This window comes from Stenella coeruleoalba (assembly GCF_951394435.1).
Source record: "Stenella coeruleoalba genome assembly, chromosome: 9".
Lineage (NCBI taxonomy): Eukaryota > Metazoa > Chordata > Mammalia > Artiodactyla > Delphinidae > Stenella > Stenella coeruleoalba.
The window spans coordinates 74,109,628-74,231,523 of record NC_137155.1 but is presented as its reverse complement, the minus strand read 5'-3'; the positions used below and the strand labels follow the sequence as shown (position 1 = coordinate 74,231,523).

Sequence of the window (121,896 nt, the reverse complement as noted above, 5' to 3'; positions counted from 1 at the left end):
TCTGTCTTACGTTTTAATTTTGAAATAGTGAGGGAAGGGTAGTGATGATCTGGAAGATAAGAGTGAAATATGAGTGTTGTAAAGTGAAACCTGTCTAGTTCTGTGATCTTAGCTTTTACAAATTAACTTTATAAAAGCCAATTATAGAACTACCTGACTATCAAATCTCTTATTCAAATACTTCTGTCAAGTTCTTTATATCTATAGGCAGTACCTCAATAGACCAGATCTTTTCAAGAACAATACCAAAATTTAGTAGGTAGAGTCGAAAGAACCCAATTTAAATTTGTCTCCTAAATGTATACTTTATTTATTAAATAATAAATCATATTCTATTACCCTGTAGCCTATTTTTGAAAAATTAGAATTTTTTCATTTGTATGCATTGATAAGAGCAAAAGATTTGCAAGAAACAGATATTGGTTGAATATTGGATCTGTCATTTACTACCAATATAACTGTTTTTTGTTTTTTTTTGGTTAAAAGTAAATAAAACATTTGTTTAACAGAGCTGTTGTTGGATTTATGGATTATTCATGCAAAGTAATGAGGATGTTGCACTCACACATTAGGTGCTAAATAAAATAGTGTTGTTTATAAATGACTATTTCCCCAAAGTTGGAGTGACATCTCTTTAAGGGTCAAAATGTTAACATTTTAAAAACATTTTATTGAAAATCTTTCTATAAAGACTGAAGAGTTTTCTGACACTGTAAAGTGTGTAACAGAATGGAAACGTTATTTTTAAATAGGACCTACAAACGCAGGGTTCCTTAAAGTTGTTTCAGAGACCATGACTGGAAGGACAAGGGGGTGATTGCATGGGTGACATGCTTCAACCCAGTACAGTTGTTATGGCTGCTTATATATGAGAGTTACTTCTAAGATTTTCTGAAAATATTAGTTTCTGCTGCTCAAAAATGCACAAAAAATCAAATAAATATTGATATACTCTTTCCCCAAAACTTTTCTTTGAAACACTTTATACCTACAGCAAGGTTGAAGAGTAGTATAATAAACACCCATATATCTTCATCTAGGTTAATCAGTTATTAACATTTTGTCACATATTCTTTATATTTCGGTTTGCTTGTCTCTCTTCCTCTGTTCTATTTCTGTAGATGATAGATAGATAGATAGATGATAGATAGATAAAAGGAATCTTCTCTCCTTCTGAACCATTGTGACAACTCACCCCCTAAATATTTCAGCATTTGTCTCCCAAGAACAGTATAATACCATTCTTCTACATAAGCCTAAGCCCAATATAATGATCATATTTAAGAAATTTTATAGATAACATATTGTAATCTATATTTATAATGACTGTACTCAAAATTTTCTCAATTTTCTCAGTAATGTCCATTGAAGTCGTATTCGAAAATTCAGAATATTGTATTTAGCTGTCATATCTGAAGCCATTCCTCAGCCTTTTTTGGCTGCCTTCATTACATTCACGTCTTTTTTTAAGAATTCAGGCCAGTCATTTCACAGAATGAGTCTCAAATCAGAACTCTTTGTTTCCTTCTGATTAGATTGAGATTTTTTTAAATGTTGGCAAAAATGCTCCTAATATCAGTTTTATCCCATTATCAGTGATTGTAAGTTTAATCACTTGGTTAAGGTGATATACACCATATTTCTCCATTATAAAGGCATCTTTGCCAATCTATTTAACGTGTAATCTGTGGGGTGATACTCCGAGGCTTTGTGAATATCCCATTCTCAGTATCGTTTAGCCAATGGTTTCAGTATCCATCTGCCATTCCTTCTATATTAATTAGTTATCCACCTTCCATAAAGATTTTTCCCTTTTTGCCTCATGGTTTAATTTATTTTTAACAAATTACCCATGTGGACTACTGTACACATTTTAATTCATTATGTTAAAATCCATTATTGTCATAATTCATTTTCATGCTAAAATTGGCCCACATTGAACCAATGAAAGTTCTTCAAGCTGTCACCTCTGTTTTTTAAGCGTTTCCTTACTTTCTTTTTTTTTTTGCAGTACGCGGGCCTCTCACTGTTGTGGCCTCTCCCGTTGCGGAGCACAGGCTCTGGACGCGCAGGCTCGGCGGCCATGGCTCACGGGCCCAGCTGCTCCGCAGCATGTGGGATCTTCCCAGACCGGGGCACGAACCTGTGTCCCCTGCATCGGCAGGCGGACTCTCAACCACTGCGCCACCAGGGAAGCCCAGCGTTTCCTTACTTTCTGAAGTAAGTTGCATACCAAACTTATGACATAAAAGTAGAATCCAGGCTTACTTTTCCTTTTCTGCCCCCACCCCGGAATCAGCCTTTTCTCCAAGGACCTGGTTCACTTTACCTGAGAACGATTTTTAGAAGCCAAGCTTCGGGGCTCTGGATTTGCTTGTTGCTACTTGGGTGTCATTGCCCCTAGGCCCTCTCAGCAGATATTAATTCCTATATGTACACATACACATATATATGATCATTTTTGTATATAGCTAGTAAGCTAAATATGAGTGCATATTGATATTTTTGACTCTAATCAATACCACAAATTTTATTTTAGCCTCTCTTCTTGCTTTCCTGTAACTTCCCCGACAGTAAGAAATCTGGCTTCCAACATTTACCATTCATTTACGTATTTGTTCAACCCTCGTATACTTGTAAAGCAGTTCAGAATTGTTAACTCCTACCCTCATAAGAAACAAATTTGCCCTCTGCTGTACAGTGTTTATGTATAATTTCTTTAGTTTTTACACTGACAGTTTCTAGTCAAAACACCATTTTATAAAGTTAATTAGGTCAGCTCCTTTTTGACCCCAACCACTTAAGTGCAGTTATGTTATACATTTGTAGAATTGTTAAATTTGTCAAACTTGGCATTTCATTCAGGGATCCCTTGACATCTGATTGATTTGTTATTGTTGTTCTAGTTTGCATAAACTAAAGTTCATTCTTTTGTAATGTACAGTGGGTTTTGACAAATGTACAGTGTTCACTACCACAGTACCATACAAATTAGTTCCTTCACCCTAAAATTCCCTTGTTCATTCGCTTTGTTGACAACCACCCTACCTATTCCTCCAGTCTCTGGCAACTACTGATATCTTCTGTCCCTATAGATATGCTTGTTCAGAAACATCATATGAATGAAATCTCAATATGTAGCCTTTTGGTCTAGCTTCTTTCTCTTAGCAAAATACCTTTAAGATTCACCTATGTGCTGCATGAATCAATGGCCCCTTCCTTTTTATTGTTGAAGAGTATTCCATTGTGTGGATGTACCACAGTTTGTTTATTCATTCCCCTATTGAAACTATTGAAGGACATCTTGGTTGCTTTCTCTTTTGTGTGTGTGTGTGTGTGTATACACACACACACACACACACACACACACACACACACACACAGTGACTAAAGCTGAAACAAACATTAGCATACAGGCTTTCGTGTGGACATAGTTTACAATTTACTTGGGTAAACAACTAGGAGTGTGACTGTGTGATTGCTGGGTCATGTGCTAAGGTTTAACTTTAGAAGAAACTGCAAAACTCTCTCCCAAAGTGGAAGACAGCAATGAATGAGAGTACCTGTTGCTTCCCTATTGGTTTTTGTAGGTTTATTTTGTATCCTGGTACATTACCAAATTATTTTTTCTTTGTGTATATGAGCTAGTCAGGAAGTTTTAGGTATATGATCGTATCACCTGCAAATATAACTAATTTCACTCTCTTTCCAGTTATTATGCCTTTTACTGATTTCTCTTTAATTATAGCAGCTAATATCGCCAAAAAATGTTCAGTAGCAGTTGAGATCATGAGTGTGTTGCCATTTCCTTCACCTTAGTTGGATTGTCTCTAGTGTTTCTCCAATAAATAATTGTGAATGTGTATGTGTATGTGTCTGTGTTTGTGTGTAAGCATCCAACAGTTCCTATTTCACTAATCATTTTTATCAGAAATTGACATTGGATCTTGTCAGGATCCCTCTCCATTTAATCATGATACATATTTTCCTAATATAGACAGTGAATTTGGTTTGTTTTTATTTTCTTTAGAAATTTTCAGGATTTTTCCATGGATATTTTTAGTGAGGCTACTCTGTCAATTTTCGGTGCTTTCATTTTCTGGTTTAATTAGCAATTCTATATTGTTTTCACAGAATTTATTTTAAAGTTTTTCATTGGTTTATATCTGGGATATAACATTGAAATTATCTGATCTCTTAAGTTTAATTGAATTTTCCTATGAAATTATCTGGGTGTATTGTGTTATTGTTGTTGTTGTTGATAGTTTTTTCTCCCTTTCTTTTTCTTGTGAGATAGTTATTTAATAGCTTTAATGATTTTTATGATTTACAATCCCTATGCTTCTTTAAGAAATTGTTGGAAACTCTCATCAAATACAATTAATTAAAAAGTTTTTTTCCAATTCATCTGAATTCTAGATTTCCCTGATCTTTCCTAGGCAGTCTCAAGTGGCTCATTCACCGTGTCTGAATTGCTGTTGGCTGTGGCCTTCATTTTCAGCCCTTTATTATTCACTCTTTATTATTTGTATAGATGTTCATTTTAACCAATTTAAAACTCCCTTTAATTTAAGTACTCATCATTGCTATTACTAAGGAGAGCAGCTTTCTTCCAATGAGTGTAAAAAAGTGTTCATTAAAGGAAATGGCTGCATAATTCTACAATGTTTTGTCTCTTCAGTTATGAAATTTCCTTTCCTGGCTGTGCTAACTGTGTTTGCATTCTCTCTGCTGGCTGCTATAAATCAAGGGGTACTTTAAATTCATGTTGATGGAAAAGTCATTTCCTGGTCAGAGTCTCAGTTTAAATTTTTTAAAAATCCATTTCATAGCAGCATGACATTCCTGTGCCTGTTTATGCTATTAAAACTCAAAACAAGCAAACAAATCTGTTCTTCAACTGTACTAAGTCTGTTTAAAAGTATTTAACAATAATTTAATAATATATGTCATCTTTTCTTCTTTTAAAGACTTCCCCAAATTCACTCCAAGTTAGTCTTGCTACTTACTGTGCCTCTATTGTTGCCATCACTAAAGAGTTCTACTCAGTTCATGGTGTTTATATTTGTATGACTGAGGCTTCCAATCAGTTTTCACACCTTGCCAGACATAAGAATGAACTGAAGAGTGGATTTCAGAAAATAATGTGTTAGACTAGGCTAGACTAGTTAACGTCTGGATGCTTCACTTTGGGGAATAATTTTGAGGAATAATCTGGGTTTATCAACAATTAATTCCATAAATCACATAATTTCCTGATTTCAAAATTTCCTGATTTGGGTTTAATGACAGAGTCTTGGCACAAGAAGAAATGTTAGGAAGGTGTTTAGAATTGGAATGGTTTCATTCTTAGCAATTACAGAGCTTCTTCTAAGGGATAATACTACATTACTCACCTCTTCCATGTTATAGATTTTGTTCAAAGCATCTAAAACCAACATGTTACATTATAGTACTATTATTTTCATTATATTATTAGGATAGAAAAAGATTTCATGATCAATTTTATCTCTTCTATATACTAATCTCTCCTACTCTACTACAAACACAAATTAGAATAACTCAGCCCTACCACCTACCCCCTACTATGGTTAACATCTTTGCCAATACTGAATAATGGTGACCTATGAAAAGATACTTCCAGGTTGTTTTATTTTCTTTTAATTTTTTTATCTTTAAGAGCAATTTCATGGCAATGTCCTCTTGCTGTAAGGATTAAGGAGCAAGGAATATATGTAAGGAATTCCATATATATAACATATATACATATGTATGTATGTATATATATACACACACAAACATAAATATATATACAATGAGAGGACAAATTATCCCCTTTGGCCCTCTCTTCCTAGTCAAGCACTAGATAACAAATAGAATGGAAAGAAAACAAGAAAAATGTTCAGTTATTTTTATATGCTCGTTGAGAAATGGACAAAATTAAATGATTGCTTAAAAGAGCAAGATCATTATATCCAATGTATTTCTTATAGATTTTAGGATCCCTTAATGTCACTAAAATTATTGCAGAAATCTATGGCTTGTAGATGACTAGCTGTTTTCATTTCTATCATAGGGAATGGCAAGTGTGAATTAAGAGACAGAGAACTTGGATTTTAAGTGCTTCTAGTATCCGTCCTGTTGTCCTGAAATTATTGTGCACTTTGGAAATGATTTCCTCTTATGTATAACCTGTTTGTGCTAATTTATGAGTTGGCAAACTGCCACCCTTGGGCCAAACCCATACTTCTGTCCAGTTTTGTAAATAAAGTTTTATTGGAACACAGTAATGCTCATCTGTTTGAGTATTGTCTGGCTGCTTTCCCGCTACAATGGCAAAGTTGAATAATTGTAAAAGATATCACATAGCCTGCAGTATCTAAAGTATTCACTACCTAGGCTTTTATAGAAAAAGTTTGCCAACACTTGTGCTGAGTGAATATGCGTTGGTTCCCTTGTGCTTCCCTTGCTCTGTCTCTATTATCTGTTATTTTCTGGTTTAAACACTGTTTGTAGAAAATAATATTACCAAACAAGGGCCAGGCTCAGAAAGGCTTTCTGTATTTCCATTGACTGTTATATGTGAAAGTGAACAATACATTTAGTTATCTTCTTCTACGTCCTCAGCTTCAAGAGGGTGGTAGTAATGAATTGATAGATCGATAGATAGATAGATATTATTTATCCATATGGATCTTCAATGTGATTTATAAATATTTTCCAATCAACTGTATGTTTCAATGAATTCATGCTCCTAGGCATTGTCAGATCCTTGTTTCTTCAGGAGCTCACGCAAGTACAGCGAGTTAGGTCTATTCCATCTTTATCTTTTTTTCACCAAACCAAGCTCATTTTTATTCTATAATATTCTACCTAATTGCTCCACTAGGTGTCCAGAGTGGATCTATCCTATGTGGCAATTTATCTTCCTTGTAGGAACCCAAATAAGATATTGTACGGGAACAAATAAGGAAGGAGAAGTAGAACAGGAAAAGATTAACTGTGGAGGGGAAATGTAAAAACATATTTGGAAGACCAAGCGTGGGGGAAAGAGAATGACTAAGGAGACAGAAGAAGCTACAATCTGGTGACTAAATCAGAGGTTAGAGTTTGCAGTTGAGAGATGCAAAGTGAAAAGCCATTAGTGGAACAACTGGGGAAATCTTAATAAAGTCCCTATTTTAATTAATAGTATTATACTAATGTTAATTTCTTAGTTTTGCTGAGTATACTATGTTATGTAAGATGTTATGTAAGATGTTAACATGAAGGGGAGCCGGGTGAACAATTTTTGCAACACTTCTATTAGCATAGAATCATTTCAAACTAAAATGTTTAAAAGGTATATATTCTTCATATTAAATAGCTCAGCAACTAGTAGAGAGAAACAGAAAAATTAACAGCAAACAGCAACAAAAAATAACATCATGCCAAAAATGCTCTGATAGTGGTTTTCCTCAAGGCACCATGGAAACACAAAATAGTTATTGATAACCCAAATGACAGTTTAGGAAGTGGAAGTGGATAGATATCAGGCAAGTCTTCCTGGAGAAGGTATTTCCAAACTCTGTTGTAATGGATGAGTGGAAGATGTCCAGGCAAAGAAGAGGATAAAGAGTTCCAGGTTGTTGTACCACCATGTTTAATGACATGGAAACAGGAAAAAACATGACACATTTGGGGACATTTAATAAGAATAGAAATGATTTTTAGAAGTGGAGTGGAAAGAGATGAGACAGTAGAGACTGGCAGTAATTATAATCAGCAGGGACTTGTATAGTATCTTAAATAATTCAGCTTTTAACTTGAAGAAAATAGAGTTGATCAAAGTTTAGCAGAGGTTGATATGTTCAGTTTTATGTTTTACAATGTTATGCAGAAGGCTATGTGTAGCGTGGGTTGGAAGAGATCAATAGTGGAAACTGAAAGACTAAGACTATCTTACTTTATTCGAAGTGAGCTAGAGCACTGGAGATATGATTTGAAAAGAGTAGAAAGTTTCAAACACTATTAATTAGGTGGAAATCAGCATAATTTAGTGTTGCTTGAATTTGGGTCTATTGAAACAGGGAAAACTAGAATAGACCCAGGCCATTGTTCAGAAAACTAGCTGCAGATAAGTATTAGTCATCAAGAATTAGAAAGAAAGAGGCAAGCAGATTTGGTTGGAAGATATTCATTTCCATTTTTACCTATTATTTTTAGTTGCTTTTAGAACACAGAGTCTGTTGGCATCCACCAGAGTCACTCTATGTGAACTATAAATTTGGAAGTCATTGTGTGGTTGACTATATTAGTTGACTTTCTCTAGTTAGGGAAACTTTGAAGTGAAGAGAAGAAAAAATAAAAATAATACTCTGGGAAAACTAACATTTGAGTGAAGTGAAGAAAGAACAAACTGCAAAGAAAATTAAGAAAAATTTACCTCTGATTTCTAGAAAAATAAAACAAAGACAGTGGTTTGACAGCAAGTAACAGAAGGAATTTCAAGAAAAAGGGAAGGATCAAAATTCTTAAAAGTTTGGCATATCAAATAATAAAATGATTGAAAATGCCTTAGATTTAGTAATTAAAACTCATTGATATTTCATCTGTACCATTTTTTTAGATTCCATATATAAACGATATCATATGATATGTCTTTCTCTGAGTTACCTCACTCAGTATGACAGTCTCTGGGTCCATCTATGTTGCTGCAACTGGCATTATTTCATTCTTTTTTATGGCTGAGTAATATTCCATTGTATAAATGAACTTATTTACAAAACAGAAATAGAGTCACAGGTATAGAAAACAAACTTATGGTTACCAGGGGGAAAGGGGTAAGGGATAAATTGGGAGATTGGGATTGACATATACACACTACTGTATATAAAATAGATAACTATTAAAGACCTACTGTATAGCACAGGGAACTCTACTCAATACTCTGTAATGACCTATATGGTAAAAGAATCTAAAAAAAAGAGTGTGTGTGTATATATATATATAGATATAGATATAGATATATAGATATATATATATGTATGTATGTATAACTGATTCACTTGCTGTACCCCTAAAACTAACACAACATTGTAAATCAGCTATACTCCAATAAAAATTTAAAAAAAAAATGTGAAAGGAGGAAAAAAAACCTCGATAAACTTGGGAGAGGAATTTTAAAAGCCGAAGTGGGGTCTATTGAATTGGATCAAGAAATATAGAAGAAATGACACTATTGACTTCTGTATGCAAATGATAAAATACTATTAAAGTGCCTTTTAAGATGGTGTGAATCATAAGCATGTGCATATGATGGATACAAAGTGCAAGTAGAGATAGTGGAGAAAGGAGAAAAAGAGATAACTGATGGTAGAAAAGTCCTCCGGATCTTAAAAGAAATTGAGTCCTGGGTCCAAGTGTAAATTTTACTGTTGATCAGGAGACAAAACTCCTTTAATATATGAAAAAAGTAGAGAAGAAATAAATTATAGTAGAACACCTCCCTGGGCTTTGAAGAAAAACATCAAGCTAAAATGACTTAACCTGTTAGGCAACTTTAAAGTACAAGATAAATATCTGTTTTCTACAATCTCAGTAAAGTGTTTAAATTAAAAGGAAAAAACTTTAGAGTTTGAAAAGATAAAAGAGGGCTTCCCTGGTGGTGCAGTGGTTGAGAGTCCGCCTGCGGATGCAGGGGACACGGGTTCGTGCCCCGGTCTGGGAAGATCCCACATGCCGCGGAGCGGCTAGGCCCGTGAGCCATGGCCGCTGAGCCTGCGCATTCGGAGCCTGCGCTCCGCAACGGGAGAGGCCACAACAGAGAGAGGCCCGCGTACCGCAAAAAAAAAAAAAAAAAAAAAAAGAAAAGATAAAAGATGTAACAAAAGTAAATGAAAATAAGCTTGGAAATAGAATGCTCCACTGCCTGCAACACAGGAAACAAGAAAAGACAGAGGAACAATATGTCCACATTGTGAGAGAAAAGAACTGAGATCTAATAGTCCCATCCCTTCTCAGACATGTGAAGACTGAAATGTATCCTTATACTTTTCAGAAGAAATTTCTCAAATTAACTTCTCTGGGTAAATGGCCTCCCCTCAGTCATTTCATTCATGACTATTTAAAGGGCACCTTTTAAAGAGGATTTTCCTGAATACCACAGCTAACCTTGCATCACACTATCATCTTAATGGTATGTGATTTTCTTTGTGTCATCACCTAATAATATACGATATGATTATTTGTCTATAGTTTTCACTGCTATTTCTTTATTGCCTACAACAGCATCTGAAATCTAAGTGCTCAATAAATATATAAACCAGCAGCTGAAAAATGAATTCCATGGCCTTTATTGTCTCTTACAAGAAAGAAGGAATATTATCTGGTTTAAAAACAAGAGAACGTGATGAACTTGTGGACATGAGGAAAGTGGTCCAAGTCAAAATGTTTTGGACAGTTGAAAAGTTAATTAAGGCATACTGAGAGGGATTGCTGAAGAGCATTAAATGGGTCATTTATTCATTTATTCACTTTCATTTCCTCAGTTCTTACTGTGCTAACATTATCGCTTCCCTCCTGCCCTCTCAAGGACTTGGCTCTTTGGGTCATTTGAGATTTGTGTCATTACTCTCTATTTCTTACTCATCACTCTCCCTTTCTACTGGGTGTTTCCAGCAGTCATATAAACACGCAGGAAGCAATCCCATTCTAAAAAGTGTCTCACCCTAACTCCACATCTCACTTGAACTTTTACCCATGTTTTCTGCTGGCTTTCACAGCCAAATATCTCTAGTTTATCCTATCACGATCATTCACTATTTTTTAAATGTGGAAAATGTTTTAAACTATCAAAGAGTACAGTGACTCATATAATATTCAGCTGTGCGACACCATAATTGGAATTACCAAATATTAATATTTTGTCATATTGCTTAAGATCTTTTTTAATTCAAGGAAATAACACAAAATTGATAAAACTGAAGTTTCTTTTTTATCACTTATTATCATTCCCCTCCTTATTAGAAGCAATTGTTATTATGAATTTGGTATTTATTTACCCTCTACCCAGTTTATGTTTAAATATATAATAATATTTGTTTTTAATTTATGTGAATTTAACATACTGTAGGTCTCTTTGTATAACCAGCTTTTTGTATTTAATATGTATCTGAGAAGTCCCTGTGTCGACATGTATAATTTAAGTTCATTCATTAATTACATTATATTGCTTCTTCATGTGCATATACTATTTTTACTTATCTATTTTCATACTGATAAATAACTATTTCCACTTTTCATTATATTTTATGTCATCATTCTTATGCATTATTTTTTGCAACCTTATCTTACATCTATCATGAGTTAATATTGTAACAGCTTAAAACATGTTCCACGAGTAATTTTACTTAAGTAACTTTGTTTCCATATTCCACCAACATTATCATGTTAAGGGATGTTTATGACAATTTGGAGGAGAAAAAGAAAGCATTGAAAGGGTGACTGGAGGAAGAGGATTCAGGATGCTCAAGGAGAACAGTTAAGAATGCAGGAGAAACTGTTATCATTCATGCCAAGGGAGTGTTTTAGGCAGAAGGACATGGTCAGCAATGTGAAACAAATGGATCCAGAATTTTAAAGGTTATTGATGGCACTACCAAGTATCATTTTAATAAAGTGATGGGATTGAAGCCATATTAAGAAAGATTATTGTAGGCTAATGAACAAATGGGAGAGAAATTGTCCTTCCAAAGAATGTGGCTGAAATACACACGCACACACACACACACACACACACATAGCTGAAGGAGAAGGCTGACTTAAAAACTTGCTATCTTAAAGGAAGAGAAAGGAAGTTCAAATCACAGGAAGGAGCAGCACACACAGGAAGATTTGTTTACACTGGATGAGATCTTCTTACAAGATTAAAGAAAGATGACCAGAAATTACTTTTTGTTTTAATGTTAATTTACTTTGCAGGAAAAACAAGTTGTGAAGTGGCAAAAATGCTCACTTCAGTCTTCATCACAACAATGTTAAGTGCATAACACTGTGAATGACTATCTAGACCGATGATTTTTCTGAGTATTACTCAAACATTTTAATCTCCTTATAAAGGAACCAAACATTCTCAACATTCAAGAATTCAGTTCATTATTTAAAAATTAAAATTAAAAAAAAACACTACTCAGTGAGTAAAATTGTGAATGACACCTCCATGGTTGTAAGCATTAAACCTTAAATTTAAAGATAAAGATAAATCAAATTAAATGTTAATAAATTTGAAAGAATTGATACATACTATAAACCTGAATTAACAGAATGATTAAAGTAAAATGAAAGTCCAGATCATATGTGAGATATATAAAAAATTAAGAAATATTAAAACAAAAACACTGTTCGATATACAAAAATAATTTTATGACTAGACATATCTATATTAATAAATATAAATAGATTAAATGTTATTTTTATAGATTATAAATCAAACTTATTTCTGAAATAACAGTTGGATTGAAAAGGAAATAAAAATTAAAATATCAGAGAATATAGAAAACAATGATACTCAGACAAGTGTATATTAGAACCCATGAGAACTAGCTAAAAAATTTTCCCTGTAAGGGTAAATATGAACTAAAATTAAGAGGCTTAATTTTCCCTATTGAAAATAAGAGAAGAGACGCCCCATCCCTTCCCTTTTCCTAGATCATTTACTTTAGAGTACTCATAATTGTAAGGTCTTCATTTCTTTGAAAAGTATGTAAATCTTTTTAAAGGCTAAATAAACCTCTTACCAGCTTTACAACCCAGGACTGCCTTTCTTAAGAACCTGGGAACCATCTCTTTGAAATGTAATTGTAGGGAAGATAGTGTCCCTATATCCCAGTGCCCTTAGGAGAATAAGAGCCTAAATTTCTCTGGTGCCTAGCTGCAAAACTACCTTCTATCATAAAGGTAGTTATTTTTTCCTTCAAATAAAACCTATTAGTTAACATGGATGGTCACCTCCAATTACCAGGTGAATTTAGGATAAACTGTGTGTGACAAATGGTGCTGTCAAGTCCTTTTACTTCAGGGATAGTTATCGTTCATCCTGAGAACATGTATATAATGGATTGTATCTGCTTGGCCATATAAAAAGATGAGATTTCTTTCTGTCTGCAGTATCTTTTAGCAAGTTAAGTGGATGCCCACGACATTCTAGTTTAATTCTTATTCAATTATAAAATTATTTTCTTTCTCTTCTAACTTTGTGGAAAGGTTTTCTGAGTTGGGAAGAGACCTTATTTTTAATTATGTTTCCCCAACTCCAGTGGAAGATCCATTGCTTAAGTACTCAATTACAAGATTTCAAAAGAAAAATAGATTAAAAATTAAAGGTATTTGTTAATATTTTCACAATATTAGTAAATCAGAAGAAAACATAAGTATATAATCATCTTTTATTATTTTTAATAAAAATTGTCAACGGTTATTTGGAATTTGTTTTATGTTGTTATTTCCTTGCCATGCTTTTTATAGTAATAAACATGTTCTTACCATATGACCCAACAATTACATTACTGACAAAAAAAACCCTTCATTTATCCCAGAAAAATGAAAACTTATGTTCACACAAAGTCCTATACACAAATGTTTATAACAGCTATATTTGTAATTAACACCAAACTAGAAACAATCCAGTGCCCTTCAAAGGATGAATCATTAAATAATGGTGCATCCATACCATGGAATACTACTCAGCAATAAAAAGGAAAAATTTATATATGCAACAACTTCGATGGATCTCAAAGAGAATTATGCTGAATGAAAAAAGCCAATCTCAGATGATTGTAGGATCCCATTTATGCAGCAGTTTTGAAATTAAAAAGTTCTAGAAAGGGAGAACAGATTAGAGGTTGTCAGTGGTTAGGGAGGTGTGGAAAGAAGGGAGGTGGCTGTGGTTATAAAAGTAGCAAGAGGGATCCTGGTGATGGAATTGTTTGCATCTTAACTGTGTTGGTAGTCATGCGAACCTAAAAGTGATAAATTTGCATAGAGCTAAATATGCACGTGCACACACACGTAAAACTTGCAAAATCTGAATAAGGTTGAAAATATGTATCAACATCAATTTCCAGGTTGTTGTACTTTAGTTAAGTGAGATGCTACCATTGGGAAAAACTAGTTTAGGGTATCTGAAATCTATTATTTCTTAAAATGCCTGTGAACCTATAATTATCTCATTTTTTTTTCTTTAAATTGTAAAACATTTAAAGCCAGAGCAACTCAGCAAAGGACAATTGCTTTGTTTTACTTAGCAGTAGCATTCTGTATTTCTATTGCAGAAAGGAATTTTTATGGAATATTAAATCATAAATAAGCCATGCGAGAAATTATCCCCTTGGTAACACAATACACTGTGAATTCTTTTCTTGAATTCAAAGTCATAAAGTTGATGCTGTAAGCCCACCACTGCTGAGAGAAGAACATGCTTTTACTAAACACATGATGTTCCTCTAATGTAGTGAATGATCTATTGCTCACATAATCCTTGTGTAGAATTCAGTGATAAGCATGAGAGAAAAATACTAAATATTAACATTTCTGTAGAAATCATATATCGATACATATTTACAAAAATAACACACACACACACAGGGTTTAGATGTTGTAACATTCCACAAAGCAGTGGTAACTGTGCACTTAGTATTTTGGAAACACTTTGACACAGTGTCACATGTTTTAAAAAATAAATGAAAAATTTAAAATGTAAATTCTAACTTTCTACAGAGATACATATTCTGAGCAAACTATAAGAAGTATTTTTCAAAGAATTGGGTATTTTCCAATGAGCTGCAAATATGAAACCAAGAATTTTTTTCCCCAAACTGCTAATTTATTTCACCCTCCCCCATTATCCACTTTGGTAGCCATAAGTTTGTTTTCTGTCTGTGAGTCTATTTCTGTTTTGTAAATAAGTTTATTTATATCATTTTTTTAGATTCTATATGTAAGTGATATAATACTGTATTTGTCTTTGAATTACTTAATATGATAATCTCTAGGTCCATCTATGTTGCTGCAAATGGCATTATTTTATTCATTTTCATGGCTGAGTAATATTCATTGTATATATATATATACCACATCTTCTTTATCCATTCAACTGTGAATGGACATTTAGGTTGCTTCTATGTCTTGGCTATTGTAAATAGTGCTGCTGTGAACATTGGGGTACGTGTATCTTTTCAAATTAGAGTTTTCTCTGGATATATGCCCAGGAGTAGGATTGCAAGATCATATAGTAACTCTATTTTTAGTTTTTTAAGGAACCTCCATACTGTTCTCCATAGTGACTGCACCAATTCACATTCCAACCAACAGTGTACTTTTTCTCCACACCCTTTCCAGCATTTATTATTTGAAGACTTTGCCTCTCACTGTTGTGGCCTCTCCCGTTGCGGAGCACAGGCTCCGGACGCACAGGCTCAGCAGCCATGGCTCATGGGCCCAGTCGCTCCGCGGCATGTAGGATCTTCCCGGACCAGGGCACGAACCCGTGTCCCCTGCATCAGCAGGCAGACTCTCAACCACTGCACCACCAGGGAAGCCCTATTTGAAGACTTTTTAATGATGGCCATTCTGACTGGTGTGAGGTGATACCTCATTGTAGTTTTGATTTGCATTTCTCTAATAATTAGTGATGTTGAGCATCTTTTCATGTGCCTGTTGGTCATCTGTATGTCTTCTTTGGAAAAATGTCTGTTTAGGTCTTCTGCCCATTTTTTGATTGGGTTGTTTTTTTTTATAGATATTGAGCTGTATGAGCTGTTTGTATACTTTGGAAATTAATCCCTTGTCAGTATCATTGTTTGCAAAGATTTTCTCCCAGTTGGTAGGTTGTCTTTTTGTTTTGTGTTTTCCCTTGCTGTGTAAAAGTGTTTCAGTTTAATTAGGTCCCATTAGTTTATTTTTGTTTTTATTTTCATTACTCTAGGAGACAGATCCAAAAAACTATTGTTGTAATTTATGTCAAAGAGTGTTATATATTTACCTCTAGGAATTTTATAGCATCCCATCTTACATTTAGATCTTTAATCCATTTTGAGTTTATTTTTGTATATGGTGTTAGAAAATGTTCTAACTTCATTCTTTTATATGTAGCTGTCCAGTTTTCCCAGCACCACTTATTGAAGAGACTTTGTCTTTTCTCCATTGCATATTCTTGCCTCCTTTATTGTAGATTAATTGACCATAAGTGTGTGGGTTTATTTCTGGGCCTTCTATCTTGTTCCTGTTTCTATCCTGTTGAACAATATGTCTGTTATTGAGCCAGTACCATACTTTTTTGATTACTGTAGCTTTGTAGTATAGTCTGAAGTCAGGAAGCATGATTCCTCCAGATTTGTTCTTCTTTCTCAAGATTGTTTTGGCTATTTGGGGTCTTTTGTGTTTCCATACAAATTTTAAAATTATTCTAGTTTTATGAAAAATGCCATTGGTAATTTGATAGGGATTGCATTGAATTTGTGGATTGCCTTGGGTAGTATGGTCATTTTAAAAACATTGATTCTTCCAATCCAAGAACATGGTATATCTTTCCATCTGCTTATGTCATCTTCAGTTTCTTTCATCAGTGTCTTACAGTTTTTGGAGTACACGTATTTTGCCAATAGTAACCAAGCATTATTTATACAATAAAAAACAGAAGTCTATTTATAAAATATAAATTTTAATTTTCAATGAAGCCATGCATTTTAAATAAATCATCTCTTGGGGAATTTAAAACACACAGTGATATAATGACAAAGCATGTTGTTATCTGCAGTAAAAACATTTAGTATCCTTTTGTATCATTCTTTATCAAGTTTGAGACAAGAAATATCTGAATGATACCTTGAGGAGTGTACATTACAATAAGGACTAGACATCATATAAAAACATGATATCTCCTCGAGATATCATGATTGATTGATAAGTCATATTTTAAAAGCCTTGATACATGCAGTGAAGGAATGAAAATAAAAACTACATGAAAAACTTTAAAAATAAAAGGTGACGTCAAGTCAGAACCAGAGTAAAAAAATATGGATTAAGAAACACCAAAAAAGTCTAAATTAAAACATGAAGCTGCCCTGGAAAAAAATACTTGGCAGTTAAGTCAGTTACAGTATTACATAAAAACTTCATTGTCCATGGCCCCAATGCCATCAAGATAAGACCAAAAGAAATTTGAATGAGCCATGAAAGGAATTAGCTTTATTGGATTTGACTGCCTTAGTCTTGTGAGGGTGGGTTTGATGAGAGTAACATATACATTAGTGAATATAAAAATCATGAATGTACTTTCTAAAGAGAGCTAGTTTTCCTTTCTAGTTTAAGTGAAGTCTATGAAATAAGGATGATGGTGGTATGAAAGATAAAAAAGTTACCATCCGAACATCCTGTAGGTGAAAAGGAATTTCTGGATCATATCATTGAAATATTTAAATTGTAACGTAGAAACTTGGTGTTTATTTGAGCATACATTTGAAAATAGAACTTATCCCACAATAATATTATTTTGTTTTATCATTATTATTCTAAAGAAACTTTAGGCTTAAGAGGACCTCAGATTTGGGCAGCTAAAATTCATGAACTAAGAGCATTGAAAAATATGACCTGGAATATAAATAAATGTATTTCCACCATAAAAAAGCACAATGATTTATAGAATTTGTATATGTGGCCCAAAGTGTTATTTCTCAAGATCATAAAGAGAAAACAGACAAAAAAGCTGGTCATGGGTCATATGCATTGATCTAGTAAGACTGTGAAAGGTGCTCAGGCACTTGAAGGATAAATACTTATTCTTAACTGAGAAGGCAAAGAAGAAATAACTTTGAGACTGAAAATTGATAGGAGAGATTATTATGGCTGCCTTGTAGAAATTCCAAATTGTTAATATCCAAGACACCTACTTTACTTTCTTTAAACCTTCTGAAAAAAAAGCGCAGATAATGGAGAGGATATTTTTCTCTCATGATTCTTAGTAGTAAAAAGAAATTATTTCTTTACTGCATTAGGGTAAATGCTCCTAATTTTAGTGAATCATTTGATCTTTGAATTCTATTTGCTTTGCAAAAAAGAAGTTTCCTGCAAAAATGTGTCTTAATGAGTCCTTCAACAAAACAAACTACACCCTAAACACTTAGATTTTCAGTGTGATTGACATTTTTCTTGCATAGAGTTCAATAGGGTCCCTGACAATGAAAACCCTTGTTTTGCCAAGTTAGTCATTTTTGAAGGACAATCGTAAAGACTTTGTTCTAAAGATAAGGGTTTGAATAATGAGCTATATACTTTATGTATTGTATATATTGGCCCCTGCCTTCAAGAAGTTTTTATTTGAGTATGCATATGAGCCTAATGCATTAAATCTTTAAAATAAAAAACAATCACAACATAGAATTATGTGCTTCATTTACTTCTGTAGGTGTGTTGTCCTACAGACATGGTCCATAAACTTGAATATGCATCAGTGTCACCAGTGTGTTTGTTAGAACACAGATTATGGAGTTCACCCCAGGGTGTCTGGCAGAGTAAATGTAAGGTGGAGCCCAAGAATTCTCATTTGTAACAATTTCCCAGATGATGCTAATACTGCCAGTCTGAGGACTACACTTTGAGAACCTTAGGGGAATTCAGAAGAGGAAAGATATCATTGTAAACTAGGACAGCTTAGCGTGTTTTGTGTAGGAGGTGGTTCTTACACTGTGATTCAAACAGATTTATACTGAATAACAATCTTATTCACTATAACATTTATTCAGACTGGTGAAGATAAATGTAATTTAGTTATTATTCTTACCTTTATTCCTTCCTGATCCTTTTTCTTCTTTTCTTCTTCTTTTGGCTGAGAACAAATAGTTTCATCAATTCCTCATTGCAGTCTTCACTTTTGTCCAAAAGAAAGGGTGTACTTGTCACAGTTGTTTAAACTGGTACTGTCCTATCCAGTCCAGACCAATTTCCCAATAACATTTCCCAGGCTATATGTATAACTCGTTTTGGACATAACTGTCTTTTCTATAAACTAATCAAACTGTTTCCACGGACCAAAGCAAACTTCATTATTGAAGCAAGGGAGACCAAGTTGGGCTACACTATAATGAATGTCATACACGGATAAACTGCGACATCAGCAATGTTTGCTCAATATTTCCAATTGCAAAAGCAACGTAAATAGTGAAATGTCAGGATAAAGGTATAACAGGATGTAGGCACACAGGCCAGATTTTCATTTTACATTATTCAATGGAAAATTTTACCCACAGGAACTCTTTTTTAACTTCAAGGAACGTTTATTTTTTCTAATTAAAATATATCATTTTTATATAAAAAGGTAGTGCTTTGTGTTCTCCTCTCCAAATTATATCTTTGATGCTCTTCCTGGAAAGGGAGAGGTGCAGGAAGATTCACTTTTTAAAAAGAACTAAGGAGTATTTTCAAAAAAACAATATACTTTTAGGATATATTTGCCAGCATATTCACAGTATGTATTAAAGTATATTCACAGCAGTTATACAGGAAGATGTTGATTATATATGTTTTTTACATCACTCACATAAACATCATTTTGTGAGTGATAAAATCTTCAAACTGTGGCTCAAGTTTTACTTTATGAGTAGTGAAAGAAAAGAATCATCTCTTTGGGCCCAAACTAATGTAATAAAAACAGTCCTTCTGGACGTCAAGGGTTTGAAGTAAATTGGAGAGTGAGTGGCAGACACACAGCAGCCTCCACTGTCCACTGCCTGACCAGGCGGCTGAGCGCTCAAGAGGTATCTGTTCCAATGCACTAGCTTCCCAGAGTCTATCCAGGCCACAGTTCTCTCTTGGAGCCTTCAGCCCAGGGAGCAGGCACAGCTTTTCATCTTTCATTTTTTTTCTTCTTTCCCTTTTGCTTTTGATAAGAGCTATTTGGGTAAGGTGCTTCATTATTCATTTTCTAAGAGCAAAGGGAAAACTCCATGAACCTTAGTAATGCAGTATTAATTAAGCTGAGACTTTCCCAATCAAGAGATGTACAACCATAATTAATATATCCAATCCCAGTGTACACTAAATATAGCAAATGGACAGACTTCAAAAAAATTTTTCCCATATGTAAAGCAATATTTCTGTTACCACAATGCTTTCTATGAAAGCACATGTTTCTTAAAATCCCAATAGCTAAAGAGTCATGCTTCTATAACCAGGATAAATTTTAATTGGTTCAGAAAATCTGAGGGATACCTTACTTACAATGATTCTAGGTAGGTAAAAATTATTGCCACAACAAAAATAATTATCTTTTAATTATTTTTCAAGAGATGTGGACTTTTGAATAAACATAAAATACAGAATAGGAAAAAAAATGTTAAGTAAATTAAGAGCATGCAAACTTCAGATATTTCCAGCTCATCCTCAACCATGTCATTATGCATATTTATATAGAGCAAAATTGTAAAAAATTATATAAAGATTAAATATTAAGAGAAAATTGATATATATAGACTTGAAAGGATTTATTTCTTATAATTTCCCCATAGCATTTTCAGGTATATTTATTTTATGTGTAATTTATGTATTCTTGTGACTCCAAAATCAATAATGACAAAATATTGCAATCTAATCTATCATTTTATTGGCCAATATCCTAGTAGAAATAGAACCTCAAAATTTTGAGCCTTGTCATTTTCAGTTCCACAAATGTTATATCATTAAAATACATGTGTAATGTCTCATTAAAATTTCTTCAGGAAAAATGAGAATGAGTTTTTAACCTATACACTGAACAAATCTGACAGGTTTTAAAGCTAGAATTCTTCTTAGCTGATTGATACTGAATAGCTTGCTTACACTTCATTCAACTCAAGATCTTTCTATAAACCAGTCACCTGAGATGAAAAATTTTCTCATTGTAATATACAGTGTGTTGTCTCCTCTTTAATCATTTTTCTTTTCACAAAGGTATAAATAGAAGCTTCTCAATTTAAATGTCTCCTGCACATATCTATTTGTATTAAGTATGATATAAAATAAAAATCTGTTCTTTTGTTTCTAATTTATACACACTAGAGTTCCTTTCCATGTTTTCCCCTACTAAAATTTAGAAAGGTTGTTTTTAAAACATTATAAGAATTCAAAATGCTATTTTCAGAATAGTTGTTTCTGTGTGTGGAAGATAACTTGACATTTATTTACTTATGATTTGCCCCTCGAGTTAGACTTAGAGGGAAATGATAGAAATATTGATTGTCAGCTTGTGGACCAGCTTTAATCTTTATAAGTGGCACAGGGCTGATCTCATATTTCTACAAAAAAAAATTTGTGGAATGAATCTATATACCTTTTGGAAATAAAACTTTGTAATTTACAAAAGACTAAATTTTAAAGTCACTAGGCCTAGATGAGGTAGCAATTGAAATACAGCTAGTACTGCTATATGAGCCTTTACAACTTTTTTGCCTGAGGCCCCCTATGCAAACTCATCTATTAGGAAATATCTAAAAGGAAAACAACATGATGTTTTATTTCTAGGTTAAGCATTGAGTTCAGCATAGACTTGAACACGTCTGTTAACAATATTGACATATTCCCATTTGATCCTGGAATATTAATTATAAATATACTCCTTAAGAGTATAAAAGAGATATATTTTCTCCCAGGTCCACTCATCACACAAAAAATGAAAAACTTCTCCTCCTCTATCTCCATCCTAGTCCTGGGGGATCATTAGGATTTTGTGTCCTAGAAGTCTAGACATTCCTTATACCCATGGATAACCAACAACATTTGCCCATTTTTAGGAAGAAGGATGAATCTAACAGGGGTAGGTTACCCCTCTATTAAGATATTACATCCGATGTGCCAAGATAAAAACATGAATGTGTTGTATAATGGTACTGAAGAAGGCCTCAGTCACACCTGGAAGGCACTAAGGTCTCTGAGAACTGATAGAAAGAAAGAGTTTCTACAACAAGCATGGAGATCTGAATGTGCTTCAGAGGAACACTTGGAGAGGCAGAACAACATGTGGGAGGGACATATGGATGCCTGTAAGAACTAGACAATGGGTTAGGGTTAGGCTTAAGGTTAGGGTTAGGGTTAGGGCTGTGAGTTACTGGAAGGAAGCCTCATTGGCATGGAAGAATGGAATCACCAGGAAATGAATTTACCCTGACACTGCCTTAGTTCTTCCTACAGTTACACTCCACTGACTAGAAAACCTAGCTACATTGAAGGGATATGAATTGAGGAGTAAATAAAGGTAGGAGGAAAACAAAAGAAACTGACTATCTCCTCCATTTTCAAAATTCTTTACTATCACTGAATGTCTTGGTATCCACTTTCATAGGTATATCTAAATTCAGCACAAAATTTAAGAAGCCTTGAAGGACTTATGAAAAAAGAAAGAATGTTTAAAGTGCAATGTAATTTTATTATGAAGTTTTTATATAAGATGTATAGATAAACTATGTTCAAATCATGAAAGGGGAGGTTAATTAAATAAAATATGTTTAGGTTATATGGCATAGCTCAACACATCCCTTGATACCAGAATATAACTTGGTTACAATTATCTTGAGTCATCTTAGTCAGTGGCAAGGTCAATACTCTTAAAATTTAATGTATTAAAATTTCAGCTTATGCCTGGGTTGTATAAATCTTCAAAGAGCAACAGTTAGATAAACTATAATGAGAAATCTCTGGATAGTACAAAATCATAATTTTCCATGAGCTCATTAGGGAGCTGAGGTTGTTAAGCAATGAAGTACCCTGAAATTCAAGAAGAAACAAACTCCTCTAAGAAAAGATATATAAGGCAGAACATGGATAAAGAGGGACTAGAAGCTGTAGACGTGGGTAAGAAAAAACAAAACAAAACAAAACACAGCTGAAATTTTGATTAATTGGTAAAGGACAAGTATGAGCTATATGACAGTTTAGAATCCTTGAGACACCCAGACTAAAGAGGATTTCACACTCACTTGCAAGTTCTTTTCTACTGACCTACACTAGTTACCCTCAAGAAAGATTGGAGGCAGAGAAAGCCCCTGTGGTTATACGAAGATGCAAGATGGAATGAGCTGCCACTATGGGAAGTGCACAAAGCTTCACATTACTACCTGGGTCCTTCTCTTACACAGAGAAAATACTTTAAGCTTCTGAGGGATGGGCAGGAAGCATTGTCAATCTTATGATACAATGAAAGGTGAATTATTACAGGTATTATAGGGAGGAAAGCTACCTTTGGGGAGAAGCAGGTTAGGAGACTATACCAACATAATCATAGGTGTTCTACCACTGGGGGAAAGGCGGAAAACTGTGACATAAAACCTACCATAGATATAAAGTGAACTTTGGCTATGATAGGAAAGAGGGATTTGAAAGCTGAGGAAGCCTCACACCGTGTTTTCATCACAGGGCCTGTCTAATATTACTCTGGACCAGGAAAATACACTGCCTGCTCCCACCCCTCACCACCAGTGTAAGCAAGCATCAAGTGAGAAGTAACAGCAATCTGCCATGCAAGGAAAGGCAAGGGGATGGAGAAAGACTTTTTCTTTTGTACAAGAAGGTTGTATTGGCTGATAGCTTGGAATGGAGCATAAATACAGAGAAAAATTCCCCTGACCTTGAGCCTCTCCATTAATAATCATAAGGCAGTGGTAGACCACTGCTGGAAGAAATTCTTGCCCTTAGTACACTATCGTTACCAAAATCAAAAACAGAACTCAAACTCACTTCTACTCCTGAATAGAGTGACTCAACCACCCATGATTAATAACCAGACAGAGGAAAAGTCATGCTCATTTAGAAGGACAAATATTATTTACCTCAGCCTCTGCTATTCTATACCCAATGATCAGCAATCAATAAAAAGTTAGATAAATAAATATGAAAATATCCAGCTTGGTCAAAGAACAAAGAAATCTATGGAACCAGAAATGGAGATGGTCCCATTGTTGTAACTGTCAGTCTGGGATTTTAAACAAACTATGGTTCTATGTTAAATGATCTAAAGGAAATAGTAGACAAATGCATAAACATATAGGCGATTTCAGGAATGAGATGAAATCTCTAAGACAGAGTCAAATGGACACAGCTAAGGAAATAATTAATTGAAGTGGGTCAGTGGAAATACCCAAACTGAAACACAAATGGAAAAGGGGAGGGTAAGAAAACAGAGCATCCAAGAGCTGTACATTACCAAGCAATCTAGCATACATTTAATTGGAGTCCCATAAAGACAAGAGAAAAAACAGGGCAGAAAAATACAGGAAAAAAGTTAAGAATTGGTGGCTCAAATTTTACAAAAATAATGAAAGATATCAAACCGTAGATTCAAGAAGGCTAAAGATCCTGAGTCAGATGAATACTAAGTACGTACACATACAAACATCATCTTTTCAAACTGCTGAATTTAAAAATAAGAGACAATCTTGAAGTCAGCCAGAGCTGGGGATGGGGGAGGGGGCACAGTACTACATACAGAAGAACAAAGAGAAGAATGGGAGTAAACTTCTCCTCAGGAGCTGTGCAACTGAGATGTGCAACTGAGATGGAGTGACTTATTTTAATTACTCAGAAAAGAAAGGAAACCCCCCAACAAAAACTGAAGCCAGAATTCTCTAACCAGTGAAAATAACTTTACAAAATGAAGGTGACATAAAGACTTTTTCTTACAAAGTCTAAGAAAATTCACTGCCATCGCAGACACAATATGAGAAATGTTAAAGGAAACTCTTCAGGCAGAAGGAATATGGATTCAGATAGAAAAGTGGATCTTCACAAAGAAATTTTGAGCTCCGGACATGGTAAAAATGAAGCACAAACATTAAGCTATTTCTAAAGGTTTTGTTTGTTTTCTATTTTATACCCTATTGTTTTACTATATTAAGTCATGGAAAGTGTTATCTTTTAAACTTTCATGTTGTTAGCTTATAATTTACTTGCCTTATAACAGCATTTTTTAAAAAGAGAAAACCATTAGTGTCTTGATTGTACTGTGTAGAATTGGTCAAGCAAAAAAAAAAATCCTATACGTGAATCTAAGTGAGTAAACATTTCTATCTGAACTTTAGTGATTGCAAATATTATTTGGGGAAAAGTAAGACAAATAATAAAAGAATAATTATTTTACATGTAAAAAATTATACTTATCTAAGAATAATGGCCAAAGAAATACAGGGTGACTCTTTAAAAATTTTGGTATTGTCTAAGGTAAAAGAACTGCTTAATAACACCCAGAAGGATAAAATAATTTTAAAAGATGGGTGAAGAATATTTGTCAACAGTAGCATAACCTTGCTTTATTTGAAATGCAGCCAATGTACTCCTTTTGCGTGGCTCAAAGTCTGTTAGTTTAATGCTGTCCCTTAACTATCGCTCTGTAAATGATTTTTTAGCACTTGTATTTTGCATCAAAAATGGCCAAGGGGAAATAAACTTTCGTTGAACTTCCATATGTATCTCATTAAGAATTCACAGATTTTATTTGCCAAATAAAAAGCAAAATGTCATTTTCCAGAATCAAAGTGAAAATTATAGTAATAAAATGAAATTTCTCCAATCACAATTATTAGTATGTAGATTGACACTAAATACATAATGAGTTACTTATTCTCTCACATTCAAAATATTGGAGAAGCATCAGAAATGAGGGCCTAAGGAGTCTATTCATTGTATTATGCTCCTCAAAATAATAGTCAAACATAACATATAAACTTTTTGTTCATTGTATGACTATCTATAAATGAAAAGTATTTAAAAAGAAGCAGAAATGGTGCATAAATGGTAGTATTCCAATGTCCCAATATATAGAATGAAAGATGCCTGATAGTTTTTTCTCTTTTATTACCAATTATCCTATTCTATTCAGTCTCAAATACTAAAGGGAAGACTATCAGAAATGTGCTCTTAAACTGTGTTCTTTTTTTCTTTCTGACTTGTTATCTCTTAAAGCTTGGCTTAGAATCAATTACTTTATCTACAAAGGCCGTATTCTATCATCAAAACTGCCTTACGTAAGCTCTCAGTGAGTGACTTTGCAGCTTCAGGATCATGCTTGTGAGTGCAGGACATTTGACAAAATTGGGAGCTCTGGTGCCCATGGTTTAGCTTCTATAGATCCTGCAATGCATCCACCTTTTCTGAGTCGTACTCTCTCCCCAGAGTTCTATCACTTGACTTGGTTCACTCAGCTCTCCCTACCGTCACCTGCAATGGGCTTAGACTTTTAGAGAGGACTGAGGGAGGTGGTATCATCTATTATTTTCTCTGAAGCCAGCAAATACTAATAAACTAGAAGAAGCTTGGATTGGGGCAAAGCTGACTCCCTATTAGACTCTGCCAATAAGGGGTGTTAGAGAGAGACAAAAAGGCTGGAAAATGAAAATAATTTACACATCCCTTCCTGTTTCACTTCAGATTTTCTTTTCCCTTTCTGTTCCTGTTATTGTTACTTCAGTAATGCTTCTTCACCCTGAAAGTGGCAGATAGATAGTTCCAGCAGCAGCCATTTCCCAGTACTCATAGAGTAAGGCTCATGACACTCCCTCGCATGTCCCAGCACCAGCCATCCAGCATCCTTCCTCAGAAATGGAATTTCAGCCCTGAAGAACCCCTCCTTCATGCTTCTAATTTTTAATCATTTCAAACTCTTCTTTTTGTTGTTAATCCCTAAGGATGCTAGATGCTTCTTGTAGTTACTAACCTCTATGATACCTTAATTTTCCCTTTCACCTTTTATATTTTTTCAATCTCTAGTTAGCAGTTCTTTATATTAAATTCTTTCTGTTAAAATAACTGATGTGGTATCTTCCTCCTCACGGGACCTGACTGGCTGATTACGATATTGGTACCAGGATGGGGAACTCAAAAAGGAGACCCTCAAAGATGGAGATTTGGTATCAGTTTGGTCATGTCTTTGGTCAGGAACAGAGAGAGTACTGAGCATCTTACAAATGAGAAAATAGGATGCAACTAATCCACAACGTGTAGTGACATCAGAATTAATTACATTATCACCTATGTTTTATGGTGATGAATCAAGCTCCCTGAGGGACTAAGTGACTGCTTCAATCAACTGTTAACTGTAGTCATGATGACCCCAAGGAGTACACTGGAGCACTTACAGGAAGAAAAAAACAATTTCAGCTCCTTAAACTGCCATCTCAAATTAGAGTCAGATAACTGTAGAGATTCGATGACAGTCCCAAAATAAGCCCTTATTCTTTGTAGCCACAGGCCTGGTCTTAATTAAAATCACACCCAAACTTTAATTGAATGGGTTGTGAAATTATAACAAGTTGAATTTGCAGCCTCGTCAATTTTCTCTCTTGTAAAGTTTAAGGCATTGCTTGGAAGAGACTGCGATTCTCGTACTAGGAAATGGTTCATTGGGATGGATACGGATAAAGCTCAGAATCTTCAAGCCTGAGTCACCCTGAGCTTCCCTTGCCAGTAAAAGTAGCCTGCTTTCTTGTTTCTGCAAATATCAGCCTTCCCTTATTTGAAGGGCCTGTAATAACCTCATCTGGTGTCTTGAAAATTGATGCTTCTCAAGACCATCTTATTGCCATCTGTCCACAGCTAGAGTCATATCACAGCAAAATCCAGGAAGGCAGGTGCAAAGTAGGACTAGGAGGAAATAGCTTATACATCAAAAAAATTGCAAGAGTTTTGTGCACTTATATTGGAAGAAATCTGGGAGTGTGATTTAGAATTAGATCTATTTCTAATAATGGATAACTAAGCCCAAAACTAACTTTTATAACTTACAGTAAATTCTATAAATGCCATATATTATTTATAATATATGCCAATAACTGGTACAAGTGGCTTGTACAGTGCTGAATTCTCTCATATATTATTGCTTTTAATTTGCCCCAATCACCAGTAAGATTGACAGCTATTATCCTCATTTTATAAAGAAACAGACTCACACAATTAGCTTATTATCTGAGGTCAAGTGGTTATTTAGTGATATAGATTGCATTAAGACCTACATCTATCTGACACATATGGTTTTTCTTCTTCCCTAAACCCTATTTTGAAGTAAAGCTTTACAATTAAGATTTATTTCTCTCATTGACACAGACAGTGCAAGGTGTCCACAAAAGGAACTTGGCGGATTAAGTTCAGAATATGGGAAAAAGTACAGGTCATGAATAGCCTTTGTTAAATAGCATTTATATTTGAATATAACATATATATATTTCTATTTGATTTAAGGACTTGCTTCATTTTCTTTTATTAGAAATCAAGGTAATTTAATAATCTTGCCTGAACCCAGAATCTCTTGCTCTTATATTCAAGATATACAGTTTGTGGGGCTTCCCTGGTGGTGCAGTGGTTGAGAGTCCGCCTGCCGATGCAGGGGGCACGGGTTCGTGCCCTGGTCCGGGAGGATCCCACGTGCCGTGGAGCGGCTGGGCCCATGAGCCATGGCCGCTGAGCCTGCGCGTCTGGAGCCTGTGCTCCGCAATGGGAGAGACCACAACAGTGAGAGGCCCGCGTACCGCAAAAAAACAAACAAACAAAAAAAAAAACAAAGCCAATATTTTCTATCATTTTATATTCTTACAAAAGGTACCATTATCTTTTATTTTATTTGTTTCATTCACATTCAGTGCCTTTTTTCTATCCCGTCTCATCTTACAATGAATTCTCCCCCAAATGCCATCTCGTATTGAGTAGGTGACAGCACCTGAAAACTTCATCTCTGGCCATTTCTAACGTGTCATTAGGTATTAGAGTTGGGCAGGCTCCACAATGGAGAGGAACATGGACACATCACCAGATCACCAGGCAGAAATATTGCTCCTATTTCCTCCCTTCCTCTAAAAGTACTCAGTATTTCAAAGATAAGAAAGTAGCAGAAGGATCTGATTGATCATGTACTTTGGAGTATGGCAGACTTTGGGTTCAGTTCCACTCCAGCCACTTGCACCTGTGTGGATTGGGGTCCATCACTGAAACCCTCTTGGTTTCAGTTTCCTCATATGTGCAAAAAGAATAATAATCCTTGCCCCTGAAGTTACTGGGCAGACCTGATGAGATTCAAGCAAAACCTCTAGCTAACACGGTACCTGGGAGATTTATGTACCCAGTATTAGTAATAGGCTACCTTCTGAATTAAATCAACTAGTACTCCCTCTACTGTCTAGTAGCCAAATGACTCTGTGGGGGTGTGGGAGGGTGTGGGGGGAGGAATCTGAGAGAAGGAAATGGTAAATGAAGGGAAAGATAAGAAAACTTGTATATATGGATAAGCTATTTTAGGATTAGAAGATTAAATGTGTTTTCTATTAAAGCAAAATATTTAACTTTGGTTACAGAGGCTATCAAGTCTAGCCTATTAGGCATAGACTATTATCAAGTCTATGATGACATTGGAAAAAATAAAGCACAAATTTAAGGCAATTATTGCCTAATTGTGTTTCAAAATTTGGTACACATTTCAGAATTAGAAATCTGAAATCTAAAGTTAACTAATTAAATTATTTTCAAGTTCCTTCTGTCCATATAATTAGAGCAAAATAAAACTTTTGAATTGTAGGAAATGCATAGATTACTCACATTTAATTCATTGAAAATTGAGGGCCAATTCAGAAATATTGTGTAATTAAGTGTTTATAGAAAATATTGCTATCCTAGTCTGTTTAAAGGAAGGCACAGCAAACCAAATAGCAGAGGTTAGCATGACAGATATCATATGAATTCACTTTTACCAAAAACATTCAAAGATTGTTTATTTTAAACCATAAAATGCAGCTCATTCATCTCTCCACATATTTGCGGAAGCTTTCTGGTTCGATTAGGGAACTCAGTATGACTGTGAGGCTATTGACGGAGAATAGCAGTAGTCCTGGCACAGTTGCATTGGCCTCTTTCCTGGTGGCCTTCTCGGAAAGAGATGCCTTTTTCTTCCCACAGCTTGGTGTCCGATCAACCACTGAGCATCTGGTACAGCAGATGGGCTCTGCCCTGTACCTGGAACAGTCACAAGTGAGTGCAATCAGTGCCTTCTCCACTTCTGCATGAATTTAGTTACATGTTCTACTTTCAAATCATTCATTCTGGGATATATTTATTGATCCCTAGATTTGTTCAAGGCTGTAGAGATTACCAAGGTGAATATAGACATAAATTCTTATCTTAAGAGCTATGTTCAATTTTACATCCAAATCTTATTTCTGATGTTTCCCTGATCAGGCTTACTTCTGATCTGGCACAGACTGGATTAATTTATGCATAATACTTTTATTTTTATATTGTGTTCCTTCTTCATGCTATATGCCCTTTCTATGTTCTTGCTTTGTTTCATAAGCTGTCCCAATCTCCATGCCTTTTTGCAACTTTGGAACTTATTTCTTTTCCTGTGTTTACTGTGGAATGGTATCAGGGATAGAGATTTATTAATCATTCCAAAGAAAACTAAGGAAAATTTTCAACACACACATGCCCTAAGTTCACCCTAAGAATGTCCAATTTGGTAAATCCAGCTGGTGTCCTGGTCTTATGCCTTCTGTCCCATTTTCATATTACCTATTCTGAAATGACCACCAGGTTATGAGTGTACCCTTTTCTTGAACTTTATTATCAAGTACCCTGGTGTGATTCTGGTAGTAACTGTGTATTTTGTTTACAGCATTGAAGGGGAAGAGGAGGTGAGGTGGAAGGAAGGATACTATGTGTAGGGTATAGCAAAACAAGATGGTATTAATATTCAGCCAAGGAATACAATTGATAGAGGCTGGCTAGATATATTCAATATACATAAAACATGACTGGACAATAAAATATCCTTACAGGCTAACATTTTGTGATCATGGATGTGCTTTCTCTTTGCTGTAAAGACAGAATCATGCAGTTCTACAGTCAGCTCCTTCAGGTTCTGCCTCAGCTTTAGCCTTTGTTACCAAATCAGATTTGTTCTGCCCAATACACAGCAAGGCAAAATGCTGAGAGGCTGAGGTTTGCAGCAGAGAGAGGGTTTATTCACAAGGCAACCAAGTGAGGAAACGGGAGAACAAGACTGAACCTCCTCAAAGGCAAGGGGCTTTAGGTATTTATGGGATAAAGAATAAAGAAGCAGCACAGTCTGAGGCATGAGGAGCATGGGGAACATGGGGAAGTTGATTGGAAAAAGGTGCAATAATCATTCTGCACAGGCATAACTAAGCTGCAGGCCTCAGCCCATTCAAAAGTGGAGGCACTTAGCATGATCAGAGGGTGGAGTTTTCAGCCTTCTGACATCAAAATGTCACTGAGCAGACACTTTTGCATGCCCAGTTGGAGGGTTGGTGGTTCTATCCAGTCATAACTGGCTCAGCTTGAACTAGAAAAAACTGACTCCAAGTTCCTGGAAAACAACTTGGGCAAACATCTTATTGTTCAGACTACATGCCACTAGGAGGACATGCCAGTCTTTTGTAGCAAATTAAAATTACCTTGACTAATGATAGCGTGAATTGCAGATGAAATGGATTTAACTAATGACTACCCACCGTTTCACCTTGGCAAAAGTTACAGGCTTCCCAGGATAGCCGATATCCAGTGGCATCTAAAGGCCTGGTCATCTCACTGAAGCAGGATGTGGAGATGAGCATTCTTGCTTTAGAGCTCCCCACCAAGTTGGCTGAGGCTTCGTCAAGCCTGCATAGCACTTGAACTTTTTTCTCTGCACAATGAAGCTTCCCCCGCTCCTCCCTTTACAGGGGTTAGGTCCTAATAAACATCTTTTAGCATATGCTTTCAGAGGACCTAACCTGTGACACATGCAGCAAATAGGAGTATAATATGCAGACCCCCAAAAATTAAAATGTGAGATTATTATCTTGTAATGTGAGACTCCAAGTTCCATTCAGATACTAGTATTGTTAGGAGATAGCTAGTTAGGACATAAAATTATTGTGCTTACAAGAGGTGAGAAGCAATAAACAATTCTAATATAATAAGCCATAAATACCTGGCTAAATAAACTAAGTTTCTGTAGCAAAAAAAGACAAATTGTAGTTTTGGTGGATTCCTCTTTTTCTGCATCAATCCCATTGAAGCCAGCATTTATTCTTCTCTCATGTGAGATAAGAAACTTAATCTAAAGCAAAATATTCACATATCTGCATCTACACCCATCATAGTCTCCTTCCTTCCATTTGGGATAAAAATATTCTCCTCCTATCTGTGGCCCGCCCATCAGAATCCTGTGCCCTTCCACAGTCTCTGAGACTTTATCCCATCAGTTTAGTCTTTTTTTCCTTTCTCTTCAACCTCAATCTCCTTGTTTCTAAATATGTTCAAGACTTTCCCAAAATAATTAAGTATTCATGTGCACACACATTCAAACACAACAAAAATATTGAAATAAGTCAAAATTAAAACAAAATTAAAGCTATATTTCAAAGGAACAAAACAAGATTTTCAAATATAGCCAAGCCTAGCCAAAGATATAAAACAATATATTTAATAAAATTCAAGTTGTATTTAGGTATTATTAATAAATAATGTTTTCTAAATATTTTAATTATATTTATTTTTTATCCCCTCACTTTTCCTTTTTGTGTTTTGTTTGTAATTTATTATTAGTATTCTAGCACATATATGATATATGCATTTTATATTTTTTCTTTATTATTAGTGATACGCAATTGAAAAGTTTGGTCACTTTTGGCTTTAAAAAACATTGGTTTTATAAATCTTCCTACAATCTTTGAATGCATATAAAAGTCCCTATAAAATCTAAGATATAAAGCTACTTACTTTTCTTCCAGTCTAAAGTCATTTTACTTACTGGAAATTAACTACAAGCACAAAACGTATTCTAAAATTCCACTAAATATTTTCTTGATATAAAAGTTAAGGGGTCAAACACTATGCAGACATTGCCATTGGGGGTGAAGGACATACAGGATTTGTCTGTATTATTTCTTACAACAGCTTGTATATCTACAATTATCTTAAAATAAAAAGTTAAAAAAACTTAAAATAAAAATAAAAGTTATCAAGTTGAATTTTTTATTCTTGTAGGCAATATTTATAGTGTCATCTAATTATGTTCATAAGATGAGAGTTTCAAGACAGTATTAACTTTTATCCTACTTTATTAATAATTTAAGGTGACATTTTTTGAATCACAAAGTTTATTTTAATGTATATGTATCACAGTACAGATTAATAGCAGAAACTATAATAAAAATTGAGTATATAGAGCAAAAATTTCAAATATTATTCATCATGCTTAACCCATAATTCCAATATTCTTGTCAGAAATAACCAATATTACCCATTTATTTGCTTTATTTAGTTAGCGTCTTTTCAATATATTGTCCGGTCAGTACAGAAAATATCAAATCTATATTTTGAACAGCTGCATGATATTCAACAGCTGCTTGAATTGGATGTCATAAATTAGTCATTTTCCTATTAATACTATTGGATTGTTATTAGATGAATTATGGTTTTCTGCATGTCTCTTTGTCTAAATGTAAGTATATTTCTGTAGGAAATGAAATGGTTACATATTTGAATATTCACAGGTTTGAAGATTCTCAGATTGTCTTCAACTAGATATTAATTGAACTTCATGAAGGTGCAATTTTCCCCACAGTGTCTTTAATATAATACTAACATTTTAAGAATGATAGCCTAGTGAACAAACCATTACACTTTCTTGTTATTTTAATTTCATTTTACTGATTATAAATGGCATTTGCCATTGTTTTTATGTTCATAAGCCATTTGCATTTCTTCTTCTGTAAATTGCCTGTTCAGTTTCTTAATATTCTATTGACTTGTTTGTGGTAATTCTTTTTCTACTGTGTATATTAATCATTATATGTCTATAAGTTTCCAATTTTTTCTCTTAATTTGTCCCTGTACATTGTTGAAATATCTAGAGATAATCTAAAAATTTTCATTTCAAACTTTCGGAATTTTATTTTTATTGTTTGAAAAAATGATATAAATCATATCTTTTTTCTAATATACTTTTTGTTATAGTGTCTGTGTGTAAATTTTACTTAAAAATGTAATGTATTAGGATTTTTTTTGCTATGAAAGAAAATTATAATTTTATTTTTGTTTTCCAGTTGGATGAGAGAATTATATCAATATCAGTTTGTGAATGGTAAAATTTTTTTAATTTTATATTTTTAAGGTATTAATTCCTTTTTTAAAAAATTGGAGTATAATTGCTTTACAATGTTGTGTTAGTTTCTGCTGTACAATGAAGTGAATCAGATATATCCCCTCCCTCTTGGACCTCCCTCCCACCACCCGCATCCCACCCATCTAGATCTTCACAGAGCACTGAGCTGAGCTCTCTGTGCTGCACAGCAGGTTCCCACTAGCTATCTATTTTACACATGGTAGTGTATTTATGTCAAACCTTATCTCCCAATTCATCCCACCCTCCTCGTCCCACCCTGTGTCCACATGTTCATTCTCTACATCTACATCTCTATTCCTGCTCTACAAATAGGTTCATCTGTACCATTTTTCTAGAGTCCCCATATATGCATTAATATATGATATTTGTTTTTCTCTTTCTGGCTTCACTCTGTATGACGGACTCTAGGTCCATCCACATCTCTACAAATGACCCAATTTTGTTCCTTTTTATGGCTGAGTAATATTCCATCGTATATATGTACCACATCTTCTTTATCCCTTCATCTATCATTGGACATTTAGGTTGTTTCCATGTCCTGGCTACCATAAATAGTGCTGCAATGAATATTGGGGTACATGTGTCCTTTTGAATTATGGTTTTCTCAAGGTATATGCCCAGTAGTGGGATTGCTGGGTCATACGGTAGTTCTATTTTTAGTTTTTTAAGGAACCTCCATACTGTTCTCCATAGTGGCTGTATCAATTTACATTCCCACCAACAGTGCAGGAGGGTTTCCTTTTCTCCACACCCTCTCCAGCATTTATTGTTTGTAGATTTTTTTGATGATGGCCATTCTGACTGGTGTGAGGTGATACCTCATTGTAGTTCTGATTTGCATTTCTCTAATATTTAGTGATGTTGAGCATCTTTTCATGTGCTTCTTGGCCATCTGTATGTCTTCTTTGGTGAAATGTCTATTTAAGTCGTCTGCCCATTTTTTATTTGGGTTGTTTGTTTTTTTGATATTGAGCTCCATGGGCTGTTTGTATATTTTGGAGATTAATCCTTTGTCTGTTGCTTCATTTGCAAATATTTTCTCCCATTCTGAGGGGGTCGTCTTTTTGTCTTGTTTATGGTTTCCTTTGCTGTGCAAAACCTTTTAAGTTTCATTAGGTCCCACTTATTTATTTTTGTTTTTATTTTCTTTATTCTAGAATGTGGGTCAAAAAAGACCATGCTGTGCTTTATGTCAAAGTGTGTTTTTCCTATGTTTTCCTCTAAGAGTTTTATAGTGTTCGGTCTTACATTAAGGTCTTTAATCCACTTTGAGTTTATTTTTGTGTATGGTGTTAGGTAGTATTCTAATTTAATTCTTTTACATGTAGCTGCCCAGTTTTCCCAGCACCACTTATTGAAGAGGCTGTCTTTTCTCCATTGTATATTCTTGCCTTTGTCATAAATTAGGTGACCATATGTGCGTGGGTTTATCTCTGGGCTTTCTATCTTGTACCATTGATCTATATTTCTGTTTTTCTGTCAGTACCATACTGTCTTGATTACTGTAGCTTATATATCCTTATATATAAGGAACTGCTATAACTCAACAGCAAAAAGACAAAACAAAAAACCAAGCAACCCAATTTTAAAACAAGCAAAGGATTTAAATACACATTTCTCGAAAGACAACATGCAAATAGGCAGCAGGTATATGAGAAGATGCTCGACATCCCTGATCATTAGGAAAATGCAAATCAAAACCACAATGTGATATTGTCTTATACCAGTTACGATGGGTATAAAATTTAAAATTGGTGACAAGTGTTGGCAAGATTGTGGAAAAATTATAACCTTTGTAACGCTGTTGTTGGGACTGTAAATAGTGCAGTCACCATGGAAAACACTATGAAGTTTCTTCAAAAAATTAAAAATAGAACTACCATGTGATCCAGCAATCCTCTTTTGGGTTATATATCCTCCAAATTTGAAATTGAATATCAAAATGATATTGGCACCCCCATGTTTATTGCAGGAGTGTTCACAATAGCCAAGAGGTGGGAACAACCAAAATGTCTATCAATAGATGAATGGCTAAAGAAAATGTGGTATACACATACAATGGAATATTCAGCCTTATAAAAGAAGGAAATCCTACTATATGAAACAAAATGAATGAAACTCGAGAACACTATGCTAAGAGAAATAAATAAGACACAGGAGGAAAAATACTACATGATACCACTTGTATGAGGAACATAAAACAGTCAAATTCATAGAAACAGAGAGCAGATTTGCGGTTGAGGAGAGGGGGAAAGAACAAGTTGCTGCTCAACTGGCAAAAAGTCTCAATTTTACAAGATGAGTAAGTTCTAGAGATCTGCTGTGCAACAGTATTCTGTGCAATTTGTTGAGGGTGAATCTCGTATTAAGTGTTCTCACCACAATAAAAATAAATGCATAAGTAAAATAAATTAAAAAGAGCTGATTACTGTTAAAATGCATTGCTGCCCCTCAAAGGTAGAAAGAGGTATAGTGTCCATTTGCTACTGTGTGGTTTGCTGCCCTCCTTGTGTGATAATGCTATATCAGGGGCTCATAATTGACCTCTATTTGATGTTAGGTTGGATATTTAGCAGCAGCAATACTTAGATCAGTCTTGGTGACTGAGAGCGCATAATTTTGAGCCCAGGCATAGGATCCATCTCTGACAACGTAACTACCCTATTCAAGTACCTATTGTAATTCACACAATTTTGTAGGAGGAAAAATTTATATTTCCTTTAGAGCATAAGCCCTGGATAAGGAAACCTAGAATTAATAGAACCAACTTCATTCCAAGCTCTGGTCCTGATCTCTTTTATTGTTACATTAGTCATGATATAAAAGGGACAGACTACCATGGTTGGCAGAGCCAGGGTTACATGCCAGCGAAATTCAGTACTTTCAGATAGAAAAATGTTCAAGAAAGAAATTCTATTTTGAAATGACCTGAATCTGTGTAACTCTAAAGGAGAAAAGCAGCAAAATGAATTAAATGCAGTCAGCAATGGGTTTTCTATTTAATGACATCAGGAAATGAACCGAATCCTTATTATTGTTTAGAATTGTGGGAAACATTTCAGATGAAATCCTTTGGAATAAGTGTCAAAGTCTTATCTTTTCCAGCTTAATACAACAGAGGTAGAAAAAAGTATGAGACATACATATCATTCCAAATCAAGTCAAAGTTCTACTTTCACAATATAGAAAAGCAGGAAAAATATTACAATGTTTCCTGAGCAAGTAGTGATATACCATTTCCTTGCTTACTATAGAGTCTACTGTAGTTTCTGAGTTTTTTAAAAAAGCACAAAAAAGTATTCTTCAGCTATACGTGGAGAAATAGACTGAAACTCTCTGAGATATTCTGGCAAAGGAGCCAATGAGAAATAAGGTAAAGTTTATTGAAAAAAATTCTACCTGGGAAAAAATTAAAATATACTGCTTTTGTAAAACAAAGGATCCTAAAATTTAATAGATAGCAAGTTAATGTAGTAATTTAGAAGACAATTAAATATTTGAAAAATGTGTCTAGCCTATTAAAAGAGTGAAAATTCTGATAAGAGAAATTTGAGCAAATTGAAATCTCAGGGGAAAGGCTATCTTTATTTCAACTCAGAATTTTAAAATGGAATCAATGTCAGAAAACAAAACAAAATTACTCTCCAGGAATATACTGAATGACAAGTGAGCAAGTTCAGTCTCAAAGGAAATTAGTGAGCAAAATTTATTTGGAGAAGTATTTATCTAAAGTAAGAAACACATTTAAGCTTTTCAAACACTGAAATGGAAAATTTTCCTTGTAAAGTTCTCTGCATTCTGTCCTTTTTTAAGGAAAAAGTAGTTTTTTTCATCAGCCTTGCCAGTAGAATTATAGATAAGATGTATCAAGCCTGAAATCTGTCAAATGTTAAAATACATGAAATATACTGGGCAAGTTGGAGATTCTATGGCTAAAGAAAAAAAAACTTATTATACTTTTCTATTGAATTTATTTTGTCTTGATAACATTCCACAAGTTGAAATTTTTAATAAAGTATTGTTTTGATAGACATAATGCCACGCTGATGTTTAATTCTGGCCCAGATAAATATAACTGGCTAATATGTTTAGTCAGTAGAAAATTTTAAAGGGACATTCTTCTATCGTGTACTATACTTTGAGTGGCATTTTTACAATAAAGAATAATTAAGATTTTGCTCTTTATATTCATTATATTTGAGGGGTATATGCCTGATACTTCAAAGACACTAAAATTATTACTCAAATTTCATACTTTACTAAATACATTTTAATAAAGCATAGGACTCAGCAGGGCCTCACATAAGGGTGGTACTGGCATGGAATCCCATCTGCCTTTTTTGGCTTCCTGTTTTCCATGGCTCCAGTTCTCTCTGGACAGAATCTGCCTTCACAGATACAGACCCTAATGAAAGCATCTCTTTCTTCATCCTGATAATCCTAAAGGGAAATAGAACATTACTATTATTATTCTCTGTATTAGTTCATGGCTTCTGTCTGGATTTTAGTTCTTCAAACTGGCTAATTGGTTCCCAGATTTATATTTGCTCTATTTTACTACTACATGGCATGGGCTCTGTTTCCATACTGGACCCCAACAAATACACTATTTACAGAGAATCACATACAGCAAAGTAGAATAAATAATGTTTACAGTGGTGACTCTCTTTAAGAAAGCAGATGAAGAAGGAAGAGTAATCATATTAATATCCCTTTGTGACTATTAGATCAATTATTCTCACACCATCCTGAAAGCTCATCCCTGAACCATGCTCTGAAACTTATACGGGCCTTGGGTGAGATTAATGAAAGATTCTCAACCTGAGTGAATCTCTAAACCAGTTTTGAGACTGTGGTCCCACTTTCCAGGGTTTTCTCTTACCAGTTGGCATAATTCTAGATGCCAATAATCTTCTAGTGTCTGATATTTTAACTTGTAAAGGTTTACCTGCCTTTCCCCTGTCTACATTGATAACTTGGTATTATACTACCAACATGGCTTATGAAAACTGGGTTTTAATTATTTTTCATCCTTGTTTAATCACTTTTCTCTTGGATCCATTTTTTTTTTCTGGTATTATATCCCATTTGCCTGTTCTAGACCAGACCATCCAGGCTATCACTGCTTTGACTCTTTCCATAGGCAAACCCATATATAACTCTGAATACCTGCTTAGATGCCCCATCCTGATCTCTGGTCTGGATCATTTCAGTGCTTTCAAACCCCAGTTATGACATAAATCATGTATTGTTTTGTATTTCCATGTATAACATTCAAATTAAAAATAATTTAGCTAGACACTTGATGATGCAGAAATCATCTGTATGCAGAGGATGTTGCCTCAGAGGCTTTCCCAAGCTGCCTTAAGCAACCCCTAGAATTTGATAGATTTATGGGATAAACTTCATTATTTATGAACCATTTCTTAAATATAATGCTATTCATTCCAGATAAATGATCAAAACTTGTTTGATACTCTGTAAACTAAGTTCCAGGTAACACTAGTAATTTGTTTTAATTTTAGTTTGCTTATAGGATTCAAAACACATATTGTAGTTGATTTTATATTCCAGAGACAAAATTATTTGTTTATTAATTAAATGTTTACTAAGTGTTTAGTATATGACACCCTGGGAGAAGAAGCCATGATTTCTGTCATGAAAATAAGTAGTTTAATGTAATATGCATATTTTGATAGGAGTACAGAATGTCATAGTAACACATTTTCCTAGGTAAATCTGCTCCCTTTTGTATAATTTTAACCTAACAAGGTCATTAAAATTAAAAAAAAAAAACTTTATTTCTCCACAGGCACATATTTTATGTTTGTGGAAGAAATAAGAAGGACTTCTCAATATTTTTAATCTTGTACTAAGCAATTCAGAAATATGCCTAAATCTGTCTACTCTGACTATCCACCATTTTATTTACATGATTCCTTTGCAATAGTCAAAACAATTACCTCTTTTTCCTAAAAAAGGCTTGATCTTTTCTATCTTGATCTCTTTATAAATATTATTATTTTATGTATGAAGCATCTCTGTATATTGAAATTCTCTCCACCATTCAATATCCATTTAAAATTCCTTTTCCATTAAAATTCCTCATATCATTTTTGCCAACAACTAACTTCATAATATTTATTCTCTCTTTTATTTCCCTTATTTTTATACCCAAAACCCTTTCTATATTCCCCATTATAATATGTAAAATGTTCCAGTCAGAAAAGGAATTAGAGAGAGAGTTATGAGAATTTTGAGGAAATCCCCCGTTCCATGGCTCTGAAAAGAAGTCAGGAAAGGGGACTGAGAAGGAGCAACCAAAGAGTCCAGGGAAAAATAACAAGAGAAAGTACAATGAGAGTATGTAGGAATAAAGAAGAAAGACAATGACTGAAAAACTCATCAAATTTACATGGGTTGTAGTGGAACAATGTGTGTGTGCCAAGTGAACAAATCTTTCTGTGGCTTTAAAAGATGTGTTTAGTAGTTTATCTGTAAATAAGTCCATTGATGGAGGGAAATAAAGAGTTAAGGGAGATTTTTTGAAAACAACTTTATTGAGACATAATTTAAATACAAAAACTGCATATATTTTATGCGTGCAACATAATGAGTTTGGACCTATGCATACAACTGTGAAACCATCACCACAATCGAATAGACATATACATCACGTTCAAAGGGAAGAATTTTTTTAAGTTATATTAAATAATCATGGAATTAACCCAATTAAAATAGATGAATATAAAGAAGAAAGAAGTGATAAATGATATATAAAGTTCAGGAAAAAGTGAGAGAACTTAAAGCCTAGGTTATTCCTTTGCCTTAGCTAAAAGGAGGCATAGCTATACCAATTAAACTAATCTGAAAAGAATGACTGATGCTATAGATGTGCAAAAGATCGTCAGTTTATAGATGTGATAGTGAGAATTTGATGGAGTTGAATCTAATATCTTTAAATTTTTCTCCGTGAGGTGCACATGAAAGAAGTGGTAGGGGGTTGGATATTTAAAGGTACTGAAAAAAGTTTGAAACGATTTTGCGAACAATGAGAGTTAGAAATGACAGAGAAATGTAATAAAAATTTGGAGTAGTTGAACTAACAAGGAGTATGCTTGTGATGTCTTAAAATGTTAATAAAGCTGTTAGGAGTAATATGCAGTATGATGTAGTATTCTTGAGGGAGGGGGATGAAACAGTAATGTGCATTGCTCTCAGAACTGAAGTAAATGGTATTAAAAGACTTTTCTCTAAAGCAGAATAATATCTTGGAATATTTCTTGGTGTAAACTTGCACACATGTACATACATAGTTTCCTAACACTAATTGCCCTTCCTTCAAAGAATCAGCAGCATCCATTACCTGAGGAAAACATCAAAACTAAAGGATTTTTTCTCTAGGGTATCAGTGTTTTTGATTTTCAGGAGCCCAAGCTTTTGAATATAAAAAGCTAAGAAGCTGAAAGACTGGGGAATACATACTATATTTGAAATAATGTTTTTATTATTTAGGCAGTTTGGAAGTATCTCAGACGAAAGCTACCCAAAAACACAGTGGCTTAAACAAGGTAAAAATATTTTCCACTTTCACATAAGAGACTAAGGTTGTGGTCTAGTCTAATATGGAGGCTTGGCCATGTTGATGACCCAGGTTGTTTCTCTTGTTTTCTGACATCCTCAACACACAGCCTATATCTTCAGTTCCCATAATCAAGGTCCACATTACAGCCTTTGGGAAATGAAAAATATAGGAAGTGTAAGACATGCCCATGTTTTGGAAGAAGTTGCCCATCTCACATCTGCTCACATTTCACTGCCAGAACACATGACCACACCCAGCTGCAAGGCGGACTAGGAACTGTAGCTTTGTGGGAGGAGGGGTGTATGTTCAGAAAAGAGTGCATAGCCAGTGGTCAGTTAAAATCTGAAGATTCTATTTCTAAAGGAAGAAGAAAGTGATACATTCTACAGCAGTCTCTGATACAATATACCCCTTTGGTATATTGAAAATATACACACAGAAAATACATTCAACATTTTCACAAGACAAGACAACCAAATGACTGATCCAGTTACTACATTCATCTCAAGGTCTAAGTCCTCTGGGTTATGGGTACTCCTCTCCAGCAGATCCATATGTGATTGATGAATTAAAAATTAATAAGCATGTTATCTGCCTCCTTCTATCTCAAATAGTATAGCAGAAACAAAAAGAGTGCACTTTTTAAACTTCCATTCAGAAACAGAAAGAATGAGAACTATTGTCAGTCAATTGTAATGATAAATCCCTCTTGAAATATTGTAGTGAGAATCTTCTTTAGAACATCTGGCAGTCAGGATTGGGTCTCTGAAAGTATCTTCTTGTCCACTATCCTTCATGGCCACATATGAAGAGACATTAGATCATTGGTCCTTCTTGGTGATTACACAACTCTTGCTGGTGCAATTTGGGAATACAAAAGTTTTCCTTCAGCGTTGAACAGTCACGTGTTTGTGATTTCCTTCACATAAAAAAATTCTATTAGTAGATGTCCAATAAGAAAATGAACAAGTGATAAAGTTTCCTTAATAGGTCTCATCAAGAAACCAAGTAAAGATAACACGTTGTAATGGTTCTTAAATGTCAAAAGTCTTGTCATTTATTTAGATGGGTTGATACTCCAACAAAATAGACACTTGCTTGGGGAAACTGAAGCCTTGGCAGTGAAAGCAATACATTTACTGCAGTATGTTGATGGTTTGACTATCATTGTATGTCAGAGAACAAGTGATGAGAGTTGCTCAAGAAAAGGTTGTGGTCAGAATGTCGACTCTTTTAGAGCCTCTTCATATCACTGCTTTAATTTAGGAGTACACAATAGCTTATTGTTTTCATCCCTGAGAAGCCCCAAATTATAGTTTTATCCCTCAAGATAGGTTGCAGGCTATAGGCAGTAGGAGGTCCACTTAGCAAAGTTGTATCCCTTCCTTCAAGGTAAGTAAACCTAGTAGCTTGATTTCTTCTCAGTTCTAGATGTTTAGTGAAAGTGGAAAAGAGAAACTGACACAAGCCAATATTATTAATTTTAAAACATTTCCCCATGTCTCCTAAATACAATTGGCTTCTGGCCTGACTCCCAAAATATTGCAAACAACCGTTTTATCTTGCTTCAGAATGACAAGGTTTTCCAGTTTTCTAGTACACATTATATGTTTCCTTGATGCCTTACAGTCAAATGTTAAGCCAATATATTTTAGATTTTTATTTACGTGAGTGACCCACTTTTGTTAGAATATTTTATGGTAGTTACAATAAAGACTTAGCTGTCGAGAACACAGAACACTTTAAACAGGACAGTTGTCCTATATACATAAAATTCCAATGAAATTCCAAGGAAATGTATATATGCTTGATGATTCTAGGTACTCATAATCCTCCTAATTTGTTTCCCTGTCATTTTTAAGATACATGTTTCATCTTTTAGCATCAAGGTGTTTGCTTCTGTTCCTGGCCACATTCTATGCACAGGAGGAGAACTGGAACATGAGAGAAAAATTACCTGAAACTTAGTAACAAGGCAAAACTAAAATTTGAATGGCAAATCTTTTCTATGTTATAGAGAGGCAAAGTCCACACAAGCACTGTTTGGAGAACGTAGTTAGTTAATCTCACTATTATTAATTGATCCCAGATTTAGTGAAACTGTTTGCTAATTTGTTAATGTTTTGGCCCTGTGGACATTATTCAATTTTGTATCTAATCCAGTAATATTATTCTAACATTTTCTTTGTTAAATTGCCTTTGAAATCCGTGATTTACAGATGGCCTTTGACCATGTCATAACATACTGCTTGTTTCCTCATTAATTAATACATTAAATAAAATCCTTGGGCTTCCCTGGTGGCGCAGTGGTTGAGAGTCCGCCTGCCGATGCAGGGGACATGGGTTCGTGCCCTGGTCCGGGAAGATCCCACATGCCGTGGAGCGGCTGGGCCCGTGAGCCATGGCCGCTGAGCCTGTGCGTCCGGAGCCTGTGCTCCACAATGGGAGAGGCCACAACAGTGAGAGGCCCGCGTACCGCAAAAAAAAAAAAAAAGTATATATATATATATATATATAAATCCTTGGTACATATTTATTTTCCATTTGTCTTTTGATTGTCATGATTTTAACTTCTGAAAATTATACCATACCAAAGGCAAGCCATTCCTTTTAGTGGCACAACCTGAAAGTTGCTCATACATCTATGGTTATAACATGGTAACATAGCCACACTTAACTACAAATGAGGCTGTGAAATATAGAATTTTTTTTCTGGATGTCAAGGGGCCCAATTAAAATTCAGGGGATTTCATAGTAAAGGAAAGGGAAAGTGGATAGTGAAGGTCACCTATCAGTTTATAATTTATAAGCCATAATTGGTTTTCTTACCCTGTATGAAACAAGATTTTCCTGGGCTATTTCATAAAGAGAGATAAATCAAAGGGAAACACAGTATTAGATTCTAATGAGAGGTTCTGCTACACCCTCAGAGTTGGGTCCCAAAAATGAGGGAAATCACAGAAACCACTCAACTGGTTAGAGAGAATCTAAGAACAGAAGCACCCTGTGCCTTGATTTTTAGGTGAAGTCTTGTCATGTTAGCCCATGCTTCACATGGCGTGAGTATTATACAGCTGAAAGGACTATGTGAGGTATCTAGGCTCATGGCCCTAAGATAGACTGATCAGGAACCAGCAATCTTTTTATTACAAGGACCAGATAGTAAATTTTTTTGGCTTTGTAAACCATACTGTCACAAGCAAAAGCACTGAACTTTGCTGATGTAGCACAAAAGCAGCCATAAATTATACTCACACATCTTTGGATGTAACAAAACCTGAATATATATATATATATAGTCAATTTGAATTGAATTGTACACTGCACTTTGCCTGGAACACAAATCACAAAGATCTATTCACTTGCTAGTCACCATAATAAAGGAAAATTAGCAACCTGTATTGAGATTTTTGAGTTCTTATTTAATCAAATTCCTTTGTACTATAAGGTGCATTTTACAAATTTGTTTCTTAATAATCATCTTATTACTGCTAATTTCACTTTGAAGTTGGCTTCTTATTCACAGCTGTATTTACAGGAAGTATTAGATTTCATGTTATTATCTTCACTTATAAGCATTAATATGCCTTAGTCAAACTGCATGACTTCTATAATACAAGTCATGAGAGCATAAATATTTCTCAAGTTTTTTATTGCATATGAGTGAAAATATCACTGTGATTTGCCTAGGTATTTAGGTTAGAAATATTATTGTGATAGTGCTAATTCTTACATTCTTCTCCTTTCAGATTCTCAGTAATATTGGCATTACAAATCTATGCTTTCTAGGTGAAGAGCACCTGTATGCACGGCAAACTAATTCAAGAGCTGTCAGTGATATATAGTGAGTAGCCTCCTGATTTTTATTCTAAGTATTACAAATAGAAAATAATCTTCTAAATGTTTTTTCTCCTAAAATATCCACCTATATCATTTGGTAATGTTATTCTTCTTTTAAAATAAAAGAAATCTTTTTCTAGGATAAATTTGGAATATATATGTTGTTAGGATTACAGGGTAAACTCCCCATATAAAACCGTTAAATATCTGAGTTTTATATCTCGGAATTGTGGCTGGGACCTCAAAACCAAAGACTATTATACTTAGTGACCTAATATTCTAAAGAGAAGTGCTAGACAGAAGTTTATAGGGTTTGCTAATAGAGACAAAAATTTGCTTAAGGACTGCAGATTTGCATGTCTTTTCTTTCTACAACCAGCTCATTCCATGCTAAACACACTGGCTACTTAACGTTCCTGGAACACGCTAGTCACCATCTGGCCATAGGGTTTTGACCTTGCATTACCTTTGCCCAAAGTGTTTTTGTCTCACTCTCATCTTCTTCAAGTCTTTGTTCCAATCTCACCAGGTCATACTGCTGATTACATTCACTATTTCGTTATACTGCTCTACTTTTCCTCTTTTCTACAGTTCTTATTATCTCCTAGGATATATCATAATTTGCATATTTCTTGTGCTTATTATCTGTTCCCTGCGTCTAGAATGTAACTTCCATAAGAACAGAGATCTCTGTCTGCTTTGTTTATGAATGCATCCTACGTATTTAAATAGTGCTTGACATAAAGCAGGTGCTCAACAATATTTTTGGCAAATAAATGAAAGAATCCTATTTAAAAAGACTTTTCTGAATAAATCTGCCATATGTTGCCAATATGTTTTGTAGTATCTATGTTTGGAAAAGTATGTATCTTACTGCTAAAAAGGAAAAAAAACCTGCAGTCACTTCATAATTTTATGAAAACAAAAAGCTAATTTTAATATTTATTTTAGGTAAATTTCCTGGCAATTAAAGTATTTATTTTTTTTAATTAAGATAAATGGATGCAGATTAAGTTAAAGATCTTATATACAATAAGATAACTGAATATAATATAATAAGATCTTTAATGTAAAATGAGGAAAGCAAAAATATAGTTTCTATCTAGTCCAAGGTTATATTGTTTGAGTGCAAATTAAATGTGTAGTGTCTAAAGGAAAAGGTAGTGATACCAAAAAAAAAGCTTCATTTTCTTAAAAGGATAAAAACATTATAAATGCAAATTCTAAAAGGAATTATTAAAAAGATAATTGTAGGACATAGTGGATACTTTTAAAAAATTACATTATAGAAAATAAAAAATACTCTTCCTATACTAATTTGGTTTTGTTTTTGCTTTTACAGAAAATACCTGACATTAAATAGATTAAATAACATTAAATAGATCACAGTAAAGATATGTCTGTGAAAGCATAAGGAGTTTGAATTTTATAGCTCCCTGATAATGTTATTTGATAGTTTTTATTTCATTGATTCATTTTTATCAAATTTCTTATGAGAAAATTTACATACGTAAAATGTATCCATTTTAACTTTACAGTTAGAGGAGTTTTGACATATGTAAGCATGTAACCAGGGTGGCAATCAAGATTAACATTTTCATCACCCCAAAACATTTCTTCATGAACATTTGCAGTCAATTCCCCATTGCTCCCAATCCAAGGTAACTGCCCACCTCTGTCATGACAGAGGCAATATGCCTTTCAAAATCTCCTTTAAAAGGTATCAAAATTGCATAATCTTTTTTGTTTCTGACTCCTTTCACTAAGTATAATGCTTTTAGAATTGCCCATAATGTTGCATGTATCCATTCTTTTTTATTGCTGATAATTTTCCATTGTACAGATACACTAATTTATTCATTCACTCACCTCCTGCTGTATATTTGTATTTTTTTCAGTTACTATATTACAGGTGCTATGAAAGTATGTGTAAAAATGAGCATATGTTTTAATAGCTCTTATATAAATGGATCATATGTTAAGTATATGTATACTATTTTAAAAAACTGCCCAACTATTTTAAAAGTGGCTATATCATTTTACATTGTCACTAGTAATATATGAAATTTCTCATTACTCTACATCTTCATCAACACTTGGTGTGGTCTGTTTTGTTTGCTTGTTTGTTTATTTGTTTTAATTTTCATCATTCTAGTTGATATGTATTGGTAGGTCATTGTGGTTTTAATTTGCATTTCCCTGATAGTACTTTCTTAATGAGCATATTTCCTACACTGTCTTAATCAGAGCAGCCCACTGTTAAATAATTTACATATGATGTTTCCAGCAAGATTTCATTTAAGAATTAAAAGTTTAAAGAAAGATTCCATTGAAGGAATAAAGTTAAAGATTCCCTCTAACTGATATTTTTTGAATCCCTCTTTTCTCAGAAAGTGGCTTATGTAGTTTGGGTCTTTTTGTTCCGTTTCAGCATTTTTAAATACTTGAGACAACTACAGCAAGTATTAATACAGAGGCAGGAATGGGCATCTTACATCAAGTTATAAATTAAGTTTAATTTAAGGTAGTAATCCTTTTTAACTTGATATATGGTGTCCATTCCAAAGAAGGGAGGGAAAAAAATTAAAATAATTCACCATGATTAGAGATGTGACAAAGCATAAAGTGTCATTGAAATTTACCTGTTTATATGCACCTCATTATTTATATCCAGTTTTATTACTAATTTTTAAATATTGAAATTTTTACCCCTTCACTCTGAGTTTAGCAACCAATTATAGTTTCATGGTTGTCTCATTCATTAGGGAAATGTGTTCAATAATGTCAGGAGACTGTTTAAAACCATGAAAAAGGACATAGCCAAAATCTCACAGCCAACAGAAATATTGGAGAATAAGCTGGCCTGTGACAAATGTTTGTGGAACTCTTCTATGAGTTGAATGTAAAGAGCAAAGAATTCTAGGGCATGTAATTATATTATTTTCAACAAATAGCACAAGCAAATGTTAGCAATGATCATTGCTCTGTAAATTTTTATTAGGTCTCTCTTAGCCTGGCTAATATTTCCAATCTTTAATAGCACAACTTAGAGCCAAAAAGCAGAAGTTTCCTGTTATGTGTCAAGAAGCAAGGACATTGCAGTGAATCCTCTGATATGTCCTGACGCTGCCTTGAGGACTTGGTTAAATGCATAAAAAATCATTCCAGAGAATAAATTTTTCATTAGCCACATTTGTCATTTTATGCATAAGAAACCCCATAGAGCCTTACCTATATGAAATGGCCTATCCTTGGTCTGAAGAGCAAGGAAAAAAATGTTATATAGTGCTGTCTTCTTTGACCTCTGTCTTTCAAATAAATAGTCCCTGTCTTTAAAGACAGTAGGTTAGCTTAATTTACATCTTCATAAAATAATTAGAGAACTATTGAGAAAACCATTCTTTCTAGGGAAGCAGTTAGATCCTCCTCTTGAAGAACATGGGCGAAGTCTATTATTAGATACCATTCTATGGGCCTCATAAAAAGACAGATATCTTCCTATGATAAACAATGCTTAAGGCTTGGCATCTTGGATGGGGCTTAATCTTGAGCAAGCAGTGCATGGGCTTCCTGAGTGTCTCCTGTGTCTTGACCAGAGTTTATTTTGGCTGAACCTTACTTCATTAAGTCAATGTTTGATTACATATCTCTAGAACAAAATATGAGCAAAAATCCATTTTCACATGCCATTTGGCAATTTTTGGTAGAGTTCACTGATGCATTTGACAAAATGTTTTCCTCCATGGTGGAACTGCCCATCAAAAATCTATCCTTCCAATCTATACATCCTCCATCTGGAAAAATGGTACCTATATCATTACAGAGCCTTACATTTTATTGTCCCCCCAAAATTCTATTTTATGTCAACTGAGGGGAGGTATAGCTCAAGAAATTGTTAATATAATGTCTGCATATTTCTTAGAAAACATTAATTGCAATATATAATTCATCACCCATATATAGGAGTTAAATCAAAATTGGAAAATATAAGTTACATCAGAAAATTTTCCTCTGCCTTTAAATGAGATACCCAAGAATTTTCACTTCTCCATCATCTCTAATAAGTTATTTATTGGGAAGGTTACCCTAGAGAGCCCAGTATGGTTGGCAACATATAACCATAATTGTTTATCTTGGAGGCTCAGAGTTATATTTTTCCATAATTACATTTTAGGATCATTGCTGATTTTAGGAAGCTCAGTATATCCCACCCCAGATTTTAACTATCTATTTTTGGAATGAACAAGAGAAGGACTTTGTCAAAAGATAGCTAAGATTAGGTGATTACTGTGCATCAAGACAGGGTTGATTATATTAGGTGAAAATAAACCCTCAATAGAAAGGAAATACTGAGAAGAAACTTAGTTATTAGCTGGTGGAAATGTATCTCATCGTAAGCCAGACACTTTTGATGAGATGAATGGAAAGTTATGTTGATAAGAATGAAATTAAGTTGATTAAATGATTATCTGGGTCTGAAAATTTGGTCATTTTTTTTTTTTTTAGAGTCTCAAATTATCCATGTCAAATTTAAGGAGACAACCTAAAACTGCAGGATTATTTTCTCAGTTAGCTTTTTAAATTCCTCTTTTGTAAATTCCTGAATCTTAACATGTAAAGAAAGTGATAAATCCTTATTCTTGGGGGGTTTTTCAATATAATTCTAACCTTGGTTAATTAGTATGGGTGCACTCACTGTTATGCAGAGGTGTCTAAGAATAATGACAGCCTTCTTCTCAAACCCTTGTTAGTGTTACCTTCAGCACCTCTAATATTAGCAATTATAGTTCATAGAGATACTTGAGGAGAACTGCAGAAAGAAGCCTTAAGCCTTGCGTTGAAAGAACGTGCCTTGGTTTAAAGCAGAGGTATACAAAGGAAAGGTAGTGATTATGGATTCCCTTTGTACCTTCTTTCAGTGAGTCATTTGGTGAGATTGACTCAGAATTCTTTTTTCTTTTCCTCTAAAGTAAGATCTGAGAAATGACTTAAAGAACTCTCCTTAAATTAATGGGTCCTTATGTTGTGATGAACAGATTGGACAATATAAAGTCATTATGTTTTATATCAAATATATTTCATTAAAAAAACTAGATTAATAATTATTTCAATTGATTTTAAGGTATTTTTCCTAAATTGTCACTGGAGCCAAACTTATCTTTATCTTAGAGTAATCAGGAAGGGAAGAAGGGAAAATATTGGGCTTGAGGTCCTCTAATCTATTCAGCACAATGATTTATATAGTAAGATAAGATTCCTCACTGCAACTAAGTGGATTACATTATTATTTTTGGAAGAATCATTTAGATCCAATGACTAGGAACAATATGTTGCGGTTTGGAACAGTACAAATATGAGATTTTAAAGTACTAGAGACCTAAGTTCAAATCCTCATTCAGCTGCCTTATGAATATTTACCTAAAGAAAAATGTCTCTGAATTAATCTGAGCAATAATTTCCTCATATGTAAACTAAGTAACAATAATATTCACCCCATAGGGTGAATATTATTGAGAGTATTAAATGAAATAGTACATATAACCCACCTTTAAGTTATTAGTCTGTTAAAAAAAAAAAGATATGGTTCTGTAAACTGGCTCAGGTCTGGGAATTGATTGAGGGTCATAACTATTTCATGATTCAGGTTAATGACTTTTGTTCACTTGATCTAGAAATCCTCCACTATATATATATGTATATATAGATCAAGTAAGAATTTAGTAAATTTTACATCAATTTCACTTCCAGGAACACCATAATTAACTAGCAAACACCACAGGTCTCTGAGAGTCAGGCTATTCTGATTGCTGCTTTGACTTTGCTGTTCATTATGGTAACCAGGCCCACCTTGCCTTTGGCAATAGAGGGTAGCCACTTGGCCTGAGGCACCCTGGGATCCAATTATCCCCAATGCATTTAGGTTCCCAATTCAGTAGCAGCAGTTTCCACTACAAAGAGGAGCTATCACAGAGCTCTTCAAGGATGCTGTACTGAGAACATAGCTGACACTAATAATGTTATAAACATTTTATTGTCATATATAATAGTAAGAATTATTAATGAAACATGACTATTCCTATTCCAAAATAGAAATAAATATAATTATACATACAATAGATATTTTGGCACATCTTTAAAGTGCTTGTTAAAAAATTCTGATTCTAGAGCTGCAACTTAACTGTTCTAAAACAGAGTATATGCAAGTCAGTTGCCAGAGTCTGCATTTTTAGCAAGTGTCCCATTTTATTTTTATGCATGCTAAATTTTGAGAATATTTTTTGTAGTGCATTGCTTTTCTAATATAATTACTTGGGGCAGTATTATCTTGATTTTTACAGTCCTTAGTTGTAACACTTTCAGATTTTTTTTTGTTCCAGAATTGATAAAGACAAGAATAAATTGATAATGTTTGAGTCACCATATGACAGACGTAAGGCAACATCAACTAAAAAAATTAGTTATATATGTGCAAACTAGTTATATATGTGTGTATACGTACATAAATATACAATTACCAGAAACAGTATGTAATGTGTGTCTTACTTATATAAGTTATAATTCTTCTAACTAGGGAATTGACTAAAGGAAACAACTCCTAATCCAAGTGAGATTCTCTTCTTCTTCCAATTCTCTGTTTCTGTGTTATCTATTGATCTGTTCTCTGCTCTGTTCTATTTATGTCAGTGTTCGTTATCTTATATTAAGCCTCTGGATTATACAGAGAAATCTTATGTTTTCATTGACAGTTCTGAGTATATTCTTTGATTTCAACACCTCCAGACTGTAGTGTTAGTTTCTGGCTCAGTTTGAATAGGACACATTGAGAATTCCAAAAACATATTGCCTCCCAAAACAAGGGCAATAGAAACATAGAATATACATAGGAATAAAAAGCATACAGAAAAATGCTCTTCAAATCTTCAAGTGTACATTGGAAATAAAACACTGTGTTAAAGATGAGAAACACATCATCAGTCCTCTGGTACTGTTACTGTAGCCTTTTGTTTTATCAACTTCATATGCAAATTAAGTAACAGACTAAAATCGGTTTCAAACTGTTTGAAAAGCATGACAAAAATATGTAGTATGTTAATCTCCTTTGGAACCACAGTTATAATTACTTTCTTGCTTATCCAAAGTTTGCATTTATAAAAATGTAGATAGAAGCAGACATCAGAATTCATTATGAGGCAGTATGTTCGATTATCTCATTGCTTCTCTGTTGACTAATTGTTACAATACTAAAAATATTATTCATAGACTCACAGGCTTAGAAACATTATCTTTAGTGTATTTCAGAAACAGTTTTTAGAGCTTCTGGTTTTAGTGCCACCAGGTGAGGACCTTGGAAGTTCTTACTCTCATCCTCACAACAACCAGAAGAGCTGAACAAACTGAAATCCAGTGACTTTCTTCCGACCCATTGAAGGACTGAAGTCACAGGGCAAACTATCACCCCAAAATCTGGAGAGACAAGCAAATCCAGAGTCATAGCCTAGATCTCCTTACCGGGAACAGAAGCCTCTGGAGCCACAAACTGATAGGAACACTTACAAGGTAAGCTTTCTGGAGGTAAAACACTTACAAGGTAGTTGCTAGAAGCTGAGCATTCTCTAAGCCGACAGTGAGAAATTCCCAGGGGCTAGAGTCTTAGGGAGGCCTTATTCTATTGTGGGTTTTACATCCAAGAACCACACAAAGTTCTCAAGGTAAAGAGCCAGGAAAGATCCATTCATGACACTATTAGAGGGAGGTGAACTTTAAAATACATCCAGGACATTTTCTGTAACAGAAGTTTCCTTTCAAGGAGAAAAGACTAACAGAGCATTTTCCCAAGAGAAGAAAGGCATTTACCACTCTCCTGCCCCTTTGAGGCTTCCTGTCCCACTTAAGTGGGGAACAAAAGCTGAGAAACACTTACAAAAGTCACAGCCCTGGGACAGAGGCCCACTGAAAGACTGAGATTGAATCATGAGATCATAGAAAGCTTCCACTTCCTCATCCTTTACCACCAAACCAAGAGGGCTTACAGCTAAAAGACCTGCAAAACACAGAATCTCTCTGAGGAGGAGTACTTAGGGAAGCCCAGAATCAACAAGGGAGATAAAAACAAGAACATTAGAAAAATTTTAAGCCTCATAGCAACACAGATACAGCAAATATTAGACACAGCACAACTCCTAACCAGATTAGCAAATTTAAAGCTAATCTATGTCCAGCTGTCAACAACAAAAAAAATAGTTATATAATGCTATTATTGCTTTTAATTAGATCCTGTTTTTCTCTTTATAGACAAATTCAAACACATGAATCACAAGAACACATTTTAAGGAACAGTTTTATAGTAGTACCAGAAAGGAAAAATAATTTCCCTAGTACTCCTGACCCCCAACATATTTTTTATTGTATATACATTCCATTTTCAGTAAGATAAGATTTTTAGTCAGGATGATATACACAATTGCTTCATTATTTTTTAATTTGTGTGGTTGACCTTCTCATAAATCTTTACAGACTAAAAAAATGTTTTTGAAGTTTTCACGTGTTGACACAAGATTAACAAATTGCTTCTACCTTCAAAGGGAGTATGTATAAACTAGAAGGAGAAAGTCAAAGAATCTGAGCTTTAGGAAAAAACTCACCAAGTCAGCTGACAGATGTTTACTCTCATGGGGGCTTAGATCCTGGTGGTAGCTGAGCAGTCTACAGAATTGACATATATGCAAATAGTGACAAAAGTGTATTAACTCATTCAATTATTCTATTTCTCTTTTAACTAAAAGATCAACCTGAAAAACCAAAAACATAAATTAGCAGCAACCAGTGTGCGAGTGTTTATATGTGAGATGTGGGAAGAGTCAAGAGCAACTTTGATAAATATGACATTTTGGCATTTTATGAACTAAACACTAGTTACCACAGTTTTAAAATAAAAATGTCAAATATCTGGAAAAATAACAAAGTGATGAAATTGCAAAGAATTTAATGCTCTCTGAATTAACAGTCTACAAAATCTAGCCTGTTTTCCTAATCTCATAATAAATATCCTACATCCTAAAAGGATTGAAAGAAGTAAAGAATTAACAAAAAATATAATGGAGAAAGATGTAAATTTCAGTTGAACTAGAGTTTACAGGTATATAAAATAATTACTACAGCAACACTGACAACAGCAACATTAGTTAAGATAAGTGACAGCAGGTTTGCCCAGGACAATCCTGGCTTGTTCATATTTTCCTGACTGAAATATTAGTATCATGCCATTTCACTCTAAAAATTAACCTATAAGACCCTCTGAGATTTTCCTCTCCTCATATCTCCAGTCTCATGCTACCCTCTCTAAACTCAACTCATCCTTAACTATTCAGTACTTCCTCTGGTTTTATGAATAGCATAAATGTGGCATGAGGTTGTTTTATACCAGAAACCCTCTGCCTCCTGTTTTCTGGCCAACTCTTATTTATTTCTCAAATTACATTTGAAACATCCCTTCCTTAGGGAGGCTTTCCTTGACACTGCAGCCTAGATTAATTCATTAGCTCCTCTTTAATTGTTCTAATAACACTCATTTCCCTGTTGTAATTTTCTCACCAGTGAGGTATAGTCTTTAATGCCTACCTTCTTTTCTAGATTATAAGCTCCATGAAGGCAAGATCCAAGCCTTCTTTGTGACCTCTCTTTTCCTGTTTCTTGGTAGAGTGATTGGCACAAAGGAAGAGTTTACAAGTAATAATCAAATACATAGATGATTCTGTGATGGCTCCCCTAATCTTCATCATACAAATGAGGAAACTGAGGCTTAAAAAATTGATGTATAATTCTCATGGTCACATTCCTGCTAAACAACAAGCCAGATTTCAAACCCAGGCATTCATAAATTCAAAGCCCATGCTTTTGATTCTTTAAAAACAAAGAACAAATTACATGACACATTAGGCTTTGGAAAAATCACCTACTCTTTGAAAGATGTAAAATTAAATCATCTGGTAGGTTTTGGTTATAATTGGCTTTGTTTTTTAAATCAGGTTTATTGAGGTTTATTTTACATACAATAATTTCACTAATTTAAATTATACAATTAGATAAGTTTTGCAAGTATATTCAGTCATCTAACAACCAGAATCAAGGTATCAAACACTACCAAAAACACAAAAAGTTCCCTGGTGCCCCTTTGCAGTCAATATCCAACACCCACACTTGGACCCTGGCTAACATTGATCAGTTTTGCCTTTTTCAGAATGTCATATAAATGGAATTATACATTAGGTAATATTTTGTTTTTAGCTTCTTTCACAGTTTTTGAGATTCATTCAGGTTGCATGTAGTTTATTCTTTTTATTGTTGAAAAGTATTTCATTCATATGGGTATACAACATTTCATTTACCTATTCATCTGTTGCTAAACATATGGATTGTTTCAAAGTCTGAGCAATTGTAAATAAAGCTGCTCAAAATATTTATGAACAAACCATTATGTGGATAAATGTGTCATTTTATCTTAAATAAATACCTTGGAGTAGAATGGCTGGGTAATACAGTAAGAATATGTGTAACTTTACAAGAACTTGCAAAAAGTTTTCCAAAGTGATTACAAAATTTTCACTCCTGTAGCAAGATAAGAGATTACCAATTGCTCCACATCTATTTTTAAGTGCGATAGTTTTGGGTTTGTTGCATAAGAAGAAACTATAATAATGGTAATAGAGATTGTTGATATGTAAATTTGGTTGTGGATCTATCTCAGAGAAGTGGCCTGATCATGGTAGTACTTGAAAAGCCAATTTAGTTTTGGGATTTACATGAATTCTATGAAGAATAAAATTTTACTCTTTAACCAGGCTTACCCTACCCAGTCCATTAATTCTTTATTAAAATCTTGTTCAATTACATTTTTTTGCAACAGCTACAAAAAAAGTAAATTATTCAAATGTAATACTTTCTGCACTTAGAACTGTTATAAAACAGAAGTGTTCCTTAAGGTATACTACAGTTCAATATACCAATGGAAATATAGTATTCAAAGTCTAAGTAATTGCATTAGTTTGCTAGGGCTACCATAACAAATTACCACAAACTGAGTGACATAAACAACAGAATTGTATTGTCTCACAGTTCAATAAGCTAGAAGTCTGAGATCAAGGTGTTAGCAAGATTAATTTTTTCTCGGGTTGTGAGGAAAGAATTTGTTCCATGTCTCCCCCATAGCTTCTGATGGCTTGCTGGCAATCTTTGGCATGCTTTGGCTTGTAGAAGTGTCACCCCAAAATCTTCCTTCATCGTCGCATAATGTTCTCCCTGTGTGCGTGCCTATCTCCAAATTTGCCCTTTTAAGGACACCAGTCATATTGTATTGGGACCCAGCCTAATAACGTCATTTTAACTTATTTACTGCTATAAAGACCCTATCTCCAAATAAAGTCACTTTCTGGGATACGGGGTATTAGGCTTCCAATGTATGAATTTTTAGGGATACAATTCAACGAATAACAGTTACAGTCATCACTCAGTATCTGTGGGGATTGGTTCCAGGACCCACGTGGATATGAAAATCTGCAGATACTCCATAACATGACATAGCAGAGTTGGCCGTCCTGAATTTGTGGGTTCCACATCCTGGATCACAATATGAGGTTGGTTGAATCTGTGGGCATGGAAACTGCCTATAGGAAGGGTCAGCTATATTTTGGATCCAATGATGACTGTGCTTACTGTCATAGTGTAAAGTAATAATTACTTGTAAATTTATAATAATGATAAGTTAAAAGATATATGCAGGCCTCTTTGAATTGCTTCTTACAAGATTTCACTTTTATGGATTTCTTTAAGACTAAGAATATTTCAGTGATAATGATGACAAAAAGTTACTAGTATGCAAAGCAAAAAGATAAAAGATAGAAAATTCTAAAAATTATAAATATAGGTTTTATTGAAGATAGGATATTATTTAATATTAGATAATAGATTATATTTTAAATACAGTAAATATCTTGTTTAGGTGTTTACTTTTGAAATAAGTTAGTAACATGAAGAAAAAGTGATATATAATTTTAATAATTTCGTACAGAGGGTTCAAATGTAGTCATGTATATCATTTTCTAGGCTTCACAGTTTTTATAAAAGTTATGGTAATAAAAATGGTATCCTGAATTTCATATAATTATAAAACAACTCACATCTAATTCTAAACTGTAGTAATTGATCCTAGAGGGAGATTTATTCTGTGGTTATGAAAGGCAATGGCATTTACAACTAGGATAAATTAAAGCAAATGAAGAGGAAAATTTTATTCTATGTAATACTTAGTTCATTATATTCTTAAATGACTATGCCAACCCAAATTCATCAGTAAGAGATCTGATGTATGCAAAAAAATGAATAAAATATATCACCAAGAAATAGCTTATGTTTCACAAGCATAGATATTGTTGTATTATAATTTATGTGCATTTCTCTTTCAACATAGTAAAGTGAACATAGTGAATACTCAAAATATTTAAAAACATAGATAAAATACAGTATTATTAAACACAATGTCTCTTGTACTTTGAGTTAGAGAATTTGGGAATATTTTATGTTGCTTTATATAAACTTATCCCTTCAAGATTTCTGTCCCTTTTAAGAAATTATATTGTGCTTCAGTCTATTATGTGCTTATTAAAATTCCAATAATTAATTCAATGAGTTAAGTCTAATTTCTTACAATTAAAAATTTTTTGGAAAAAATTGTTACGTTAATACATTTGGATTCCAATTGTGAATACAAGATTATTACTTATAAATAGGTATATAGTAGGCAGAATAATGCCCTCTCCCCAAAATGTCTATATCCTAATCCATAGAACTTGTGAATATGTTACCTTACATGGAAAAAAGAACCTTGAAGTTATGATTAAGTTAAAGATATTAACTTATGGGGAGATTATTGTGAAATATCCAAGTGGGCCCAACGTGTAATCACAAGTGTTCTTATAGTGAAAAAAGGAGGCAGGAGCATCAAAGAAGGAAATATGACAACAGAAGCAGAAATCATGTGATACAGAGTGATAGCTGGCTTTGAAAATGCAAGAGGACCATGACACAAGGAATGCAGGAAGCCTCTAGAAGCTACAAAAGGAAGGAAACGGATTCTTCCCTAGAACCTGAAGAAAGAATGCAGCCCTGCTGAAACTTTTATTTTAGCCTCATGGGCCCATTTCAGTCTTCTGACCTCCAAAACTGTAAGATAATAAATTTGTGTTGTCTTAAGCCACTAAGTTGTGGCAATTTGCTACAGTAGCAAAAGGGGAGCAGGACAGGTAAATGTTATGATTTTAAGAAGCTAGCATAAATAATAATGATATCAACCCTTTAAAAGATTCTTATAACTAAACACATAATTACCATATAACCCAGCAATTGCAACTTTATCCCCCCAAAATAGAAACTATATTCACAAAAAAAGGTACACAAATATTTCTACCAGCCTTATTTGTAATAACAAAATACTAGAAAGAGGGCTTCCCTGGTGGCACAGTGGTTGAGAGTCCGCCTGCCGATGCAGGGGACACAGGTTCGTGCCCCGGTCCAGGAAGATCCCACATGTCGTGGAGCAGCTAGGCCCGTGAGCCATGGCCGCTGAGCCTGCACGTCCAGAGCCTGTGCTCCACAATGTGAGAGGCCACAACAGTGAGAGGCCCGCGTACCACACACACACACACACACACACACACACACACACACACACACACACACAAAACTAGAAAGAACCAAAAATTCTTTCAATGTGTGAATGATTTAAAAAAAAAAAAACTGTTACATCCATACAATAGGCTACTAATTAGCAATAAAAAGGAGTAAACGTTTGGTACACGCAACAACCTGCGTTGTCTGATGCTATTCTAAGTGTACATAGAAGAAATATTTGAGACAATTATAAAGAGGAACAAAGTTAAGTAAGTTTTCTATATTTGACTCTAACTGGGTAATGATGATACCAGTAGAGTGTGATAAGTTATGCATATGTAGTAATACCTAGAACAACCACTAAAAAAGTTATACAAAGAGATGTACTCAAAAACACTATAAATGTATCAAAATGGAATGTAAAAAATGTTTGAGTAGCCCACAGGAAGGTGGGGAAAACGAGGGATGCAAAACAGAGAGAACAAACAGAAAACAAGAAATAAAATGGTAGGCTTAATCCCAAACACATCAGTTAACTATAGGAAATGAATATTGTGTAAATATGCCAATTAAAAGACGAAGATTGGAGAGTGGAGTAAAAAACACTGCATAACTACATACTTTTCATAGGAGACTTCGAATATAATGATGTAGGTAAGTTTAAAAGGAAGGAAAAAAGATATATGCATTATTCATCAAAAGAAAGCAGAAGTGTCTGTATTAATATCAGATAAAATAGACTTCAGAGCAAAGGAAATTATCAGGGACTAAGAAGTATGTACATAATGAATAATAAAAGGTCAATCTACCAAGAAAAATAACAATCTTCAATGTGCATGCACCAAAGAACAGCTGCAAGATACATGAAGAAAAACATGATAAACCTGAGTGGAGAAATAGACAAATCCATAAGTAAAGTGGGAGACTCTTACAGTCCTCTCAACAATTTATATAACAACAGTATAAAATATCTGAAACATTTTATAAGGATCCAAAAACATCATCACCCAACAGAATGAAATTGACTCTTATAAGACACTTCACCCAACCACAGAAGAATACACATCTTTTCAAGCATTAACAGAACACATGCTACATTATGTTTGTAGATCAGAAGCCTCAGCATAGTAAAGTTGACAATTCTAAAAATTTTAACAATATCCCAGCAAGATATTTTGTGAATATAAGCAAGTTTATTCTAAAAATTATATGAAAAAGAAAATAAACTGGAATAGCTAAAACAATTTTTTGAAAAAGAATAAAGTGTGAGGAATCAGACTATCAGATTTCAAGACCTATTATTAGTAACAGATAGTGTGAACATAGACATATAGATCAAAGAAACAAAAGAGAGAGCCCCAAAATGGACCTGACTGACAAAGATGCCCAACTGACTTCTGACAAACATGTAAAAGAAATTCAATTAAGGGTGCTGGAACAATCAGATATCCATAGGTGTGCAATAGATAGAGAGACAGACACAGACAGACAGATGGAACCTTGACTTAAACCTTATACTTTTCAAAGAACTTAAAAGGAATCATAGATTTAATATGTAAAGCTATAAAATTTTTAGAATAAAACATAGGAGAAAATCTTTGGTGCTTAGGGCTCAATGGGCAGTTCTTAGACATGACCAAAAAACAATTCCATAAAAGAAAAAGTTGATTAATAGGACCTCATCAAAATAAAAGACTTACACTGTGTGAAAACTCTATTAAGACAACAAAAAGTCTAGCTACAGACTGGGTGAAAATATTTTCAAACCTGGGATCTGACAAAGCACTCATATTTAGGTTATATAAAGAACATTCAAAATTCAACATTAAAAGAAGCAAATGCTCCATTTATAAAATGGGAAAAAAATATGAAGAGACTTTTGACCAAAGATGATATATGTATGACAGATGAACAGGAAAAGATGGTAAACTTCTCTAGCCATTAGGGAAATGCAAATTGTGATCATGATGTAGTATCACTATACATTTGTTAGAACAGCTAAAATGAAAAAAAATAGGAAAAATACCAAATGCTGGGGAGGACATAGGGAAACTTGATCTCTTGTAGGTTGCTAGTGAGAATGTAAAATAATACATCCAACACTAGAAGGTAGTTTGGCAGTGTCCCTAACTAAATATACACTAACCACATGACCCAGCAATTGTACTCCTGGGCATTTATTCCAAAGAAATAAAAACTTATATTTATACAAAAACCTGTACCTGATTGTTCACAGCAGCTTTATTATGTTTTTATTTTTTTCAGCTTTATTGAGATAAAATTGACAATTAAAATTATAAGAAATTTAAAGAGTACAACAGAAACTAGAAATAGCCCAGATGTTCTTAAACAGGCAAATGGTTAAAAAAATTGTGGTACCTCCATACAATGTTGTTTTGATATTATACTATAATTACGTAAGATATAAACACCAGGGGAAACTGTGATGTGTACACAGAACTCCAGAACTCCTTGTTACTATAACTCTTTGCAACTTCCCATGAATCTTTAATAAGTTAAATATGTATACACACACACATATATATATATACATATGTTCTATTTGGTTTCTTTATATTAGATACAGAGTAACTGAACTCATTTTCTGCTTGAATACAAGAAGAGGAGAGGAAGAAAAAACCAGGAGGAAGAAAAAGAGAAAGAGGAGGAAAGCCAAATAGGATTAGTATGATGCCTATTAAAAATAGCTTTACCAAGAATCTAGGAGGAGTTTATAATAGTACACTTGAAACATTTGAGCACCTGAAGTACAGCATATCAGGAAGGTTTACATACAATAAATATAAATAAATTTGTAACTCTTTCTTCTATGCATCTAATATAAGAATATGTCATTAGCAACTCACTGCCCTTTGAACTAAGTATAAACATTCATCTTTTGAAATAACCTTTCCCAGAATAAGTATGCCTCTTCTAGAGAGTCTATTTTTCTTCAACTCATTCAAATGACTGATATTATGTAGTAAATAACTGCTGTTCAAAGTAACAGAATTGCACCGAATAAACTGATAAAACAAATTAATCTATAACATGCAGTGTCAACTCTAACTTGCAATCTAGCAGCACGTTGTGTTGGGAAATCTTTATTTTGTTTGGTTTTCTTTTGTTTTCAGTATAAACCGTACCTAACTTCTGGAAGTATAATTAAGAATCTTACTTTATCGTTATTATAGAAGAAATGTTTGTTTAAAACAATAATTTAAATCTTAATCAGTTTATATATTTAGTTTAAAAACACATTAGATGGGGATTTCCCTGGTGGTCCAGTGGTTAAGACTTCGTCTTCCAATGCAGGGGATACGGGTTTGATCCCTGGTCGGGGAGTTGAGATCCACATGCCACACGGCCGGAAAACCAAATGTAAAACAGTAGCAGTATTGTAACAAATTCAATAAAGACTTTAAAAATGGTCCACATCAAAAAAATCTTTAAAAAACTCATTAGATGATTTTATCCTTTGAAAAATTAACATTTATTAGAATGAGTCTAAAGATTACTAATGGTAGTGTTTCAGATTTTTGAATAAGTTACTATTGAGCCAATCTTAATGTTGTCAACCAAATAATGTATACTGCTTGAAATAATCTGATATTTTTGCTTGGGGAAAAACAGTTTTTTTCACAGTAAAATTATATTTCAGTCACCTCTCTGAAATGTTTCAGATTCCACTCTTGTCAAAATAGTTGCTTTCTCTCCTAGAGAAACAACAAATCTTGTGTGAAAATTTAAGTAGATTATCTTACTGAATTGTGACTATTTTGATATTTAAATTGCATCTCATACTCAATTATTGGTGCCATGTGGCCAAGTACCTTATCTTTTTTATATTTCTATATCTAGTGCTTCAGCTATGCTTGAAGGGTAGATAATGCTCCACATGTTGTTCAGTTATTTGCATCATTAACTCAATGCTGAATTTGAGTAACAGATAGCTAAAAGATCATTTTTGAAAGGATATATTTAAAGTTAGGATGAATGTTCTTTTTGATGGGTTTGCACACATGAAATTCCTCACTTTTTAAAATGAAACTCAAGTCAAATTCTCAAAATAAATCATCTTTTGCTGACTGTTCTTTCATCCAATTCCTCTGCAAATAACATAACACTCTGCAATAGCAAATGCTTCTACCAGGGCTTCCCTGGTTGCGCAGTGGTTGAGAGTCCGCCTGCAGATGCAGGGGACGTGGGTTCCTGCCCTGGTCTGGGAAGATCCCACATGCCGCGGAGCGGCTGGTCCCGTGAGCCATGGCCGCTGAGCCTGCGCGTCCGGAGCCTGTGCTCCGCAACGGGAGAGGCCACAACAGTGAGAGGCCCGCGTACCGCAAAAAAAAAAAAAAAATGCTTCTACCAAACTAGATTTTAGTAGGTGCCATTTTCTCTATTTTATTTATTTCATCCTGTTTCACTCTCACATTTTCCCCATTATTCTTATTTCCACTACTATATTTTTAGGTACACAATAATTTTGTAGTAAAATGTTTGCTTGAGGATGTAAGATCACTGTATTCGGCAAACCATTTCTCTTTAATTGATGTGAAGGAATGCCCAGGGAAAGGATGATGAAGCCATGATCTCGGGGCTTCTACACTCTTTTCTCTCCACTCAAGGTAAATGTCACAATAATAGTTAATTTTCAGCTTTTGCTTACCACATAATAATGCATTTAATCTTCATAATATGCTTATAGATGAAGCAAGCACTGTTTCTTGAAATTTCTTGGAAATTAGAAGGAAGAGGTGGAAGGAAACCATAATTGAAGTTCCCCTGCCTGCCCTCAATTTTTCTGTGGATCTTGAGTAAAACAAGCAAACCAAAGACTGTCTTTTGGTAGCCCTGGAGATGTTTTTTAAATTGAGTAATTCAGAAATAGAAACAGAGAAATGCAAGGTAAAAAAAAGGATAATGACAATCAAGGGGACATAAGATATGAATCACCTCTTTCCAATTCATATTCAAAGGAGAAAATTGTTAAGGATTTTTAGCCTTAAAATCTGACTCTTACCTTAATCTCAGATTGGTTCTTTATGCACTTCTCCAAAATTGTGAAGAATCATATTTTACTTTGTTTAGTAACTTTTTAATGAATGGTGTGTGTGTTTATGTGCATGAAAAAGAGGGAAATGCGGAGTTAGGGATAGGAATGATAAATGATGTGGAAGTTTGAAATACTTATTAGTAATCTTGAACTCTTTATTTTATGTTATTGTTAAAGTTCAGCTAAAAATTTAGACTCTAACAGATTACTCCAAGAAATTTCTAGTCTCACAGTCTAGTACTCCACTCCAGGAAAATAAATTACATATTCATAGGTCTTTTGTATATATAGGGTATATATTACTACTGCTATACCACCAGGGAATTTGTATTAAAATACATGACTAGTACACACACACACATTATACATACAATCTTTAACATATTCAGTTAAAGAAATGCAATGTATTTGACCTATTTTAATGTGTCCTTAAATATTCATAAGAATCCTAAGGTATTCCTATCCAGAAATAATTTTCCTGTTATGTGACTTCACTACTCAGATTTTTCCAGCTGTGTACTTGCATTTATCGGCCCTCATTTTCTTTAACCAAGTTGAATACATTTGAATACATCAAATTCTAACTTTCCTCTGAAGATAATTGGCAGGTATTGATTTTTCTCCTTTTAGTAACTGTCAAGAGTACACTAAGAGAATCTGAGGATCTAAAATGTCAATCTTTTTTTTTTTTTTTTTTTTTTTGCGGTACGCGGGCCTCTCACTGTTGTGGCCTCTCCCGTTGCGGAGCACAGGCTCTGGACGCGCAGGCTCAACGGCCATGGCTCATGGGCCCAGCCGCTCCGCGGCATGTGGGATCTTCCCGGACCGGGGCACGAACCTGTGTCCCCTGCATCGGCAGGCGGACTCTCAACCACTGCACCACCAGGGAAGCTCTAGAATGTCAATCTTAATGATTCTAGATCCAGTACGTCTAAATATTGCACTAGCAAAGCCCCACTCTTCCTTTAACAACATTAATTTCAAAATGCCATGATGTAAACACCATGGATTCAAGCCCCTTATTTAACTCAATGATAGTAATATAGAGTTCTTTACATACTTTATTTCAAAATGCTGGCTACAGAAAGGGGCAGATCATCACAATAACAACAGAAGAGGGGATCTTGAACACAGAAAACTCGTATCTACCCTGACACTTTCTCCCTTCCACTAGAAGCTTCTGTTTATGGCTGATCCAAGGAAGTCTGACATAACCAAATGTGAATAATTAAAAAGGAATAAGCATCCATTCAAACATGACAATAAGATGAAAGGTGTAAAGTGGTCACATGACTATCCTATTTTTAAAAACAGCAGAAAAAAATGGTGACATGAAGCAAAGGAAATTGTCCAATGTGAATGCATAGCAATTGAAATATGAAGAACACATTTGAAATATAATTGCAACACAATCCTAAATTTGTTAAAGCAATTGCATCTATAAAGGAAGACCACAAAGTAGAAATAACAACCACAAAACCCCACAAAACCTCAAGGAAGAAATTAATGGACAGCAAACAGTAGATGATTGCCAAATAAAAGGAGAATATGCAACAAAAACTGGTGGAATCCAAGAAAAAATGGTGATAAAAATAACTTCAGAAACCAAAAGGCAAAGAGAGAGTAAAAATCATCAAAAGCACAATTAAGAACATGAAAATGCAAATGAGAAACCTATAGAAATAATAAAAGGACCAAAGAGAGAGTTCCTCCATGTAAATTTCCAAGTCACTGATTTTCCCCCAAATTATATCAGTTCTATTATTTACTCCATGTATTTTGCTCTGTTTTTATTGTCCACTAGATATTGTTCTTTTTCATATTTTGTTCTTGTTTCATATTGCTATTATTTTGCTTTATTTCTTTATGTTTATCTTTAAAATGCTTAGTGATCTGTTTTAGTACTTCTATTTTGCATAGGATATATATGTATATATACACTAGTTATGTATAAGTATAAACATACACAAAGTATATATACACTATATATATATATATATATATGCATTGCACAAAATATGGTTTTTATTTTGAGGCTACTGGACTCTTCAGATAGCTCTATATTTTGATCTGGCATTTCATATTTCCCTAGGGGTATCTGAACTCTGACCTATAATGTATATTAATCTGGGGCCCAGTAAGTGAGTTCAATCAAAGACAATGTGTCCCATCATTTTAAACTCTGACATGTCTTAAATCTGTCCTCCTTCCTTTCCTCTCCTTCCTCACTATTCTTTCCTTAGTTCATAATCACATAATTCCTTGTGTAAGTTTTTAAAAATACTTCCTATTGACCCACTGATCTCTCTAGCAATACATTCTACACATTATGATCAGAGTTGCTTTCCTAAATCAAAGTATATGATCTTGTTATTCCCCATGCTCAACATATCTAATGACTCTGGTGCACTATTATAAAAAGCCAAGAGCCGTGAGGATGTTGTAGTAGTTTACTCTGTCAACTCGATTAAGCTGAAAGTATGTTCCCCAGAAATAGCTCTCCCTAGTTGGCTCCAGTTTAGAGTTCTTTAAAGTTAAGTTTGTACAAAATTTGGAAGGTAAGCATGAAGTAGCAGCTAAGAGATGAGGTAACAGCCGTTCCCCTCTAAAGACATTCAGACATCCAGAAGCAGCAATGGTGTTCAGCTTGTTCTTTTTCCCCCATCCATACTTGCACTTTTCCCTGACTTCCAGCAGCAGCAGTGAAATGAGAGAACTGGTATCGATGCAGAGGGACAGTTTTTCAGACCTTCCTCCCAGCTCCCTTTGTGGTCCTGCTCTGGAAGTTGGACATACCTGACTACTCAGATTACTTTGTCAGCTCTGACTTGTCCACCCACACCAGAGCTTCAGAAGGGTTAATTAGTGACTCCTTTGTTGCCCCAGTTTCTATTTCTGGATCACTAACTCCCAAGACTCTCCTATAACCATGTACAGTCTGTTCCTACAAGAAATCTTTTAGCACATACTATGCTTAATGATTCAGCTTCCCCATTTGAAACCTAACTGAATCAGATAGCTTTTACTCCGTCTGTAATCTTGTTCCCACCGAACTTTACAACTGCAAAAATTATTCCCTACCTACACTGATTCCTTTGCAGGTATCTGAGGTCCATGGTCCTTCCTCTGCCTATAACTTTTCCTACTCCTATCTGACTGGTAAACTCCACTTATTCTTCAAGACTCATGCTTACACTTCCATGGAACATCCTAACAGTCCCTGACAGCATTATTCACTCCACTTTCTAAACTCCATTTATATTTATATATAAGCATTATCCTCTAAATATATAAATAATTATATGTATACATATATATGTCCTCTCTAAATATAAGTAATTATCTGTTATCTGTATTATATCCATTTAAAAAAAGTTTAAAACTTTTGTTCCATATATGCTTTTTCACAGAAAAAAATTTGAGAAAAAAATTTACTTCCTAGTTATGGTGGTTTCACTAGTATTTAGCAGTGTCTGGCACATAGTAGGCTCTAACTACCTTTAACATACCTTTAATTTTGTTTATTAAAATAGCTATTTTAATCTAACTTTCCACTATTAAAAATGGTCTGTAATGGCTGAAGTTGATGGTAATTAATTATTTTTTAAGTGTGGCAATGTATCTGTGCATGCATTTTTAAATTCATTATTTTATACCCATTATTATGGTTATTCCTATATGTGACTGATCTTCCCTACTAGATTATTAGCTTGTGAATGCAGCATATCAAATATAGAATCCAATACTCCAGTTCAACAGGGAAAAAATGAACATATTGTACGATTATGCATATGTCATATGGCTTAGTTCTACACACTGACACTAGGAAACTCACTCTCATAAGAAGATTACAAACACAGTAAACCTGTGGCTGTTTAAAACTTTAAAAAATGTTTTCTTTTGTTTCCATGAAGGTATCAATTGCACAGGAAGTTAAATTATTTAGCTCTCAGGTGCAGAGTACATCTGTAGGTAGCACTTATTTGTCCTATTAGAAAAGCTTTCTCATAGGTGATTTTGTTTTCGCACATTCCTAGTAAATATTTATACTATAACTTGTACTCCATCTTTATACAAAATATGGCTGTCAAATGACATTGGATAACTCAGTACTTCAGCAGCTATGACTTGTATGTGGACAACTCACATTTTCTGTTTTGGCTCAGTGACACCATTACATTTTATTAAAATTGTTTTGACAAAAATCACACCCTTTATTTTAGGTATTCTAATCTATGCAAAAAAAGAATTATTGACACTTAATGGGGAAAGATAGTGAAAGGAGGGTTATGGGAGGGAGAGAGAAACAGAAAGAGCAAGAGAGAAAGAGTGTCCTTGCATCATTTGTTCCCTATATGTTGGCTTCAGATACCTGGGGAGCCATGAGCTTTTTTCAATGGCTGTTAATACAAATAATTAGCAAGCATTGTCTGTGTACTGTTATAACATTTCACATGGTCTTTTGAAGTATTTGAATGCTTTGACTAATCGGATTAAAATTAATTTTAAAATACTTCTATGCTACAATTTGATCTTTTTCATAATGTTTTTTTCTCAATGTACAAATGCTAAAAATAAAACTGCTGTCTTATATTCTCCCAATATGTTTCCTCATTCTCAGATTGGTTGAAACTACTGCTTTATAACACTGATATCAGTAAGTGCTACATGTTTGCCAACAGTTTACCTTTCCAGATAAAATCTATGCATCACATTCAGCGTGAGACTGGGGATTACAAGTAACAAATTATATGTGAGTTCTTAATCACCCCCTTATAATCTTATACTATACTGTCCCAACTGCCTTAGGCTTTCATAGGAGGCAGAGGCATAAAATCTCATTAAAAAAAAAAAAAAAAAAAGGCCAAGCTTCTTAGACTGCGAAGAGACTTTAAATGGATTAACAGCAGAGGAGTATGTGTTCAAATTTCCTCCAAAGTGTCTTCATAAAAGACCCAGAGCAGGACTTCTAGGTACAAATACAAACATGCTGGACTGAACAGTAATTGTTTTGCTTCATTGTCCGGCATTTCTTCTAAACTCACACCCTTGCTAAAAAATATTCTTTGACATGCTTTAAGTGATCAGTTTAAATGATTTAAAAAAATTTTTGCCATATCTTAGTGAATAAATGATCCTAATCAATGCAAAATGTTTTTACAGTGATTTGCATTGTAAATAAAATGCAATGTTTGTTCTTCCAATATTCTTCTCTGGCTATGGCTCAGCTTATTAATTTATACCAATGGGGATTTACCCAGGAATAACTATGAGAGCTTAGCCCATCTTTCTGTTAATATGCACATTTTCCTTTACAGGAATTATCCTATGATCTTTCCTAATTTTTTAGAAGTCATGAAGCTAAGAAGAACTCATAATTTTATACATAACTTGTGATTATTTGACTTTGGTTCTCACCCTATGACAAAATCTAGGTTTAAAAAAAAATAAAATGATGAACATTTAAAATCTTTGTGTTACTAGAAGTCAAATCATTTTTTATTCTAAGTTGTTAATTGGAATAAAGATTTCAGCCCTATATCACTTAGCAGATATTTTCATGTACTAACACCTTTATAAAGCCTGAACTAATAACACCTAAGAACAGAAGTCATGATTAGAATTTGGCCAATATACTTTACTATCATGGATGTTACACTTATTTTGACTGTTATCTTCAACAGATTCATGAAACACTGTTGTAGTTACATTGCTGCAACAGAGATTAAAGGGGTTGGAGGGTTATACAGAAGCTGGGGCTCTTGAGTACAGGGTACACTGTAAAGCATTAAATGGTAGTGACTGAATAAGGTAAGGTCTCTCTGTGTGTGTGTGTGTGTGTGTGTGTGTGTGTGTGTGTGTGTGTGTGTGTGTAGATTTCATTCTATGATTGAAAGAGTTTGTTGAATGCTTCCTAGACTACTTTGATTCAAAATTCAATGTATAACTAAATCTTACTTCCTCTTCCTCTTGTCACTGGCAAGTACCATTCTATTCTCTGCTTTTATGAGTTTGACTATTTTAGATTTGTCACATAAGAGGAATCATTTAGTATTCACTTCACAAAAAACAAAGACAAATAAATGAACAACTACAGAAGGACATAAGGAAACGTTTTGGAGGAGATTGTGTGATGGTCTCATGAGTGCATGTATATGTTCAAAGCTATCAAGTTGTATACATTAAATACGGGCAGTTTTTGTAATCAAGTATAACTCAATAAAGCTAAAATATATATTATATATTATAATATATATAATAATATATTTATATGTTTTATACTGTCTGCTTGGCAGACAGTACCTAGATTTTTGTTCCCACATATATTCTACCACTCTAGGTAGTCTAATGCTCCTTCCTCAATATGCTTATTTTATTTTTTGAAGTATAAACCCCCCACATCTGCTCAGGATTCCCTTAGATCAAATGGAACTACATTTCTAGGTTAAGTCAGAGATGGTGATGATTTATTTGCAAAGATTTTATCTCAGAAAAATTTAAAGTTTTGCTTCAGGCTTTCAGTAAAAAAATGGCATGCAAATCAGAAGAAAAAAACAACTTTATATTGTAATCATATACTAAAATACTTCATCCTTGACTCCAATCTAGACATGTAGAAGTTTAGGCAATTGTTAGATATTCAATCTCTCTCTCTTTCACTCTCTCTTTCTCTCTCTCTCTCTCTATATATATGAAATGTTTTAATATGTAAAAACTTTATAAATAATAACTAAACTGACATGTTAAGTATGATTAACTTCATTTTTATACAATTATTATTCCAACTTTATCATTGAATTTAGCTAGGAAGTGAATTAACAAGACTTAGATTATTTTAATTCATATGGTAAATTAGTACTAATTTTTCTATTGCCAATATTCGGAACAAAAACAAATTAATCTGCAATAACATTTGGCAGGGTGCAAGCATGCCGAGTTCACTCATTAAATTTTGCTTTTATAAAAATGACATAAAATATAATTAATGACAAGCCCACTTCATTGGTATATTCCATCATCAAGAGATATTGCTACACTTAAAATTCTGTTCTGGATGTCAGCATAGTGTCAAGTTATATAAATTTCCCCTACTTGCCATGTTCACTTTTAAAGTAGTTATTGACACAGAGGGAGGACACTGAGTGATTTGACACAGCACAGGAAGCCTTTATTTGTTATCTTGAAATGGTTCTCATGCCTTGGACATAACTGGAGGTTTATGATTGGATGACAGAACTGTCAAGTCCATTACAAAACCTGCCAAGGAAACACACAATTCATACTGTTTTCCTTGTTTCATTTATTTATGTAACAATTCAATTTTATAACAATATTAAGTCCTGTCAGGCTTGAAGACAATCGTTGGAACTCTCTGGTTGTTAAAGGCACTTAACCTTTGGCCTCCCAATTTATTTTAGTACCCCAGGTGTACTGGAAATCCAGAAGAGGAAAGAGCTGGAAATATTTGAATGCTGGAATGAGAGGATTTGTAAAATGGAAAAGAGAATGAAATATTACCTATGTAGAGAGATTTATTAGGATGCATGTGTTCACAGTTATAAATGCTGAACAATTTAAATATCAAATAGGAAGTCATGGGAACCCACAAGTTTTAGAATGGTACATTTCTAATATCCTGGAGAATTTATTAGAATTTCCACTTAATCATCTGTTAGCAGATTTACAAGCAGATTTTGTTTGCCAACAAACTTTTCTACCTCGTTGACGATACAAAGATACAAAGGAAAAAATGTTCCCAGGCAAAGTATTTCAGTATATAGAAAGAAGAAAAAAACATATTTACCCAATTTAAGAATGTCATACAAAATACATTTATATATAATAAATACAAAATATACAAAATATATTTATATATCACAGTTTTTTAACAAATAGAAATTGGAAGTAGTATTTTGGTGAGACTAGAGTTCAGGATATGTGTGTATGCATTGGGGAGAAAGAATATAGCAGAATAAGTACAGGGATGAGAAACTTAGATTCTTGATTTAACATTTTTTATATTGACATTTGAAAACTGAAACAGAAGTAACACGTGATTCATAGAGACTAAGCTAGTTGGTGTCAGGTATCCTGTCTATTAATCGATTTCTCTTTCCATTTTCCTACATCTGAATTTAAAGTTTTAACAACTGGAACTGATTTGGTGTGTTTTTGGTAATAATTAATAATTTTATTATTTAGTGGATTTTATTTCAATAGCTACTTATACTAGGCAATATAATTTGGGATAAAATTAAGTACAGAAATTAAACTAATATGCTATTATTCTCTTTCATGTTAAAATACAGAGAGAAAAGTCCTGCTTTCAATTAGGATTTAGAAAGCTACAAGAGAAACCACTCATATGCTAACATGAAGATAATCTACAAAATCATAACTTTTCTTGAGTGCATCAGAGATATGAGATCACAAGTCAGCCGGGTGAAGTGAATTCCAAAGTGCACCTCTCCAAGGAAGAAGAAGGCACGTAAACCATTTCACCTTTGGCAGGCACAAGAAGAGATAAGAGCCATAAAAGCAGGTAAGAAGAAAGTAGGCAAAATTGTAATATAATCTTTAAGACTGAGTGTGGGCAGTGTGACTGTTTAGAATTCCTGAGAGTTCCAGACAAAGGGATAGAACTCATGCACTTGGAAGCTCTTTTCCAGATAATAGATCATACACAAATCATCTATTTATGGACATATCAGAGATAATCTTTAGAATAATGGTGATTTCTATGTTCAAGTAAGTAGGTGGCAAGATGGAGAATTTTACTAGATAACTCTCTAAAATATAAATCAAAAAGAAACTTTAGAATTTAAAATTGCAAATATTGTAAGTAAGATGTCAATAGATGAGTTTAACAGCAGAATGAGCACAGCGTACAGGTTAAAGAATTAGAAGATCGATAGAAAATATCCAGACAGAATTAGAATCATGGAGAACAAAAATGATGGAAAATTCAGAAAAGAATGTAATATTATCTATCTATCTATCTATCTATCTATCTATATTCATTCCTCAGAGGGGTTAGAGACAGAATGGAAAAGTTTGACCTAGAGTTTTTCAAAACTGAGCTAGAATTTTTCAAAACTGAAATAGGATATGAACCACAGACTCAGCAGATTTATCCTGCTAGGACTCAGGCAGAATAAATGCATTATCTTCCTCTTGCACATCATAGTAAAACTAATGAAAATCAAAACAAAGAGAAAATACTTAAGTAGCCAGAGGAAAAAGGTGTTATCCTCAAAGGAATAGCAATAAGGTTACAGCTGACTTTATAAAGAAGATATAGAAGCCTCCGGAAAATGGAATAACTTCTTTAAAATGTTAAAAGAAATCAGCTGTCAACATACATTGCTATTTCTTTCAAAAGATTCTTCTAATTAAAGATGAAATAAAGGAATTATCAGACCATCAAAATGAGAGATTTTATCATATTTTTTCCTGAACTAAGCTAAATACCAAATGAAGTTCTTCAGGTTAATATAGAGTTATTCCAGATAAAATATGGTAATATAGGAAAGCAGAAAGGTGATAAATGTAGATAAATATAAATAAATATTGACTATACAAAAGCAATAACAGTAAATCTAGTAGGGGATAAATATATATAAACTAATGTGCAAGGCAATAATAATACAAAATTTGGGAAAGTAGTAAGAAGAATTAAAGGGTTCTGAAGCAGTACTGTCCAATAGAACTGCCAACATTATGTAAATATTCTATTGTGAGGTGTCCAATAGGGCAGACTCGAGCCACTGGTGCCTATTAAGCACTAGTAATGTGGCTAATACAACTAAGAAACTGAATTTTTTATTTTATTTGAGTTCAATTCATATTAATTGGCTACATGTGTCTAGTGGCTACCGTATTGAACATTAAAGTTCTAAAGATATTTGCATTGCCTGGGAAGGGGTAAAGTACTAATTCACACTAAGTTGTTAAAAAAAAAAAAAGTGAAGGTGTAAGTTTTACTCTTAACCACTAAATAAATAGTAAAAGAATTAATAACTAACAGACTAATAGAAGGTAAAGAATTCAATAATTTAAAAAAGTGTTTAATCTAAAAAGGTCAGTTATGAGAGACAAGGGAACAGAAAACTTAATAATACATAAAATAAATTGCAACATGGTAGGTATAAATCTTAATATTTCAATAATTACATTAACTTTAAATTCACTAAATACTCCAAATTGCAGACTCTCTTATCTGGTCTAGTACTGAAATGGTCTATGTATATGTAGTTTTTCTAAATTTTGTTTAACTCAGAAGTCTTACTGTGAGATTCCCATGGTATTCACAACCACAAGAACTATCTTTTCCCTTTAAACTCCAAAACTGGATCTTCTGCCATATTTTTATAATGTTTTATTGATAAATCACCTTCATTAATGTATACATATATGTATATAGGATATATTTGATTATTCAAATGAAGAAGAGAAGGAAGGGAGAAAGGGAGGGAGAGGGAGGGAGGAAGGAAGGAAACAAATCATGGCTGCCTGCATAATGAGAATGCTTCTAATTGTGGTGTTAATCTTGAGTCTTTGATTAACTATGCCTGTCAGATTCCCAGGCCCAAACCTAAATCTTATTTTGAGAACCAACACATTGTTTCTTAAATTTTTTTAATAGATGTTTCATCAATACATCAGAGCAAAGCAAATTACACCTATTGAGTGCCCAGAGTGGGAGGAAAAAAATGAAAATTTACCCCTCCATGTGTCAGATGGAGGTATTTTTTACAGTCACCTTCCTTATGATACTCTACATTAAGGCCAACTATTTTTTTGCCGTGGCTACTTTAAAAATCATTTATAATCACACATCTGTTCATATCATTCCCTCATAGAAAGTAGCGCACGGGTTTTAAACTTAAGTTTGAAAGTTCTAAAGTGGTCAAACAGCTAATTAATTTTACAGGAAGATAGCTGTTGTTCTGTGGGTTATATTTTCTGTTGTATGTTAAAGCCAGATAGAAGCCAATCCTCTTAAAGCACTAAAAAGGCCAATTTTTGTTAAAGGCAAAACTACGTAATTACCACTTAAATGCTGGAGAAATATAGGAAAGAATTCTTCCACCATCATCAAATTTATATCTCTATTAAAGATGCTAACTTTTCATTTTGTCTTTACATTTGCAAAATAATTAGGCTTTGCCTTTAGGAGTCAACAATTCAAAATCTTTAAGAATGGTACCAATTTCCGTTGATGTAGCAATCTTCTATGCACTTGTCAGAAGGCAAGAAGTATGTAATCTTGTGAAGAACTTAAAAGATAAAAGAAAACAATTCACAGTAGGGAAGTTTCAGCAATTAAGTTTGACCTGAAGAATTGAATGCACATCTGACTAGAGGTTGCTATGCAAGCAATGATTCAAATTGTCACTGATTTATTATATTCATCTTTACTATGAAGGAGGATTGCACAAGGAAGGTAATTGATTATTTCATAATCTTCTTTTAATCAGTAGAGCAACTTAAACTCGTACAATATTACCACTTTGTGGTTTATTCGATTTTATGTTGATCTATCCTTTCCTCTACTGCGTATGTAGGTTTAAACACACACACACAAACAAACATACACACACACAGCTTTGAAAAAGTTGATTTGCTGCGTGTCACTCAAGCAACATAGTAGCAGAATTTAATTTCACATCCATGTCTCCATGCCTTTTAATTTCCTTCTTCCAACATTCCATAAATTTATCCTTATATTAATTTTCTCTCAGTGCAAACTCATAGGAGTAATTAGAGTATTTACTATTTTATTTTGATTCAATAATTCATAAACCATGTCTCATTATATTGTATATGTAGAGTCATATACCTTCTGGGAATAAATGACTGACTTTCTCAAGGATATGAAGCCAGGTCTAATATCTTCTTTTCAATTTGTGTTTTTTATACCATACTATACTATTTTCCTTTAAGAGTAATGAATTATAAATCAGCAGATAAACCAAGCAATTTTATAAGGTAAAAATAATTTTAATAACTTTTTCTTTTGTCAATTTTCTGAGAATTTGCCCAGGTTTCTAGTTTTGGTATGAAATAAGAAATCACAATCAATAGGAAATTAAAAGAAAGAAAAAAGAAAAGAATAACAATTATATAAGGGCAAAAAGTCATAATAATCAATACCATGGTTATATATCACATAGTATAAAATTATACTTAATATTTGTGAGTGGAAAATTAAACTAAGGCGAAGTCATAAAATATTATTGATATTCATATGACCCAAACAATTTAAATAGTTGAAGGTCAAAAGCTGGTAAAGTATCTGAACACATTCCAATGATTAAATTTCACAGACTTTTTTTTACCTTTGCTACTATTAGAACATTACAATTTTAAAAAACAATGTCTTTCCATTTAGAAGGAAAACTGTAAAGACATACATGCTCTTTTTGTAAAATAATTTAAATCCTCTTAACAAATGATACATAGAGTAAATATTTTAGAACTGTTACTTTGTTAGTTAGGGCCTTCTTAGAAGCAGATGTCAAAATGGGGTCATATGTGCAAGAGATTTATTGGCAAAACACCAGTAAAAAATAAGGAGCACAGAGCCCAGGAAGGCAAGGAAGGCCTTAAGATCCCTCTACAGATCTAACCTCTAAGGGGGAGAGAAAGGAAGGAGGATCGTCTGGATAGACTCTCAGTTTTAAGAAAGTTTCAGCCAGGCTATGGGAAGTCCTTGAGCCAAAGATGCTCATTAGAGGTTTCCCAAATTTCCCATCAACGTATAAGAAAAACTTTTTGTTTCCATGGAAAACTATACTTATTTATAGCTCATCCTTCCATGAGATCTGATTCTGTGTGGGCTTATACTCGGTAAATTGTAGATCACTGACAGCAATGCAAAATAATTATTGTCTCTAAATGCAAATAAATATTTGGAGTGGAGAGATAACCCTTCCCCAGTTGAGGAAAATAAACAGTTCTGTCTCCATTTGCACATTCATTTCAATATAAATTTGTCTATTCTTTGATTTCTCCTTTGAAGCAGTTATAACATCAACCTGATTTCCTTATTATAAGCTAATTACAGTTTTTAACACGTGTTTACTTGAGAGTAATGATTTCCTCCTTTAATTTCTTTTTCTTCTAAGTCTTTAGAGATTTTCCACCATGCTGTCCAGTGGTTTCCCTTAACAGAGTCTGGTAAACTCTGTCAATAGAGAAGAATAGTTCATGGGCAGTTAAAGCCCAAGCACATCTTTTCTTGTCTCCCAGAGATAAATTCAAAGCATCATTAGAACTTTGCTGACTTTTTCTCCTTTTAATTTTCTTCTCTATACTTCTGTGTTTTGTTCTTGCTTTTGTTGTTTTGGCTCACTTTGTGGAGAGAGTTGTTTTACTTGAAAAGCTATTATTGTCAAGACCCACAAAATACATCAACTGCTTCTTCTGCTTGACAGTTCTTCAGATATTTTAAGATGCAATGGTGTCTCTGCTTGATATGTTCTCCTGAGCCTTCATAGCATCTTTAACTTGTTCCTCACACAGACCCTCCAATCTACTGGGTGAATAATGGTTTTCAATCATTTCTCTCAGTGGAGCATTTACAACTACATTTAATGCACCATCTCTAGAATGATAAACACAAATTCACAGTAGAAGAGTAAGTTTCCTATATCTGGACACCAAATCACTACAAATGCAGTTGAATGTGTTGGGGGTTTTTGTTTGTTTTTGTTTTTGTTTTGTTTTGTTTTGAGCAACATATCTACTTACTTCCTCACTTTCATCAGAACTAGTAGCCAAATATAACTTCCTCCTGCCAATCCAAACCTCACATCATTCTGAAATTATGTATATTTTTGAAAATAGAAATATAAAATATTACATACAGTCCTCCTGCATTTCATCTCTTTGATTTCAGCTAATCATTATAGCTCTTATGAGCTCCACACTCTTGGCATACAGGACGTCTTCACATTTGGAAACACACAATAGTGTCCTCTGCCCCAAGATCTTCATATTCACTGTTCTCTTAGCCCTAAAGACCCTTTCCAACACCACCCCACCCAACACACACTTGCGTAACTCCCTTCAACTAGCTTGTTAACTTTTACTTATTCTTTACCTCTGACTCTAAAGATAACCCTGGAGGGCCCCAGTGAACACTCAGAATGGGTTACTAACAGTTCTTTGCTCTCCTTACACACTGAAGCCCTCATCTGTAACACTGAGTTGACATCTGTGTCTCACACCAAGCAGAGAGCTCTGCAAGTACGAGTGCCATGTTGTTTTCTCCCCTGTTGCAGCCCAGGCAGCCAGCAGAAGGTCTGATACCCAGTAGGCACTCAGTAAGTAACTACTGAGTGAGAGTCAATGTGACTTTTTTTTTTTACTATGCAGTATGTCAGCTCTATCTGTTGTCATTCATCCATCTCTCTAATAACCATTAAGGTAATAAAGAATTTCAAATAGACAATGGTATTCTAGAACATTTCATTAACATTTTTAGACAATATAGTAGCTATGCTATGAATCTTCTTACTTGTTCTACTTTCTCTAGATGGATTTCATAACACACTGTCAAAAGTGATCATAAAATTATAATATACTATATCTATAATATTTTTCTTAGTAGTATTGCTTAAAAGCACATGAATCTATGGAATGGGATATAGTGAAAAGAACATAAATTACAGGATCAGTTAAACTTTTACTGGCTACATAATCTTAGAATAATTATTATATTTTTTTAATCTATTAGGAGAAAATTACTAAAACACATATAATAGATTCTTTTAGGAATTAAATAAAATATTAATAGGTCTCACCACCCCCATCACCTCTCTGCCCAAACTCAGTATTAACAAGACCATTTAGTTTAAAATTTTGCCCTGAAAAATTTTAAAGTATGAATATTAAAATTACCATCCTATAATTTCCAGAAACAACCATTTTAAAAATTAGAAATATGTTACCCCTCTCCAGAATTCTGATTCCTCTCCCAATTTCTTTGATACCTGAAAGATTACAAACATAGATACAACTTCAGCAAGGTTTTCAGCACCACAAAAATAATTTGCCTCTATCTGGGACTTTGAATCTACTTAAAAACAGTGAATGGCCCTCATATTTTCAGTCCTGTCTTTCATGAATGGTCTTGTCCTTCAAGTTTGAAGACTGATCTATTTAAAAGAGAAAAGAACAAAAGAAAAGAAGAAGTTGTGCAGTTCAGCTTGCTATTTTTAATCTTTTTATATTAGATTATGTTCCCCAACCATTTGCCCCATCCTTCCTTTGTTCATTTTATTACTTCTAAATCTGCAGACACATTCTGTTGCGTTTAGCATTTAGCATTTTTCAAAATCCCCAATTTTGTTCTTCAGGTTTCCTGAGGCTATTCTTAGAGATACACAAAAATATTAAAATATTTATCAACATTTATATGTTCCCTTTTTAAAATTTGAACATTTTCTTTCACAATTTGAGCTTAACGAAATGATCTCTAGACTAACGTGATATCTTTAGATGATACTTTTTTCTATCTCTGAAATTTTTCACAACTGCAGAGTTTGTATTTTTTTAGCAACATTCCATTCTTCAGCTCTATTTTCTTCTAGAATGTCTAATACTACACTATTTTGCATAAATATTTAGTATTTTTTAAATTGCTTATTGAAATGTAATATATACCCAAAAAGTACAGAAATCATAAATGTATGACTCAATGAATTCTTACCAAGTGAATACATCCATATAACCAATAGCAATTCAGAAAGAAGGACATTTCAGGAATCCAAAATGCCTTTATTCAGTCATTCCCTGATTTTCCTCCTACAAAAAGTAACTGTTTTCCTGACTTCTAATGCCTTAGATTAGCTTTTGTGTTTTGTACTTTATATAAATAGATCATATACCATGTTCTCTTTTGTTTTTGGCTTCTTTTGCTCAGCCTATAGGTAAGATTTATTCATAGTGTGGTACAATAATTCATTCACTTTCATTGTTGTGTAGTATTCCACTGTATAAATATACCAATCATATTTATCCATTCTATCATCAGTAGACATTTTAAGTTGTTTCCAGCTTGGGGCCATATGCATTTCTTGTGGGGAAAATATGGATGAATTTCTGTTGGGACTATACCTAGAAGAGAAATTGCTAGATCATAGGTTATTCATATATTCAGATTTAATAGATCTGTCAAACTGTTTTTCAAAATAGCTGAACAAATTCACACACCTACCTGCAGTATAGACTTGTGCTAGCATGATATATCTTTCTCAGTCCCTTTACTTCTAAGCTAATATAGTCTCTATATTTAAAATGGGTTTCTTGCACACCACATAGAGTTAGGTCTTGTTTTGTTTTTTATTTTTAATTGACTCTGACAGTCTCCACCTTTTAATTGGTATACTTAGATCATTCACATTTAAAGTGATTCTTGATATATGTGGTTTAATAGCAGCCAGATTTGTAACTATTATCCATTTGTTGCCCTTGTTCTGTGTTGTTTTTTGTGTCTTCTCTTTCTGCCTTTTCTCATTTTAATTGAGCATTTTATGTAATTCCATTTTCCTCTCCTCTCTTAGCATATCAATTATATTTCTTTTTTTAAAAAAATTATTTATTTATTTTGGGCTGTGTCGGGTCTTCGTTTCTGTGTGAGGGCTTTCTCTAGTTGTGGCAAGCAGGGGCCACTCTTCATCGTGGTGCGCAGGCCTCTCAGTATCGCGGCCTCTTGTTGAGGAGCACAGGCTCCAGACGCACAGGCTCAGTAGTTGTGGCTGATGGGCCTAGTTGCTCCGTGGCGTGTGGGATCTTCCCAGACCAGGGCTCCAACCTGTGTCCCCTGCATTAGCAGGCAGATTCTCAACCACTGCGCCACCAAGGAAGCCCCTATATTTCTTTTTTTTTTAATTTTGTGGTTGTCCTAGAGTTTCCAAATATACATTTATGACTAATGTAAATCCAGTTTCAAATAACACTCTACCACTTCATAGATAGTGTAAGTACTTTATAACAGAGTGTTCACAATTCCTCCCTTCTGTCTGAGGTGACATTTGATGACAGGTTGAAATCATATTTGGGTAATCAGAGTTCAGGCATACAAAATGGAGTTGGGTGGCCATTGAGGACCTGGTTTCAGATGTGTCCCTGTACCACTGAGAGCTTGAACTTTCTGTTAACTATACCAAACCGAAGGACACAAGCCATTTTGAAGCAACATCTTCTAGCTGCAACCTTGTGGTCTCAAGATTCTTCCTTCTTGTAACTATGCAACCATTGTGGATTCCAACCAATCCCTGCTTAACAAGCACCCTTACTTCTTGCCTTCAAGTTATAATTCTTGATTAAAAAAAAAAACTCCTGGAACTAAATGTGTCCTTGCAATTTTTGCCTTTATAAACCTTTATCCATTTTGTAGTCCAGCAAAACACAATTCATGTGCTTCTTGAATCTGTGTCTCTAGACTACAGTCCTAACAAAGCCCAGATAAATGCTTCTTTATTTCAGTTGTCTCCATTTCTGAAATTTTGGTTAACGCATTGATGTCATTCATTTCGTTTATTCACAAACTCTAATCATCACTATAATCATTGTTATTATTAGTTTGCACAAACTGTTTTCCATTAGATCAAACATAAGAAAAAAAAGGTTATATTTTATTTTCATTTATTTCTTCTCTAACACATTTCCTTTCTTTATGTAGATCTGTTTGTGACCTATATAAGTCTTCTCTCTGAATAAATTTTATTTCTTGCAAGGCAGGTTTATTGACCACAAAGTCCCTCAATTTTTTTTTTTCTAAAAAGTTATTTTTTCTCTACTTTTGATGGATAATTTCACTGGAATTCTAGGTTGGTAGTTTTTTCTTTCAACACTTCCAAATGTTTTTGGTGATCTGAGGCTACGTTACTTCTATGTCTTCTCTGAAAAATAATAATCAGATAACTTCATGAATACATTTTCCTAATATATACAGAATAATTGCTAACATATATTGGATAATGATTTTGTGCCAGACTCTCTTCTGTGTGCTTCATGCATACCTGCTCATTAATCCTCACAACAATCCTGTGAGGTAGATATTATTGCAGGTGCAGAAATTAAAGCCTTTTAAGTAACTTGCCATGTATCACCTAGGTATCAAGTGACAAACTACCTTGCTATGCTGCCTCCTGATTCAAACTATCCTGGTATGTTTGACTATATCAAATACACAGCTAGTGTGGTCCTTTTAAAAATTGTCTTTCCATTGCTAAAATGTCTTTAATAATATTGCTGTATATTGTCCCACCACTGCAGTCTTTTCAAATAACAACCTGAAAACCCTAGCAACGGTTCAGGTCTTGCACTGTTCTTTTAGAAATTCTTCTCCTGCTCTCACATAGGGTACTAAATCCTTCAGCTGAGGTCATTCTAATGTAACTAAATGAAAATCCACTGACTATTTAGAAGCAGCAGTTTGGTAATATGATTAGGAGTTTGTCTTTCTCCCACTCAGATTCAGTCAAGTCAATATTCCCTGAACTGAAAGATGTTTAACTACCAGCAAAGCCTGGACTCATGGCTGGCACAGACTGCCTGAGCAATGAGATGGCAGAGAGGGGAATATTCACTGGAAGGTTTCTCCACATGCTCGACAGCTATGCCACTTAAAGTGTGCTCTGGGGACTAGCAGAATCAGCATCACCTGGATGCAGAATCCCAGTCTTCACCCAGACCTTTTGAATCCTCTTTTATCAAGATCCCCAAGTAATTTGAATGCTCATTAAATTTTGAGAAGTACTGCTCTATTGACCATACCCGAAGTGGTTCTTTAGAGGTCCTCTGGAGCATTGAACACTGTCAGCATTTGCTTTAAGAAAATGGGTAAGTTATAATAGTTGTCACCAAACTTTTTGATCATGTACCACAATTAACATTTTTTAGCATAAATGATTAATTTCTGAATATTCTTTATAAATTAGATATATGTATTAGTATAATAATGTATTTTGCACATTATAAATATATGCACAAAGCAGAAATGGAAAAGGATGAGATAAAGATAAAATAATAAACAATATTTTTTAATAATAAAAATAAATATTGTTTATTGTAGAAAACTTGCAGAACATAGGAAAGACAAATGTAAATGTATACCTCATTCATAGTCCCACCACTCAGGGATGCCACTGTGAACATTGCCTGGTTTATACATACAAACAATATTTTAAATGGTTAATAATATCACTAAAATATTTAACTTTTATTAAAATTATTGATAATTAATATGCTATATATTACAAGTATTTATATTTATTATAAGATATTAATAATAGTATGATAAATATATTCAGAATTTTAAAAATTATTTAACATTGTGATGCATTCATTTAAAGGTATAATTCTAAATTCAGATTATTTCTATACTTAATTTTAATGACTATTATATCAATATATACAATATACAAAATATAAATGTGGTAAAAATCATGTAAAATGATAGTAGATGTAAATCTGTCTCTATCTCAAAGCATCTTATTTTGAGCAGTTATTGTAAAATTACATTATTAGTATATCTAGGATATAATGTGGCTAATGAAAAACACTGCTTGGAAGAGAAGTGTGAAATCTGCCTTTTACATTTTGTTTGTGTGTTTTTGCACTATTGGTATTATCCTTAGTGGGATGACTATTCATATGAAATCTTTGAAGTCACTTGTTGATTTGCTATATCTGTAAATCTACCTAGTAGAGCATCTGTAAGCTGTGATATATGCACGATGTTGAAACCAAGTGAACAAGTGTGGGCTCCACCCCACCTCCTGCTGGGAGCTCCTGCTCTTTCATTCCAGTTTACCTCACACAGTATGTGAGACACATAATCTTCTGTAACATGTACCCAGTGGGTTTAACAGTGTGCCTTCATACATATTAAAGTTGTGGGGTATTTCTTAAGTTCTCTTTAAAAAATACGTATATATGAAAACTCTGATAAATTATTTTACCTTCCAATACATATCCATTTTGGATACTTAGATGAAGCCTCCAAATGCTAGAAGGTAAGAAAGGCAAGGAGGACTGAGCCAAACCAATATGGGAGAGGGGAGTGGGACAGTTTGTGTAAGCCCCAGGAACGTGGAGCACCTCAGGTAAAGAATTGAAGCAAGGGAAGTAGTCAAGGGTCATAACTCAAAAACAACAAGTATACAGGAAGTCCAGTCCCATTCCATTTGGGAAGAAACCTCTCAGGAAACAAGATTGATAAGAATGGAATGGGAAGTAGCCTGTAGTCAACAGGCGGCAGTACAGACAGACAGGGAGAAGAATAGGAAAATCTCCAGAACCTAAAAGATATTTGAAAAGGCCCAGCAGTTTGAGCTCCTTACAGGGGCAAATGGAGAAGCTGCTATATAATACTATCTGTGAAAACACTGAGTCTCATTTCTCATGCAGAGAGCAAATTAAATAAGTACGTTCTATGTTAATTAGCAATGCAACGTTCAAATCAGTCAACAGATAAAAAGAGTTTATTGGACATCTGTGAGATAGAACTACTGTAGTCCTGTCTTTCCTCTAAAAACCTCAAACTGATTAGGGAGAAAAAAACACACATACAGAGAAACTGAAATAACAAACATGTCACGATATAATAATACTTACAATTCATCAAGCATCTGTCATGTGCCAGGAAGAGTGTTAGGTGCTTTACAACATAATCAAATATATAGCAACTCAGTGAGTTTCACGCTATTAGGTTTATATTATAGTTAAGCAGAGCCCAGAGAGGTTAAGCAGCCCGCTCAAGGCCTTATCTACACAGACATGAACTGACAAAACTGATATGTGAATCCAAGAAGCAGACTAAGCCTTTGCTCATAAACATCAAGTTCCATGGGCTACCAATATAAAAATTAGCCCCTAAATAAGTGACATAGAAAGCAAGAGCTGTAAAAATTGTGATGTGTGAAAAATTTTCATAGATGATATATTGAACAGTTAGAAGCTGGTGGTCAATTTCAGGTTTACTGTGAACCCCTGGATTCAATGACTCTACCTTACTTTGCTTCCCAATGTGAACAAGGATAAAGTTAATGATGTATGACTAATGCTATCATAAATTTCCAGCCACTACTGAGCTACTTGCAAGCTACTTGTCACTATACACTGAGTTTACTCACCCCAACTCCCTGTCTTATTATCCACCACAAACTATTTCTTTATCACTTTGTGCTTCACCATGAGCGAAACACAGCAAACGCAAACAAATTCATGAAGTTCGCCTCTGTACTCCAGGTGGTTGATGTGTGCCAGGTTTGAGAAATTCCATAAATTTATGAGTGCCTGTTGCTAAATATCTGCTTAATCTTACTCCCACAGAATGACCTTGAGAGTTTCATCTCAACACTGGTCATAATTTACATGGTATTAAATCAAAGAGAAAGAAGTTTTCATCCCACCAATTATAGTTTATGCTCATGAAACCCAATTATAAACAAAACTAAATTATGAATGCAACATCTCTAGAATAAAAAGGCCAAATGTAATGGGATGTTTGTACCTTGTGTAGTATCGGTTTTAGTGCTTTAGCTCAATAGCATTACTCGGTTAGGTTTTAAGAAACTAGATTTAATAGTACTATTTTCAAAGATGTCTCTAGAGGCACTCCAGATATGTGAGATATTTCATCCAGTTTTAAAACTGCAATTTTGACAAATGAGGATAATTTAGAAGAAGTAAAGGAAAAACTCTTCAAATTATATGATAATAAATAATAATAAAAATATGATAATAAAAATCAGTAATTAAATGCTGATTAGTCCGGAAAAGAAAACACGGATGGAAGAAGCCTTCTTCAAACATTTGCATGTCACTTTCCTTCACTTCAGTCTGCATGCAAATCATTATCCATTTCGAGGTTCAAGCTTGCCTTTTGTGTTGATCTTCCTACTCCTGTCTACAACTGTTCTAATCAGAGGCCTTCTCTTTGAAGGTTTTCTTAACATTCAGCCTCACCCATGAGAGTCATGGGTCCCTTTGTGCAACTTAAGAACTGTAGGTGTACTTCCATCATACCATCGATCACATTGGCTATGACTGCTTATTTGACTTGCTCACTTTTCAGGGTAGAGATTTTTAATATCCATTTCTACATTTAGGATCTGATACAAACTTTGCTCATTAGATATGTGGTAGATGAATGCACAGATGAATAAGTGAATGCATGAATTCATAAGGAAGGAAAAGTGGACTTGCACTCCGTTGCTCTCATGTGTCCTTCAGCCAATAAGTGGAAAGATAAGATTACCACATTTAGCAAATAAAAATATAGGATGCCCAGTTAAATCTGAACCTCAAATAAACAAGAAATAATTTTAGTATAACTATGTACCAAATATTGCATGGGCATTTTATCTGGCAACCCTAAAAATATAAAGACATAGATTCCAGCTCACTATAAGAAAACAAACAAAAAAAAACGGCTTCTAGAAACATGGTTAGTATAGAGAACTTTTCAAGAAAGCAAGCTGCCAGACCCTCTTGTTTGAGCGTGAGACGAATGTCAGAGGAGCTCTGGATATATCTTTGCATTGGGTGAACCCTTTCATGTCCCCTTCTTATTAAGCAGTATATTTTTGACAAAATTTGCATACAAATATACCTAGGCATTGAGAGTGAATATATTCCACTAGCAAATTTCACATTTAAGTCATTCTTTTAACAGCAAAACCCTACTCACCACACACCTGTCAGTTTCTTTTTGAAGACTAACAATATACAGTGCATTGCTGATATATTTTACTTAAGTTTAGGTTCAGGTTGACCAAACTACTTAATGCTAATTCCACCTCTGTCCTAAGGGGTGTCCTAAGGTGGATTATTTTAACTTTGTGCCATAGCTATGAAATACAAATTCCATTACCTGCCTCACTAGGTACCCTATGGGTTGATGGGTTCAGTACAGTCAAGAAGTGCATTGCTATGAAAAACAAAGTTATCAGTATTATTACAGTACAGCTAGTTCACATCTTTATTACAAATTCTCTTTCTTTGCCTTAATTTTCCATTTTTATCAACTGTGACTTCCAAAGATATGAATAAATTCTAAAGGATTTAAATCCAAAGAATTATTATACAATTTAGGTATTGACAATAATAATAATAATAATATAATGACACAAAATAGCAGGCCTACCTGGAAGTCAATTAGCTACAAAATCATATTAAAGTATTTCAAAATAACAGAAATATATATAGCAAACAATAAAAACAACATTCTTCTTCAGAACTCTAATATAATTATGATGTGCAAAATAATTATAATATAATACAAAGATAAGGTTATAGATATACCTAATCATATGGGTTTGAACCACATGAAACTGCCATTATTTTACCTACAAAAATGACTTTCATGTGGTTCAAATCAAAAATAAGCTATTGCCTCTGAATTTCCATCAACAATGTCTTGTATTTTTTTCTGGGAATATTTTTCATCAGAAAATTTATATTTTATATTTAAATGCAGAATAATGGGAAAAGATTTCAAATATAATGGTCTTTTAAAGTTTCTGAGAAAGGCAAGAATAGTAGTAGAATTCTTGTTACATAGTGCTTGTAAAATCAGTTTAGTCTATAAAGAGTTAAATGAGGAAATTGAACATTTTAGTTGACTGGCATAGGCTGATTCTATATAAAATTCCATCACCATGCTGTTATTCTACTAACATTTATGAAGCTGTCACCGTGTGTAATTCTAAGCATAATTCTAAGTGCTCATTTAACACCCACAATTTTTTTTAAGATTGGCAACAGATATGCACACCTGTCTTCTGAATGTCAACTCTTTTATTATGACTATTTACAGAAAAGGAAACTTCAGAACAAAGGCATAAGTAATGTGTCCAAAATTAAACAATTAATGAAATAGGAGGGATTCAAATCAAAGGGTTTAATATTCAAAGCAAATCTTCTTAGTAACTGTGCTGCTTAAATTGTACAGCAATCTATAGGAAATTTCTATTGTTATTAACATATATTTGGCTTCTTCCTATACATTTTTTTAGTTGTAATAGGGTTGCCAGATAAAATATAGGAGACCCATGAATTTTAGATAAATGGAGTGTTTTTTTTAGTATAAGTGTATCTCATTTACTATTTGGGACCTACATATTCTAAAACTTTATTCATTATCTGAAATTCAGATTTAACTGGGTGTCATATTTTAATTTGTTAAATGACAACTTTCAATTTAAAAATAAATTGATACACAAAAGTGAGGTTTGACATCATGTTTCACTGATATTTTCTTACATATAGCCATTTCACCTAAATAGCATTTTTACCAGTTAGATTCCAATTTTTTTTCAAATTGGCAACAGATAAGCACACCTGTCTTCTGAACATCAGTAAAATGTTGCAAAAAGTTATTCTGACTCTTATCATTAATGTCCTTTAGTTAAACCTGACCCAAAAAGATTATTATAAATTGAAATAATCATTAAGATTTATAATCAAAAATCAATCTAGATTTTTGCTACTTAATTAAAACCTTAGGCTTTAGGCTACAAACTGAATTTTTAAATAAACTTTTAATTTCAGAATAGATGTGGATTTATAGAAATGTTGAAAGAATATTAGAGTTCTCCAATACCCCATGCCCAGTTTCCCCTATTGTTAACATTACTATGGTATGTTTTCACAACTAACAAAATTAATACATTATTAACATCTGAAGTTAATACTTTATTAACTGCCTTATTTTTAAGTTTTAATATCTGAGAACACAAAGCAAAGGAAACTACAAACAAGACAAATAGACAAGCCTCAGAATGGGAGAAAATATTTGCAAATGAATCAAGGGACAAAGGATTAATCTCCAAAATATATAAACAGCTCATGCAGCGCAATATTAAAAAAAAAAACCAACCCAATCAAAAAATGGGCAGAAGACCTAAATAGACATTTCTCCAAAGAAGACATACAGATGGTCAAGAAGCACATGAAAAGCTGCTCAACATCACTAATTATTAGAGAAGTGCAAACCAAAACTACAATGAGGTATCACCTCACACCAGTTAGAATGGGCATCATCAGAAAATCTACAAACAACAAATGCTGGAGAGGGTGTGAAGAAAAGGGAACCCCCTTGCACTGTTAATGGGAATGTAAATTGATACAGCCACTATGGAGAACAGTATGGAGGTTCCTTAAAAAACTACAAATAGAACTACCATACGACCCAGCAATCCCACTATTGGCGTATACCCCCGAGAAACCCATAATTCAAAAAGAGTCACGTACCACGATGTTCATTGCAGCTCTATTTACAATAGTCAGGACATGGAAGCAACCTAAGTGTCCATCAACATATGAATGGATGAAGAAGATATGGCACATATATACAGTGGAATATTACTCAGCCATAAAAAGAAACAAAATTGAATCAACTATAGTTAGGTGGATGGACCTAGAGTCTGTCATACAGAGTGAAGTAAGTCAGAAAGAGAAAAACAAATTCCGTATGCTAACACATATATATGGAATCATTAAAAAAAATGGTTCTGAAGAACCTAGGGGCAGGACAGGAATAAGGATGTAGATGTAGAGAATGGACTTGAGGACACAAGGAGGGGGAAGGGTAAGCTGGGATGAAGTGAGAGTGTGGCATGAACATATATATACTACCAAATGTAAAATAGATAGCTAGTGTGAAGCAGCCACATAGCACAGGGAGATCAGCTCAGTACTTTGTGACTACCCAGAGGGGTGGGATAAGGAGGGTGGGAGGGAGGCGCAAGAGGGAGCAGATATGGGGATATATGTATACATATAGCTGATTCACTTTTTTATATAGCAGAAACTAATGCAACATTGTAAAGCTATTATACTCCAATAAAGATGTTAAAAAATAAAGTGTTTATTGGTATGTCAGAAACTCTTGATACAGAGAAATTGTTAAAAATTTGTGTTAACAGACTTAGAGAACGAACTTATCTTACCAGGGTACGGGTGAGGGGGGCGCGGATAGACTGGGAGTTTGGGATTAATGTGTACACACTGCTATTTACAATAGGTAACCAACAAGGACCTACTGTATAGCACAGGGAACTCTTCTTAATACTCTGTGAGAACTTAAATGGTAAAAGAATTTGAAAAAAAATAGATATATGTATGTGTATAACTAAATCACTTTGCTGTACCTCTGAAACTAACATAACACTGTTAATCAACTATACTCCAATACAAAATAAATTTTTTTTAATTAAAAAATAATTTGTGTTAAATATCCATGATAATTTAATTGGACAAATTGTGGCTAACGCTTATAGCTAGACATTTTTTAATTTATTAAAATTGTTTCTGTGTACATTTCATAAACAAAATTTTCTCAAGACCTATAAAGTTTACTAAATGAATATATGTGATTAACCAAAAATTCAAATGTGAAATAAAATATTTGGTGAATTAAATATACACAGTAATTATGCCCAAAAAAGTCCATTGACTCAGCCAATCAATAACAAGGTAGAATCTCTCTGAAATATAAATGTTAGCAAGAAGTCAAGAAAACAAAATTAATGAATTAGATAACTGTTCTTTCTGCTATGCATATCAGCTGTGAATTATATAGGTACATTGCAAGGAAAAAACATTTTAAGGAATATTTTATTATGTTGCTGCCATTCCAACCACCTTTAGGGGAAAATTTTTAAAAATAAAATAGGCTAACCTTCCTTTTAGTGTTGTAAAATTCAGGAAAAAGAGTTTGGTCACATTAACTTGAAATTTTAAAAAAAGAATCATAAAACTGAAGAGGACAATGATGTATATATATTTTTTAACAGTGATAATCAACTATTTATTTTTAAACTATTTCTGTTTTTTATGAATATGCAAATCTCATTTCTAAGCTGAATTTTGAATACATTTCCCTCAGTGGTGTCTGCAATATTCCCCCCACGCCAAGAATCTCTTAGAAATAAGAGGTAGTCTACCTTTGATATCTTCTACCATATAAGAAAATGTCTTTGAGTTTTACTTCCTGTTATTTGCATTTATATATTCAAAAAATTGTTATGATAAATGCTAATTATTTTTTCATTTCCCAAGTATATGCCTAAATGCTGGTGAGGAAGAATTGGGGAAGGATGCACTGCTGAGTCTCTGAGAAGTACCCCCTGAAAACCATGTTTATGAACAATTCCCAATACTAATATTGCACTTTCCCTGGGTACTAAAGTCATACAGGACATAATCTTCCATACTCTGATTTAAATCTCTTTTTGTTACTTAATAAACTTGTTACAAGTTACGATAAGTGATAATTCTGGTTTGTGACAGATGGTCCGTCTCTAAGAACCCACAACAGTGATTTCAATGTTTTTAAAAACGTGCAAAAATAGATATCACAAGAAATTCATCCAGACATATATTTCATAAAGTCTTTTCCTAAATTGTTGCATAAGTATGTATTCATATTTGAATGAAGCAAAAATAACTTTGATCTTATAAATAAGACTCACTACAAGCTTCTCTGCCAGAGAATATGTCTCTCTCTGCATGCAACTGGAATTGCTGAATCTAACTCAGGACTAGTTTGTGATATTTTATTAAATAGTTAGACATGTTATACCTGCTAAAATCAGCACATCCCTTTCAGATTACTCTTTAAGTTGTTTTTAAATGAAAAAAATGATCTTTAAGGTGTTAATGTTAATCATTTTTCAAAAGAAGGCCTAATGTTTGCTACAGTGTGAATATTACTGGTTGTCTCTGATTACTGTTGTAGTTCACCAGCGTCTCATTTGGTTTTCATCAGCTCCAACTCTAATATGGGTCATATGGGGAAATATTGAATAAAGACGCAGTACCCTACAGTAAATACCTCAAGATGGGGATTGGTTCTGTTCACTCAACCTATTCCTCATTAGAAGGAGATTAGGGATAGAGGATGACAGAGAAGGTGAAGAATTGGTCAAGGAAGAGCATAAGCTAATTTTTAAAACCTAAACAATAAGTTCTCAACCAGAAATTGACGTTACATTGCATAAAATATGGTTTTGTTTTGTGTAGGATTTAATGTGTTTATTTTCTCTTGACAGAGTCACCTCAGAGGTCTCAGCACTTCTGTGGCATACTGAGGAATCCGCATCCAACGCATGAGCTAGCTCACTGTGAGAGGAAGGAAGAGCAGTGTCCTCAGCATGAAAATCAGGAGGAAAGTGAGTTAGGGGTCTAACTATCTCATCATCTTTTACTTGTGCTGTGCCCTTGAAATAACGACGTAGGAGCAATAACTTGATATTTTAAATTTGCCACTTAATTTCATTAAAGTTTCTCTTGCTCAACAAATATAGGTCTGGAATGCAGTGTGGCAAAGACAGTCCGTTTACTAATTATTTCATGTACCCTCTTATACTTCCCAGTCCTTTTGCAGTTAGGTGGGGCCACGCGACTCGTTCTGGCCAACAGAATTACACAGGTCTTTGCCACAGGTCTTTTCACTTAATCACCAGTGAAAGGCCTTCTAAAACCTGCTTTGCCTATCGCATGGATTCAGATACAAGATAGCGGGGCCTCTGCCAGCCAGAATCCCTGAGTGACTGTAAATCCAAAGCCTTACCAGCCCCAGTTACTAATTTGCATTGGATATATTTCATGAGCAAGGGAAAAATATTGTTGGGTTAGGCCATTGAGATTTTAGGGTTAATCCATCACTTCAGCATATTATAGCAAAACTGCAAGAATAATGGAAGAAATGAAAGAATTTCTTGGTCTACCTTTACCATCATTTGACAAATGTGATTAATTAAGAGATGTCTAGAACTGTTATTAAACTCAAAATACACAGGTAAACATTCAGAGAAGACTTTCCAGATGGTCTGTGGGTAGTGTAACATAAATTCTTCATGAAAAAAAATTTGCTCTACCATCAATCATCTATTCCTGACTATAACAAGTGCATCCTTCCCCTGGTCTCAATTGTTCTATTAATAATTTGCTACCATGTGCCTAAATTCTCTTGGTAGATGTTATTTTTCAATGTTGACATGATTTATGATTGGAAAAGGCAGTTTATAATATTCTTTAACCCGTGGATTAAAACACCTTTTACGTTTTGGGGAATGCAAAGCTCCTAATTCATATATCAGAAGAATAAATGGATGACTATGGGAACACAGATATATCCCAAAATGCTGGTGCTCTAAAACAAAATCCTTGTACTGGTATACAGTGTAAATTATACAATACCACAGTTGGCTGGTGCAGAGGATATGATCTGAAATGATCTGAGTCAAGAAGAATCATACCCTTCCCCAGGATTTAGAGATTTGGGACCCAGAAAGTTTAATCATTTCCCTCCAGGTAGCTGTTGGAAGTCAGGTTTTCTACCACGTGGAGAAAGAAAGTCTTCAGTAAGATGAATAAAAACAAATGCAACAGGTGTAAATTTTTAGTTGTGCAAGATAAGTATGTTCTAGAGAGCTGCTGTACAATATTGTGCCTATTGGATATTGAAAACTTGCTTTCCCACAGAGGACTTCAAGAAAACAGATTAAATGTTCATCTGTGAAAATAGTTCTAACTTTTGCAAATAGGTTAACAATCTGTGTCATACATTTAAAATCTGTTAAGAGGGTAGATCTCATGTTAAGTGTTCTTATCACAATAAAAATTAAAATTAAAAAAAGCTAATGCATCCAAAGAAACTGAGATGAGTCATTGAAGAAACTTTGAGTTCTTGGTTCCATTATTACTGAGGTCCCCTTCTTGGATTCTAGTATCCCTATGCAACTCATATTTTAACTGGATCACCTGCCCCTTAAGACTTAGTTAATGGACTTGAACTATAATTGCACTATTTGTGGAAAATTCAAAAAACTTCCCAAGATTTCTGTTAATCACTAGGGATTGGAGGGTGGGCGTGGAATGTGGAAGTGGCTTAGATTTTCGTGGTCATCTCTGGCTTCTGCTGAGTTAATTCTGTTAATTTTTTCAGTCTCAAACATGGCATTTGTGTGCATGACAGATTCTACTGAAGATGTGAAAAAACCAGGATAGGATTTACAATTTAAAAATGGAAACACGTTTTTAGTATTAAACTTCTGATCACCCCATTCCAGGATGTTTTCCACTGGCCCTGTTATCCCACTTAGAATTCCCAGTTCTCCCCATCACTGATTCCTTTCTTCCTCTATCCCATCTCCCCCTTCTCAACTTCTCCTTTCCAGGAGAGTTCAAATAATCATCTGAACACTGCTTTGAAATTCAAACCAAAGCCCATATTTGCATATTCAAATCTATTTATGGACTCAATAGAAAAACATTAATTTAGAGTGCCCACCTTCCTTAGGCAGCAGTCATTGTAGACAGCAATTTTCCCCTTCACTCCTGTCATAAATTAGCCTTTCTGTTTGTGCTAGGTCAACCTTAAGAGTCCCAAATGTACAATGCACTGGTAAAGACCAATGCAGATTAGTTAAATACCTTATTTATACAACATTTAAGTGAAACTATTTACTTTCAATACCTTTTGTTCCCCTAAAAGGGAAAGCCAATAGGGATTAGTAAAATGACTATTTTATACAATACTTTTGTTAAATATCTTTACCTTCAAATATAGGGCACTTCCAGCCAGGTTAATACATGGTTGGCAACCAAAGGTCTTTGGGGACATGCTTTAATTAACAAGTATAATAAATTTTGAAGTAGATAGAAGTGACATAATTGTGTGCTCCTAGAAAGCTTTAAGAGTTTTTTGGCAATATTATTCACTAACTGCTAATTTAGTGGGTAAATATTTTTCATAGCAAGTAAAAAAACTAAAACTTCTTAAAATTATCATATTACCCGAACTATAGTGGTAGAGACAAGAAAACATATATCCTAAGTGTCTAATCATTAGTGTTCTCCATGTGGACTTCCTCAAACAAGTAATATATTTCTAATTTGAATATTTCCAAAATTTCTCTTGTATTTTTTAAAAATACTCAGGTTGCCTAATTAATATCTCCCATGTAAGATGTCTTAGCAGGATTCAATCCTTTTCACTGAAATCAAGAATTATATATATGAAAAGGCAAAGAGCAGGTTAGAGCACATACTTGAAATCTATAAGATAATGACTTAATCAGTAAAAATGAGTGTATTTCCCCTTGAGGCCCTTTCTCTTGCAGTGCAACACTGCCAGGTACCTGGCAGGTGTGTGTACCTTTTCCTCGGAGAGATGAAAAACATCTCCAGCAAGGGCAACCTTTGAAACTTTCAATTCCTGGGTTTATTGTTAAAATCAGAAACAGATTTAAAAAATCAAAATAAAGAAGCAGATATTTTATGAGAGCTCTGGCAGACATGAGGACGCGGCCTGCTGATCATTCTTCAAGAGAGACTCACTGCTCAGCTGTGAGGAGTGTGGTTAGCTGATAACCTCCAGCTCTTAGCGCCTTCAAGGTTTGCCAAGCTTTTAGTCTAAGTTTTTATGCTGGCTCCCAGTCAAAGGCTGATTAAAGCTAAGTAAAGTTCTACTCCCAATTAGCTTTTCTCTAACATAAATCTTTGCTCCAGAGCTCGCTACCAGGCTCGCAGAGACATTCTGAGTTTTGCCTGGTAAACTGATTGCCTCTTCCTTACTCCCTTTTTCTTTCATAGGTATGACTCTGCAGTAAAACTTTTGTCTCAGCATCCCGATTTCCAGATAACTCAAGGAGCACAGTTGGTACCAGGAGTGGTCTGAGAAGGCAGGTGGTAAGATGGGGTATGGGGACTGTCACTCCTCAGCTGGCAATGCAGACCCCACCTGAGAGGCAAGTGGAGCACCAACAGCCTCTGGAACAAGGGAGTATTCCAATCATTAAAACTTACACCTGTGGCTCCCTGGCAGCCTGTCTGCTGGAGGGCTGTGCTGTGAATAGTGTGAAGATTCAGGCATTTGAACAGTACAAGGGTGTTAATAAGTATAAAAATAATGAAATTAAATAATTTTTACTAAGTTCATTGCTGCCTTAAAGGTGGATAATGAAAAGCTTAAAGAAATTAACAAATAATTGAAAGTTAAGTGTGAGAGCAAGAGAGCCTCTTAGGTAGCTAAGAAGCAGCCCTCTTCTCATGCAGTGGGCAAGCAGAAAAAGATGACGATCAAGCCCAGTATTCAATAGCTTAGAGTTGCTAAGCTTCGAAGATGGTTGAATGTTGAATCGAGGCATGGTTCTCATGCTGAAGTCAGAGTCCTAGATGGGTAATACTTGGGTGCTGTCACATGGTATAGAGACATCTAGGTGGGTAGCCCTGAAGAGTCTGACTCACCACCATTTTCTGAATGTACAGAATAGTCCCACTCCTCCCCACTGAGAACTAGCACTCTTCCACATGGAGAGATAACATAGAGGTTTCCCCCACACAAAGCAACAAATTCCCTTTCAGGAGCTTCCCTGACTTCTCCTCCTGGCCAACAGACCTACAATAAATGTTGACTTAATGATGCATCCAGGGAAGTGTTGGCTCTAACGAGGGATAAAATAGACTATATACCAAAAGAGCTATGAGAGGTAGCAAGCAGGGGACAGAGGAGAACTTACAGAACTGGATTCAGCAGGTACCCAGGCAAAGCGGCTGGACCATAAGACTAGATAAGGGAGAGTTTATTGACTTGGAGATAGGATTTAACTTTTTTTTGAAAAGCCAGGAAATAGTGCAAATTTGCTGCTAGGATTTCTAGCAGAATCCAGGGAAAAGTCACCCAGGGTGAGTGATATTGAAATACCTGAATTGCTGTGGCAAATGGTAGAGGAAGGGAATAAAAGGCTCAGGGATTTGTGTCTGCTGGAAGTTATGTTATGTGAGGCTACAAGACCCAAAAGAGGATTATGTTCTTTGAGAAGGCCTAGAAAACACACTATTTACCAAGACAATAATAAATGTGCTGGTGTGAGCATCATTAGCATCATAACATGTTCAGTGATAGCTCTTTTCTGTAGGCCAGGGCTGGTGGTAGACACTATCACAGAAACTAGCTTGCTGATAGCAAAGGGGCTGGTAGGTCCCTGATGCAATAAAAGTCAGGTGGTGTGACTTAACTGCCAGAAATCAGGTTGTTATAATTATTTTAATGAGCTACAAAATCAGAGTGCCTGCCAGGAGTGCCTGACCAGTAGAGAATTATGGAGAAAGTTAATAGAACATGGCATTCTGAGGGGCAAAATAGGCTGGCAGTCATCAGGGTAGTGCTGAATATATACAATAAAAAATGAGGAAGAGACAGAACATAGAACAGTGGTTACCAGAGGCTGGGGAGTAGGGGGAGAGGAATGGGGAGTTATTATTTAATGGGTACCGAGTTTCAGTCTGGGATGATGAAAAAGTTTTGGAAATGGATATGGTGTGGATGCACAGCAATGTAATTATACTTAAGGCCAATAAACTGTACACTTAAAATGTTTAAACTAGTAAATTTTATGTTATGTATATTTTACCACTCACCATAAAAACCGTGAGACGAAGAAAAGGTGAGCAAGAATGGATGAGCAAAAGGCTGAGAGTATTTTGCCCCAATAAAAGTCATGACTGCTTGCCGAGCTTAGTCAGGTGCAGACTGGAGTCTATTGATTGAAGAGGTGACCAAAACTCTCAGGGGAACTGCATCATCCCTGCAACATGATGGCAAGTATACAGTGGAATGATCCCCTCCCTCTCCCCACACAGACTTGTGGCCATTTACTCAAGCTATTATATACCAGGGCAAGAGGGATACCCAGGTGTCTGAGGACACAAGAGTTCAAGATATCATTGATACCAGAAGACATGAAGTGTCTTCCTGACCTCCATGTTAGAATGGGAGCAAATGGGAGCAAGGAGATGGAGTCCTGACCAAAGTCTGGCTTACAGTATATTAACCAAATCCACACACTTACCCAGCGGTAATACCCCTAGTTCCCAAATGGATTAACATTGTTGGCAGTTAAAGAAAAAAACCAGCACTGGTTACTTGGTCTGTGGAACAGAGGAGGTAGAGTTGCTCTCACAGTTGGGGGCAAGTTTGGTCCTTTCAGGTCTTACTTTTAAGACTTGTTAGGTGGGACCAAGCTGTGGTCAGTCTAGGCTAATTATTCCCTGCTACTGAGGCAAGACCATTCTGTGTCTATACCCAATTCCCAGTGAATCATGAGGTTTTCTATGTGGGCTAGTGGAAATAGGTACTCTTCCCAAACCCATATGAGCACCAGGCAGTGTTACTCCTACTGTTTCAGGATGCCTCTTTCCCTAGCCTTATATAGTTCCTTCATACACATGTGCTGCTCTCTACTCAGCTGAATATTGGTGGGAGACTACTGAGTATCTCTGGAATTCTTTGCTCAGCTCTCTCTTCTCTGGTACAATGTCCTGCAAACAAGGATCACTGTCCTTTGTTGTAAACTATCGTATTATGCATGTGTGTGCGTACATATACACATTTACATCTATCAGCCTGATTTTATATTTCATTTGTTTGTTCTTCCAGGTGGTAAACAAATGCAGTCCTATTACTCCATCTTGGTCAGTAGTAGATGTCTTCTCACACTTACATACCTTATAAGTACCAGTTTCTAATTAAATGGTAGTTATAGATTTTCTGTAATTTTTTGTTAAAGTAACTCTCCAAAGATTACCTCCTGTTAACGTTGTCAATTCTGTTTTACTTTTTTCTTTAAAGTGGAAAGTGAAAAAATTAAATTTCACTACTCCTTGTATTGACTGCCCTCTTTAAATACCATCTGTATTTTGGGGTTTTAGTGCCCAAAGCACATGGTGCCTTAGGACAAGTTGCTTATGGAATTATTTTCAGTGGATCTATCTTATTCAAAAGAGAGGAAATGAGGAAATGCATTTCCCCAAAGGAATGTTTATAAATATGTTCTCTAAGCCAGGTCAGTAATAATTCCAAAGTTTTGGCTCAGTGTGTAAATCAAATATGAAAATCCATGAGAACTTCTGAGACCTTTTGCTTTAGGCCTTAATTCAAGCTTTTCAATAAAGCTGGATTTAACCAACTACCACTCACATTTAATTCAATTAAACAAGTATATATTGAGGCTCCATTACGTGCAAAGTCCCACTGTGCCAGGAGGAGGAGTGGGCAGAGCCTGTACTTAAAGTGCTGATATCAGTACTGTACAGTAATTTAAGCAACTTCTGTACAAATCAACATGGTAAATGCCACAAACGGTGTTTTCAGTAAACTCTCATCGAGAATCAAATTAGCTCTCATGAAGAAATGTAAAATTTAAAATGTGCCTTGCAGAGTTTCAACTAGAAATAACAGGACAATGCTGTCAAAAGAGTGAGACCAAAATCAGCAAATACACAAATGTCAGAATGTATCGGATGAATTCAGAGGAAAATGGATGCAGTTAATTCAGCTTGGGTAGGGTATAGCTCACATGCATGAGAGTACACTGGGAAAATAGGATCTGGATCCTTTAAGTTGAAGGCCTTTGTTGCCAAGCAGAGAATTTCTACGTAATGAAAATAAAGAACTTCTAAAATTTTTTGAACTTGAGAATAATTTTGTCAGCAAAATAAATAATACATGATGTTGAGCATAAAATAATGATTTAGAGAACTTGGTCATTAGAAGAATATATGAGACATCAGAAAACAGAAAAATTAGGACAAAGCAGAGATGTTTTACTTAACATGATGCTTTTAAAAGGTAAATAAAATTCTCAGATAGAAGAAACAGCATCAGCCTAGGAAGGAGATGTGAAGAAAGAGTAAACGTGGAAGCCGGTCTCTAAAAAAGCTCCTAGTTACAGAAAGTATAGAAGAATTTTTAGAAAACAAAATGTCTAACAAACTTGAAATATGCTAAATTTCAGAAACAAATTAAAACAATTAATGCCATTTTCACTTCGAAAATTATCAAATATCAAAAAATGATAGGACTCCAAATTTTAAAGGATATCCTTCTGCAATACATACCATAAAGCTTAAATTATTTAAATCCACTGTCCCTTCAAGGACTCTGTCAACTGAAAAAAAAATGCACAACCTAAAAGTTGAGAATTATGTTCATTCAGCAAATATACTGAGGACTTAAGCCCAGGAGACAGCCTCTGGGTTAATTCTGAAGGACTACTGTTCCTAAGAGGTAAGCCAGGATGTATACAATTTTGAATTGATTCAAGATTTGTAGTGTCCTATTTGTAGGATCCCCATGAGCATATCTACAATTTAAATTGCAATAGCAGGAAATATATTTTGGAAAAGGTATTTTAATTCATTGGCAGGCTATTAACTGTTGAAAATGTGGACTAATTAGTTTTTCTATGTCGCAGATAGACTGTTTTAAAAAGCAGAATTTGCTGATAGACTTCTTGCTAACTTTTTAGTTTGTACCAAAACAAGTTCATGAAGTCAAATTACTTTTGCTGGAATAACTGACTATTGAGATACCTACTATCTAGAACACCACAAAAATTAAAGTGTTATTAAAGTTTAATAACAAACATTCTGTAGATAAAATGTGCCATAACAAGTCAACCAGTTCTTAAATCTCTCTTTGTAGTTCGTATTTCTGAACCCATATGTTAAATATTTAGAATGATGTTAAGTTATTTAAGGAAAAAATCAGTAAATATTTATAGTTGATTTACTATTAGAAGCATCATTCTGATTTATATTTCACACCTAATACTTTCATACTAGCAAAAACAAATAAACATAAAATTATATATATAATAAGAGTATGGGAATTTTAAAACATTGCTCCCTAATTATAGATCTAAAACTAGAAGGTTTTTTAAGGCAGTATTTTAGTTCAGGCCAGGAAACATCAAGTGACTGTTTCAAAGCCACAAAGCTAGGGTGTACACAGGAGGATTCAGGGTTATTTTCTTTATCCTAGTACAGTGCTATTTCCACAAAATCATGATATCCCCCTGAGTTAAGAAGGAACTTAATTTTAGCCTCTTTCATTAAACCAGACATTTTACATTTTTTGGATAGAAATTCAAAATATTAGATCTAGAAAGAGAGATGATAATGTTAATCGCTTATTACTATTTATTACTCATTATATTTTCTTGTATTATAAAAACACATACCTGCTCTTAAAAGACATATGTCATGATACATTATACATACTTTTAAAGATAACACATGGAAACTTATTCAGCAGAAACTAAAGATAATTGACAATATTTACTAACAGGTAGTATATATCATCAACATTAATAAAGCTCAGAAGAGATATTCTCTAATACAGCATTATATATCATGCCAGCTAATGCTAATAGTGATTAAGCAACAGAGAAAAAGGCTGGGCTAAACACCTAAATTACAGATGCTATTTACCAACATATTTGGTTCTATTAAAAGATCTGAAAAAAATTTTAAATGATCATCCAGAAAACAGTGAAGGAGATGTAAAGAGGGTTTTTTTTGGACAATAAAGTTATTGTCCTAGTTGCCGTACAATGAATATACCTCATTTTTGTACCTCTAATATGGTATAACTTACTGTCAAAAACAACCCTGATGTAATTTTTGAATTTCAAGATTCTATCTCTTATTTATAAATTCATAAAAATATCACTATTTTGGAAACATGTTTAATCCAATGGGTTTTGAATTATCCCAAATACTTATTCCAAAGAGCCATATAATCCAATGGAGAGAAGGAGAGACCAAGTCCTAGGTCCTTACCTAGGCCCTTATGGGAGAAATATTCTTTTGCCTGAATTAATAATTCTCAGAAATTGGTGACTTCAAGTAGTTCTTCCTCTTGTATAGCTGTTTGACGGTAGAGATATTCCTCTTCTAATGCAGATATAAAAAGATAAAAAGCCACTGTAGACCTCCAGGGCAACCCAACTTTAGTATACACATGTATCACATGCATCTTGTTAAAAAAGCAGATTCTGACTCAGTAAGTCTGAGGTGAGGCTGTGATTCTGCCTTTCTAGTGAGCTCCCAGGTGATGGTGATGCTGCTGCTCATCGGCCACACTTTGAGGGGCAAGAAGTAAACCACTTTTCCTTCCCTCTTTTCATTAGCCCTTGAAATGTATTTCTGACATTATTCAGTTAGGAATCAGAATGCATTAGGGAAGGTGAATAATAGTTGTCCTTCCTCCCAGTGTCATGATTTTACTTTAAATAAAATTGAAATAGTACCATTATACCATAGTTCAGGTTAACATCAGTTAAATTGTCTCTGCTTGACTGCCTTGTAATTTAATCACCATTTATATCCTTAATTCTTTGGGAATGTAAATTCTAAAATCAAAATGACTGACTGGGACTTCCCTGGTGGCACAGTGGTTGAAGGTCTGCCTGCCAATGTAGAGGACACAGGTTCAATCCCTGGTCCAGGAGGATCCCACATGCTGCGGAGCAGCTAGGCCCGTGTGCCACAGCTACTGAGCCTGACTTTTTTTCCCTGATCTGGTCAATCTTGTGAAGGAAGTAGATAGATTGAGGCTGTTTTCACAGGTAGTTAGACAAAAGTATGTTAATGAAAAAAACTATGACTCAGTAAAGGATTTGGGGGGGTCATTAAAAGGGCCAAAATATTCCCCTTAAATAGGATGAAAGTTGAATTGATTTAATTTTCTCTTTCTTTCCCCCTTTGACTTAGCTGGGTCTGGCAGCCTGATTGCATGATATTCAAATTTCTGAGGCAATGTACTCACAGTCTTCCTTTATTGAGCTTGGCTCAATAAGATGTCTTCATTTTTTCCTTTAAGTTTCAGTGTGAAAAAGATTTCATCAAGTTACCGGTATGGTAATTTGTCTCTATAATTTAATATCTACCATTTACATTTAAATTATCTAACAAATTATTTGCTTTATAATATAGAATCTATAAAACAGTACTAAGTGGTAGTATAAAATTGGTGGTAATGCAAAACTGGAATAGAGTATATGAAGTATTACTAGTCTACAACAGGTAATGAGTAGCTAGATTGATAAAAATTCTAGGCTTGCTAACAGTTTGCATGTATGACTAATTTAGGAAACATATAGGTGAAGCAATTGCCTATATTTCAATATTTCTGTGAATATTCCTATGAAAGTCAATGAAAAATTCAGCAAAATTCAACAATATTCATATGAAAATCAATGAAAAATTACTTATTAGGATTTGTTACAAAGTGCCTGCTTTATTACACTATGGTTTGAGAAGAAAGTTTTCAAAACAAGTTGTCAATCATGATATAAATTCAGCTTCATTTCAAAAGAGTTATCTTCAAATGATCATAAACATGGAGAGACTAATTGAGTAAATCAAAAATCTGCAGCTGAAATTTGTATGACTGAGAATCTTACCATGAGTTATATCTACTGACATGGCGGAATTGTTAGATATTATTTAATTCATATAAAAAGGGAAGGTAGATCCACTACCAAGTAAGCTACACTTACACACTGATAATAACTGTCTTTACGAGACGAACTCAGTATTGGTTTTCTGCTAGATACTGTGTTCCACAGGCCAGTTACTCTCTCAGTAATCTCAGGTGCTCAATAAATACTGGTTAACTAGAATTTTCAGTGAAGTTGCACACCACATACAGTTGTTCTAAGACACCCTCACTCTTGATTAATGCCACTGATGAACATCAGGACCATGTACTACACAAGTTGGGGTTTTTACAGTGTGCGTCCATAGAAACATTCCCCACTCCTTGACTCAAGTTAACTAGAAGAATATCCAACTTCAAACTCATAAGCCCCAAGTCTGAACCAATAAACCAGATTAACTTTACTAAAGCAACCAAATCAATTAAATTACTAACAAATCTGTTATAAGAAAATAATTACCTTAATTGTTTACATAATACTCTCAACTTCAAAAGCTTTCACATCTCTTCTTTCATATACACAGGATTTTAAAGCACAAAAAGACACTCTGGTCTAATCATACTTTCCTATACAAACATCAACACCTATCCTTCCTCCACTCACCTTCCTGTCTCCAGTCATGAAAGAACAAAATCAATTAGTATTAATCGAGGACCTACTCTGTGTTTGGCTCTATTAGGTACTGAGAACTCAGTAGAAAGTCATGATTCCTACCGTCTTGGCATTTTCATCTTAGCTCCCAAAGCAGACAATAATTAAGTAATTAGTTATTTACATCACAATTGTTATTACTACTCTAAAAGACTAGTGTTGCAATGAGACTGGATAACAGAGGCATTTGATCTATTCGAGGAACCATGGAAGACGATCTTTGGGAATTCCTGGTAATTGATGTTTAAGCTGATGTCTAATGAATGAGGAGTTGGCAAGGCAGAGGGTGAAATGGAAGAGGGCTGTGCAGGGAGCACCCCAAGCTGAGAATGAGACAAATTCCTACAGCTCCCAGGACCAAAGAGCATTTCAAAAACAGGTAAGAGAACATGTAAGTAAAATGAAGTTTTAACCAACTTAAGATATATCAAAGTTATGGCTGAAGGAACTGGAATAATAGTTAAAATTTTATTTTCATAATGAAACAATTGTTTGTCAAAAGTTCTTTCTCCTTGTCATTAATGCTTATGCATTCATGAATACAAATCTGTCTTTGTAAACTATATGTAATTAAGCTTTGTACTCTGTCTGGTAGCTGTTATTCACATACAACTTGCACAGATTTCAATGAAGTCCTTTTTTATAGTAATTTGTCATTGTTAACTTAATTTCTAATGAAAATGATGTATACAGGAAGAATAAGGATAATCAGAAATCATTATTTTCATTTTTCAAAGTTTGAAAAGAAACTTTTTTAATAGGCGTAAGAATAACACAGTTATTACAAATTGTGAAAATTTAATGTCCTTTGAGGTCTGTTTTACACCAATGAAAAGAAGACCCTTAGGGAATTTCTAAAACATAGGATTATGAAAACTTTGAAATTAGAAAATATTTTAGGTAAAAAAGATTTTAACTACAGATAAATTATAAGATTTAACAACTAATTTTTATAGAATGTTCTGAATTTCATTTGTGTGGCATATCAAACTAAATTGAACAAACAAAAACTAAACTTATTTACAGTCAGTTGTCTCCAGATAACTATGTATCATAGAAATGTGATTGAGAATATCACAGATTTTATGATACTCACCATATTTATTTTTCTTTCATACTCATCTGTACTTGTGCTTATTACTCTCATATATAAATCACTTTTAAAATTTCTATACAATGTTAAAGTAATTTTTTACAAAGTAAAAAATTTATTGAACTGGATATTTTGTTTACATAGCTCAAAAAACCTAGTTTGATTTTTTTTTAATTTAAATGTATCTTTAAGAGTTTCAAAAGTCCCATAACTTCACTAATTAACACAAGGTAAACAAATCCCACCTATATGTTCTTATGTAGTATTCAGTGACTCTCGACAAACATGCAGTGCTAAAGTTGCGGGTATCTGATAATCTTGCTCTCAAGATTGTTTCATAGAATCTAATATTAACACTAGTCTCAGGAGACATGAGATGCTTAGTATATGATGACCAGGCTTGTACTCTCAAATCTCAAATTTGCTCATAAGGTGTGCTTAGGGGAGTTCCCTGGTGGCATACTGTTTAGGATTCCAGGCTTTCACTGCTGTGGCCCGGATTCAATCCCTGGTCAGGGAACTGAGATGCCGCAAGACGCGTGGTGTGGCCAAAAAAAAAAAAAAAGGTCTGCTTAAATAGGTACACAAAGAAATATCATATATAAAAAGAAAGTTATAAATAAGATGAGTGTGTGACCTGCTTTGGTCAGGATTTTCCCAGGTTATACCAGTTATCCCAAGAAATATAATTAATAGCACACTTGCACTCTCAAAAGTGTCTGGTTTGTTTGGATGGTAAATCATATGATCACCCAAATTATGAGCTGGGACATAGGAAAAATTACACAACTAGGTGACATGCCAACTACATCCAGCCTTAAAAAAGGTAAAAGGAAGGAAGCCCAAAGATCTGATCCTCCAACACGATATATAACTTAATTAAACTGGCCGTATCTATAGTCACATTAAATTTAAATTTAAACACCCCAGTGAAAAGGCAGAGACTGCCATATTAGACAAAAAACAAGACCCAACTATATGTTGCTTATAAGGAACCCAATTTAAATATGAAGATAAAAGGGGCTAAAAGTAAAAGGGTGAAAAAAGACATAGTAAGCTAACAATTTTTTAAATCTGGAGTGGCTATACTAATATTAGACAAAGTTGATTTTATAACAAAAATATTAAGCTCATTTCATAATGACAAGCCAGTAATTCAAATGACATAATAATCCCCCAAATTTATGCACCTAATAGCAGAGCTCAAAATACATGAAACAAAAACTGACAGAACTACAAGGAGAAACAAATCCACCACTAAATCACATATTTCAATTACCTATCTCAATAATCGATAGTACAAGTAGAAAATCAGTAAGAACATAGAAGACTTAATACTAACAAAGTCACCTATTTTATGTCCATAGAACACTTCACCCAACAGCAGCAAAATATACATTTGTTGCAAGTGCACACAGAAACACATCCAGTCTATAAAACATCACAAAAATTAAAGAGGATCAAGTCATACAATGTATATTATCTGAACACAATGGAAATTAGGAAACAGTAATAGAAATATATTAGGAAAACCCCCAAACATTTGGAAACTAAATAACACCCTGGCCAAAGAAGTAATCTAATGAGAAATTAGAAAGTCTTTTCATTTTAATGAAAATGAAAACACAACACATTGATCTATAGAATCAACACATTCACACTCAAAATCCCAGCGGTTTGGTTTTTTGCTTGTTTGTTTTTTTTTTCAGAAATTGAGAAGATAAGTCTAAAATTGATATAGAATTGTAAAGGATTTAAAATACCCAAAACAACTTTTAAAGAGAACAAAGTTGGAAGAATATACTATGTGATTTCAAGACTAATTATAAAGCTGTAGTTAACAATACAGTATGATATTCACATAGAGATAGACAAATAGATCAACAGCATAGAATAAATTTCAGGCATAGCCCTACACATATACAGACAACTGATTTTTGTCAAAGGTTCAAAGGCAATTCAGAGAAATAAGGATAGTCTTTCCAACAAATGGTGCAGGAACAATTGGTTACCCACGGGCGGGGGTTGGAGAATGTAGATTACATGTTAATTATTCTTACTACAATAAGAAAAACAAAAATAAATGCAAGTAGGGAAAGGATAGGAACTTTATGGTTTAATTTTCTTCTTAAGGAAGGAGAGGGAAACTAAAGGTCTTATTAAAGGTTGCTTTTATGAGCTGTGGAGAAAAAAATTACTTAATGCCTTTTAAATTGAGAAATTTGTAGCCTTGGGGCTAAGTTACTATGGGGTTACGTTACTACGATTTAGAGTCTAAAAGATATTAGAAATTTATTAATTAAAATAAATTAATTAAGGGAGGGTCTCCAAAACCCTCAACACCTCTTCAATGGGAAGAAAGAACTCCAGTCCTTTACATATTTTTTGTATATACATATATATATATATTTATATTTATATATATATTTTACATTGTAACCATCCATTTGAGATTTCCTTTAATGAAGTTTCTGCTACTAAAATAATATTAGAAATCATTTCTTTATTTGATCATAACAATGCAAAACATGTTTTTTCATCAATAAATTTGAAACTTTTTTTTCTGTTTGTGGTCTAGATTGTGCATGTATACGTGTGTGAGTGTGTGTGTTGAAAGAGAGAGTGCTTACATAAGAAAGACTCATAAATGCTTCAGCAAGAGAACACTCTTCCTGTGCTACTGGTTTGCTAGAAATCTACCTATTTGCAGATAAGCTCATCTATCTAGAAATGATGACATGAAAAGTTATAGTTTCCCTTATTTTGCTTCACTTAAAATCATTATGACTATTAAATACTGTTTAGTTTAACAGGATATCTATATACAACTGTAACGTGGAGATTTTATACAACACAAAATATACATATCGGTCATTTTTCAAAAGCTTGAACACAGTCAAGTCTGACTTGAGAGCTCAAGCTCTCCTCCAAGTTATCTTGTCACTTCAGTGGTATAAAACCCCAAACAATCACAAACTTGTAATTTTTATAGACATAAGTTCTGACTATTGTGTGGACTACAATTTTGGAACTTTAACGTTCAAAACCATAGTTTGCAAGCTTCTTTCTCTCTTGTCATTTTATTCTTGCTTACTTGTTAAGTATTTATTTAATGGACATAAAGTTTCTGAACATTACACAGTATATTCTTTCTAGAATATAACAATAGACAACCATTTCACTGAGAATTAGGTACAACAATGTGATTTGATAACCCCTTGAAATGACTTAAAAATTTATTCTTACCTGTATTACCAAGCTTCTTAACAAAGTTCAAAATGGAATTTTTTCTTTGGTTTTGTCTTTTATTGAACAAGGAATTTTCTCCAGCAACTGTGGATACCATGTGAAGGCACAATATAAAACATGAGTTAAAAGGAGACTTACAGTTGCAAAACCAACATTACTATTTTAGGAAGCATCAGAGATTCTGTAGGTATCTTCCAAATTCCTAATTTTACTTAATTAATTTCTAACAGTATCATAAGCCCTTCATTAGTTCAATCTGGCAACATTACATCAAAACATCAAAAATGTCAAAATATTTAAGGTGTACAGATAACTGCATAACATGAGACTGTGAGCTACTTGAGGACAGAAATATTAACTGTTTTCATTTTCATATCTCCAGTAGTTGGCAAAATGTTAGGTCCAAAACATATAACACACTAATAGTTCTTTGAGTTATATTCCTAAATAAGCATCCAATTTTTTATTTTGATTTAGCAAGCAAATATCTATATGAATTTCCATAATAACACACAAGAATACAATTTTTTAAAACATTAAAGTTAAAATAAAAACATGTTAACTATTGAATTCTTAAATGAGATCATCTTATAGCTTATTGTATGTGAAAAGTAAAAATCTCTTCATAAGAGAAAAAAATGTATCCACTAACACTACAAAATTACAAATGATGGAGGAAATTAATATTCACAGCAGCTCTCACATTATCACCACCTAAATTAGTTTCAGCTCCACTGGCATCTTTGCAGTTTATTATTTAAACCTAACGACCTCTGGACTTTTAATACATAAATATTTTTTCTTTTTCTTCTTTTCAAGGCTAGACAATTTCTTTAAAATAAATTGCAAAATGAAACAGGTCATTCAGTTAAAGCATATATTATATTACTGAGGTAAAACAAATTGGGCTTTTAGTACATACATGGCAGGATAACTAATAATCTTAATGAGTGGAATGAAACAAAATGTTTAATTAATGCCATATTACATAATGCATCGCTGAGGTAACCTTTGGCTTATAGGTTTGTTTTCTGGACTATAGAACAAAGTACACTAGCGCCATCTGCTGGCAATATAGTGATCCTGAAGAGGAGGTTTAAATTTCGAGAAAGCTCCTTACTTAATATTTACTAAATATTAAGTAGTAGTTCATATTTACTAAATGACAGGTGGAGAGGAGAGGAGAGGCCAATAGATTTCTCCTCCAGTGATAATAATTGTTATTTCTTAAATACACAAATACGAGGATTAAATTTTTTACCTATATAAAGCAATTTTACTTTTTTTTAACCTTACCTCAACTTACATCATGTATCATTGTAAATTTAATATTAAGAACTTACAGGGACATGTGAAAGTGGTCTCATGCTACAATATTAACTTCCCGACTAAAGCCAGTAAAGATTCATGACTTGTTAAAACATTTCTTAAGTAATTTGTATAAATATTTAAATAGGACTGGTGGAAAAAGTTTTAGAATCTTGTACTCATGGTCTGATGTTCCTATACGTTAAGTTTTCTGAACACATTAAAAAAAAAAGTTTCCATGAAAAAAACTTGAGAAACTCACGTCTAATTTCTATTAGGTCATCGTTGAGTTCTGCCATCACTCATGCTCAAATTTAGTCCATTTTTTCACCTTTTTTTTTTTTTTTTTTTTGCCGTACGCGGGCCTCTCACTGTTGTGGCCTCTCCCATTGCGGAGCACAGGCTCCGGACGCGCAGGCTCAGCGGCCATGGTTCACGGGCCCAGCCACTCTGCGGCATGTGGGATCTTCCCAGACCGGGGCACGAACCCGCGTCTGCTGCGCCACCATTCAATAAAAATATACAGAAATGCATTTTGTTTTTCTATTTTAAGTTGTGAATGACTTTTGCTGTTCTCCAATGAAATTAATAATACTTTACAACCTTTTTCAAGGAATTATTTATTACTAATTATCAGTGTATATTTATTGATTTTCTTAGGGGACGAGTTAATTGGGCATAAGAATTCATTTACATAAAATAAAAATTAATATAAAATTAGATCTTTAGGTTTTATTTGAACCTCCAGTTGTTTTTTATGTCTCAGAATATTTCAAATGGAATGGATTACACACACAAACACAAACTTACACACAGTACTTAAGCTACATTAATTTACATATAAACTCTTAATATAAGGTTCTGTGTTTGACCCTCTTCTTTTCTCCATCTGCCCACTTCCTCTTAGCAATTTTATTTATCCTCAAGGTTTCAATTAGTTCCTCTATGTGGATGACGCTAAAATCTCTACCTACAGCCATATCCTCTCCTCTGTGCTCTAAAGCCAACCCACAATTCAAACTTCCTGCTAAATATACCTGTATACATACTTGGTATATCTGCTAAATGAACCTATTCTATAAACACTTCAATCTAATAATATACAAATCTGAACATCCACCCCCATAAATATATTTCTTCTCTTATTCCATATTTCTGTTAATATCTGACCATCCTCCCAGCTAATTAGACTTGAAATTCTAGTAAACCTCATATATAATCTCCCACATCAGATATGCACACATGCTTGCATGCTCAAGAACACACATACACACTCACAGACCCCTTTCCACTTTCACTGTCATTTCCCAAATGAAACCCTGATTAATTCTCACCTACCCACATCAAGTAATCAGCCTCATGGCTAATAAGTCTCTAGTCTCTCCTCACTTAATAGCTTCCTAACTCTTAGTGTCATTTTAATCATCCAAGAGAACATTACCTCAGAGCATCTTAAGCAAAACACTAGCTCAATGTGTTAAGTAAATAAAAGCCTGGCCAAATAAGTTAGGAAAAAACTAGATTTTTAAAAATTTAAACAATTTATTTAGACCAACAGACAAAAAACCAGTTCACCCATTTCTCTCACCCCCCACCCCTGCCTCTGCAACCTCCAATCTGTTCCTTGTATCTATGTGCTTCTTTTTTTTTTTTTAAGATTCCATATGTAAGTGAGATCATATGGTATATGTCTTTCTCTGTCTGACTTATTTCACTTAGCATAATGTGAAATAAGAGGTCCACCCATGTTGTAGCAAATAGCAAGATTTCCTTCTTTTTGATGACTGAATAATATTCTAATATAGATAGATAGATAAATACATAGATAGATAGATAGAAGGAAAGAAATGTAGATCATATTTACTTTACCCATTCATCCACCAGTGGACACTTGGATTGTTTCTGTGTCGTGGCTATTGTAAATAATGCCCCAGTGAACATGGAGGTGCACATATCTTTTTGAGTTAGTGTTTTCATTTCCTTATTCATTTCCTTCAGGAGTTGATTGCAGTATTATATGGTAGTTCTATTGATATTTTTAATTTTTTTAAGAGCCTCCATATCGTTTTCCATAGTGACTGCACCAATGTACATTCCCAACAACAGTGCATAAGGGTTCCCATTTCTCCATACCCTTGCCAACACTTATCTCACATCTTTTTCATAATAGCCATTCTGACAGATGTAAAGTGATATTTCATTGTGGTTTTAATTTGCATTTCCCTGATGATTAGGGATGTTGAGCATCTTTTCATATACTTGTTGGCCATCTGTATGTCTTCTTTTGGGAAATGTCTATTCAGATCTCCTACCCAATTTTATATATTTTTTTGATTTTGAGTTATATGAGTTTTTATCTATATTGGATATTAGCCCCTTATCAGATATATGATCAAAAATGTTTTCTCCCATTCAGTAGGTTGTCTTTTCACTTTGTTGATGGTTTCCTTGGTTGTGTAGAAGCTTTTTAGTACAATGTAGTTCCACCTATTTATTTTTGCTTTTGTTCCTTTTGCTTTTGCTGCTAATTCAAAAAATTATTGCCAAGACCTATGTCAAGGAGCTCACTGACTATGTTTTCTTCTAGGACTTCTATGGTTTCAGGTCTTACGTTCAAGTCTAATCCATTTTGAGTTTATCTTTATGCATGATGTGAGGTAGTGGGCAAGTTTTATTCTTTTGCACAGTGCTGTCCAATTTTCTCAACACCATTATACACATGGGTTTATTTATGGGCTCTCAATTCTGTTTCATTGATCTATGTGTCTATTCTAATTACTAATGCTTTGTAGTATAGTTTGAAATCAGGGAACATGATACCTCCAGCTTTGTTCTTCTTTTTCAAGATTACTTTGGCTATTCAGGGTCTTCTGTGGTTCCATACAAATTTTAGGATTATTTGTCCTATTTCTTTGAAAAATGCCATTTGAATTTTGATAAGGACTGCATTGAATTTGTAGATTGTTTTTGGTAATATAGACATTTTAAAACGATTGATTCTTCCAATCCATGAGCATGGTATATCTTTCTATTTATGTGTGTCTTCTTTGATTTCTTTTATTAATGTCTCATAGTCTTCAATAGTCTTCGATACACGGGTCACCTCCTTATCTAAATTTATTCCTTGTTATTTTATTCTTTTGATGCAATTGTAAATGGGATGGTTTTCTTTCTTTTTGATCTTTTTTATTAGTATATGGAAACACAACAGATTTTTGTGTATTGATATTGTGTCCTACAACTTTACTGAATCTGTTTACTGTTCTAACTTTCTTTTTTTTTTTTTTGCAGTACGCGGGCCTCTCACTGTTGTGGCCTCTCCCGTTGCGGAGCACAGGCTCCGGACGCACAGGCTCAGCATCCATGGCTCACGGGCCTAGCCGCTCCGCGGCATGTGGGATCTTCCTTGACCAGGGCACGAACCCATGTCCCCTGCATCAGCAGGCGGACTCTCAACCACTGCGCCACCAGGGAAGCCCTGTTCTAACAATTTTTTTGATGGAAACTTTAGGGTTTTCTATATATAATATCACCTGCATATAGTGATAGTTTTCTTCTTCCTTTCCAGTTTGGATGCCTTTTATTTCTTTTTTGTAACTGATTGCTCTGGCCAGGACTTCCAATACTATGTTGAATAAAAGTGGCAAATGTGGGCATCCTTGTCTTGTTCCTGATCTTAGAGGAAAGGCTTTCAGCATTTCACTGTTGAGTATGATGTTAGCCGTGGGTTTGTCATACCTGGTCTTTATTACATGAGGTATGTTCCTTCTATATCTACTTTGTTGAGAATTTTTATAATAAATGAATGTTGAATTTTTTCAAATGCCTTTTCTGCATCTATCGAGCCGATCATATGATTTTTATCCTTCATTTTGTTAATGTGATGTAGCACGTTGATTGATTTGAGGATGTTGAACCATCCTTTCATCTCTAGAATCAATTGCACTTGATCATGGTGTATGATCCTTTTAATGTGTTGCTGAATTCAGTTTGCTAATATTTTGTTAAGGAATTTTGAATTTATGTTCATCAGATACTGGCCTGTGATTTTTCTTTTCTTGTTGCATGTTTGGGTTTGGTATCAGGGTAATGTTGGCCTCATAAAGAGTCCCCTCCTGTTCTATTTTTTGGAAGAGTTTGAGAAGGATTTGTGTTAATTTTTGAATGTGTGATAGAATTCACCAGTGAAGCTGTCTGGTCCTGGACTTTTGTTTGTTAGGAGGTTTTCCATTACTAGATTTTTTTTAAAAAAAGTAAATGGTATATATTCACTATATAGCCTTAAATATACTAATGTGAGTGTGAGTTTCCAACAGGGGAAATACTATGTAATTTTTCCTTCTCTTACTTGGACTTTGAATTTGTTTATGTAAGACCATATTCCGTAGAAGATACTTTGGAAAATATTGCTATAGAGCATCATCGTGATAACTCTCCTCCACTCAAAAATGGAATGATAAAGAGAGTACACTCCAGAGAGGTGCTGTGCAGTGTGGTAGCCACTAGCCAAGTGTGACTATTTAAGTTAAAATTAATCAACATTAAATGAAATTTAAAAATTCAGAGTCTCAGTCACACTAGTCACCTCACAAGTGTTCAGCAGCCACATGGTGTTAGTGGTTACCATACTGAACAGCAATGATCCAGAGTAAGACTGACTGGATTCAATTGTTTAGTAGCTATTTGACCTGGGACAAGTTACTAAACTACTCAAAATCTCTATTTTCTCATTTACAAACTGAGGCAAATTATAGAATCAACTCACAGAATTGTTGTGAGAATTAAATAAGCTAATACGTGGCAAGTGCTCAGAAGAGGAACTGGCATATAGTAATAATTCAGTCAATTTTAAGTAATATTATCCATTAGCATTATTACAATTGTTCTTCATCACCTACTTCTTAATCTGTTATTCAAATCTTTTTGATCTGTCCCCACTTGCCTTTTAGCCTTTCTTTCTGCTCTTTCCTAACATCCAGATTGGCTTCTAATCAACCTCACAAGTCCCAATATATATCCCATAGTTTGCAGGCTCTGCACCTTTGCTAAATTTCTCCTTTGCTGGAAATGCTCTCTCCAACTCCTATCAGTACCACATCTAAATCCTATGTATTCTTTAAAGTCAAGATCAAATTCCACCTTCACCACAAAGCAAAAAATAAACTCTCATGCCCCTGACTCTCATGGCTTGCTCTACGAATCTGTTTTTTAGAAAATCCAGTCTTCTTTAATAATTATGTATGTATATGTCTTATTTCTTCTAAATATATTTTCCTGTTGATCATGGTACATTTTAAACCCTGTGACGGTCGTAAATAAACATGCCCTAATAAATGAATAAATCATATTTCAATATAAAGACTTTAATTTTTCACAGGTTAGCCCCTACCCCTACTAAGTGACATACTAAGCACCCTACTAGTGCTGTTTGCAACTATACCTTCTCTGATACTCAGTATTTCATATGGTCCACTGGTCACTGTTTCAGTGTACATGTGAATGCTAAAGAGAAAATCAACTTTCCTAATGAGAAAAAAAATATTATAATACATTATTGGATAAGTGGAATATTAAAATCCAACAAAACCACAGGTGTTAATATAAATAGATGTTTTACTTGGGGAAATTATTTTAAAACCTTATTTTCAAATGATGATTTCTAGCTACATATGTCCTGAAATAGAAACAAAATTAAGAGCACTATTCTTTTTTGATATAAATTATCACTGAAATTTTATCATTGGACATACTTTATACCTGCTTTGAATGCTGACCATCGAATGACAGAGGGAAAAGGACAAGAATGTATCCATCCTGAATGAGCAGGGAATGTAATTTTATGAATGTATTATAAAACACTTTCTAAAATGTGTATGCAATAGTTAAAAGTGCTTTGGGGCATGAATAACTCAGCACTATTTATAGATAGCAATATTTACACTGGACAAGTCAAATGGTATATTCAATGTACCAGCAACTTTTCTTCTGTTGTTAGATGTAAGGAATAGGAATTTTCAGCCTCTTCTAGAATGCCTTCAACATTTGTCAATGGAAAAAAATTCTGTCTCCAAGAAGGTTTTAAAGATCTCTTGAAGGCAAAGCCCCAACTATAACTCCACTGTGACAGTGACACATAGTAGGAGTTCAGTCATCGATTACAAAAATGTTAATAAATAATGGTACTAATTTCTAAAGTGAATACATTTCCAATATTTACAGCAGCTTTCAGTTTTAATTTTTGTTACGAGAAAGCTTAACAATTCAAAACCATTTAGATATTTCATCAACATGTGTATTCAATTCAGTAGGGAAATGAGTAAATAAAATATATCCTAGACATGGTATTATCAAAAGAAAGGATAGAAGGAGGAGCATTTATCTGAGTTACTAAGGTGAAAAATTTCCAAAGCAAATTTATTTGGCAGGACCTTAATTGAACTATTAATCATTTACTCCTTAATGCCAAATAGTTTAATCAAAAAACATTGTCTTCTGTTGCATCAAAGCTAGTTGTTAGAAGTAAAACAACAGATATTTCTATGAGTTGGGTTAAAATGTATACCAAGCCTTGCCCTAAACAAAATTGTAAAGTTAAATTGACACCTTTCAGAATTCCTAATGCTAGTGGTCCTCAGCCATTGGAAACACCAACATCATAGTGAGCACAATCAAAATCTGTGTTCAATTTTTTAAAAAAAAAGTCTCTAATCTTTCACTGATTATCTCTATTGGGTGAGCTGAATTCAAAAGACTTAGACAATAACCTTTGAAAATTGTGAATCACTATGTTGTACACCTGAAATTTATATAATACTGTACATCAACTCTGCCTCAATTAGAAAAAGAAGATTTAGACAAAATACATCTTTAGCTAGCATTAATTACAAGAGAAATAAAAGGAGAAAGAGACATGTAAATAGTACACATATAAGAAATATTAATTTATCATTATTTTAATATAAAAAAGAACGTATGTTCAAATATTTGTGGTATTTTTTAAGCATAGAGAGAATAATATAAAACACCTGTTGATCTATCTCACTTCTTTTTCCATATTTGTCTCAAGTCATTTTAAAATCATCCTTGGATAACAATCTCTGATCCCATTCTAATCATTCTTTCTCTCCCCCCAAAATAGTATAAATTTTATATTTATTATTCCAATACATGCTTCCATACTTTACTAATTGTGTATATACACATGAAAATGTATATTTTATTTATTTTTAAATTTTATATGAATGTCCTTATACTTAAGATGTCCTTCTGCAAAACTCCTTTTTCTATCAATATTAATTTTGTAAGTATTTTTTGTTCATTGAAACTATGGTATTTGTGGATAAATGTATTGCACATTGCATGAACACACCACAATTTATATTAATTGTTCTCTAGTTAATGAACATTGAGGTGTCTTTCAATTTTCAACTATTACAAAGTGCTGCACTGATCAGTTTAAAACATAAAGCCTTGTTTATATTGGCAACATTTTGTCTATAGAAATAGAATTCCTGGCCAAAGAATATGCATGTCTTTAACTTTACCAGTATTTACGAATTGTTCTTCTAATGTTTGCATTAATAGGAGTTCCACTAAAAGTTTGTGACAACTTTGATTGCTTTATATTTTCAATAATAATTACTATTGTCATACATTTTAGATTTAACAAATGGATGGTTATATAATCGTAAGTTTTAATTTGCATTTTCCTGATTGCTAATGAGGTTAAGAATCATTTCATGTTTGTGGGGGGAATATTTGGTTTTCCTCTATTGTATATCAATTATTAATATTATTTGCCTATTTGGTGATTGGGTTATTGACTTCTAAGATTAATTACATCTGCATACTAATTATTTATATTTTTTTCAAAACAACATATTCAATCTTCCATTTGTCTTTTCACTTTTTAATAGATTTTTAGTGCACAGTTTTTAATTGTATTTTTTTAATAATACGTCAGCTTCCTTAAACACAATTAGTTCTGAGAACACTTATAAGACTGAGTATCTGACCCTCAGTACCTGAGAGCTTGTATCCAGAGATTGAACACTTCACAAGGTAAATGCAACCATATGCACTAAGGTGATGAAGAGCCAGGCTTCTTCAGACAACACATGACTCAGCCTCATCACGGGCATTCTTCCTATGCCTGCATGTTCTCTTCAACCCAGAATGGCCTTCACTCAACCAGCTGCAAACCAAGCCTGTCCGTCAAGATACAATTTAAAGATACCTCTATTAAAAGAGCGTACCTCATTGTCAAATTCAGAATTAACCATGTGACTCAGTATAGCCTTGACACTTTATATATACATTAATCTCCCCATTTTACTTGTAACTTGCTTAAGTTAAGAACTATACCATATTCAACTTCTTTGGTCCTACGGAATCTTGAAGCATGACTTACAGATAACAGTGATTTCATAAATACATGTTGAATCAATGAGAAATATTCAAGGTCCTCTACTGAGCCTTGACTCATAACAGTGTTATAGAGTAACCTGAGATCAAGTTTTTTCTCTTCAAAACATGAAGTGTTCTCACCAGTCAAAAAGAAAAAAATGAACACACAATATGCAAAGATCACAAATACATACATACACAAAAGCAATAAAAAATCCTGTAACATATGAACCTTAATTAAATTGAATTAAATTAAATTAGTGAAGTACCATTTTTTATCAACACATTGACAAAGATTTTAAAGATACTTAATACCTTATGTTAGGGAAAGTGAGGGAAACAAGTACACATATGAGATGGCATTCAGATATACTTCTGGTAAGAATTTAACTGATGTGATCTTTTTGGAAGGAAATTTGGTCCTATGTATGAAAAGCTTTACAATATATATACCTAATAATTCTACTTCTTGGAATTTATATAGTAAAATAACCAGAGATGTGTGAAAAAGTATATGTTCGTGGATATTTTTCTGTATTCCCTTCTTTATTTTCTTTTAACATTGTAGCATGAACACTTTCTATTCCTATAAAGATCCCTCAAATATATTTTAATGGCTGTATAATAGTCCACTATATTGGTGTACTATAATTTATTTAGTATCATTTTAATATTAAACATTCAAGTTATTTCCACATTTTCATTATTATAAATAATGCTGCAATGAATATCATTCTCTGCATATTTCTTTACAATAAGGTCCACTTGGATAAAGGGGTAAGAATATTTAGGCAATTAATAAACATTGACAAATTGCTTTCTAATTACCTTTGACTGTTCCAGTCTAAACTCCTACCAGCAGCACATATGAAAACATCTCTGTGTGAGCTCCTCAGTGGTGAGAAAGTTTTAAATCATTTTTTGATTTAATAGATGAAAAAATGGTTCACTATTAATGCTATGTTTTTTATTCTTTTATTACATTTAAGGTTAAACTTTTTGTATATTTATTTCAAATTTTACAATTTGTCTTTTCTTTACTTTTAGTTATCCTTGTTTTGGTCCTTAGGGGTTTCCTTCATGATTTGTATTAACTTTATATATCAAGAATATTACCTGTTTGATGTACATGGGCTTTATAATTTTATGTGTTCAGATATGCACTTTTCTCTTTGAGATATGTATTAATTATTATACATTTAGAAAATACTTATTTAGAGATTAAACAAGTATTCATCTATGTAGATTTGTTAAATTGTTTACATTTATATTTTAGTTCACCTGGAATTTCCTTGGAGTATACTATCATGTGGAAGTAGGGTCCCAAATAATTTCCTAATTTTTCCAATATCATTTGGTTAACGAAAACAACAACAAAAGAAACCCTTCCATTCTATGTAAGATATGAGTCTTCCTCCGTTCTGAATTAATTTCCTATACAAATTTAAGTCAGCTGCTGGATTATCTGTTTGGTTCTATTGTTTTGACTATCCTTAAACCATTTCAATACCGTTTTCATAATTTTGTCTTTGTTATCTATTCTGTAGTATCTGTTAAAGCAAATTCCCTATCATTACACCTTAAAGATTGACCATACAAATGGACAAGGGCCAGATCATATATGACAAGAAAATTCTAATTGACAAACTCCTGAACTACCAGCCTGGGGAGGGAACCCACAACAGAGAACACCAAACCAGTCAGTCACTTAAGAGGGCCCTCTTCTAGCTAGCCCAACTCCAGCTTCCCCCTGCCAACCATCTCCACTCAGAGTATGCCTGAAGCCTTACCTTTCTAAAGTTTTCCCTCTCTCCTGCTTGCCTCTGGGTCCCTGCCAAACACAAGTGGTTGTGGCTGACTCCCTTTCTGTAGCAAGTGCTGAATAATTGCCTCTGTTCCCATTGGGTTTCTTCATATATTTCTACACATCTCTTTTTCAAAGTTTCCATAGCATTAATACCTCTTAATTAATATCTCTTAATTCTCGGAGAATTACTTTTGAGCCTGCCCTTATTTTTCTTTTAAGAATGAATATTAACCTTAAACACCAAGGAATTCCCAGGTGCTGTTTTTAAGTATGAGACTATAATTTTTCCCCAAGGATCAATCTTTAAGTCAAGAAGCCACTTGGGCCTGAAAGACCTGTTTAGAGAGGTTATAATGAATGGTGTCTGAAGTTCTACCAGAGGCTTGTTGCTCTTGTATTGAGTACAAGTTATTGGACATGGAAGGAGCCTCTATTATAATAATGCTGTGCATTCCATTAAAATATATAAACTTGCAAGATTAAAGACAGATTTTCTAGTACAGCAAAATGCTGAGGGCCAAGAAAGACCCAACATGTATGGTAAGTTATATTACCAACTAAAACCTTTGGTAGTCTTCAGTGAAACCCTTGAAGAGTTGATCTTGCTGGAGGTCTGGAAGGATGTGGAATCTTCACAAACTGAGATATGTCAAAGACTTAGACTAAGACTAGATTCTGCTTCCTGGAATAGATATGACTGACGTGCCTTGGGAGCAAAGGTGGGGTAGGGAGAGACATATGAGCATGCTGCGGGATGGGGGCAATGAGGGAAGCTGAACTCCCTGTCCTCACATAAGCACAAAGAGGAAAAAGGACTCAGGTACCAAGGGTAAAAGGCATTCTAACCTAAGGCCCAGAAGATGAAGAACTGAGCTGAACATTAATCAGATTTTTTTTGTGATTTTTAAAAATTTAGCTGAAGTTAACTGTAAAAATAAACCTAGATGATCCGTATGTTAGTTTTTAGAAGGCACCTTGAGCTAACTTGCAGAATCCTTTTGTTTGTTTGTTTTCTGACTTTAATGCTTAGAATGAGTCATATGTAGCTTAGAGTAAAAAGTGTGTGTAACACACTTTTGGAACATACAATAAGTCTAATCTTTTTTATTATTATTTATCAAGACAAACTATTATTAGATCAAATAAAAGTTATTGATTTCCTCTTTGACAAAGGTGTTATAAATCCTGAGATTGTACTAAATTGTACAGGTTACAGAGTACTTCTTTGAGGAAAATAACTGCATATTTGTTTCCTTTGCAAAGTCTAATTTTTAGAAAAAGTCACTTAGGCAGCAGGAAGCAATGCTAGAGACCACACAACTGAGCAAAATTATAGTAAATGTCAGATCCCACAGGGTTTAGGGAGGCAGAGGTGGCTGGAAGACACAGAGCAGAGTTCCACAGGGAGAAGAGAGCTATGCAGATCCCCAGTCATCTACATAGGGATCCCCCTGAGCATTATCTGTAACAACAGGGCCTGCACAGAGTGAAACTCCCAGGGCTGGGCAAATAAGTCAGGGGAGTTGTAAAGTGAACAATCCCTAGATGTCCTATCTCTGGCCACCCAGAATGGAGAGTCTTCATTTATTCTCCAGGACATTCAAACATTCATCAGAATCACCGTAATCGGGAAGAACAAATCTGACTCCAGTTTAAATCTGTTTCTTTTACTTTAACCTTTGTATTCTTTCTTTTACTTTAACCTTTGTATTTTATTGCTTTTGCTTCCAGTTAAGAATTTTGCCTACAGCCTGAAATATACA

At 34.0% G+C, this 121,896-nt stretch overlaps 1 long non-coding RNA gene across 3 annotated transcripts; it reads left to right on the top strand.

The window, feature by feature from the left end:
• Positions 1-2,015: 2,015 nt before the first annotated feature.
• LOC307191942 lies at positions 2,016-96,454 on the top strand. 3 transcript variants are annotated; one of them, XR_013829905.1, is made up of 5 exons: positions 2,016-2,220; positions 45,500-45,594; positions 72,618-72,850; positions 92,382-92,501; positions 95,929-96,454. It is a non-coding gene; the product is annotated as an uncharacterized lncRNA (long non-coding RNA). The 3 variants fall into 3 exon arrangements; XR_013829906.1 differs by lacking the exon at positions 2,016-2,220 and adding an exon at positions 29,942-30,003; XR_013829907.1 differs by lacking the exons at positions 2,016-2,220; positions 45,500-45,594 and adding an exon at positions 68,962-69,061.
• The last annotated feature ends 25,442 nt before the right edge of the window (positions 96,455-121,896 follow it).